Source organism: Bufo bufo, chromosome 8, assembly GCF_905171765.1.
Source record: "Bufo bufo chromosome 8, aBufBuf1.1, whole genome shotgun sequence".
NCBI classification, from domain to species: domain Eukaryota; kingdom Metazoa; phylum Chordata; class Amphibia; order Anura; family Bufonidae; genus Bufo; species Bufo bufo.
Window position 1 is genome coordinate 24,837,652 of NC_053396.1, and position 127,897 is coordinate 24,965,548.

At 47.8% G+C, this 127,897-nt stretch overlaps 1 protein-coding gene across 12 annotated transcripts; it reads right to left on the minus strand.

The window, feature by feature from the left end:
• Nucleotides 1–1,236: 1,236 nt before the first annotated feature.
• Nucleotides 1,237–114,666, minus strand: HUWE1 (HECT, UBA and WWE domain containing E3 ubiquitin protein ligase 1). Of its 12 annotated transcripts, none has more exons than XM_040405172.1 (84): nucleotides 114,537–114,666; nucleotides 85,391–85,529; nucleotides 83,860–83,927; nucleotides 83,344–83,442; nucleotides 82,887–83,093; nucleotides 81,984–82,136; nucleotides 81,837–81,899; nucleotides 81,570–81,647; nucleotides 80,161–80,208; nucleotides 80,003–80,071; nucleotides 79,120–79,219; nucleotides 78,039–78,139; nucleotides 77,792–77,942; nucleotides 76,882–77,009; nucleotides 76,453–76,593; nucleotides 75,236–75,341; nucleotides 74,971–75,075; nucleotides 74,780–74,881; nucleotides 74,611–74,691; nucleotides 74,157–74,263; nucleotides 73,351–73,528; nucleotides 72,906–72,997; nucleotides 72,570–72,781; nucleotides 69,250–69,307; nucleotides 67,971–68,147; nucleotides 66,635–66,880; nucleotides 66,400–66,533; nucleotides 57,190–57,290; nucleotides 56,915–57,100; nucleotides 56,529–56,745; nucleotides 56,291–56,413; nucleotides 54,981–55,218; nucleotides 54,603–54,833; nucleotides 54,321–54,443; nucleotides 53,427–53,522; nucleotides 52,690–52,959; nucleotides 52,451–52,603; nucleotides 50,344–50,471; nucleotides 50,170–50,251; nucleotides 42,118–42,294; nucleotides 41,221–41,380; nucleotides 40,755–41,113; nucleotides 40,119–40,314; nucleotides 38,953–39,120; nucleotides 37,926–38,074; nucleotides 37,770–37,836; nucleotides 37,269–37,486; nucleotides 36,977–37,188; nucleotides 35,460–35,642; nucleotides 35,173–35,345; nucleotides 34,925–35,070; nucleotides 34,790–34,847; nucleotides 33,910–34,008; nucleotides 33,667–33,797; nucleotides 33,397–33,565; nucleotides 33,083–33,311; nucleotides 32,817–32,995; nucleotides 32,582–32,671; nucleotides 30,703–30,857; nucleotides 30,528–30,573; nucleotides 29,624–29,902; nucleotides 29,262–29,511; nucleotides 22,556–22,689; nucleotides 22,253–22,470; nucleotides 21,868–22,156; nucleotides 21,389–21,491; nucleotides 20,021–20,564; nucleotides 17,015–17,534; nucleotides 12,147–12,253; nucleotides 10,762–10,918; nucleotides 10,538–10,670; nucleotides 10,224–10,426; nucleotides 9,168–9,295; nucleotides 8,716–8,797; nucleotides 8,470–8,625; nucleotides 8,136–8,381; nucleotides 7,365–7,482; nucleotides 6,690–6,830; nucleotides 6,298–6,585; nucleotides 5,895–6,000; nucleotides 4,341–4,458; nucleotides 4,043–4,224; nucleotides 1,852–2,042; nucleotides 1,237–1,735 (listed from the first exon to the last, which is right to left on the minus strand). In XM_040405172.1, exons 3-84 carry the CDS (start codon nucleotides 83,902–83,904, stop codon nucleotides 1,633–1,635), a joined length of 13,089 nt encoding a protein of 4,362 aa, XP_040261106.1. In that variant the 5' UTR covers nucleotides 83,905–83,927; nucleotides 85,391–85,529; nucleotides 114,537–114,666; the 3' UTR covers nucleotides 1,237–1,632. The 12 variants fall into 12 exon arrangements, with proteins under 12 accessions (XP_040261106.1, XP_040261105.1, XP_040261100.1 ...); XM_040405171.1 differs by having other exon boundaries at nucleotides 37,269–37,489; XM_040405166.1 differs by having other exon boundaries at nucleotides 10,224–10,456; nucleotides 37,269–37,489.
• Nucleotides 114,667–127,897: the final 13,231 nt, after the last annotated feature.

The window sequence follows — 127,897 nt, forward strand, 5'->3', positions numbered from 1 at the left end:
AGGCCGGATCCGGATTAATGCCTTTCAATGGGCATTAATTCCGGATCCGGCCTTGCGGCAAGTGTTCAGGATTTTTGGCCGGACCAAAAAGCGCAGCATGCTGCAGTATTTTCTCCGGCCAAAAAACGTTCCGTTCCGGAACTGAAGGCATCCTGAACGGATTTCACTCCATTCAGAATGCATGGGGATAATCCTGATCAGGACCCGACGACGGAACTCTATGCCGGAAGAAAACAACGCAGGTGTGAAAGAGCCCTAACAAGGAGCATGACATGCCAGTGTAATTCTCGGTGCAGTCAGCTTTCTGTACCTAAGAACTAGGATTAATACACAGGGGAAAGGTTCGCTTTAATGTAGATTTTAACATTTTTAACAAAACACTGCCTGACGGAAGTTTTAAAACAAAAAACCATAACTTATCGTCTTTTCAAACTAAACCTTTATTTAACCACTTTCATCCATTTCTTCCGAGCGGACGCAAAGACACAAGTGCATTAGGTTGTGCACGGCATGTGAGGGGCGAGAGCTAGGAATGCCTAGCATCAAAAAGGGGGTGGGAACTCATGAAGGGGAGGGAGACAATACTCCTGCCAAAATCTCAATAGTGCCCTCCTACATCGCTTTACAGCCATGTCTCTTCCAGCGTTCTAAAACGCACAAAAAAAATAAAATAACGCTTATACCGGTCAATGCTTTTTTTTCTTCCATTTATTTTAAGAGAAATTCAAAAAAACAGAAAATCCTAAGCAATCCAAACCTCAATCCATGATGGGAGGAGAAAAAAAAAATATGAATAAATATTAGGGTGATGGGGGATATAAACCTTGGCTGGACCGTATGATATTTGTACACTGTCCCACTGAATTGTAAATGCTGCATTGCATCCCATAATGCAATTCTCTGTTAACAGTGGATGGAAGGGTATTTGCCGAGTCTATACACAGCATATATTACCAAACCCTTGGAGGCTACATCTGCCCCTTAACACCTCCCATCCAAATTTCCCATTTCACCCATTTGCAACTCATTCGGCCGCCACCGGAGGGTGTGAAATAAAAAAAAAAAACGGTAATTGATAGGGTATTTCCTTTCAGTGGTTTATTTACAGGTAAACACCTCAGTATTTTAATTGAAGCTGAAAAAAAACAAAAATAGCGTTGGAATAGTGGCTATTTCTTAACGAGTGCTCTAGTTTTCTTTCTCCGTGGGCTCTTTGCATTTTTCACATATTTATAGAACTTAAACCATTTCACCAGCTTCCCTACCCTGCATTCAGGTTTTTGTTTGTTTTTTCTCATTAGAAGAGCCAAACCAAATCAACTCTTCCTTAGGCAAAACTGAAGAAAAAGCAAAAAAAAAAAAAAAAAAAAAAATGAAAAAAAATATATTTATATACTATATCATTTCTCCCCCCCCATCCCGCCTGCTCCTCTCCGTTCTCTACATTCCTCAGAGCAGTGTTCTCAGTACGGCCGGTTCGCCGTTGGAAGGGACCGGAGACAAACGGCAGCTTTAGAAGGCAAGTCCCTCTTCTCGGTGCCAGCAGGGTGAGCGAGATAGATGCATGGCTTGGTTTCGCTTTTGCTCTCTTTAATGTCCAACAGTAGAAAACAATACGCAGCAGGGGTCATCCTAGGCCAGGCCGAACCCTTCGGAGCACTCCTGAATTGCCAAAAGCAGCATGTGACGTAGCTTCTCGTAGCTCTCGTAGGCTGGAAGGTCCAACTGGTTAAAACTGAAGAGAGAAAGAGATGGAAACTTGTGACTCAATTATTACTATGATCACATCTCTTGGAGGAGTACAGCCTGCCTAGCAGGAGTCTCGTGGTAGGGCGGTGTGTAGAGTCTTACCATGTGTGGGCAGAAGGCAGCCTGTCCGTAGACCGATCATCTCTATGGATTTGGAATTTCTGAATGCCATTCATTCCCTCGAGAGCCGCAAAGCCCTGCAAGGGAACCTTAGACGTTCCAGTGACAAACTGAAGAAACTTGGCTCTGTCCGCTTGGTCAAAGGAGCGCAGCGCTCTCCAGAACCACTGAATCTGTTTGAAGACAAGGCAGAAATACGTGGTAACTTCAATCCACATAAAACGGTGTTTTCCAGGATTTACATATTGATTGCCTATCTTCAGTATAGGGCTGAAACGAATAATCGATTAAATCGATGAAATCGAGGCAAAAAAATCCTCGCTGTTTCCCTACATCAAGGAATCGTTTGAATCACATGACCACGGAGCGGGAGTGAAATGAAGCTTCTCACTCACCGATCCGTGGCCTCCCGAGTCCTGACTTGGCACCGAGCAGCAGGGCCTTGCACACACAGTGTCAGCGCGCTGGCTGACAATGTGTTTGACGTTAGGTCCCAGTACATGCTGGGATGAAGACGTGTCTCCTGCGGACTCCATTTGCCAGCGCACGCCACACTGCCATTAAAAGGCAAGTATAAAGTCAGCGGCAGCAGCGGCGAGCCAGGGGGGAAACAGGGGCACCTGTGAATGGGCAATAGCATGTCATTGGCGGCGGTGGGGGGTTAATGGGGGCACCTGTCATTTGGAATGTATAAAGTTACTGGATTGGAGAAGGGTTAATGGGGGCACATGTGATTTGGCATGGAGGAGCTGATCTGGGGAAGTGGGGGACATGGTGGATGGCATGGTGGCACAGGGGAAGGGGGACATCATGGCAATCTGAATGGCATGGAGGGGCTGATGGCAGTGCCATCATGGGGGCACATGGCATGAAGGGGCTGCTAATCTGATGGCAGTGGGGGTCGGGGGACATGGTGGATGGCATTGAAAGCACTGGGGAAGGGGGACATCATGGCAAGGGATGGCGTGGAGGAGCTGATGGCAGTGCCATCATGGGGCACATGGCATGGAGGGGCTGCTAATCTGATGGCAGTGGGGGTCGGGGGACATGGTGCATGGCATTGAAAGCACTGGGGAAGGGGGACATCATGGCAAGGGATGGCATGGAGGGGCTGATGGCAGTGCCATCATGGGGGCACTGGGGGACATGGCATGGAGGGGCCTCCTTATGTGTGCAATTATTTGCTATACCACTAATACAAATATTGTTTTTATAAAGCAATATGTTATTTTAAGAAGGTTTTTCTTATTAGGTTACTCGAATAATCGTAAAAAAGAATCGATTACTAAAATATTTGTTTACTGCAGCCCTACTTCAGTATAGGTCAACAATATGAGATCGGCGGAGGTCCAACTCATGGGATGCCCCTCAGCTGTACAAAGAGGCTGTGGCCATGTGATGTCACAATCATCGGTCACGTGGCCTAGGAGCAGCTCAGCCCCATTAAAATGAATACCAAGCATAGCCACTACGGTGCTGTGCTTGGCGAGCAGCAAGAAGGCTGCTGTGCTGACCGATGCGCTGCCGCCTCCTCAAACAGCTGATCAGCGGGGGTTCCAGGAGTTGGACGGTCGGACCCCCGCCACTCTGATGTGGATGACCTATCTGGAGGATAGGCCATCAATATGTAAAACACAAAGAACCCCTTTAAAGACAAATGCATACATTTTGGCATGTCCTAATAAAGTAGAGCAACCACGGCAGACCCAAAATTAAGAATTTGGGGCACAAATCCTACTAAAAAAAACTGGCAGCTTCCTTCCAGATAAAGCACCACACCTGTCCATGGGTTGTGTCCAGTATTACTTCTCAGCTTCACTGAAGCCAATAAGGCTAAGATGCAATACACACAATCTGGGGAACGGCGCGACACTACTTTTTTAACAAAAAGTAGCCATTCATTCTGGACAACCCCTTTTAATTCTTGTATAAAATTTTGTTTGAATTCCTCATAGTTTGCAAGCTTTGGCTTAAGATGCACAAACATTTTTGAACAAAGTTAAGTCAGTCTATAGGTGGTGAAAAGTGACACAAAGCGCCTAATTGTGCATTACATTTTCCAGTGGCAAAAAAAATAAAATAAAAAATAGACAGGATTAGTAAATCAGCCCCACGGACTATTCATAACTACAGAAAGATCTGAGCTGCTGAGGTGCCAGCCCCTTATCCTTACCTGTATGGAGTTAGACTGATACTTGTGATACTCTGTGTTAGATTTCAAGTCATCGATATCTATGGTGGGCAAGCCAGAAATGAGCAGCTCCAGTTCCTGCTCTGTGAATATTGAGATCAGACGCTTGGGGATAATTTCATAAAATCCCTCCAGGAAAGCCGCCAACTGTTTTCGGATCGCACCTACACACAGGGGATAAAAGGGTCCATTAAGTGCCCAGAATGTCATACTTGGGGCGTCATTATGTATAAGAAGGGGTCTCGCCATTGGTTTTCTATCAAATCTAAGCTTCAAGTACCTGTCATCTTCATCTGGCACACAAGGTGAACATATTCCTTCTTGTTGTCTTCTGTGACCAAGATGTTTGCACCATTGGGCTTTAAGTCACGAACTTCACAGACACCAAATTCCTGAACCTAATGGAAAGAAAAACAAATCCTTACAAAATCCTTTAGTTTTGTTTTCCATTGCAACGAAAACCTTCATCACCACAAATGAGTGCAGATGCCGTGGTTTGCCCGTGGTGTTCCCTATAAAGAGCTTTCACATACTAAACATTCTTTTTCGACAGAGATACCAAGAAGTTAAGGCCAGATGGATGTTGTAGAGTAGACAAGTTCTTCCTCAGTCATTTCGACTCCTTATGAAAGCTTCATAATTTCTAAATTATTTTAATGATTCAAAAAGGTTTTCCCAGTGAACAATATTGAGACCTCTCCTCAGGATAGGTCATCAGTACCTGATCTGTGGTGGCGTGACTCCTGTCACCTCCAGTGAGCAGTGTGGCCTCTCTAGGTCAGCGACGTCACATGGCCTGGGTGCAGTTCAGTCCCATTTAAGGTAATGGGCCTGGGCTGCAAGACCAAGCACAGCTAGCAAGCTGATACACAATGTACGGCACTGTGCTGGATATGCTGTGAGGAGGTGGCAGTGCTCATGGCCTCTACAAACAGTGGATCTATGGGTGGTGGTGGGTGTCAGGCTCCCACCAATCAGATATTAAAGAGGTTGTCTCATCATGGACAATGGGGGCATATCCTAGCGATATGCCCCCATTGTCTTATAGGGGTGGGTCCCACCGCTGGGACCCGCACCTATATCGAGAACAGAGAACTGCATATGTGCAGCCACCCTCCATTAATTTTCTATGGGGCTGGCGGAAACGAGTCGGCCCCATAGAAATGAATAGGAGCGGGGGCCTCGCATGCGCGGTACGCTCCCATTCACTTCTATGGGGAGCCGGCTTGGTGGTGGCCAGGCTCCTCCAGCCACCACCTTGCGGGGCTCCATTCGATATAGGTGCAGGTCCCAGCGGTGGGACCCGCACCTATAAGACAATGGGGGCATATCCTAGCGATATGCCCCAATTGTCCATGATGAGATAACCCCTTTAAATGAGCTATCCGGAGTATAGGTCATCAATATTCTACTCCTGGAAAACCCCTTTAATATTCCTGTATGTGAGAGCTAAGAAACCTTGAAGACCAATGTCCCCCTTTCATACTTTATCCTGACAGAGCAATGTACATATCGTGATGAATGTGCCAGGTACTGCAGCTCAGTCGAACTCAAGTGAACGGAACTAAGATGCAGTACCAGTCCCAGCCCCAATCATATGAACAATGGCTTGCTGGAGTATTGAAGTCCCTTTTGTTGGATGTTGGGAGTTGGACCCCCACCAATCCAATATTGACGGCCTATCCTGAGGATAGCCGATCAATATAAAAGTCCCATAAAATCCCTTTAAGCCAAGTAAATTATGTATCCACCATGGAGGCCACTAATGCTGTAGGACCAGAAACTAGGCATCTAAATAACCAGAGAATATCTACTTGTTCACCGGTGTATCTACCTCAGTGCTGAAAGTTAAGTCGTATCCCAGTGTGGAGACATCGTTCTCAAGCAAGTACACTAATCCCTGGTAGAAGTGATAATCCTCGCTCTCCATGTCAGTGTATCTGCAATGCAAAGAAGAACTATTCAAATGGCTTTTTTTTTTTTAACTAAATATGCATACAAGAATCCATAAAAGACTGTAGGATCAGACTACACATGATCGTTTGTAGTCTGTAACCATGGAAACAAGTCTGCAGAGGAAAAACGGCACAATATTTTAAATCAAGACTTTAGCACTATTTAGCAAACCTGTTTCAGTATGTATTTCAGAAAAACCAAAATGAGATGTAAAGGTGGATATACCCTTGATATTCCCTACCATAACTCTCCACAATGACAGAGCAATTATTCATGCTCACCTGACTGATTTGCCTAAGATGTGCTTGTAGAACGACCGCGTGAAGTAGCACTCCAGGAGCCGGTTGTCATACACTGCTTTAGCGACTATCCGTCCGACAAACTTGAAGTAGCTGAGGTGGTTGGGGTTGCAGTGAGAGGAGGGGTTGATGGTGTAGGTGACCCGATCCCCAGGTGAGGTGCGGAATAGAGCATACATTGGATTGAACATTTCCCTGGAGATGATCATGTACCATTCTCGGAGAAGCCCACCAGCATCCTGGCCTTCTTCCCCCTCAAACACTATATACCTATAAAGGGAGGAGAATTTAGTATTTATTTACTTCAAAGATCTGGATTTTATAACACTCTGGACACACTGCAATAGACATACGCCCCATACTTGGTTACTTACAATCGGTTTTTCATTTCTTCAGGGGACTTCCTGTGCAGTTCGCGGTAGGAGTCTTCAAACACATGGTCTCGTCTCACATGTACAGCCATATCTTCTTTTCGCAATCCTTCATCCAGGCGTTCGAGCTCCTGACGGAAATACCTGTATTTTGTATAGACGTTGTGTTCAGTAGGATCGTTGTGCAGACGCATACATTGCTCTATGCAGTGGTGGTCAAACGAACCAATAAAGTATATTACGTAAAGCATCTAAATCAGTGTTCCTCAACTCCAGTCCTCAGGGCCCACCCGTCGGTCATGTTTTCAGATTTTCCTTAGTATGGAGCAGGTGATATAATTTGTGTCAGTGCATCAGGACTTACCACAGGTACTCATTCTGTGGGATATTCTCAAATCATGACTGGAAGGGGAGTCCTGAGGAAGATTGATCTAAATTAAATGCTCAAGTATTAAAGGGACCGTGGAGGCATACTCCACCAATCCTGATCCACTGGGACCATGCACAATACTTTCTGGCTGTCAGAGGGTGCCTCAACAACTGTCCCACCGAGCATGGGGTTGCACCTCTCCACACCAGATGTCAGCTTGGGTGGGAGAGGATTCCTGCACATCTTCTTTAAAATAATAAAAATGTGTACCAAAGAGGAGAAAAAGTAAATTTTTTGATCATACGTACTTGCGTTTAACATCAAAGTCCAGGACCCTAATGTAATCTACAAGAACAGCAAAGGGTCCATCGGCCAAGTGTGTAGTAGACTGCCTGAGGATCTGATTTAACACAGTGCGATGCGTCTCTGGAGAACAAAAAAAAAATAAATTATCATACAATATTATATTTCTGTATTATATTATTGAACTATATGCAGACACTACAAACATAATATATTCCACATTAAAGGGGTTTTATGAGACTTTTGAACTGATTAGTATCTGATCGATGGGGGTCTGACACCCGGGACCCCTGCTAAACAGATGTTTGAGAAAGCATGGACGCTCCTATGAGCGCTGTGGTCTTCTCGCAGTTTTCCCTAGGCCATGTGACGTCATGTTTATTGGTCACGTGGCCGAAGAGCAGCTCAGTCCCATTCAAGTGAGATACCAAGCACAATCGCTACACAATGTACGTTGCTGTGCTTGGTAAGCTTCAAGGCCACATCACTTATAGGACCGCCGATGCCTTCTCAAACTGTTGATCAGCAGGGATCCCGCATGTTTGACTCCCACTGATCAGATACTGATGACTTATTTAGAGGATAGGTCATCGTTTAAAAAGTCCCTGTAAATACCCTTTAAACAAAAAAGTCTGAGGTGAATAAAACTGGAAATGATCATTTATATCAGAAAAAAAAACAGCTATCGATGACAGATCATTTCACATAGGTCGAATGAAAAATCTTCCCTAAAATATAAAGACTAAAAAAGGCCAAAGCTTTACTACACCCCTTACCTGCAAATCGTAGGAACTTCTGGGTGTCAGGAGGCAGGCTGGATGAGATGTGCATAGCTGAGGGCTCCCTTGAAAAGAAGGGATCTAAGGAAGAAGGTGTCGCAGGAGTGAGGGGTGCTGGTGATAATGGGGGAGGCTCATCTTTTATGTGAGCCAGTTGGCTTTCCCGTGTGTCCCGCACAGGAGGTTTGCTCTCTCTTTCCGTTGCGTGGACCAGGAAGAACGCTTCTACAGCCGGCTGAAGAACTGCAGAACGAAAGACAGGAGTAAAATCTAAACACCCACAGTAGTAAGGAGATGTTAGAGTGAGGCATATAGCCATTAGTTGTAGTACCTAGCACTGCATGTTGATCATGAGACTCCTCCAGCTCCTTCAAGCATTCTCCCAACATGTCCCACAACTCATCCAGACTCAGCTGTTCGCTCAGCAGGGGCAACTCCGGGAGACGCTCTTCCTCTTTCTTTTCAGCAGCTTGAGATCCTTCAGAGCCTAGAGATATAACAGAATCCATGCTATAGGCAAAGAATAAAACAAGCACAAACTATAAACGCATGCATGCTACTCATCTGGGACACTGACCGACTGACTGGGTATCTTGTGTGGCTGGCGATGGTTGGTCGACATCCATAGGAGATTCCTCCCTGCGAGCTGAACCTTCCGCCTAAAAAAATAAAATAAATATAAGAAATGTAATTAAATTATTAGTTGCCGTGAGCGGGGTCCACACATGGAAACGTAAGGGTATTAGTAATGATGGAAGAAATAAGACACACAAAGCAGCGCAGAGTAGGAGGATGCCATGCAACGCATACAATGTCTGCAAAAGCAAGGTGCTTCCTCTAACGACCCAAGGGAAACATGCACAAGACAGAGACTAAGAGATGGTGTACAAAACAACAAGGTGCAGACAGAGAACAGAAAGAATAGGGGCAAACAGGTGAAAAAGGGAAGAAATGTGAAAAAATAAATAAAAGGAAGGGGAGGAACAAACTAAGGATGAATGTTCTGCCAGCGCCAGTCATCATGCTAACCGTTGCAGTTTGCAGCTGTCTCCGCGCCCTTTGACCCTCACGTACCATTTGTATAATGGCATCAGCCTCAGCCTCCAGCTGCTGCACAGCTGCCTGGATGCTGCTAGCCGAGGCCAGACTGGCAGCCCCTGCAAGAAGAAGATAGCCATAAGAAAACATGACATGCACTATTAATGCTGGTCTATTCTACACAGAGACCATTCACCAGTCCTATCACTTCTCAGAAATTAGTAGCTCTTGCCTACTGTGTTTTAGAGTTTCCCAGCATGCTTTATTGGGCAGTGAAGGTTTTAGTTCAGGAGCTCAAGCGACAGTTCTGACATTATCTGCCGTAACAAGCAGACTCTGGGAGCCGGTTGTAATAATTATACATTTTGGGGCCACAAGAAATATATCTCTGCATCCTTCATGACTGGAGAGATTTGTGGCTCATGTGACCTTGGTCTTAATCCCAAGAAAGTAACACTTGTTCTTGAAGTGACAATTTAAAGTGCCCGTCCTTTAGCATAGTTTGCATTGAAGGGGTTGGCTCATCTGATGGCAGATTGCTAAGATATGTGACCAGTCTGAGAAAGGTGCAGATTCGAGACATGGGACTGCACCTTTCTCCAGAATGGGGCCCCTGAAGTGAAGAGAGTAGCCGTGGAAGCGTGACCACCCTCTGCTCAACACTATGAGAGCCCTGGCTCTGCTATTTCCAGCAGTCCCATAGCGGTGAACAGAAAGGTGGCCGTACTTACGCAGTGAACGGTGCACAGTGCACTCTCCTTCACTTCGGGGGCCTTGTTCTGGAAATGACTGCAAGTCCAAGAGGTGGGACCTGCACCCATCTGCCACTGAGGAATTATCCTAACGAGGTCTCCTATTAATGTATCCTAACAATCCCTATCGCCTGTATGTACATATATTTGAATGATAATTCTGGCTGCCTTCAGATGGCACTGGAGATCAATGCATACAAGGCATGCTCCCTCTAGTGGCGACTGCTGGCAACCAGAATCCGTGTACGTTCATTTTAAGTCAAATCACATTTGTAAGAAAAATAAAATATCCCACCTAGTCTGCTGGTTTGCTTGGCCTTCTTGTTGGCTCTTCTGGTGTCATCTCGGAGCTGAATGATCACCTGTAGCACTCGCAGGAAGAATTTTTGTGTGGAGGTCTTTGACGTCAGCATGGACATAGACGGTAACTGGAGTTCTCTACCCCCCAGAGGTCTCTTCTGCGAGGCCACGATGACCACACTCTCTGCAATGTCAAACCTGGATCGTAGGGATGGAGTGGGGAGAGACCTGACAATTTAGATTGAAATATGCCCAGAATGCGAAATAGTCACTTGATGCACTATAAATGACCACAGACTTGAGACTTACCTGCTCTGCATTTTGCCCTTTGCCTTGGTGTTATGAGGCTGCTCCTCAGGCATGCCATCCGGGGACAGAACCTCACACTGAATGCGCTTCTGCTGATCGAGGTTGTACTCTCGCAATTCTGCCAACAGTGTACCTAAAATGGCAGGCGGGGTGCAAAATTCATGACTTTACAAAACTAGTAAGCGAGACCTAAATGGTCCTACAGACCCAGGAGAATGCCTTACCTATCTGTTTACACAGAGAATATCCTAGATGGTGGGCCCCGCTGAGCAGCAGCTTTAATACAGTGTCTCGTGTCCCTGCGTCACCTCTGGATAGCTGAAGCAACACATTGGCTGCGTCCTCTAATCCTTCTTCTGAGCACGAATGAGATGTTAACACCTGGAAAGAAACAAGACATCTCAAACACTTCAATAGAAAAGTGACCTATTAAAATGGGTTGCACCCTGTGGATATTTATGGCATATTTACAGGATACACCTTAGATGTCTGAAAGGATAAGATCCCACCTATCTCAAGAACTGGGCCCTGTCGCACACCGCCAGGAATGGCAAGGTGCACTCATGCTTGAGGTAGGAATGAGTGCACCTTGCCCCCCCCTTCACTGCGTCTTAGGGGGGGGGGGGGGGGGGGGGCAATACTTACGGGCGCTTTCATTTGTACCGAAGGACCAGGAAGCGGTGAAGGCTCTGTACTTCCGGCTTCCTGGTCTTCTGCCGTCGGCTGTGCTGAGGGCGCTCTGTGACCTCACTCTGTGCGGGTCAGGTCACAGCACATCCGACGGCAGGAAAAAGACAGAGGGAGTGCTGGAGGTGAGGAGTGGCGGCGTCCGGAGCAGGAGAGGTAAGTGGATTTTTTATTTTATGTGATCTGAGGCTTGGGGACTGACCTTTGGCATGAAGGCCGATTAAATGAGGCTGGGGGCTGACATGACGTATGGGGTCTCATTAGTGGTCATCCACATTGGGGTCTGAGCTGAAGTCTTATTGGGGTCTTATCAATATTGGGGGTCTGATTGGGGCTGTGAGTGGAGGTCTGATTAACATTGGGGGTCCGAGCTGAGGTCTAATGAAATTTTTTTCTTCTTCTTGTCCTCATCTAAAACCTAGGTGAGTCCTATGGGCCGGTGCATCTTACTGTTATAGGGTGAAAAATACAGTACTTTAACAGTAAAATTCACATGGTGCTGTCACAAGGCTGTTGCTGCGGTTTTGTTGGAAAATCCCAGCCAAAAACTGAAAAAAAAAAAAAAAAAAAAGCTATTTGACCACCACAGTATGTGAATACAGCCTTAGACTTCTGATCCCATCTGTGTTGTGTCTACCACATTGAGAACAGTTATAGGTTGGATGACAGATCTGTCAAAGGGCCGCATTGGCTTATAAACCGGTCCGAGAGGATTCCACCAATGTCTGCCGTTTTGATGGAAAAAAAATAAATAATAATAATGCTGCGCTAATTCTGCAGTGAAACGTGCAGATGACAGCAGAGCCCAACCTTCCGTGGGGCCCACCCGCTATGTAAGATCTTCTTCCACTCTGGTACACCCAGCCTGCCCAAGCAGTTGATAGGTAGAAGGGTCACAGGCAGCACAAAAAGGAACACTTACCTCCACGGAGAGCTGCAGCTGTTTCTCTGTTAGTCCTGAAGCGGCCATTTTGTCTGGTACACTGAACTCGATTGACTTCGCAGTAGGCTTTGTACTTTTCATCACAGCTTAAAAATAAAAAATAAAACGATCATTTTGCTTTCTTTACTCATGACATCACAACTACCAACAATTACTCCAGTTCAGTCTATTGCACTATGGGGGTCATTTATTAAGACCGGCGTTCTGAACCCATATACCTGGCCGTGGATCCGGCAGAGTTATGCAGAGGCGCCGGCCATCTAAATGTAAGACCACTTCCTTGCTGGCTTATATTTAGACCATTTTCTATACCTAAAACAGGTGTAGAAAATCGTAAATTACACCTGGTGTCAGCGGGGAGAAGTCTCAGATTGCAATCCGTACCAGAAATACGCCTAATTTAGGCGCATTTCTGTTTGATAAATGACCCCCTATGTCTGAACACTTCTTCCTGATGGAGTTGTCCCATCTTGGGCATTGGTGGCATATCGCCATGTTTGATAGGTGCGGGTCCCACCTCTGGGACCAGCAACTACCCTTAGAACGGAGTCTGCAAAATGACGGCGGGTATAAAGCACATACGCGGCTGACCTCCATTCATTTCTATGGGACTACCAAAGATAGCCGAGCGCCATTCCCATAAGCTCCAAAAAAGTGAATGGAGTGGTGGTTTCCCATTCATTTCAATAGGACTTCCAAAAACAGCAGAGCATGCTGCTCAGCTATTTTTGGCATTCCTATAAAATTGAATGGCAGGTAGCCACGCATGCGCGGTGCGTCTCCCATCACTTTGTGGGCTCTGGTCTAAAGACCCACACCTATCTGGGAACCGCACCTGTCAGACATTGGGGTCATATCCTAGCAATATGCTCCCAATGTCCAAGATGGGGCAACCCCTTTAAACTTTTTATGTTGTTTCATACCGATGTCTATAATTTCTCCCCAATATGTCAGTCGAGCGCCACGGTCAGACCCCCACTGAAAATTCATTAAGCATATTAAAGGGTCACTAAGCTTTCAAAAACTTGGGATATGCCATAATGACATGTCAAACTTTTTAAACTGTGGCAGGGTCTGAGTGCCGAGACCCCCACCTATCACTAGAACGAGGTTGGTTGCATAGTGCACACTCTCCTCTGCAGGAGAGAGAGCGAGACTCAATAGAAAGTCTATGGGTCCCTCTCACATCCGTCTCCTACGGAGAGGAGAGCGCATACTATGTAAGCTCTTCTCTCTCCTCGTTGTAGCAATCAATGGGGGGGTCTGAGTGCTGATCGCTTAGACCCCCACTTTGATATGCTGCTATAACATGTCAACCGGCTTGGGAAAACTCAGTGACCCAAATCGCCTCCAGTAAATAATAAGTACGTTCTTATGTTCAGCCATGTTGGTTTTACCATTGCAGGACGGACACCCCGTACACAGACTTCTGATAACTGCACATCCTATTGTGCCGGGCAAGCCTAAGAGCCCACATGGTCACAGCATCTGATGTCGATTGGGTTGTATTGGTTCAGTATGTGACAAGGGGGGTGGGGGTGGGGGGGTTTAAATACCCCCTGGAGCGTCACAAGGGGCGCGTACACAAATCAAGACTGCAAAATACCTAACACTGTAGGTGGCCTTCAGCGAATCGAGCTTCAGATCATAGATCCGAAGTTGCTTTGTTCAAAACCTTTGATTTTAATGCCATCTCCGTTCAGCATTAAAATGTATGTGCTGCGCGTAGGCAAAATTCTTATCACCCAACTTTGGTGAGACTTTGGTATTCCCATCTGCAGCTTTAAAAACATTTTAAAATAGGAATCCGAAGACTGGTTTGGTACTAGCTGGTACCTCGGTACCAAACCAGGCTTCCGATTCCCAATTTAAAATGTTTTTAAAGCTGCAGACCGGAATACCAAAGTCTCGCACAGCTTTGGGTGATACAAAATTTTGCCTACGCGCAGCCCATACATTATAAATGCTGTATGGAGACAGCATTAACCCTTTGGATACTGGAGGTTTTTTTTCGTTTCCATTTTCCCTATTTTCCATGAGCCATACCTTTTCTATTCTATTTATACGGTCACACAGCTGTATGAGGGTTTGTTTTATTTGCGGGACAAGTTGTATTTTCTAATGCCACCATTAATCATGGCATAAAATGTTGTGGGAAGCGGTAAAAACAATTTCCAAATGGGGTGTAATTGGAAATAAATGCAATTCCTCCTCCGTTTTACGGGTTTTGTTCCCACGGCGTTGTTTACCCTTCATTCTCTGGGTCAGTACGATTACAACGATACCAGATATGTATAGGTTCTTTATGTCTAAATGTAAATTTTTTTTAACTTTGAGAGTTTTATTTATATTTTTTATACCACCATATTCTGATCCCCATAACTTTTTTATACTTATGTCTACTGAGCTGTGTGGGGCTCATTTTTTGCAGAACAATCTGTACTTTTAGTTGATACCAACTATGCGTGAAATTTATCACATTTTGTTAAATTTTTGGGGGCAAGAGAAGCAATGAAAAAAATGGCAAATGGGACATTTTCACCCTTTTTTCCGTTACGCCATTTGCCGTATTTTTTCTATTTTAATAGTATGGGCATTTTCGGTCGCGGTGAGACCCATGATGTTTATTTTTATTGTTATTTATTTTTTAATTATACGGAAAAGGGGGTGATTTAAACTTTTCTATATTTTTTATATATTTAACTTTTTTTTTGTGATTATGTGCCTCATATGAGCATTTTACATATTTTTTTTTGTTTATCATCAGGAATTTATTACTTGCTTATTTTGCTTACTTTTGCCCATTTCTTATCCTGGCCTGCCATCAGGTGGCCAAAATAAGAATTGCAGTTTGAATACTGTTAGCATACTCAGTAAGGCTACCACTATTCAGCGCAACTTTATGCCCGGATTGGACACACAGGGCATAGGTAGGATGGTTTTTGTGCATTTAGGTGCCATGATCTCACTTGATCACGGCATCTAAAGCATTTAATTACCGCAATCTGCATTATTGCCAATCACGGTAATTAGCCGCAAGTCTCTGCTATATGAAACAGCAGAGATCTGCCGGCAACGACGCCCGCTGCACGTGCGAGTAGGCGTCATGTTTACACAAAAAATAATCTATGTTTTTGAACGAATCGACTTCGGATCTACAACCCAGAGCTCGATTCACTCAAGACTAACTGTAGGCAACCGGAAGCGCTGCCGACCATAAGTGATGAACGCTAAAGTGACGTCACTCGTGGAGTTCTGGTATCACAACTCACATTATGCACTTGTTGCTAGGCAAAATGAACCCACCACTGTCACTTACAGGGGTCTTCCCACGGGCACATGTTAGAGGACAACCCTTGGAATCACTTCCTAATTGACCCTTAAGATGGGCATCTCTAGCTTTAAAGTCTTTACAAACCTGGATAATCTGTTTTGTGTCCTATGTAGATCTGTTTCCATGGTAACAGACCACAAATAAACCCACAGTAGTCTGATCTTGGAACCATATATGTCTAACCTACCAAAATATGTTGACACTGGCTACAAAAGGTGAACCAGTCTAAGATGAAGGGGTTGTGACACGAAAAATATTCACATTTTTCAAACGAGCACCTGGATCTGAATACTTTTGTAATTGCATGTAATTAAAAATTTAGTATAGGCACTGAGCTATTCTCTGAAATCTATACAGCGCCAGCTGCTGTTTGTCCTTTCTAAATTATCTGTCCAGCTCAAGGAGGCCGACGTACAAGCTCAACTGCCACTGGCTGCAGCAGAAAGGACAGGCCCTCTGAGAACGTTCTACATATAGCAGAGAAATTCCAGCAATGAATGTGGACATCTCTGGATCCATGTGAGGTCCAGGGCTGGTTCTAGCTTTGTTAGAAAGAGATTGTCATGTAGTATATGTCTGATCTTCATTTTTTACATTATTCAGGGGAGGACCCCTTTAATGTCTATCTTTTAACGCCACGTCAGTATTTGTGGCCAGATTACATATACAACGGCCTTCCTTCTCCCCCAGAAATAGTACCCCTTTCCCCATCACAGCATACAACAGGCAGAGCTACATTTTTGTGATACGTAGCACCAAGCCACTGCACAGAGGTAAAGGGGTTATTCCACGAAATAGGACAGGTTACAGATTTCGGGGTTCTACAAACTGAGACCAGAGATTCCCCCCCCAAGTCTATATCGGCCCCATATAAGTTAATGAAGTGGTGGACCGATACGAGCATTACTGCTCCATTCAGAAAGGGAACTCTGGGACCCCTAATTTTCGAGATCTGTGGATGTGTGATAATTTTTGTGGAATAACCCCTTTAAATGATATTTTGTCTGCCTGCAGAAACCACCAGAAGTCCAGTGGGCACTCCTACTTGGTGACTGACAGCGTTCCCTGTATGACCGTGCATAGGGACAGCTATCAACCACTAATAATACCGCCCACTGGGATGCCTAAGCACAGAAAGAGCAGGAATTTAAACCAGCTACATTTTCAGTGTGTACAGGTTTGCTTTAAATGGGGTATTTCCAGGTACAACAAGTGATCCCCCTATCCACAGGATAGGAGAAAACTATTAGATCGGTGGGGGTCCTACCGCTGGGATCACGAGAATGGGGGAGTTCCCCCTGAAATGTACTCTGCCACTGCATTCATTTCTATGGCAGAGCTGGAGATGGCAAAGTACAGAGCTCCACGGGGTACGGGGCCGTTCTCGTGATAGGTGGGGGTCCCACCGCTGTGGATAGGGGATAACTTTTTGTAACCAGAATACTCCTTTAAAGCATTTAGGCTTTCAGATGTCAAAATGCAATATGCAACAACAACAGGGTGCCGTACTTACTTGTCACAACACTTGTGTTGGCCACTGTTGGCAGAGTTACAGCGGGTACAGGAAGAGGTACTGGTGCTGTTGCGGGCGTTGGGGCAGGGGCGGGTGCAATTGCATTACTTGGATTAGCCATACTGTCTGGTAATTTATTATCAGGCAAGGCGATGGATATTAAGGAGAGGAGTCTGAGCAGTTTTTCTGTAAGCAGCGAACTCCGTCGAATGACAGCATGAGATAACATATTCATGAGCTGTCCCAAAGGAGAGGCCTCCAGGCTACACTGCAAGCTTTCCGATTCTCCTCCAGAACTCACAGGCACGGACTTTATAGACGTTTTCCCCTTACGGCTCACATTCATATTGTCTAACTTCACTAACAAGTCCCAGAAGTCTGTGGAGATGTTGCTTGCCCCACTGTTACCAGACGGTGTAGGACAGGGGCTACAAGTCAATTTTATACTCCGCTCCTTGTTTTCACTGTTTTCTACATTGCACTCTTTGGTCCTCTGCTGTGTGAAATGGCTTGGGAACACCTAAGAAAGGGGGGAAAAGCAAATAATTATTCATCTAAAAAAAAAAAATTCTAGTAAAAAAAAAATATATATTTAAATAAATAATAAACCCCAAGTGTAGAAGATGATCTTGACATTGGCAATGTCCGATGGACCCACCGACTCATAATGGAGTCTGGCGGGTGTCATTTTGACTAATTCTGCAAGAGGGGCTTCTGACAAATCCTCTGACGCAGATGTGAGCTCAGTATTAGAATGGCTACTCACGTCTGGATGCCAGATGCGTGCCCCAGGACCAACCAGAGGTTCACTAAACCGAACTCACGGCTTTGAAGATCCCTATAGTCGGGGGAGTTCAGGTCATTAAAAGGGCTTTCCCTTTAGGGCAGATGAGAATTTTAAAGGAATCGCCTTTCATATTACTAGAGTTTAAGGACATACTCCAGACTCGAAAATGTGGTCACCGTTCCTCAAAGGATGCATGTTCACCAGGTAAGGCCGGATTCCATATGTGTGTTCTGAACTGACCACAGGCTTAAATGGGTTTTCCAAGCTCCCGATACTGATAACCTATTATTGGGATAGGTCACCAATATCCGATCGGTGGGCGTCAGACATCCTTCACCCCCACCAATCAGATGTTCCCTGCGGCCTTTTGGCGCTGGAAGTGGCAGTTTAAGCGCCAAAGTGTAGTGGCAATGCCGGGTTACTGCAGCTCATCTCCTATTAAAGTGAATGGGAGCTGAGCTGCAGTACCCCCTTTCTGTTTCATTTACAGTGCCAGAGGCTGTCGGGACCATCTGATTGGTGGGGGTGAAGGATGTCAGACCCCCACCAAATCAGATATCAGGAGCCTGGAAAACCTATTTAAACCTGTGGTCGGTTCAGAACACACATATGGAGTCCGGTCTTATGTGGTGAAGACACATCCTTTGTGGAACGGTGACCACATTTTCGAGCGATGCTTCACATGAGTCTGGAGAATGTCCTTGAACTCCAGCAAAATGAAAGGTGATTGCTTTAAAATTCTCATCTGACCAAATACTCTGAATGCCAAGATGTCACCGTCCTACTTCTAAGCTGCGGAGTCTGACAACCATAGCTGTATGATGCAGTCCCGAAAATCAAAGGCCCCAACTTATGACACAGCGTTTTGACTGCCGCTGTGGTCGATGCCCACTCAGTTTTCATGGAAACCTCTGCCACTTTCTAATCTATTTTGTTCGATTCCTCACCATTTTCAAGAGCCTGGCTTTCACTCTGTGAATGGAAATAATTTCATTTACGCAAGTGTAGTAAAGGTGCCGATATACATAAAGGTCATGCAAAACCTGCAGATCTCAGCGGGACCGGCCGACTTGCTTATATGTATGGGGGTATGAAAACTCTCCCTGATTAGACTTTCAATGCCTAATCCTTTGCTTACTCCCCTCTCGCCCATTGAAAACACAGCATACCCTGCCGAGCTGAGCATGCATGTGTATGGGTTGAGGAGTATAGCTGACAGGTATTGAAAGTGAATGGGCACCTTTAATCCCGTGACCTGAACATAACAGCAGCGCAGATCTCTCCTGTCCTGGATGCCAGACTGATGCCTAGACTCATATGATGTTAAAAAGCTCTCTGTATGAATAGGACTTCTCAGCCTCCAAATATAAAGAGTTAGTTAATTCACTGACAGCAAGAGCTTTACAGGAGAATGTGTCACCTATAATATTCCCTGCCAGTAAGCGACTTTTTTTCCCCAAACAGTTTTTTTGTTTTTTTTTACTAAAGATTTTTTTCATCTTGCCGGAGCTTCGGTTAATAGCATTTAGAAATATGCTTTTCAGCAGCCACCATGGGCCGAAGACACATGAGTGGAGGGGACTCAAGGATTTCTATGGGAGAGTGAACTGTGCAAAAGGCATTACACAGCGAGGGGAGTAGATAAGCTGTGACATCATCATCTATGTCTATGGGAATGGTGGATCCTGTGTTAACTACACAAAGGTGATACCTGTCATTGTAACCCGGCCTGTGATGAGATGACTGCTGAAAAGTGATCTCTACAGAGCTAGAAGAATCAGCTATTAGGCTTAGAGGCCAGCATCCTCTGGATAGGTCATCAATGAGGTTGGCGGGGTTCAAACTCCCAGCACCTCCACCGATCAGCTGTACAAAAAACCTGCGGCACTCAGTGAGCACTTAAGCCTCTTCCTAGGCCATGGCCACAAAAGCTGAGCGGCAGGGTGTTAGACAACCGCCGATCTCATATTGATGACCTATCCTCAAGATGGGCCATTAATATGAAATTCATGGAGAACCCCCTTAAGGCAGGCACAGGCAAATATTTGCACCAATAGTCGTCCAATATTTGACATGCGCAAAGAAATTTGCAAACGGAAATCAGAATTTTCTTTTTACACCTAGATCTCAAAAGAAATCTCTGAATCAGCAATGCTGTGCGGATAGAAAAAGTCTACCAAAATGATTATATAACAGAACAGACATTTCTAAAAACCTACCTTGGCTAACTGAATAAGAGTGTCCAACACATGCCTGCACACCACAGGGGCAGCTTGTGGGTGAATGTGAACAGTAGAGCCGCAGGCTGCATGCTTTTCTGTGTGTTTGCGCCCTAAGGATCTCTGGATTTGGAATATGTTTGTTCGGCAGCCAAGAGCGGCGTCCATTGAAACAGAGAGCCAGGACAGCTGGTTAGAGTTCTTGGATTCCATTTTATGCAGCAGCTCCAGGGGGCGACCGTCATGGCTGGAAGAACAAGCCTTGGCGGATCCCCTTTTATCACTTCCAGCAAGAGAAGTCTTGGGGCTCTCTATACAGAGTTCACTCTCGCTGCTCCGCTGCAGGATGGACAAGAGGCTTTTGATAACCCAATTGCGGGTCTGCGCGTGGTAACAAAGGTTTCGTAAGACTCTGTGCAGACGGCTGGTGTTCAATTTAGGCTCATCGACAAAAAGCAGGACGAGCAAACAGGAGAGGGCTTCGTGATCCAATAACAATCGTCCTCGCAGACGTAGCAAGCTGTCCACATTACTGCCTGCAGGCCTAAGAAAATACAAGAAATAAACAAGCAATATATACAAAATAGACTTAAAGGGTTTCTGTCACCAGATTTAACCCTATTAAGCTAGCTGACATTAGTGATGTGCTAATGTCTGCTAAACCTAACTAGCCTATTCCTAGTTTTATCTATGCCCCCGTTATGCCAGAAATCTAACTTTTATAATATGCTAATTATCCTCTAGGAGCAGGGGGGGCGTTGTTCCTGCTCCTAGAGGCTCCGTTCTCCCACCTTTGTCGTCTCCCTTCAAGTCCTGTGCTCTGGTGAAATCTCACGCCGTTCAGCATTCGGCGCAGTGAGGAAAAGATGCTCGCAGGCTGCCAGCTTCCTCACCGCGCCTGCGCCGAATGCTGAACGGCGCGAGATTTCACCAGAGCACAGGGCTGACAGACAGATGCGAGTGCTGCCTGGCCCTGTCAATCAGGACTTGAAGGGAGACGACAAAGGTGGGAGAACGAAGACTCTAGGAGCAGGAACGCCCCCCCTCCCGCGGGCTAATTAGCATATTATAAAAAGGTAGATTTCTGGCGTAACGGGGGCATAGATAAAAGTAGGAATAGCCTAGTTAGGTTTAGCTGACATTAGCACATTGCAAATGTCAGCTAGATTAATAGGGTTAAATCTGGTGACAGAATCCCTTTAATTAATAATGTCCTATTTTACTAGAGATTTGAAGGCCATTTCTACATGTGAACATGGCCCAAGCTTGAAGGCCTGCAGAAAAACACCCCCTCCCGCAACCAGCTTGCTGAGTGTTAAAGCGCAGGTGCAAACTATTTTAGGAGATTTTTAAATTCCCCCCCCATACCTTGTGTGCGTGCTGCTGCTTCCCATCTGGAAAGTGCTTCCTCTCTGCACTGCCAAACGGGTGTACTGTACACCCCTGTTTCCACTTAGGCGGCTTGTAAATGCTAAAGAGAACAGGACAATATTAGTGTGATCTATACAAATGCAAAAGGTTGTGCTTAACACACAAAAAACAAACAAAAAAAAAAAACGACATTTAAAACATATCCACAGGACATATAATTAATAATTTTCTAATATGTAGGAGGTCAACCTTTGGTACCTCCTCCTGTCTTAAAGGGGGGACATACATGCTCCCTATTACTTCCAGAGACTGAATGGAGAGGGGTGGCTGAGCATGACTCCATCTCCATTCAGTTTCCTCATTGACGTGGATGGCAGCATCTGCCTTGGCTCAGGGGAACCCTATCCCCTTAAAATTATTGGAACACCTCTCTGGTTTCAGTCACTGAAAATAAGCATGCTTATGAGAGCGCTAACCTGGGCTTCTCAGGATGGCAGAGAGCGCTGATGTACTGCTGTGCCCAAAGAGCCTTTCATGCATGAGTTGCCTCTGCCGTGCCTCCTGTTCCCTCCGCAGAGCCTGCGCCTCAGCGGCTATGTCTGGGGGCATCACTGCCAGAACACTGTCTTCCATGTCTTCTAAAACACTACGACGAAGATCAGATGGCAAAGTTTGGATGAACGTCACCGGATCCATCGGGGTATCAGATGTAGTGTTCTGAGAAAGTTCTCTTCTCTGCTGTTCTGCTCTCTGCTGAGCCAAGACCTTTCAAAATAAAACCGATAAAAGTTAAATAAAATAACGTAAAACGATAAATGAGGGTTAAGATGATTAAAGACATTAAAATGTATGTAAGCACACCTCTTCCTGTATAGCGGGTGGTAAAGCAGCTAGGAATTCCGGGCTGACCTCAGTGACACCAGCACTACCTACAACTGGCGGAGGAATAACCGGGGCAGTAGTAGGAGGGGCCCGAGCAGGTGGTCTGATGCCAAGTTGGTTCTGTAGCACTTCTCTGCGAATATCTTCTGGAAGGGCGGCAAGAAAGGACGGATCCACTCCTTCAGGTAAGTTGATACCTACAAAGGCATATTAAAAGTCGTTGTATATTTCTATATGCAAATGTGAGCTTATAGAAAAACGAAAATAGAATAAATCTTTCACCTGCTAATGGATCCTCCTCTTCGCTACTTGTGGATGGTAAAGGTTCTTCCAGAATACCACTAGTATCGGTTGCTAACAAGGCTACACTGGGATCTCTGGTGGAAGGCATTTCAGCAGAGGGTGCCACTGGAGAACTGAAAAGCACATAGAACATATATGAAAGATAAAAAAAAAAAAAAAAAAAAAAAAAAGGGAAAAATATTCAGAAAATATTAAAATACAGAAAGCAAACTAAAAAAACACAGTAGTAGTAAGAGTTATTGCCCTGTGAATGAAAGTCACGGATAAACCAGGCACAATACCTTGTAAGGCTAGCTCAGAAGAATGCAAGGATACCTTTTCACTTAGTTATCCATTGCCTCAGTCTGGAGAAAAAAGGAGACTTTTGTATTACTTACCAGTAAAGTCTCTTTCTCGCTCTTCCTTGGGGGACACAGGAAACCATGGGTATAGCTCTGCTCCCTAGGAGGCGTGACACTAAGTGAAAGCTGTAAGCCCCTCCTCCATCAGCTATACCCTTCAGCCTGGAGAAGAGACTGCCAGTTGCGTGTCCAAGTAGTGAAAGATAACCACCAACCGGAAAAAGAACTGTCGAGCCCCAACGGGGGCAACCAAGCCGGAACCACAACTGTAACCCAATGAAGGGCGGGTGCTGTGTCCCCCAAGGAAGAGCGAGAAAGAGACTTTACTGGTAAGTAATACAAAAGTCTCCTTTTCTCGCCCATATTCCTTGGGGGACACAGGAAACCATGGGACGTTCCAGAGCAGTCCCAGAAGGGAGGGACCAGAACAAACTCAACCAACACCAGAGGCATCAATCAACTGCCGCCTGCAACACCAGACGGCCTAAAGCAGCGTCAGCCGACGCATGAGTATGCACCCTGTAGAACTTGGTGAAGGTGTGCAAGGAGGACCAAGTGGCCGCCTTGCAAATCTGCTCCGAAGAAGCCCGATTTCTCTGAGCCCAGGAAGCCCCGACCGCTCTAGTGGAGTGAGCGGTGACACCAAGGGGAGGAACCCTGCCCTTGGCGAGATAAGCCTCAGTAACAGCCATCTTGACAAAACGAGCGATAGCAACTTTGGATGCCGCCATCCCTCTGCGCGACCCTTCCGGGACCACAAAGAGCGAGTCAGTATGCCTGAAAGAGCTGGTTACTTCCAGGTAAATCTTGAGCGCCCTGACAACGTCCAGGCGATGAAGCTTCCTCTCCCGCGGATGGGAAGGGGAAGGACACAAAGAGGGGAGAACGATGTCCTCGTTCAGATGAAAGGCGGAGACCACCTTAGGAAGGAAGGAAGGGACCGGACGAAGAACCACCTTGTCCTGGTGGAACACTAGGAAAGGTTCCAGACAGGAGAGTGCAGCCAATTCGGACACCCTCCGAAGAGAGGTGATGGCTACAAGGAAAATAACCTTGCAGGACAGAAGTCGCAAGGAAACCGTCCGCAGAGGCTCGAAAGGAGAAGCCTGGAGCGCTGAGAGAACCAGGTTCAGGTCCCAGGGCGGTACCGGAGGGCGATACGGGGGAACCGCGTGAGCCACGCCCTGAAGGAAGGTCTTGACAGGACCAAGGGGGGCCAGTGGGCGCTGAAACAAAATGGACAGCGCAGATACCTGACCCTTCAAAGAACTAAGGCCTAGACCTTGGGCCAGTCCGCTCTGCAGGAAGGACAAAACGGTGGGGAGAGAAAAGCGGAGCGGAGGAATCCCCAGATCGGCACAGAACCCCAAAAAAGTCCTCCAGGTCCTATAATAGATCCTAGAAGAGGACGGCTTACGGGCGCGGATCATGGTGCGGACGACGTCCGCAGAAAAGCCCCTACGTGTCAGGACGGTGGTCTCAACAACCACGCCGTCAAACGTAGGGACCCTAAACGCGGGTGGAAGATCGGTCCCTGAGAGAGAAGATCTTCCCTGGCGGGCAGTGGCCAGGGCGCGTCTGCCAGGAGCAGCATGAGGTCGGCATACCAAGACCGGCGGGGCCAGTCCGGAGCGACCAGAATCACCGAGACGCCTTCCGCCGCGATCTTCCGAAGGACCTTGGGCAGGAGAGGGATGGGAGGGAATATGTATGGGCGTGCGAAGCCTCGCCAAGGAAGAACGAGGGCGTCGGCTCCGCAAGCTCCCGGATCCCTGGCCCTGGACAGATAGGCGGGGACCTTGTGATTGAATTTTGAGGCCATGAGGTCCACGTCCGGAATGCCCCAACGAAGGCAAATGGCCTCGAATACCTTCGGGTGAAGAGACCACTCGCCGGGGTCGACGGTGGTGCGACTGAGGAAGTCCGCCGCCCAATTGTCCACCCCTGGAATAAAAATTGCAGATAGGGCCGGGACGTGGGCTTCCGCCCAACGGAGAATGCTGGTGACCTCCCGCATCGCTGCGAGTGCCCCCCTGGTGGTTTATGTACGCCACGGCCGTGGCGTTGTCTGATTGTACACGAACTGGATGACCCTTCAGCAGATGAGTCCAGTGTCGTAGAGACAGAAGGGCCGCTCTCAGTTCCAGGACATTGATCGAGAGTTTGGACTCCGATGGAGACCAAATGCCCTGGACGGATCGGGGAGGAAACACGCCTCCCCAGCCCGAGAGACTGGCATCGGTTGTAACCACCAACCAGTTGAGTGGCAGAAAGGACCTGCCCAGAAGAGGGGACTGTAACCACCAGCGGAGAGATGACCGCACCGGAGGCGAAAGATGGAAGGGATGATCCAGAGACTGCGGCGATTTGTCCCAGGAGGAGAGGATCGCCCGTTGGAGAGGGCGGGAGTGAAACTGCGCAAATGGGATCGCCTCGAAGCAGGCAACCATCTGCCCCAATACCCGCATGCAGAAGCGGAAGGACGGTCGACGGTGGAGAAGGAGACCCCGAACCGCCCCACGGAGGATCAGACGTTTTTCCGAGGGAAGACGTACCTCCGCCGCTCCCGTGTCTAAAAGCATTCCCAGGAAGACGAGTTGTCTGGAGGGGGGAAGAGAGGACTTGGGGAAGTTGATGACCCAACCGAACCTCGCCAGAGTCTCTAGAGTGAGATCCACGCTGGCAACCGCTTGAGAAAGGGACGGAGCCTTGATGAGGATATCGTCCAAGTACGGTAGCAGAAAAACACCCCTGGAACGGAGTAAGGCTAAAACCGGGGCCAGGACCTTGGTGAACACCCGGGGGGCTGTTGCCAGTCCAAAGGGAAGGGCGACAAATTGGAAGTGGAGGTCCCCCACGGCGAATCGAAGGAAGCGATGGTGACACTGGGCTACCGGAACATGGAGGTAGGCATCCTGTATATCGATGGAAGACATGAAATCTCCCTGCTCCAGGGAAGCCACCGCGGAGCGGAGGGACTCCATCCGAAACCGTCGAAGGAGGAGGAGAAAACGGTTGAGCTTTTTGAGGTCCAAAATGGGCCGCACCGAACCTCCCTTCTTGGGAACTACAAAGAGGTTCGAGTAGAACCCTTGGAATCTTTCCTCTAGAGGAACGGGGGTAATCACCCCCCTGTCCAGTAAGGCTTGAACGGCCGCGGAGAACGCAGCCGCGTCTTTCGGGTCTCGCGTGGGGCGGGAGCGAAAGAACCGATCCGGAGGGAAGGATGCAAATTCGATTTTGTATCCGGAGGACACAATTTCGAGGGCCCAGGCGTCGGAGACGTGAGCCATCCAGACGTCCTTGAAAAGGAGGAGCCGGCCCCCCACCCGGGTGGGTGGGGGCGCGCCTTCAGGCAGAGGACTGTTTTGCTGCGGGTGTGCGGGCAGCCTGCGGCTTGCGCCAGGAGGGCTGCGCCCGAAAAAACGGCTTCCTACGCTTGTCCTGGGGAGGAGCCGAAGCGGCAGCTGTGGTGGGAGCCCCAGAGGCCCTGCGGGAGGACCGAAAACGAGACGCACCAGGGCGTCCGCGGGGGGCGCCCCTGGCTTGGGGTTGAGGAAGATGGGTGCTTTTACCACCCGTGGCCTCTGAAATAAGTTCGTCTAAGCGGACCCCGAAAAGGCGGGAACCCGCAAACGGTAGCCCCGCCAAGGAACGTTTGGAGGCAGCGTCCGCTTTCCAGACCTTCAGCCAGAGCTCCCTCCTGACGGCAACTGCCAGGGCGGAGGAGCGTGCAATAAGGGCTCCCGCATCAAGGGAGGCCTCACAGACAAAATTCCCGGCCCGAATAATAAGCTGGGCCAAGGAACGTAGGTCCTGGATGGGGATGTCCGAGTCCAACTCCTGTTCCAGCTGCGTACCCCAAGCAGAGATTGCTTTCCCTGCCCAAGCAGAGGCAAAAACCGGTCTGAGGGCAGAACCGGAGGCAGCAAAAATGCCCTTGGACAGGGTCTCCATGCGACGGTCCTCCGCTGACTGAAGAGAGGACCCGTCGGGAACAGGGATGGCCGTGTTCTTTGACAGCCGGGCCACAGGGGGGTCCACCTTGGGTGGGGAAGACCAGGTGGCCACGACATCGGCTGGAAAAGGATAGCAAATGTCCAGCTTCTTTGGGTTGACAAAACGGGCGTCCGGGCGAGCCCAAGCCTTAGACACCACGGAGGAGAAATCAGAGTGGATTGGAAAGACTTTTGAGGCCTGCCTGGGTCTGATAAAGGAGACGCTAGCTGCGTCCGAGCTAGGGGGGTCATCCTGCACCTTAAAGGTGTCACGTATATCAGAGATGAGTTGACCCATCGCTGAGGCTAGCTTGGACGGCAGGGCCGAGTCCATTTCCAAATCTGAAGCCGCCAATTCACCTTCAGAGAGCGAATCCTTTGGAGAGGAGAGGCTCGTCTGGGTGCGCACGCGTGGCGGGGAGAGGGAGGCATCCGAGGAGGAGGCTCGCTCTACTCTAATACGCTTCTGAGAGTGCCTAGCTCGGGAGGGGTCACTAGGAGAGGGTGAACCCGCTGCAGCGGCAGAAGCAGTGGACCCGGAGGGCGCGACAGTCAGAGTGGCGTCCTGCGGGGTAGGTGGCCTGTCTATTAGGCGGCCCACGACATGAGTGAGGCTTTCCACGGCCTGGGACAGGGATCTAGCCCAGTCAGGCGGGTCAGAGGAAGCAGGGAGCGACACAGCGGGCGACTGAGGCTGCGGTGGAGCTCGGCATGCAGTACAGTGCGGATCAGACTGCCCCCGGGGAAAGGGTTCCCTACAAGCAGTACAGGCATGGTACCAAGGCTTGGCGGCTGCAGAAGGGTCTGACATGGTGGAAAGATGTTGCACTTAAAAGTGAGAACCAAGCAACAGTACTGTGGCACGGAGGGGGTTAAACAGTCCTACCAGACCCGGAGATACAAGCGGCAGCTGTAAGGGGAACAGACTGAGGAGGCTGTGGAGGAGAGGCAGCAGCACGGAGCTGAATGGCTTCAGGATCGCACGGCAGAGAGATGAACCCGGAAGTAGCGGAGCGCAGCAGCACGGAGCTGAATGTGTAAGGAAGCTCCGCCCCCCCTCTGCCGCGCTGAAGCCGAAGCAGAGCCGCGCGCGCGCGGCAAAATGATTTTAACCCCCAAGGATGTTGAAGTGCCGGCCATGACATGGCGCCGTTCATGCCAGGAAAACGGCTCCCAGGAAAAACGGCTCCCACCGCGCCTAGATGTAGCAGACGGCTTGCATGTCTGCAGCCGTCCCTGTAAGGCAGCGTTCTAGGACTGCCCTCCAACTAAGCCCGGTAACGTCCCGATATTCCGTGGCGGGGGGGGGGGGGTTGTCCGGGATTGTAGCAGTGGCCATGTAACAGTGGCCATGTTGGTAGCAGCGGTGGGAGGGAGGAAGGGGAGGCTGGAGCAGCCACTCTCACCATACGCTGTCTTCGCCCTCAGTCCATCCAGCGGGGGTCGCCCCTTCAGCTCCTGGCACCGCGGTGGCAGGAAGCCGGGGGAGGGACTTGGCGTGCGGGCGACCCCGAGCTGGCGGGACGCAGGGGAGCGAGGCTTCCCTGGTCCACCTTGTCTTCTGTGGGGGAGGCGGCAGTGCGGAATTACCGGCACTGGCGCAACTCAACCCCGGGAGAAACAGAGGGGTCTAATGCGCCTCTGTTGTCCCTGTAGGTAGAAAAAAACCGAGTTAAAAACAACAAATACGTAAAAATAAAAATCATAGGATAACAACCCTGCATAAGCAGGGGGTGTCTTGCCTCCTTGGACACTAAGCAAAAACTGGCAGTCTCTTCTCCAGGCTGAAGGGTATAGCTGATGGAGGAGGGGCTTACAGCTTTCGCTTAGTGTCACGCCTCCTAGGGAGCAGAGCTATACCCATGGTTTCCTGTGTCCCCCAAGGAATATGGGCGAGAAAAGTACTTTTAATCCATATGCTAATGAGCAGTTGAGAGCACTGAGGGTGCACCTAAGTCCCTTTGTGCACCCCACCCTCCTCTTGTTTGGAAGCGCAGGTTCTTGAATAGTCATCTCACCTAGCATTGTCAATCAAGAGAGAGGGGCTGGCAGATGCAGGAGGAGCAAGGGTTCAGTGGTTCGCTTCTATGGGGAGTGCGCTTGGTGGTAGCGGACCGGAGTCCTCCAGCCACCACTTCCGGGGCTCCGTTCCTGATATAGGTGCAGGTCCTGTAAGACAATGGGGACATATCCTAGCGATATGCCCCCATTGTCTGTGATGATACAACCCCTTTAACAGCTCATCGGCATGTGAATTAAAAGTAATGCGAGAGCCGCAATGGGTGTACAGCAATCTTTTTAACATCAAAAGAAAACAAATCTACTGCTTAGTGCTACCCCCATTACCTGTCATCGTCCAGCTGAGACACCACTTGACCCTCATTTACAGCTGGAGGTTCCACAGCCTGCTGGCCAACTGCAATACTTGTGGTGACCACTAGAGGCTGCTCTGAACTAATAATGCCAGATGACTCCCCAACTCCTTCCTCCAGTGGACCAGATGCAAGGCTACTGGTATCCATGGGAGACCCCTCCAACTGACTACTAACGGCAGTGAGAGCATCCGAATCCTCTGCTCGCTCAGGCGAAAGAGAAGCTAGAGAAAAGAGCAAAAGAGAAGTTACATGTATCAGAATAAAAAATTATAATCATATAAAATAAAAAGTTTTACATCAGTACGTGATCTAGCATATTAGATGTATACTAACTGATGGTTGGTGCTGGTGATAGCTCCATTTGAGTAGCATCGCCCTCTGCACTGGATCTCCCTGGTCCAGACTCCTCTTGATCAGACGGCATGAGCAATTGGCCAGTATCCTCCGTACCTGGCTCGGTGTGCAAGCTTTGAGGGAGGTCTGCCAAAGCAGCCTCAGGAGGATGAGCACGCAACGTAGGATCCAGAGCAACAAGTTCTGGACTTGTTGGGGTGCCCTCAGCAGAAGATGGGGCTGTGGGGAAGTTCTCAGGACGACCACTTCCATCTTGATCTTTAGTAGCAGTAAGGAGCCAAAGGTAAAAAGAAAATCATTAGATACTAATCAAGAAAACAATGGAGATGGCCAGTATCAGTCGTGTTTCATATACAGAAAAATAAACCTATAATATATATATTAGTCATAAAATATATAAAAGATTGTAATATACAGAAGAATGGACAATATGATGTGGAACAAACTTAGATCTATTTCTAAACCCGTTGAAATATCAAACTTCTGAATGGTTGGCATCTTTGACACATGAAAAATGCCACACCACGAGGAAGGCAGTAGGCTGTATAGTTATCACCAAAAGAAAGGGGCAAAAATCCCTGCCCCCCCCCACAACAATACAACTTACTACCTCACCCTGAAGAGGGCAGAGGTCACTTACGAAATTACATAACTAACCTCATGCACTGAGAAAAAAAAAAAAATCCCCTTCAAAGATCTTGGACCAGACTCGCTGCAGTCAGCAGATGCCGCAGGAAAGACAGTAAACTGTATAGTTATCTCCCAGATCGGGTGTGACCCCAAAACTATACAATCTACTACCTCACCCTGAAGCACCGAGGAATCTTCTGTCACGTACGCCTGTGAAAGCAAAAAGCGTGGGAGGATCGAGCGGAAGAAATACCTGCAAGGCTCAGCTCAAACGAGGCATTCCTCTTGGAGTTTGCAGCCTACAATAAAAGGAAAAAAAAATATATATAAAAAAATAAAACAACAACAATAGTCCTTTCAAAAAGCCATTCACAAACAAAATTAAGAAAAAAGTACAAAAAATAAAAACTTGGAGCAAGTTTGGAGACCTGAGGATTTGGATCCTTTGGGTCCTTCTCTTCCTTGGCCTTCTCTGCCATCTTGGCCTCCTCTTCTGCCAGCTGTTTTCGCCTCTTCTCTCGCCGCTCCTCCAGCTCCTCATCCCTCAAAGCTTCAAGGTGGTTAATTATGGGAACTTTAACCACTGTTCAAAGAAAAAACACCATCACACCAAATGACACAAATTTCAAGCTAGACAAATAATTTTGTACACAGAGGGCTTGTCTACCATAGTTGGGACATATGAACATAATATAGATTACATCTGAATACTGAGAGTTGCTGCAGCAGGGGGCCCTCTCTGACCAGCCTATCCCCCATGATTAACAGTAACAATGGAGGCCATCGCTAGGATACCCCCCCACTGTCTGATAGGCGCAGGACATACCGCTGGGACCTGCACCTATATCAGGAGCGGAGCCCTGCAAAGTGGTGGTTGGAGGACTCCGGTCCAGCCACCACCAAGCTTTCCCTCCTCCATAGAAGTGAATGAGAGCGCACTGCGCATAACCAGCCACCGCTCCCATTCACTTCTATGGGCCCGACGGAAATAGAGCCAGAGGTCGACTATTTTCAGGGGGCCCCACAGAAAATGAATGGAGGCATTGCACCCTCCACCACTTTCAGGGATCTGTTCTCCAGCTGTTGAACCCACACCTATAACACAATGGGGGCATATCCTAGCACAGTGGTGGCAAACCTATGGCACGGGTGCCAGAAGCAGCACTCCGAGCCCTCTCTGTGGGCACCCGCACCCTGGAAAAAGTCCATGGTGTACCAATATACTTTTTCTGCCATTCATCAGTGCAGGGCACACTCTGAACAGCACAGGCAGAACATTGAATGTAGGCAGGCTATCATAGCTAAATGATTAGTACATGGAAGATATACTATATTGCACTCTAGTATTCAGGTTAAATTGCAGTGTTGGCACTTTGTGATAAATAAGTGTGTTTTGGATTGGTTTGTGCACTCAATCTCTAAAAAGGTTCACCATCCCTGACCTAGCGATATGCCCCCATTGTCGGAGATGAGAACCCCTTTAAGGTAATCCATTAAAGGGGTTGTCCAACGAAAAATATTCTAGTTTTCAAACCAGCACCACTTTTGTAATTGCATGTAATTAAAAACTTTGCATAGCCACAGAGTTATTCAATCAAATGTATCTATAGCGCCACCTGCTGTTTTTTTTCCTTATTTCTTGGTCCAGCTCACTGAGATGGCAGCACACTGCCCCTTAGCTGCAGCAGAAAATCTAGCAGAGCAATTAATGTGGATATCTTTAGATCCATGTGAGGTACAGGGCTGGTTCTAGTTTTGTTAGAAAGAGATTGTCATGTCCTATATGATGTCCGATTCTCATTTTTTGCATTAGTGATGGGATAACCCCTTTAATGCTTTCTCTTTTTACTTAAAGGCTCAAAAGACACAGACAGTCATCCCGCTTAACCAATTTTACGAACAATATATTTTGCAGCATCTGATGAAATCCTGTGCAGTGAACCCCGTAATGGAAAAAAATTTTTTTTTAAAACCACACGATTCACAATTTTTTGGCACCTTTTCCCCCACGAAAAAAGTCGTACGTACCCCGTAATGGAACCAATAAACTACAGTTTGTCCCGCAAAAAATAGCTCCGTGGACGGAAACATAAGAGTTATGGCTGTCAGAATATGGCGATGCAAAGAAAGTTTTGAAAACTAATCCCACAAAAAACAAGCTCTAATATGGCTATATGAACGGAAAATTAAAAAAGTTATGGCTATTGGAACATGGGGAGGAGAAAACATTAAAATGCTAAACAAAAAATAGGCCCTTAAGGGGTTAAAGAGAATGCAATTTCAATACCATAACACCAGCTCCCTCACCTGATACACAATCATGCATGCTCTCAGCATCTAACACCTTACATTCTTCTGTCCATCGAGTCAAAGCAGTAGGAATACTGGAAAGAGTGCCTTTAAAAAAAACAAAAACAAACTGAAAAATATGCAAGAAAAAAAAAAATCATAACTTAAAAAAAAAAAAAAAAAACACTGTATGCAACCAAGCACAAGAAAAATAAAACGTCATCAAAACGTGAATCTTTAATGGGTCCCTCACCGGCCTGACTAGTAGCAGTACTCTGATCATGGAAAAAGTCATCTAGCAGTTCATCATCAGAGCGAGCTATTATGTGGACATCGTCATTGCCAACGAGGAGCCGTGCACGGCCGCGGCTTTGAAGGGGAAGACTGCTGCTTAGCTGCAAAATGTCCGCAGCAGCCGACGGGCCAAGCAACCTAGGAGATTAATGAATGTTATAAATAAACGTGATCCAACTATAATCTATACAGACCACCTTCTCTCCTCTTCCTAATGCATCTCACCTTTGCAGGATTAAAGGTGGGTTTGGTTGCCTGTTCCCAGGATAGTGAACATGAATGGTGTGGCCGGCATTAGCAGTGATCTGCCGCAGAGTACGCTGGCTTCTGCCAATGCCCTGTGCCAGACGAGTTGTGGAAGTACCGCTGCCCAATGTGAGAGATCCATGGTCTGCATGACGAACCATTAAAGGATGAGTGGCAGGGATGTTACCAGGCGAAGGAGGAATGTCTGCTGTAAAAAGAATAAAAGGGTTAATGTACTGAATATTACTGTAATATACTGAATGAATTGGGGAGGTGAAGTACACAAATCTTACTGGCATTAGAGAACATGTTATCAAACTCTATAATGAGATCGTCCTCTCTGTCAAATCTCTCAAAGCGCACAAGGGGAGATGCATTCATGTCGGGGTAATCCTCATCCAGCTCCATTTCCGAACAATCATCATCGTCGTCTTCATCCCCTTCCTCACCCTCTTCGTCATCCTAAATAGTAAAAGGTATAATATAGAATGTATAGTACTTTTCCAACAGTTTACTATGAAAACATCATGAAAAGGAGAAATTCAACAGGTGGCATAACACACCTGATCATCTTCATCTTCCTCCTCCTCTTCCTCCTCCTCCTGACTGTCATCTTCGTCTTCATTGCTGCCACTGCTGTCCTCTTCTTGTGTATGTTCTTCTTCATCTTCTGGGTCTAGGATGTTCATAGAATCTGTTACAGGAAATGGGGAAAGCGATAATGCAGACAAATGTACATCTTAGACTATCATCAGATGCCACATTACAGCTAGCAACACAAGCCAGCATGACGCTGGGTGACATACCTTCCCGGTTTGCCTGAAGTGTAGATGCTTGGCTCAGATTTGTAGGAGCCTCATCCATCAATACATCTTCCTGCGATTCATCTTCCCCCACTCGACTTCCTGTAACAGCAGAAAGCATATTCAGTCAGCGAGCAGGTTTATAGGATGTTGACAAAGTGCATAAATACAAATTGTACCCATTAAAGAATCCTGCCGACGGCAAACTTTAACAGGCTGTCTAGACATGCACCAGATTTATCACAGTGCCTCGGGATGGATGATACATTTGGTGCATGGCTAGACATGGTGTGTCTAACTTTATACCAACTATTGGTTGGCTTAGTTTGTAAAATAATTTTCTGGCAGAATTGTGGTGCCGTTCATTAGTACGTGAGCCAATTATAAAAAATCATTTGTGTGCATCTTAGGCCTTGTTCACATTTCTGTTTTTCACTGGCGGACCAAACACGCACATTCTAGTCTATGGGCCAGTGAAAAAAACAGACATAACGCGGATATCATCCGTGTTTGGTCTGTTTTTCACTAATCGGAGATGCTCTGGAAGATAATTTTCGGCCGAGCAGTGTCAGTGGAATACGGATAACACACAGAGCAAAAAACACACACACACGGACATCTTCAACACAGACTGATTTTTTTTTTCCTGGATGTGACACGGAAGTGTGAACAAGGCCTTAGACAACCACTTTCCATAATTTATCAAATGTAAAGAGGGATCCCCAGCTCAAGACCACCCACCACCCACAGAGACCCCCGGCAAAGGCCTCAATACATTGAACAATGTAATGTTTCATTTCTGAAGGATTTCCACTGGGGGCCATCACATTAATTGCAGTTGTCAACCCCCCCAAATAAAAAAATATATATATTTGGTCGGTACCTGCAGCTCCATCTCTCTCCAGCAGCTCATCTATTAGATCTTCTAACTCAGTCTCTACCTAAAAATAAATGTAAAAAAATTGTTAATCCTGTATTTATTCATATAACATAAGGACATCACCCAGAATATCCTTACCTGCATCTCCTGGGTGCTTAGAACTTCTGGCTGCCCAGCAATTACCACTGCATCAGTCTCAACCTCTCCATCCATAATATCTCCATCTGCCACCTCAGCCTGGGAAACATCCGGGTCTTCCTCCTGAGCTTCAGCTCCAGCTTCCCCTAAATAAACCACAGGTAAATATGAATAAAAAAAATAAAAAAACTTGGAATTATGGCAAAAAGTCAATGGGAAACTGAATTCTTTGACTTTAGTCTATGCACCTGTATCTGGCTGGTTACTGTTCGGGTCCCGAGGAGCTCCATGAGTGTCCTGCTCAGACTTATTTTTTCCAGAAGTGCCTTTGCTCCCAAACAGACTGCTTGGCTGGTTGACTATACGTGACAAGGTCTCTAAAGGCTTTAGCGCTGCATTCACAGTGTTTGCCATGTTTGGACTACAAAATGAAACCACAAGGAAAAAAGTTAAATGCATCGTAACACAACTGTTCCATGCCATCTCCATTATTAAAAAACAAAAACACACACTATATGAGAAGCCATTTTCACACCTTGATAAGTCTAGACTATGAGGCACCCTCGCCAGATCACTAACGAGGCCTTTCTTCAGGAAGAGACGAATAATATTGTTCATGCCGTTGTGCTGAGTTTTGGTGGTGGCGCTGCTGTAGAAGCTTGAAGTGGATGGGCAGGACTCCATTATAGTGCTAATAATACACATCACAGCCTGCAACCTGCAAGATAAGCGGCACAGTCAATGAATTATACTCCAGGACAGTTGCAAACCACATAAGTAATAGTGCCTCACATATTATGGGTATGAGGCTACAATAAGCAGGGCTGTCTTTAACGCAGGGCAAAAGGGGCAGCTGCCCCGGGCCCAGTTGCTCCTGGGGGACCCAAGGCAGCTGCCTCTTGAGCCCCGCTGGCCAGTGGCGTAGCGTGGGGAGGGGCCATTGCCCCAGGCGCAAAATTAAAGAGGGTGCATGCAGGGCTGCACCGCCAATTAGGCAAAGTGAGGTGATGGCCAGAGGCGGCACGGCCCTGGTGACAAGTGGGGGGCAGCAGCGGGGAACAGGGAGATGATCGCTTCCATTGTGGAAGCTGTATCACCGTCCTCAGGACAGCGATACAGATGAATGTTGCGGGGCAGGGGAGGGAGAGGCCCATAATGGGGAATGAAGTGTGCAGGTGCGGCAAATCTGTTGAACGACACTGGATTTCTCACCAACAGGAGGACGTAATAAAAACAACCTAGGGCGGGCCAGAGCGGTGAAGGGGGAGGGGTTTTGTATGAAAATCACAGAGGAGCCTGGGCAAAAGCCGCATGAACGCCGCCCCTGGACACCTTCAGAAGCTAATTAACATATTGAATAAAAGTGTTTTTCTGAGAAAATTGGCGATTGAAAGCAATATGGAAGGTAGCATTCTAATATGGAGAATGTAACGGAGATCCTTATGTTAGTGTTCTATAATGGTGATAAGGCTACATTCACATGACTAACTGTTTTGCTAAACACTGATACCGGTCCGTGTACGTTCCACAATTTGCAGACCGCACATGGCCGGCACTGATAGAAATACCCATTTTTCTCTGCAATTGCGGACTTTTTTTTTTGCAGGGCCACAGAACGGAATAACGGGTGTGGACAGCACACAGCGTGCTGTCTGCATGTATTTATCACTGGTGGTGATAAATGCCAGACTGGATTGGTGGGGTGGGTTTGGGAATCAAATACTGGGACACCCAGCAGTTTGAACAAGTGTGGGCGCCCGTCTGAGTGGGGCAGTAGTGAGCATGCTAGTATACTGCTCTGCTCACTTCTATGGACAGCAATCTGCGTCCCATAGCTGTCAATGTAGAGAAGAAAAACATGGGATAACTTCAACCAACCAGGATACCCCTTTAAATGTACACTTTTCTTTTAGCAATAAAACCCCATAGACTTCGGATGGGACTGTATAACACCCGTTTAACTTATATGTCCCAGGGTGTATGTCAGAGGCCATAAATGCCCTAAGCATTAGTAAAACTACAACTTTTAAATGCTCAAGTTAAAAACTGTACCTGGCATGCTTCTCCGCACTCTCAGCCATTGCTAGTGCGCGACCAAGTGCAGCTTTTACTTCATTCACCAGGGCAACTTGTGCATCAGTACCACTACCAGCTGCGGCCAGGCTGGCGAGGAACAGGCGTGCCAAGGCTGGGGTGTCCTTGTCCTCAGCATTCTGAGTGTGTGGGAGGAGATGATCCAAGACAAAAGCCAGGACACTGCAATCCTGTGAAGATTAACATAATTACTAAAAGTTCTTAAACTCCAAATATGGATACTCCAAACTCAATTCTGACTCGTAAATACCTCTTTAATGAGCTCCGATTGCCCAGCAGTGTAGTTGTAGTTTGCTATGAGTGTGGCGATACCCACATATGACCTGACAAGCTCAGCCAACAGTCGAAGTATAGTAGATGTGGGTAGCAGTGGTTTGCTGCCTTTAGCCTTCTGCTTTGCCTCTTCTGAATTGCGATCCCCCTCTTTGTCCTTTTTGCCACCTTCACGGTTTTCCTCTGGGGTTAGTGCTGCTATGAAGATAGTGCTCATTAGTGTCAGTACATAAGCAGACCATACTATTATAGGTCTGGCATGCTCAACCAGCGGCCCTCCAGCTGTTGCAAAACTACAACTCCCAGCATGCCCGAACAGCCTACAGCTATCAGCCTGCAGCAGGGTATTGTGGGAGTTGTAGTTTTACAACAGCTGGAGGGCCGCAGGTTGAGCATGCTTGTTATAGGCCATAAGGGATTGAGGGTGAATCACTTACAACCATGCACAAATATCTTATGGTTTGAATGGATCACTTACTTTCTCCTTGAGGGGTCCCAGATTGTGGAGTTTCTGTGGATGAACTGTCAGCGGTGAAGACACGGGCCTGAGAACACAATTGTGAAAATCAGAATCACTGAAGAAAGGAATAATAGTAAAAAATAAAATAAAAATAGATGTTGCCCAAATGCTTACATTTAGAGCAAAGCTACCCTGGGGATCAAAGTCACTGCCTTGTCTGGTGAGATCTCGGTACTGCTGGAACACTTCATCCCCCATGTCTTGCAAGATCTGACTGACTTCTTGGTTCATACCCACAGGTTTCTGCTCGGTCTTCTCAGTCACTGCAAAACACAATGGGTATAGTTATGAGATCTGCTGGATAGGATAATGTAATTAGACCAACATGCATTAAAGCAGCACTACGCGAAAGGTTATGCTTTATGCTGTGGACACCTATGACACGGAAAAAAAATGCCAGTGGTTACCTTGAGTGGAAAAAACTAGCACTAAGTTACAGACCCGATAAGTAGCTTACAACCTGTTCCTAGTTTAGGATTTATCTCATCTTAGACATACTGGATTTGAGGTCTGTGTGTCTAGGATGCTGCTTTCTTCACCAGCTCTCAGGTATCAGTACAGCTCTTCTCAGGGCATGTCCCCTCTCTGAAAGGTGCCCCCCCTCCCCCCCCCAACACACATCTGCCACGTACAACCTCCTCCCCCTTCCTGCTGCTACTTCTGACAGAGAAAAGGGAGGAGGGAGAGCAATCAGAAACAAAAGAACTGATGGATTTATGTCTGATTTAAGACTCTTGCACACGACCGTATGTATTTTGCGGTCTGCAAAAAATACGGATGACGTTCGTGTGCATTCCGTATTTTGTGGAACAGAACAGCTGGCCCCTAATGGACAGTGTGTAATGCTCAAATTCACCTGGGTTGGTGCTGCAGGAAAAATTAACAGTTACTGCTAGGTTTCTTCACATATTACAGGTGATCAATGGGATTTCCAGCAGGAGGACACTTTGATCAGCCGGTTAAGAGATCCTTCCTTGCTGTCATTTAAGACAACGCCATTAAGTGTCTATCTAAAAACAAATGTCCATATATACGAGGGGAGCACGACTGATGCAGCAAACACAACACAAACCATGCAACTTTAAAATCTGACAATATCGGTTCCAAAAATATTCTTGTAAATGGAGAATAAATACTTCACCTTCTTCAGGCGCATGATAAGCTGCCAGAGCATTCAACATGTCATAGATAACCTCCTTTATCGTATCAGGGATGACAGGGAGAGTGGATGGTTTCACAGGCGTGGTCTTAACCAACTGGACAGCATTAGGACCCTTGATACGGAGATTCTCAAATTCATCATCAGATGCTGGAGGAAAATAAATATATTACAAAGTTGAATACTTAAATACTTTCACACAAATGTAATTTAATAAAGAATGGTGTAAATAGAAAATTTCTGAATCACTTCATTTAAAAAAAATATATAAATCTGCCTGCATCCACCTGAAAAGAAGCTGCAAAGTCATGGTCACTAGGGGCCTCGCTTCTACCTAATTTGCAGTCCACTGCCTGTTGTCAGGCGAAATCCAACCATAGTAACAGAGACTCACAGGAAATGGGGGCGTGTCAGTGCTAGCTGAGCAGAGATTAAAAATACACAGGAGCCTCCAGTGTGTCTGTCTGCTCTAAGCTCTTCCTTATCTGCTCTGAGCTCTGGAGCTGAAAACAGAGGGGGAGTGAGGGAAAATACATCACTGCACCAACTAGTGGCAGATTCAACAGAAGGGAGACACTCTCTGCTTCTGAGCGATATGCATCTAGCTGTGCAGCTGAAGAGGGGAATAAAAAGACATCCGTGAAGCCCAAAAAAAGACCTGTTCCTTCACAGTTATGATTTTTTTAAATCAGACCACAGCCAATATGCAATTTTTTATTTTTTGAAAACTCAGGTACGCTTTAAAAGGTAACTTGTCACCTGAGCGATGCTGCCTTCATTGAGGGCAGTATTGTCCAGTGACAGACCTGGCGATTTTAGCAGTCTGTCACTTATGTGATGGCAGTCAGTACTTCTAGAGGACTTACATGCTGAATCTGGCAGAGAGCGTCAGTGCTGCAAGGGAGAGGAGTCGCTGCCCCTGCCTACGGATGACAACTGACAGGTTTCTACATAGAAAAGAAACCCATCATAGTCCAGAGGTGGGGGAGGGCGGGAACAGTGACCCTCATCAGACCTCTCGTTCACAGCACTGGGCCTCAGGAGGGAAGCATAGTGCAGGTAAAAGGTTCCCTTTAAGACATGAATATGGTATCTGAAGCATGACTGACACCCATTCATAACATACGTATTAGATAAAAATATCTCACCAGTTCCAGATCCTCGTGGAGCAGGCAGAGCTATGCGGATGCAACTGTTTGCTACCTCTGTAAATATATCAGGATTTCGGCAGGCTGCCGGGCCCAGAACTCTAAGAATATAGTTAATCTCCCGAGACCCTAGGCTTCCGGATACAACTCCAGAAGTTGTGCTGCCAGCTCCACTTGTTGCTGCTGAACGTACAACCTGCAAACCACAATCAAAAACGTGTGCATTAAGACATGCCATGGTAACTAATCATAGATCAAGATTAAAAGCATACAATGAAAGAGGTTTTAAAGAACTGATCAATGGGACATTGAGGAAGTGAGTTTCCAAAGGCAAGCGGCCACGCTCAAGCCTGACATGACTAAGTCCAACACAAGCCAAATCCTCATCTGGCAGTCTGTGCGTCAGGCACCAGTTAAATTCAGAGCTACGTTACATGTGTACTTGTTGCAGAACTTGTGCAGATTTCACTCGATGAACTGCAAAGGGTGAAATCCATGCTAGAGGTCCGCAGTGCACGTGCATCAATAAAAATTTACACAACTTTACACCTTGACACGTTACCTATTATAAATATACATCTTATAACAATGATAAAAGGAGCAAAAGAAGAGTAAAACATCGCAGAGAAGATGTACCTTTTCCATTGTGTGTTGCAAAGTGCATGGATCCTCTATTATATGCCTGAAGAGCAGGGTAACTAATGGTGTAAAGCCATTGAATCCAGAGCTCTGGGTCAAGCTCAGAATCATGCGTGTACTCTTGAGTTCAGCAAACATCATAGCATATTTGTGGTCACGCGTAAGACGCAAACACAGGCGAAGGGTTGCATGTAACGTGTCCGGATCCACAGGTACGCCCAACATGCTAACACATGATCGGATCAGCACAGTCACCATCTCTTCTGTCAGCCCTTGGATCACTATGTCTCCAACTTTAGGCTCTTCAGGAGGCGATTCTCTTTCTATTGTTGGGTTTTCAGCAACTGGTGTAGTCTCTACAAGTATGAAGGGGGAAAAAATATATATATAAAAAAATAAAAAAAACAGTAACAAAGACAACAAATTCTTACTATTAATTTTTTTTTATCAAACTGGCACGCACCAGCCACCTTCTCCTCATTTTGCTTGGTTTCAATTTCTGTGCCTTCCTCAAAGGTCTTATTCAGTTCTTGTCCATTGCCGTCCTTGCCACTTTTCAGTAATCTTGGAACTCGCAGTAACATTAGCATCACAGGGCGCCGATTACCAGTTTCTTCGTTTACCTATGAAGCAGCCGTAATATAACCTTATTGAGGACATAGTCTGCATACAAATTCAGGGCTTCAGTTAACAAAACGACTAAGAGTGGCCGCACACGATTAGGCTACATTCACACAAACGTATTTTGTTTCCGTGTCCATTCTGTTTTTTTTTTCTTTTGTTTGGTTTTTTTGGCGGATTGGATGAGGACCCATTTATTTCAATGGGTCCACAAAAAATGCAGACAGCACACCATGTGCTGTCTGCATCCGTAGGTCCGTTCCGTAGCCCCTCAAAAATATAGAGCACGTCCTATTCTTGTCAGTTTTGCGGACAAGGTTAAGCATTATTACAATGGATCCACAAAAAAATAAAAAAGGATGCAACACGATCATCACATGGATGTCATCCGTATTTTTTTTTTTGAGGAACCACATTTTGCGGACCGCAAAATGCATACGGTCATGTGAATGTAGCCTTAAGTGTAGAAAAACCACGGGATAATACAGCATCAGCAAAGTGAATTTGACAATTCTCATGTACAATCTGCTTTTTCCTTCTGTCCGGAAATTGACCTACCCCGTGTGGATTTTGTTGCAGATTTCACCCTTCTCAATCAAAACCACACCAAAAACAATTATGTTTTGCGTTTTTTGGTAAGGAAATGCCCAGAAATTTTCTGCACATTACCCTGCACTCGTGTGCAGCCACCCCAAGTCTTAAAGATAAGTACAGGGATGTGTGACAAGGAGACCGTTACCTGGACCATGGTGGTAAATTGTACAGTGTATCTCCGGCGACCGGCTGTAAATCGAACACAAGTCTCCCCGGCTTTCCAGGCTGCATCTATAGTGCTGTTGTTGCTAGCACTGTAGCTACACCAACGTCCTGATCGGTCATCAAACCAACGCCAGTTGTTACCACTTGACTGTAGATACTGGAGAGGAAAAGATAAAAATAAAAAATAAAAAAAGTGACAACCCTTCATCTACAAGATAACGGAAAAATGTATGCAACTGTAATGCACCTTAATATACGTTATTATCAGGAGTGTGATTGCATCCACCGGATCACATTATTAGGGTCCATTCAGACGTCCGCAAATGGGTCTGCATCTGTTCCGCAATATCGGGAACGGGTGCGGACCCATTCATTCTCAAAGGGGCAGGAATGGATGCGGAGAGCACACTATGCAATTTCGGACAAGAATAGGCAGTTCTATGGGGAGTGCCGGCCGGGTGTATTGCAGATCCGCAATACACCATGGACGTGTAAATGGACCCTTACCCCTCTCAGTCAGTTTACAGGATCATGGGACATAGACTAGTTCTTCAGAAAGCAGACTGGATCACATGACCTATTCAGAGCCACTGACTGGCAGAGAAAGATCACATGATACACATGCCGGATCGGCAAGTGCTGTTTTTTTTTCAGCCCCCTTGTTGTAGGGAGGCCTGCTTAGTGAGTGTAATTAGGGCATTATACATATACCCTTATTTTAACGAATCAGACAGTTCTTCCTAAATGAACACACTAGAAAAGTTTACAAGATTACTGCACAACACAAAGTATATTAGGAGGTTAAAGGGGTTTCCCAGAAGTAAAAAGGAGACTTTTGTATTACTTACCAGTAAAGTCTCTTTCTCGCTCTTCCTTGGGGGACACAGGAAACCATGGGTATAGCTCTGCTCCCTAGGAGGCGTGACACTAAGTGAAAGCTGTAAGCCCCTCCTCCATCAGCTATACCCTTCAGCCTGGAGAAGAGACTGCCAGTTGCGTGTCCAAGTAGTGAAAGATAACCACCAACCGGAAAAAGAACTGTCGAGCCCCAACGGGGGCAACCAAGCCGGAACCACAACTGTAACCCAAATGAAGGGCGGGTGCTGTGTCCCCCAAGGAAGAGCGAGAAAGAGACTTTACTGGTAAGTAATACAAAAGTCTCCTTTTCTCGCCCATATTCCTTGGGGGACACAGGAAACCATGGGACGTTCCAGAGCAGTCCCAGAAGGGAGGGACCAGAACAAACTCAACCAACACCAGAGGCATCAATCAACTGCCGCCTGCAACACCAGACGGCCTAAAGCAGCGTCAGCCGACGCATGAGTATGCACCCTGTAGAACTTGGTGAAGGTGTGCAAGGAGGACCAAGTGGCCGCCTTGCAAATCTGCTCCGTAGAAGCCCGATTCCTCTGAGCCCAGGAAGCCCCGACCGCTCTAGTGGAGTGAGCGGTAACACCAAGGGGCGGAACCTTGCCCTTGGCGAGATAAGCCTCAGTAACAGCCATCTTGACAAAACGGGCGATAGCAACTTTGGATGCCGCCATCCCTCTGCGCGACCCCTCCGGGACCACAAAGAGCGAGTCAGTATGCCTGAAAGAGCTGGTTACTTCCAGGTAAATCTTGAGCGCCCTGACAACGTCCAGGCGATGAAGCTTCCTCTCCCGCGGGTGGGAAGGGGAAGGACACAAAGAGGGGAGAACGATGTCCTCGTTCAGATGAAAGGCGGAGACCACCTTAGGAAGGAAGGGACCGGACGAAGAACCACCTTGTCCTGGTGGAACACTAGGAAAGGTTCCAGACAGGAGAGTGCAGCCAATTCGGACACCCTCCGAAGAGAGGTGACGGCTACAAGGAAAATAACCTTGCAGGACAGAAGTCGCAAGGAAACCGTCCGCAGAGGCTCGAAAGGGGAAGCCTGGAGCGCTGAGAGAACCAGGTTCAGGTCCCAGGGCGGTACCGGAGGACGGTACGGGGGAACCGCGTGAGCCACGCCCTGAAGGAAGGTCTTGACAGGACCAAGGGGGGCCAGTGGGCGCTGAAACAAAATGGACAGCGCAGACACCTGACCCTTCAAAGAACTAAGGCCCAGCCCTTGGGCCAGTCCGCTCTGCAGGAAGGACAAAACGGTGGGGAGAGAAAAGCGGAGGAATCCCCAGATCGGCACAGAACCCCAAAAAGGTCCTCCAGGTCCTATAATAGATCCTAGAAGAGGACGGCTTACGGGCGCGGATCATGGTGCGGACGACGTCCGCAGAAAAACCCCTACGTGTCAGGACGGTGGTCTCAACAACCACGCCGTCAAACGTAGGGACCCTAAACGCGGGTGGAAGATCGGTCCCTGAGAGAGAAGATCTTCCCTGGCGGGCAGCGGCCAGGGCGCGTCTGCCAGGAGCAGCATGAGGTCGGCATACCAAGACCGGCGGGGCCAGTCCGGAGCGACCAGAATCACCGAGACGCCTTCCGCCGCGATCTTCCGAAGGACCTTGGGCAGGAGAGGGATGGGAGGGAATATGTATGGGCGCGCGAAGCCTCGCCAAGGAAGAACGAGGGCGTCGGCTCCGCAAGCTCCCGGATCCCTGGCCCTGGACAGATAGGCGGGGACCTTGTGATTGAATTTTGAGGCCATGAGGTCCACGTCCGGTATGCCCCAACGAAGGCAAATGGCCTCGAATACCTCCGGGTGAAGAGACCACTCGCCGGGGTCGACGGTGGTGCGACTGAGGAAGTCCGCCGCCCAATTGTCCACCCCTGGAATAAAAATTGCAGATAGGGCCGGGACGTGGGCTTCCGCCCAACGGAGAATGCTGGTGACCTCCCGCATTGCTGCAGCGCTGCGAGTGCCCCCCTGGTGGTTTATGTACGCCACAGCCGTGGCGTTGTCCGATTGTACACGAACAGGATGACCCTTCAGCAGATGAGTCCAGTGTCGTAGAGACAGAAGGGCCGCTCTCAGCTCCAGGACATTGATCGAGAGTTTGGACTCCGATGGAGACCAAATGCCCTGTACGGATCGGGGAGGAAACACGCCTCCCCAGCCCAAGAGACTGGCATCGGTTGTAACCACCAACCAGTTGAGTGGCAGAAAGGACCTGCCCAGAAGAGGGGACTGTAACCACCAGCGGAGAGATGACCGCACCGGAGGCGATAGACGGAAGGGATGATCCAGAGACTCCGGCGATTTGTCCCAGGAGGAGATGATCGCCCGTTGGAGAGGGCGGGAGTGAAACTGCGCAAATGGGATCGCCTCGAAGCAGGCAACCATCTGCCCCAAGACCCGCATGCAGAAGCGGAAGGACGGTCGACGGTGGAGAAGGAGACCCCGAACCGCCCCACGGAGGATCAGACGTTTTTCCGAGGGAAGACGTACCTCCGCCGCTCCTGTGTCTAAAAGCATTCCCAGGAAGACTAGTTGTTTGGAGGGGGGAAGGGAGGACTTGGGGAAGTTGATGACCCAACCGAACCTCGCCAGAGTCTCTCGAGTGAGATCCACGCTGGCAACCGCTTGAGAAAGGGACGGAGCCTTGATGAGGATATCGTCCAAGTACGGTAGCAGAAAAACACCCCTGGAACGGAGTAAGGCCAAAACCTGGGCCAGGACCTTGGTGAACACCCGGGGAAGGGCGACAAACTGGAAGTGGAGGTCCCCCACGGCGAATCGGAGGAAGCGATGGTGACACCGGGCTACCGGAACATGGAGGTAGGCATCCTGTATATCGATGGAAGACATGAAATCTCCCTGCTCCAGGGAAGCCACCGCGGAACGGAGGGACTCCATCCGAAACCGTCGAAGGAGGAGAAAACGGTTGAGCTTTTTGAGGTCCAAAATGGGCCGCACCGAACCTCCCTTCTTGGGAACTACAAAGAGGTTCGAGTAGAACCCTTGGAACCTTTCCTCTAGAGGAACGGGGGTAATCACCCCCCTGTCCAGTAAGGCTTGAACGGCCGCGGAGAACACAGCCGCGCTTTTCGGGTCCCGCGGCGGGCGGGAGCGAAAGAACCGATCTGGAGGGAAGGTTGCAAATTCGATTTTGTATCCGGAGGACACAATTTCGAGGGCCCAGGCGTCGGAGACGTGAGCCATCCAGACGTCCCTGAAAAGGAGGAGCCGGCCCCCCACCCGGGTGGGTGGGGGCGCGCCTTCAGGCAGAGGACTGCTTTGCTGCGGGTGTGCGGGCAGCCTGCGGCTTGCGCCAGGAGGGCTGGGCCCGAAAAAACGGCTTCCTACGCTTGTCCTGGGGAGGAGCCGAAGCGGCAGCTGTGGTGGGAGCCCCAGAGGCCCTGCGGGAGGACCGAAAACTAGACGCACCAGGGCGTCCGCGGGGGGCGCCCCTGGCTTGGGGTTGAGGAAGATGGGTGCTTTTACCACCCGTGGCCTCCGAAATAAGTTCGTCTAGGCGGACCCCGAAAAGGCGGGAACCCGCAAACGGTAGCCCCGCCAAGGAACGTTTGGAGGCAGCGTCCGCTTTCCAAACCTTCAGCCAGAGCTCCCTCCTGACGGAAACTGCCAGGGCGGAGGAGCGTGCAATAAGGGCTCCCGCATCAAGGGAGGCCTCACAAACAAAATTCCCGGCCCGAATAATAAGCTGGGCCAAGGAACGTAGGTCCTGGATGGGGACGTCCGAGTCCAACTCCTGTTCCAGCTGCGCACCCCAAGCAGAGATTGCTTTCCCTGCCCAAGCAGAGGCAAAAACCGGTCTGAGAGCAGAACCGGAGGCAGCAAAAATGCCCTTGGAAAGGGTCTCCATGCGACGGTCCTCCGCTGACTGAAGAGAGGACCCGTCGGGAACAGGGATGGCCGTGTTCTTTGACAGCCGGGCCACGGGGGGGTCCACCTTGGGTGGGGAAGACCATGTGGCCACGACATCGGCTGGAAAAGGATAGCAAATGTCCAGCTTCTTGGGGTTGACAAAACGGGCGTCCGGGCGAGCCCAAGCCTTAGACACCACAGAGGAGAAATCAGAGTGGATTGGAAAGACTTTTGAGGCCTGCCTGGGTCTGATAAAGGAGACGCTAGCTGCGTCAGAGCTAGGGGGATCATCCTGCACCTTAAAGGTGTCACGAATATCAGAGATGAGATGACCCATCGCTGAGGCTAGCTTGGACGGCAGGGCCGAGTCCATTTCCAAATCTGAAACCGCCAATTCACCTTCAGAGAGCGAATCCTTTGGAGAGGAGAGGCCTCAGAGGAGGAGGCTCGCTCTACTCTAATACGCTTCTGAGAGTGCCTAGCTCGGGAGGGGTCACTAAGAGAGAGTGAACCCGCTGCAGCGGCAGAAGCAGTGGACCCGGAGGGCGCGACAGTCAGAGAGGCGTCCTGCGGGGTGGGTGGCCTGTCTATTAGGCGGCTCACGACATGAGTGAGGCTTTCCACGGCCTGGGACAGGGATCTAGCCCAGTCAGGCGGGTCAGAGGAAGCAGGGAGCGACACAGCGGGCGACTGAGGCTGCGGTGGAGCTCGGCATGCAGTACAGTGTGGATCAGACTGCCCCCGGGGAAAGGGTTCCCTACAAGCAGTACAGGCATGGTACCAAGGCTTGGCGGCTGCAGAAGGGTCTGACATGGTGGAAAAAAGATGTTGCACTTAAAGTGGGAGACCCCAAAGAAAAGTGGTGGCACGGAGGGGGTTAACAGTCCTTCCAGACCCCGATGATGCAAGTGGCAGCGGTAAGGGGAACAGACTGAGGAGGCTGTGGAGGAGAGGCAGCAGCACGGAGATGAATGGCTTCAGGATCGCACGGCAGAGAGGATTCCACGCAGCACTGAGAAGTGGAGCCTGATGAAACCGGAAGTAGCGGAGCGCATGTAGGAAGCTCCGCCCCCCCTCTGCCGCGCTGAAGAAGCAGAGCCGCGCGCGCGCGGCAAAATGATTTTAACCCCCAAGGATGATGAAGTGCCGGCCAAGATGAAATGGCGCCGTTCACGCCAAGAAAGCGGCCCCCGCCGCGCCTGGATGTGGCAGACGGCTTGCTTTTGCCTGCAGCCGTCCCCTGAAGGCAGCGTCCCTGCCAAGGACTTGCCCAGATAAACTCCCCTGCCCGGTAACGGTCCCGATATGCCCGGGGGGGGGGGGGGGGGGGGGGGGGCGGTCGATGCAGCAGTGGCCATGTAGCAGTGGCCATGGGGGATGTAGCAGTGGCCATGGGAGCCCAGGAAGCCTGTAGCAGCGGTGGGAGGGAGGAAGGGGAGGCTGGAGCAGCCACTCTCACCATACGCTGTCTTCGCCCTCAGTCCATCTAGCAGGGGTCGCCCCTTCAGCTCCTGGCACCGCAGTGGCAGGAAGCCGGGGGAGGGACTTGGCGTGCGGACGACCCTGAGCTGGCGGGACGCAGGGGAGCGAGGCTGCCCTGGTCCACCTTGTCTTCTGTGGGGGAGGCGGCAGTGCGGAATTACCGGCACTGGCACAACTCAACCCCGGGAGAAACAGAGGGGTCTAATGCGCCTCTGTTGTCCCTGTAGGTAGAAAAAAAATCGAATTAAAAACAACAAATAACGCAAAAATAAAAAAAATCATAGGAAAACAACCCTGCATAAGCAGGGGGTGTCTTGCCTCCTTGGACACTAAGCAAAAACTGGCAGTCTCTTCTCCAGGCTGAAGGGTATAGCTGATGGAGGAGGGGCTTACAGCTTTCACTTAGTGTCACGCCTCCTAGGGAGCAGAGCTATACCCATGGTTTCCTGTGTCCCCCAAGGAATATGGGCGAGAAATACTGATGGCCTAAACTTGTGATAGGTCATCAATAGCCAAGTGGTGAGGATCCAATCATCCCCCGGATCAGATATATGAAGAGGCTGTGGTGCTCCGGTGAGACTAGTGGCACCACGTTCATTGGTCACATGGCCTAAGTGCAACTCAGACCCACTCATGTGAGCCTGTGCTGCAATACCAAGCACAGCCACTATACGGTGTATGGCCCTGTGCTTGGTATGCTCTGAGGAGGCCGCAGCGCTCTGAAAAACAGACGATCAGTGGGCTTCCTGAAGTTTGACGCCCCCTCCAGTCTGATATTGATGACCTATCCCAAGGATAGATCAGTATTTTACTTCTGGGAAACCCCTTTAACCTCCTAAAAGGGGGACTGAGTTTCTCTGTGTTGTGCAGTAATCATGTAAACTTTTCTGGTGTTTTAATTTAGGGAGAGCCGGCTGACTCATTAAAAGGATAGGTCATAAATACTGGACTCGCGAAAAATCTCTGACACAGACTAACAGGCCTAAAGAAAAAAATATTCAAAACTGGAGACGTTTTAAAGCGGTTAACTGGATTCCTATATTGATGACCTATCCACAGGATATATAAGATCGGCAGGGGCCAGACTACCAGCACCTCCACCAATCAGCTGTTGTTCATACGAGTGCTGCATTCTCTTTACTGCCGCCGCAATGTTGATGGAGAGCAGGTGTAACTACATCTCTTTCATCCCATTCACTTCAATGGAAAGTAGCAGACAGAAGGTAACTGCTCCTTCCCACTGAAGTGAATTGGACAGAGGAGCTGCAATTTCACCTGTTCGTTGCTGTAATGTCGATGGCGATCGGGTAAACCGTGGTAGAAAATGCAGCGCTCTGCGTTGTCCTCAAGCAGCGGATTGGCAGGTGCTGGGTGTCAGACCCCTGCCAATCTGATATTGATGACCTATCCTGAAAATAGATCGATATAGAAAACTGGCCAACCGCTTTAAAATGCTAAAAATCTGACTTTGATTATTGGATGTTAAGGTAATGGAATTGCCTTGAATATTCCTATTATGAGATCACCTCTTTTAGAAGCATGAGGGTGATAAATATAAATCAGCTGGGGCTTTCATGTCAGAAGACAAAGCCGGCTTTGAGATACAGTATTTGCAGTGAATTTTAATTACCTGAAAGACCATTATTACACTATCCCTGCTAGGAAAAGGAGCCAGACTATGGGTATGTACCAGACAATTTACTCATATTTAGAGATAGGATGAAAGTGGCATTTAGGTGTTTAAAGTGTAGGTTTGGTGAACCTAAGCAGGAAAGGACACAGTTTACATCTTAAAACAGTTACCCTGTTCATCTGCATTCTTCTCTTGGAGGAAATGGAGGTCTTCTCGTAGAAATCAATCAGCAGTAGGACAGGGGTAATCCACCTGAAAATAAAACATAGCCAAGCCGATATTAGATTTTATGAACATTTGAATATTTATGAATTGACGAGTATAGTGGTCGTTAGGGGTCTTACTTGGGGGTCTGCACTTCTTTCTGCTCCTTGGCTGCCTGCAGGCATGGTTGGACCACTTCTAGGAGCTTGATCAGTACATTAAGGATGCCACTTGTTTCTACAACCCTGGCACATGGCAGCTTCAGCTCCTGTTAGAAAGAAAATTAGGAATCAGCTCAGGTGACGCAGGACAAAAGAGCTCTGCGTATCTTCAGCAGCAGTATAAGAGTAAGCATGGCATAATGTGAGTTTTTTTTATTTTTTATTGAAAAAACGGGTGAATGGTATCTGGATAGGACTTATAAGTCACTCCATGTATTCTCCCTCCTATCCCGACTATCTTCCACTTTATTTCGTCAGTTATCACAGACAGTGTCTGCTTAAAGGCCATGTACACCTTTGCAGGCAATTTATGATTTTTTGTTTATGACTGCATTTTCAAAATTTTGGGCTAAAAATCTAATTTTCAATTGGCCTTTATTAAAAATTGAGCTATTCTGTCACAAAGGGTTAACTGCTTTTCTAAGGGCTCATGCACACGACCGCGTACTGGCCGGGCCCATGCTGCGGACCGCAATGCAGGGGCACCAACCGTGGGGCAGCCGCATGCAGATAGCGGACCCATTCACTTGTATAGGGTCCGCGATCTGCGGAGGCACAGACAGAAAACCCACGAAAGAACTCCGTAGTGCTACCGATCCGTGCCTCCGTTCCGCATCTCCGTGATTGCGGACCCATTCAAGTGAAGGGTGCACACAGCCAATGCCCGTGTATTGCGGACCCCCTGTATGCTCTTCAGAGAGACCCAGCCCATTAGAGTAAATTTCCGACATCCTCATTCGAATGAGGATGGGATGCCAGTATAAACCCAGAAGCGCACACTTCTGGGTTTTTCCACTTTTTAGATTCAGTGATCATTATTGCCGATCACGGGAATTAGCCGCAGGCCTCTGCTGTTTGAAACAACAAAGACCCGCAGACCGTTATGCACGCGCGAGTGGGCACCATGTTTACACATCGCTCCAGCCCCGTACATGTACGGCACTGGTTGCAAAGGGTTTAACCCTCTCATTCATGCCATCACTTCACCAGAGTGGGGTGATGTGTACGACTCCATTACAGCATTACATTTATCAAGACAATGCTCTTCTGTGGTCTTTATCTAGGCCTATCAAGAGAACAATTAAGCTGTCATACTGTCATCACAAGTCTACATCTACTATTATAATAAGGAAGACCCTTCAGATTACATCTTCCCCTCACAGCAGCAGTAAAACTGACAATGGATTACCATCTAGGTTTATTTGTGGAGATTGCTACAAAAAAAAAAAAAAAAAAAGCAGTTTATATTTAATTTTCAGTGGTATAGTAATGCTGAAATTAAAATCATTCAAGTATTTAAAATGTAAAAAAAATAAGACCCTTTCCAATAAAGTCACTTTTATGAGCTCCCATCTTTCTTCAAAGCAATTTTAGGTGCTTAGATGCAAGCTTAATTTTCCCGATTCTGAATGAATGTCAGCGCATTCACTCTACAAAGGGCGGGCGGGCAGAAATAATGCACCCTTTAAATACTGTGTAAAATTTCAAGCAGCTCATGAACAGTAATGATACTGTTTCTAAACTAAATTGCAGTCATACTTTAGGGGGTCATTTACTAAGCTAAACTAACTAAATTAGTTCAGCCCTGCTCACGCCAGGTTTAAAATTGTGGGAGTGGTGTGGACGTAGAAAAAGGTCTAAATGTAAGACAGCTCGGAAGTCATCTTACATTAAAAACTGGCACTGGATGCGCCGAAGTTATGGAGAGGCCTGTGCCTCTTCACAACTTCAGCGGATCGTCCACCAGCACAGGGCCTTTATTAAGACTGGCGTCTAAAACGCTGGTGTTAATAAATGCGCCCCTTAGTTTCTTACATCTGATTACTGTACAGTGCATGCTGTAAAGGGTACATTTCCCATAATGCAAATTACCAGAAAAAAAACTAACTCATTTCAAATACTGAGCGAACAAGGAAAACTACAAAATATCTGCTCTGAACCCTGCAGAGCCATGTATATAGCTCTGGACTTTAATACAAGTAAAGTAAAGTAGATTAGCTGTAAAATGTCCTGGAAATCAAACTACCTCAAAAAGCAGAGTCAGCAAGAGGATTCGAGTGGCCAAATTGGAGGCTTGAGGAAGGGTAGCCATCTGGCTTATCCATTCTGACACAGTTTTGGTGTCATTGGTGGTCAGTGGAAGAGCGGCCTTAATAAGGACATCTGCAGCTTCCCACACCTAGATAATACAGGACAGATTAACATTTTATATTCAGAAAGTCATCAAATTTTGAAGGTCCCTGCAAGTCCCCCAGTTTCCCCCACCTGGTTAACCACTTGCTTGAGAATCATGTCCCGATAGTCGGCTCCATTTCGCTTCACAGCAGTCATAATGAGATCACAGACGCGGTAAACAGTGTCTGGTAGCTCATCCAGAAGATGGAAGCAGCCTGGAAGCATAGTGTCTGTGAAGCCATGAAGCTCCTCTTGCTCCAGAGGTTCAGCATCTTGAAACTTCTCCAGGCATTTGGCCTCCTCCTCCTCCTGCTTCTCCCTCGCCTTCCGCTCCTCTTCCTCTTTGCGCCGGGCAGTTTCCTGAGAAGTCAAGATGGGAAATTTACATTAACTTCATAGACAAACTTTTCGCCAATCGACACACACGACCGCCCTATTTAAATCTCAAATTTCTAATTGACCGACACATTAGAAAGGCTATGGTTACTATATAGGTGTCTTCAAATATGCAAAAAAAATAATTTAATATAAAAAAAAAATGACTACGCTTGTGAAAAGAAAAAAAAAAGCTACTACCCTTCTTTGTGAGGTGGAAGAACAGGCTGTTGCACCATGTGGAGGGGTGTGGGGAGGGCAGGGAGGATACAGTGGATGGGAGAAAAAGGGAAGGGAACATTGGTTCAGGAGGATGGGAGAAAGAAGAGCTCAACCTTTTCTAACGCAGGCACAGGAGCTGGTGCCCTTTACAAAATGTACGCAAATCTGAATTATCATTGAAGCCTCACTCATCTGCCCCGATTGATCCCAACCCTGATCTTGTACTGTACCTCGGGCAGTTCTGCCCTCTGTTCCATAGGGATATCTTGTCCCAACGACATGGCAATGGCTCTCAGCATCTGATCTTCCTCTGACATACTCAAGTCCTGCAGAGCAACAACAGATACTCCTGTCAGCTGGGCTGCTCTGCAGAATGGGGAGGTCAGGGCATGAGAGTAAGGATGCATAGGAATAAGGAAAAGACATCAAGTGTCCAATGGTTTTCAGGGAAACTGGAGCAAAAGGTGAGAAGGGACCTACTGTAGCTTGGCTAAGGGAGGCCCTGCCAGGACTGGATCCACATTTTAAACTAATGCACCAGCCCTAACTTATTACCTTTAGGCTCCATTCACACGTCCGCAAATGGGTGCGCATCCGTCCGCAATTTGGCGGAACGGGTGCGGACCCATTCATTTTCTATGGGGATGGAATGGATGCGGACAGCACACAGTGTGCCGTCAGCATCCGCATTTGCGGAGCACGGCCCCGATCTTCAGGTCCGCAAAAGATAGAACATGTCCTATTCTTGTCCGCAGCTTGCAGACAAGAATAGGCATTTCTATAGGGGTGCCGGGCGGGTGTGTTGCGGATCCGCAATTTGCAGGTCCGCAACACGCCACGGACATGTGAATGGAGCCTTAGTCCAGGCTGCTCGGAAGCAGTGTCCATATACATATGGGATTAGCCCTCGCCTAACTACGCTGTTCTGTAACATGCAGATGCTTGAATATCTGCCTTTGAGCAGAGTGGCACAGAAAAGCCTGCGGTAGAAAGGGGCTGGAATGGAGGGGGGGGGGGAGGGGTAGGATGGAATGTGATGAAGGTACAGAAGGAAAGCAGATTTGAAGCTGAAATCGGGTAAAATGGGGGAAGAAAAATGAGAAGCTTTAGTGGGTCACACTTACCCGCACAACTCCACCGATGAGAGGAGGGGGGTGGGTGAGGAGGTACTCGGTAGCTTGCTCCATGGTGCTTGTGTTCAGAAGTGCTTCCATTGCATGCTCACGAGTAAAACCCATATCCATGAGCTATAGAGGAAAAAAACAGAAAGGTTAGGAAAGTCACCCGGTAAGGTTACAAGGGAGAAAATTTACAGAAAGGTTATGATCGCCCATCATATAAAAGGAGCATTATATTTTTTTAAATAAAAAAACACGGCGTCCTGTAAACTGAAGTCCTACTCCCACCTGCTGAAGTTGCTGTTGGTTCACTTGAGGTTCCCGCCTTGTGCCGCTCTCATCCGGCTGTCCAGCTTCTTCTTCGCGGCTTCCCTCCCTCTCTTTACTCAAGCGCTCTCGAATTACGGGCTCCCCGTGAAGAATATGACACATGATGGCAAGCATGGACTCTGCCATACGCCCGCCATACACCTTCAGCGGCTTCCGGTTCCACAAGTTCTTTATACAAGTAAATGCTGCCTTTATTAAACAAATGGAAGATGGAAATATATCAGACAGTTATATTCCCTTAAACGTAAAATATGCATCTTAGGATTCATATTGCGGCGCCCCCACACTTCAGGGGAACTCACTTTGAGGTAACTTCAAATTGGAGGCTGAACATACCTTCTGTGTAACCACTAGGAAGCGCAGAGAGCTGAACTGAGGGAAGTTCTGTCCTCCAGGTAGCTTGGTGGGTGGCAGAGAGTGTGGAGATTCAAGAACAGTTGTAGGATTCACCATCTTTTCCACCAACATGAGCCAGGCATCCAAAAACTCCCCGGTACCATCTGGCAGGTCAGGGTGCTCCAAGCCTTCAGAAATAGGTACTCTCCCACCCATTGAAAGGGCCCAGTTAAAGGTTCTAATATTAGAGAGAATAAAACATCAAACATTCAGACTATAGAGTTTCACAAAAATACAGCAGGTACAGCTATGGTGTTAACGGCTGATCAACGGGGCCAGACCCACAACTTGCAGGACTTCGTATGACTTACAAACAGTACTCCAAAATGAATTAGACTGCACTTGAGGGGATATTCGGGAATACATACTGCTGACCTGTCCTTAGGATAGGTCCTCAATATCAGATCGGCGGGGGGGTTCAACACTTGGGACCCCTGCAGACCAATAAAAAAAAAGGCTAGGCGCTCGAGTGCGGCTGCCTCTTACTACACCATGTGACGTCACTGTACATCGGTCACATGGCCTAATTGCAGCTCATCTCCATTCAAGTCAATGGGGCTCAGCTGCAAAACCAAACACAGCCACTATACATTGTGTGGCACTGTGCTTGGTAAGCGTCCAGGAGGCCACCACGCTCACAAGAGCTCTGGTGAATGCTGCCGGTTCCCGAAACAGCTGATCAGAGGGAGTGTTGGGACTCAGACCCCCAAAGATGCAATATTATTTCCCAGGTAACCCCTTTAAATGGGCTTTCCAGGATTATGAGACTTATCGCCTATCTGCAGGATACATCATCCACATCTAATCTGTGGGCATCCGACTTCTAGCATCCCCCCCCCCCCAAGGTCCAGCTGATTGAAGTGGATGTGGCACTTCATCAAATGCACATCCCTTTAAATTTTACGAGGCACAGCGCCATACTTTATGTGGCAGCTGTGCCCGGTATTGCAGCTCAGTCCCATTCATTTTAATGAGCTGAACTGAGGCGTATTAGCAAGTAAAACCAATACAAAATGTATGGAGCCATGGCCTGGTAAATAATGAAGGCCCCTTCAGTTAATCAGTAGGTGTGTCGGAAGTCAGACCTTCACTGATCTAAAATGTATGGCCTATCCTAAGGTCGGGTCATCAACACGAAAGTCTCAGAAAAGGCCTAATATGTACATTAAGACAATAAGGATGTATTAAGAATACCGATATAAATTTTTAAAAGCATAATCATGACTAGAGGGTACAGGCTGTTAACTTACTCAAAAAGTGCATTGTGCCCGCCAGAACATAGAAACTTCTGTAACATAAGGTGATATGGATATTTCCGCTCATCAAACAACATCGGAGATGTAAAGCCAACAGAGCAGATAAAAAATGTCAACCTAAAAATGTAAAAAAATAAAATTGACAATGATCAACAAAAAGCACTTTTTTTTTTTTATAAATCTCAAAATATACAGAATATCATAGTACACACCACCTAAGCCCAATACTGACCTGAACCTTGGTGTGGGAGTATAGGGGGGAGGCTGCCAGGAGAGACCTTTGGTGAGCAATTTTGTCAGGGCAGACGCAGTAGAACGAGCCGCTGGAGTAGGGGCTGTGGTTGTACTCGCTGCATGATGGCTTCTCCTTTGTCGGACAGGGGACCCCACACACAGTTTCACCAAGAGTCCAAAAAGCTCCGCTAAGGCTCGACCCAACCTCGAGGAGGCTGCAATACGGATATGAAAACATGTGAGAACCAGGGGCCAGCTAGATCACTCCAATAACAAATGTCATTTTTATTAGCCAAACAGCAACTTTCATAAAAGTAATTAAAAACATCATAACATTTAAGTCTGCAAATGGGTAAAATGCTTAACTACATAACCCATGCTAACCTGACAGCAGTGGCTTGATCTGCTTGATCCTGGCAGCCATGGCGGGTGTGATCTTCGGTTTACCCTTCGGATCAGAAGTGCTTGGTTCGTCGGTCTCCATGGGGGCCAGCGAGTCACCGTCCAACCCAATACCTTCCAGCAAACCAGTTGTTTCTTCATTTACAGCCGAAGTTTCGACATCTCCATCTGCGGTTAAGCAAAAATGTATCATAACCAGCATCTAAAAAGTCTTGTGTGCACAAAGTTGAAGTAATCAGTGAGTGATTGGACCATACCTGTTCTTTTGGCTCCTTGGGGTAATGTACTCGCCGTCTTCTCCTCCTTGGGGGCAAGTTTTTGCATGTCTGCTTGACCAAACTCACACCCAGATGGCAAACTGTTACAACAAGAAAAATAACTCAATCTAATTAGAATTCCATTATAAAAAAATATTACTACATTAAAGTTTAATTGACATCATACTTGTAATATATATTTCCTGTGAATTATGCGTTATGCATTATGAGTTAGGCTAGGTTCACACAGTTTGGGTGATTCATGTGTTTGTTTTTCCAATTAAAAAACACATACCGTATTTTTCGCCCCATAAGACGCACTTTTTACTCCCCGAAAACGAGAGGAAAATGCCCCTGCGTCTTATGGGGCGAATGCTGACAGTTTAACATCGCTGGATGCGATGTACGGAGCGGGGGCCGGGGGAGGGACTGGGAGAAGCAGCTGGGGGCCGGCAATAGCGGCGCGGTCACTGTACTATAGCCCCGCCCCACCGCTCCGGTATTCGAATATAAAAAATGTATTATTGAATTAAAAGTTATTAAACATGCCCCCCTCACTCCTAATAGTACCGTATATCCTAATTGCTTCTGTATAATGCCGGCAGGCAGGCCGGGCGGGCGGCAGCGTAACTCCCTGATGTCACGTGCCTGCGCCGCCTCCTTTATGAATGAAGCAGGCGGCGCAGGCAAGTGACGTCAGTGAGTGACGCGCCGGCCGCCCGGCCTGCCTGCCAGCATTATACAGAAGCAATTAGGATATACGGTACTATTAGGAGTGAGGGGGGCATGTTTAATAACTTTTAATTCAATAATACATTTTATATTTGTATACTGGGGGGGCGGGGGCACACTGAATCTGTGGATGGCACAGTTAAGGGGTAGGGGTCTGTGGATGGCACATATATAACAGTGTCCGTCATCCACAGATCCCCCCATAAGTGTCCATCATCCACAGATCCCCCCATAAGTGTCCGTCATCCACAGATCCCCCCCATAAGTGTCCGTCATCCACAGATCCCCCCTATAAGTGTCCGTCATCCACAGATCCCCCCTATAAGTGTCCGTCATCCACAGATCCCCCCCATAACAGTGTCCGTCATCCACAGATCCCCCCCATAACAGAGTCAGTCATCCACAGACCACCATTAGTTCCAAACCTACCAAAAGCACACCTTTTGGTTAAAAAAAAATTTTTATTATTATTTTCCTCCCCAAAAACCTAGGTGCGTCTTATGGGCCGATGCGTCTTATAGGGCGAAAAATACGGTAAATAAAAAGGTATAAATAAGTCATAAAGGAGTAACATGCGCACTTATTGATAAAAATGTTTTCAATATTTCGATTTTAAATTCTCTATATTGTACCATTGTGTGTGTTGGAATGAAGTCATCAGGTTTTCTATTTTGTGAGTTTGCAGGGGTGTTTCAGTAAAAAATTTCCCTTTTTTTTATAGACGTGTGTTTTTATCTTTGTTATTTAATGTATCTATTCTCTCCATACTGTATACACATGTACTTCATTTGGGATATCACTTCTGTAGATGTGGGGGTTGGCTGGTGTATCCACGAGTTCACGATGCATCTTTTAGCTACTAATAGTACAGCATGTATTTGTGGAATTTGTGATGTTTGATTTTTTCCCATCTTGTTCTTTTTAACAAAAAATATATGATATCGGGTCTAGTGGTATATTTATTTTTCAGTGTGCTTCTAAATATTGTTGGATGTTTTGCCTGAAGTTTTGAATGTTGTTACACATCCATAATCCGTGCCATAGGTCTGTGTTTGAGGAGTTACATTTAGGAGAGTTTGTTATTCTTTATGGATTTTTATAATTTTTGGGGATGTTAAAGGGTTTGTCTCATCATGGACAATAGGGGCATATCGCTAGGATATGCCCCCATTGTCTTATAGGTGCGGCTCCGTTCTCTATATAATTGTGGGTCCCAGACCTATAAGACAATGGGGGCATATCCTAGCGATATGCCCCCATTGTCCATGATGAGACAACCCCTTTTAATCTTAGATATGCTTTATGTATTATTTTGAAGGTTTCTTTCCATCTTTCGCTATATGTACATTTTTTTATTTTGACCATCCTTCCAATATTTTTTTTGTATGCTTTAATATGAAAGCTGAAGGGCCCATGTCTAAAAGGTTTGGGAATATGTGCATGTGAATATAAATCTTGTAAGTTTTTATATAGGCTTGATATTGATGGATGATTTTGAGGTGTTTTCTATAAAAGATCAAAAGGAGACTTTTGTATTACTTACCAGTAAAGTCTCTTTCTCGCTCTTCCTTGGGGGACACAGGAAACCATGGGTATAGCTCTGCTCCCTAGGAGGCGTGACACTAAGTGAAAGCTGTAAGCCCCTCCTCCATCAGCTATACCCTTCAGCCTGGAGAAGAGACTGCCAGTTGCGTGTCCAAGTAGTGAAAGATAACCACCAACCGGAAAAAGAACCGTCAAGCCCCAACGGGGGCAACCAAGCCGGAACCACAACTGTAAACCCAAATGAAGGGCGGGTGCTGTGTCCCCCAAGGAAGAGCGAGAAAGAGACTTTACTGGTAAGTAATACAAAAGTCTCCTTTTCTCGCCCATATTCCTTGGGGGACACAGGAAACCATGGGACGTTCCAGAGCAGTCCCAGAAGGGAGGGACCAGAACAAACTAGACCAACACCGGAGGCATCAATCAACTGCCGCCTGCAACACCAGACGGCCTAAAGCAGCGTCAGCCGACGCATGAGTATGCACCCTGTAGAACTTGGTGAAGGTGTGCAAGGAGGACCAAGTGGCCGCCTTGCAAATCTGCTCCGTAGAAGCCCGATTTCTCTGAGCCCAGGAAGCCCCGACCGCTCTAGTGGAATGAGCGGTAACACCGAGGGGCGGAACCTTGCCCTTGGCGAGATAAGCCTCAGTAACAGCCATCTTGACAAAACGGGCGATAGCAACTTTGGATGCCGCCAACCCTCTGCGTGACCCCTCCGGAACCACAAAGAGCGAGTCAGTACGCCTGAAAGAGCCGGTTACCTCCAGGTAAGCCTTGAGCGCCCTGACAACGTCCAGGCGATGAAGTTCCCTCTCCCTAGGGTGGGAAGGGGAAGGACACAAAGAGGGGAGAACGATGTCCTCGTTCAGATGAAAGGCGGAGACCACCTTAGGAAGGAAGGAAGGGACCGGACGAAGAACTACCTTGTCCTGGTGGAACACTAGGAAAGGTTCCAGACAGGAGAGTGCAGCCAATTCGGACACCCTCCGAAGAGAGGTGACTGCTACAAGGAAAATAACCTTGCAGGACAGAAGTCGCAAGGAAACCGTCCGCAGAGGCTCGAAAGGAGAAGCCTGGAGCGCTGAGAGAACCAGGTTCAGGTCCCAGGGCGGTACCGGAGGCCGGTACGGGGGAACCGCGTGAGCCACGCCCTGAAGGAAGGTCTTGACAGGACCAAGGGGGGCCAGTGGGCGCTGAAACAAAATGGACAGCGCAGACACCTGACCCTTCAAAGAACTAAGACCCAGACCTTGGGCAAGTCCGCTCTGCAGGAAGGACAAAACGGTGGGGAGAGAAAAGCGGAGCGGAGGAATCCCTAGATCGGCACAGAACCCCAAATAGGTCCTCCAGGTCCTATAATAGATCCTAGAAGAGGACGGCTTACGGGCGCGGATCATGGTGCGGACGACGTCCGCAGAAAAACCCCTACGTGTCAGGACGGTGGTCTCAACAACCACGCCGTCAAACGTAGGGACCTTAAACGCGGGTGGAAGATCGGTCCCTGAGAGAGAAGATCTTCCCTGGCGGGCAGCGGCCAGGGCGCGTCTGCCAGGAGCAGCATGAGGTCGGCATACCAAGACCGGCGGGGCCAGTCCGGAGCGACCAGAATCACCGAGACGCCTTCCGCCGCGATCTTCCGAAGGACCTTGGGCAGGAGTGGGATGGGAGGGAATATGTATGGACGCGCGAAGCCTCGCCAAGGAAGAACGAGGGCGTCGGCTCCGCAAGCTCCCGGATCCCTGGCCCTGGACAGATAGGCGGGGACCTTGTGATTGAACTTGGAGGCCATGAGGTCCACGTCCGGTATGCCCCAACGAAGGCAAATGGCCTCGAATACCTCCGGGTGAAGAGACCACTCGCCGGGGTCGACAGTGGTGCGACTGAGGAAGTCCGCCGCCCAATTGTCCACCCCTGGAATAAAAATTGCCGATAGGGCCGGGACGTGGGCTTCCGCCCAACGGAGAATGCTGGAGACCTCCCTCATTGCAGCAGCGCTGCGAGTGCCCCCCTGGTGGTTTATGTACGCCACAGCCGTGGCGTTGTCCGATTGTACACGAACTGGATGACCCTTCAACAGATGAGTCCAGTGTCGTAGAGACAAAAGGGCCGCTCTCAGCTCCAGGACATTGATCGAGAGTTTGGACTCCAATGGAGACCAAATGCCCTGGACGGATCGGGGAGGAAACACGCCTCCCCAGCCCAAGAGACTGGCATCGGTTGTAACCACCAACCAGCTGAGTGGCAGAAAAGACCTGCCCAGAAGAGGGGACTGTAACCACCAGCGGAGAGATGACCTCACCGGAGGCGATAGATGGAAGGGATGATCCAGAGACTGCGGCGATTTGTCCCAGGAGGAGAGGATCGCCCGTTGGAGAGGGCGGGAGTGAAACTGCGCAAACGGGATCGCCTCGAAGCAGGCAACCATCTGCCCCAAGACCCGCATGCAGAAGCGGAAGGACGGTCGACGGTGGAGAAGGAGACCCCGAACCGCCCCACGGAGGATCAGACGTTTTTCCGAGGGAAGACGTACTTCCGCCGCTCCCGTGTCTAAAAGCATTCCCAGGAAGACCAGTTGTCTGGAGGGGGGAAGGGAGGACTTGGGGAAGTTGATGACCCAACCGAACCTCGTCAGAGTCTCTAGAGTGAGATCCACGCTGGCAACCGCTTGAGAAAGGGACGGAGCCTTGATGAGGATATCGTCCAAGTACGGTAGCAGAAAAACACCCCTGGAACGGAGTAAGGCCAAAACCGGGGCCAGGACCTTGGTGAACACCCGGGGGGCTGTTGCCAGCCCAAAGGGAAGGGCGACAAACTGGAAGTGGAGGTCCCCCACGGCGAACCGGAGGAAGCGATGGTGACACCGGGCTACCGGAACATGGAGGTAGGCATCCTGTATATCGATGGAAGACATGAAATCTCCCTGCTCCAGGGAAGCCACCGCGGAACGGAGGGACTCCATCCGAAACCGTCGAAGGAGGAGAAAACGGTTGAGCTTTTTGAGGTCCAAAATGGGCCGCATGGAACCTCCCTTCTTGGGAACTACAAAGAGGTTCGAGTAGAACCCTTGGAACCTTTCCTCTAGAGGAACGGGGGTAATCACCCCCCTGTCCAGTAAGGCTTGAACGGCCGCGGAGAACGCAACCGCGCGTTTCGGGTCCCGTGGCAGGCGGGAGCGAAAGAACCGATCTGGAGGGAAGGATGCAAATTCGATTTTGTATCCGGAGCACACAATTTCGAGGGCCCAGGCGTCGGAGACGTGAGCCAACCAGACGTCCCTGAAAAGGAGGAGCCGGCCCCCCACCCGGGTGGGTGGGGGCGCGCCTTCAGGCAGAGGATTGCTTTGCTGCGGGTGTGCGGGCAGCCTGCGGCTTGCGCCAGGAGGGCTGCGCCCGAAAAAAACGGCTTCCTATGCTTATCCTGGGGAGGAGCCGAAGCGGCAGCTGTGGTGGGAGCCCCAGAGGCCCTGCGGGAGGACCGAAAACGAGACGCACCAGGGCGTCCGCGGGGGGCGCCCCTGGCTTGGGGTTGAGGAAGATGGGTGCTTTTACCACCCGTGGCCTCCGAAATAAGTTCGTCTAGGCGGACCCCGAAAAGGCGGGAACCCGCAAACGGTAGCCCCGCCAAGGAACGTTTGGAGGCAGCGTCCGCTTTCCAAACCTTCAGCCAGAGCTCCCTCCTGACGGAAACTGCCAGGGCGGAGGAGCGTGCAATAAGGGCTCCCGCATCAAGGGAGGCCTCACAAACAAAATTCCCGGCCCGAACAATAAGCTGGGCCAAGGAACGCAGGTCCTGGATAGGGACGTCCGAGTCCAACTCCTGTTCCAGCTGCGCACCCCAAGCAGAGATTGCTTTCCCTGCCCAAGCAGAGGCAAAAACCGGTCTGAGAGCCGAACCGGAGGCAGCAAAAATGCCCTTAGAAAGGGTCTCCATGCGACGGTCCTCCGCTGACTGAAGAGAGGACCCGTCGGGAACAGGGATGGCCGTGTTCTTCGACAGCCGGGCCACAGGGGGGTCCACCTTGGGTGGGGAAGACCATGTGGCCACGACATCTGCTGGAAAAGGATAGCAAATGTCCAGCTTCTTGGGGTTGACAAAACGGGCGTCCGGTCGAGCCCAAGCCTTAGACACCACAGAGGAGAAATCAGAGTGGATTGGGAAGACTTTTGAGACCTGCCTGGGTCTGATAAATGAGACGCTAGCTGCGTCCGAGCTAGGGGGATCATCCTGCACCTTAAAGGTGTCACGAATATCAGAGATGAGTTGACCCATCGCTGAGGCTAGCTTGGACGGCAGGGCCGAGTCCATTTCCAAATCTGAAACCGCCAATTCACCTTCAGAGAGCGAATCCTTTGGGGAGGAGAGGCTCGTCTGGGTGCGCACGCGTGGCGGGGAGAGGGAGGCATCCGAGGAGGAGGCTCGCTCTACTCTAATACGCTTCTGAGAGTGCCTAGCTCGGGAGGGGTCACTAAAGGAGAGTGAACCCGCTGCAGCGGCAGAAGCGGTGGACCCGGAGGGCGCGACAGTAAGAGTGGCGTCCTGCGGGGTAGGCGGCCTGTCTATTAGGCGGCCCACGACATGAGTGAGGCTTTCCACGGCCTGGGACAGGGATCTAGCCCAGTCAGGCGGGTCAGAGGCAGCAGGGAGCGACACAGCGGGCGACTGAGGCTGCGGTGGAGCCCGACATGCAGTACAGTGCGGATCAGACTGCCCCCGGGGAAAGGGTTCCCTACAAGCAGTACAGGCATGGTACCAAGGCTTGGCGGCTGCAGAAGGGTCTGACATGGTGGAACAAAGATGTTGCACTTAAAGTGGGAGACCCCAAGGAAAGAAACGGGGATAACACCCAAGCGACAGTACTGTGGCACGGAGGGGGTTAAAAGTCCTACCAGACCCGGATGATGCAAGCGGCAGCGGTAAGGGGGAACAGACTGAGGAGGCTGTGGAGGAGAGGCAGCAGCACCGGCTTCGGATCGCACTGCAGAGAGGATTCCACGCAGCACTGTGCGATGAACCCGGAAGTAGCGGAGCGCATGTAGGAAGCTCCGCCCCCTCCCTGCCGCTCTGAAGCAGAGCCGCGCGCGCGCGGCAAAATGAACTTAACCCCCAAGGATAATGAAGTGCCGGCCTGAAATGGCGCCGTTCACGCCAAGAAAACGGCCCCCTCCGCGCCTGGATGTGGCAGAAGGCAGCGTCCCTGCCAAGGACTTGCCCAGATAAACTCCCCTGCCCGGTAACGGTCCGATATCGGGGGGGGGGGGGGGGGGGGGGGGAGGGGTGGGCGCACGATGTAGCAGTGGCCATGTAGTAACAGTGGCCATGGGAGCCCAGGAGGCCTGTAGCAGCGGTGGGAGGGAGGAAGGGGAGGCTGGAGCAGCCTGTCTCACCATACGCTGTCTTCACCCTCAATCCATCCAGCGGGGTCGCCCCTTCAGCTCCTGGCACCGCAGTGGCAGCAAGCCGGGGGAGGGACTTGGCGTGCGGGCGACCCTGAGCTGGCGGGACGCAGGGGAGCGAGGCTGCCCTGGTCCACCTTGTCTTCTGTGGGGGAGGCGGCAGTGCGGAATTACCGGCACTGGCGCAACTCAACCCCGGGAGAAACAGAGGGGTCTAATGCGCCTCTGTTGTCCCTGTAAGTAGAAAAAAAACCGAATTAAAAACAACAAATAACGTAAAAATAAAAAATCATAGGAAAACAACCCTGCATAAGCAGGGGGTGTCTTGCCTCCTTGGACACTAAGCAAAAACTGGCAGTCTCTTCTCCAGGCTGAAGGGTATAGCTGATGGAGGAGGGGCTTACAGCTTTCACTTAGTGTCACGCCTCCTAGGGAGCAGAGCTATACCCATGGTTTCCTGTGTCCCCCAAGGAATATGGGCGAGAAATGATGTTTCTGTAGCTTCTTTACCTAGATTCTGTCATCTAGATTGGAGAAAAAAATGAGAATATTTGTGCGTAGGTGAGGAATTGGTTATTTTTTAGGTTATATTTCATTAATTATTTCTTTTTCGGCAAGCCAACTTTTGTCAGATTCATGCATTTGTTGGCCCATTTTGTGAATTCGCTTTTCATTCTTTAAATCTGTTGTGTTTTCCAGGAGTAAATTCTATATGGTTCCATAGCGGCATGTGTTTAGATAAGAGATACGGTAGTTTTCGCATTTTTCGGATTTCTTTCCATGTTACCAATGTGTCTCTTAGGACTATTGATCTCTTTGGTCGGCCAGTAGGTGTAATTTGTGTGTAAGAGACTTTTGAGATTTTCCAGAGCTATTAATGCTTCTTCTAAAGGAGTGTTGGAGTAATGCTGAGAGTCCTGTAGCCAGTCTAGATATGTGCCTTTAACGTTTTTTAATTCCTGGCCATTTTCAATGGAATTCTGCATGTGGATCCCTCAAAGAATAAGCAATAAGAATGGACAGGACGCTTCCCCCCCCCCCCCCCCCCCCCCCCCCCCCGCAGTGCAGCATGCGGAAGCAGACTGTGCCATATGGTTTAAAATGCAGATTCCCCATTAAAATCGAAGGGGAAAGTCTGCATGCGCTTTTGGAAAGGATTTTTGGCGTGTAATCCGTGCAGATACTCCAAGTGAACTTCGCCTTAGATAGTTTGACGTTGCCAATTCAGGTAGATCCGGATCTATGTTATGAACAATTGAAGGGGCATTCCCATTTAAGAATGTCAGGATATGGGATAACGTTGTGATATTCGTTTCTCGTCAATGACGGTGATGCATGGAGATCCCCTTCTGCCCCACCTGTACAACAATTCATTGGTCCACCCACCATGCAGAGAACTTTCAATACACAGCAGGTGGATGGGAGCACAGATGTGCATGGCCCAAGCCTTCAGAAAAGTTGCTGTCAGTCTAATATATGAAAGTGAGAAGCAATGGATGAAAGATAAATAGTTACACATACAGAGCCACACGAGTGGTCGTACCTGTTCGGAGTACACAGAGAAAGCAAAACGGTGCTTTCCCACACCAGAGAGCAGTATAGCTGGCTAAGCTTGTTCAACACATTGAGTCCCAACTGGGAGCCCCACTGGTTCACAGATATGGCGCGGATCTCACTCTGAAAGTTAAAACAGAAAAAGAGCAGAGTTATTAAAATATTATGAAATACTGGTAAAACAAAGATTATAAACCATCTGAACAGAAGGAAGCGCTGCTTACCTGTCCTACTCTGCACGTGTGGACAAACATCATGATGTAGGCATGTGCTGCAGTGAGAGCATGGAGCAGTGGTGTGGCCTGAGCAGAAAGCGTGGCATCTGTGACATTCCCGGCACAGGCCAACTCTCTCAGCAGTACAGATCCCCCTGGTGCCTCGATTGGTCGATGAAGAGGATCAAGAGAGGAAAGAATTGAGTCCAGCTGAAGGAGCCCTTCCTGGAGAACTTTGGGCTCATGAGATAACGTCTGACGGAGAAAAGAGAAGCGGCAATTTGGTTTTGAGCATGAAGAACGGAGTTCAGAATAAAACTAATGCAATGGTCTATAGGAGTATACGTTAAAAGGGTTGTCCCATTACAACTTAACTCCTACCAACAGTACAGGATTAAAGGGGTTATCCTGCAAAAAGATAGTGATGACCTACCATCAGGATAGGTCATCATAATAACATCAGCAGGGTTCCTGTTCCTGGCACCCCCGCGGATAAGCTGTTTCAGCAAGCTGCGATGCTCACCAGAGCTCTGGTGGGCGTTGTGGCCTCCTGGCAGACCACAAAGCACAGCGCCGTCCATTGTATAGCAGCTGTGCTTGGTATTGCAACCCATTTGTCAATAGGGTTGAGCTGCAACTATTCCACGTGACCAATGTACGGTGAGGTCACTGGCCTAGGAAGAGGCCACAGCACTCATGCAGCGCAAGATTTGATAACTGAGGATAGGTCAATTTTTTTCCCCAGACAACCCCTTCACGTGTCTGATCGGCAGGGGTCCAACCGCTGGGGCCCGGGCATTTGTACTTGGCTATTTCTGGCAGCCCCATAGAGCTGACTGAGTTGACAGCGTGCATGCATGTCCATTCTTGTGACCATTGGGGGCCCGGCAGTAACCCACAGCAATCCTGTGGGATCAGGGAGACGCTGCTGTAATGGGACAACCCCTTTAACCAATGTTATGAAGTCCTCATGCAGATATATAATTTTACACCCTATTAAGCCAATTCTTTATCATTCGGACGTGCCCGAACCACTCCAATGTGCTAAATTAGGTTATTTTCTCACAATAACCTGCCATTATTATTATTGACATCACCTGTATTTCTAGATTAACTTTTACTGAAGAGGGGTAGACAAGTTTCTGCAGACTTTAGCAGCGAGTTATACCACTTCTAGAACCACTTGATTTTTAGTAGCCAGGCAATAGGAAATCCATAGACGCCAACAGTTAAGAACCACAAAAAGTGCACACAGCAAATTTAATGGAGCCCTGGCGGCCTGGGTCTTGGGATTTGTCTAGCACTGATGCACACATTACACATATACTAGTCAACAAATACATACCAGGATGGATTTGCATACTCCAGCCACGGCCTGGCATGCAGCAGAGGTAGGGAAGTCAATAGGTAGGTTAGGAAGGCCCAATATGGTTACCAGGGGCAGGAGACCCTTCTGGCTCACAAACTCCTGGCAGTGATCATCTGTTGTGTTGTTGCTCAGTATGGATTCCACAAATTTCATCTGTGAATGAGAAAATGTGTAATATAATGATTAGATTCAGCACCAATCCTTAGTTGTACACTACCAAGAATAGGAGTCCATGTAGAACTATGTACGGTCTTATAAACCAGAATGTCAACCAGGCAGAATCTTATAACATTTTAAAGATTCTCAAGCCATAATGCTAGTGTGAACAGAGCCTAAAACATACCAGGAGAAAACATGTCCATCTTGCACAAACTTTTACTCATTTTCGGTTAGGAATAGTTTTTTTTAATTTATTTTTATAAAAAGTCAATTTTTAGTAATACATGCAGTTGAAAAAACAAACACTCACTACTGCAAAACCCTAATAAAACTGATAAGAATATGGCTTAAAAGAGTGTTTATGAGGTCAGGAGATCAGAGTTAAGAGCTGCACATGAGCTGTCAGCTAACAGAACTCAGGAAGAACAGTCTATTAAAATTTTTTAGCAGTCTTTGTGATACTGTGATATTTGCAGACTGTTCTTCCTGAGTTCCATCAGCTGACAGCTCATGTGCAGCTCTTAAAGGGGTATTCACATCTCAGACAATGGGGGAATATCGCTATGGACCCGCACCTCTCTCTCTCTAAAACAAAGCCTAACACGAGGCCAGCAAAGTGGTGACAGGCACTGCCAGGTCCAGCCACCAACAAGCCTTCCTATTGGTCCGTCGAAAATAGCCGAGAGGCGTGCTTGGCTATTTTCAGCATCCCCATAGAAATTAACAGGAGCGAACCACACTTGCGCGGCTACCACTCCCATTCATTTCTATGGGGCCAATGGAAATAGCCAAGCCAGCGCTCGGCTATTTTCTGCGGCCCCACAGAAATGAATTGAGAGCAGCCGTGTGGGGCGTGCCCTCCAGGACTCTGCGGGTCCCAGAGGTGGGACCTGCATCTATCAAACAATGGGGCCATATTCTAGTAAACCCCCTTTAACTCTCCTGACTTCATAAACACTCATTTAAGACCAAATAAGAAAATGACTTTTAGCCTAAAATGAGTAAAATGTAAATCAAAAAAAAATTGCCCCGAGGTTGCCTATAGACTTTAAAAAAAAATAATATATAAATAAAATAAAAAGTGAGTGAAACTTACCACGTTGAGAATGTAGTCCATGAGAGGAATCGGAATTCTTTCTTCGTTTCCCACCACACTGGTAAAGAGATTAGAAATACAGTTCACACACTATTTAGAGTGCGTTCACGTAGAGCGACATTTTTATAAGTTGTCATGGAAATACATAGGACTAGGTCTGACTAGATCAAGGCTACCTAAATACAGGTTACCATGGCAATCATCCCAACGTACAGTAAAACCCTGAGTATTTAGATTTACAGCCAGCACTGGAATTAGATCAGTCTTTCGCTGCCATTGCCTAATCCCATGATGCGGTATTTAAATTTTTTATTTTTTTTTGGGGGGGGGGATTAAAGAGGACCTTTCACTAGTTGAAAAATTAAAAAACTAACTATATCAGTGGGCAGAGCGGCGCCCAGGGATCCCCCTGCACTTACTAGTATGTCTGGGTGTCGCTCCGTTCGCCCGGTATAGGCTCTGGTGTGTGCAGCTCCCTCTTTTGTACGGGGCGGAGTTTTTGTTTTAGGGTTGTCCCAGGCTATGAGCTGTGCGCTATGAATGGCCAGCGCTGCAGCAAGGGACAACCCGTACAAAAGTGGGAGCTGCACACACCGGAGCCTATACCGGGCGAACGGAGCGGCGCCCAGACATACTAGTAAGTGCAGGGGGATCCCTGGGCGCCGCTCTGCCCACTGATATAGTTAGTTTTTTAATTTTTAAACTAGTGAAAGGTCCTCTTTAAATAGTGATGTTCTTACCCCCAGGTGGGGGCTGACTTCTGGCCCTGCCATGTTTCAGAGTATACCATGCACAGCGCCGTACATTGCATAGTGGCTGTGCTTGGCATTGCAGCTCGGTCTCATTCACTTGATTGGACACTGAGGACCTAGCGTAACGACCTAGAACACCCTTTAAAAAAAAAAAAAAAAAAAAGGCATAGCCTTAGCTCACCTGTCCCCTCTAAGATGCAATATATCTATCTATACTGGTGGCATCCAGCCTTTTCTAAGCATGCATGGCATTTTAAGATTTTGGTGATATGGAGCCACACTATATACTTAAAGGGAATGAGTCACTTTTTTTATTTTATTTTTTGCCAGTTAAGGGCTCTTTCACACTTGCGTTATTGTCTTCCGGCATAGAGTTCCGTCGTCGGGACTCTATGCCGGAAGAATACTGATCAGGATTATCCTAATGCATTCTGAATGGAGAGTAATCCGTTCAGGATGCATCAGGATGTCTTCAGTTCCGGTACGGAACGTTTTTTGGCCGGAGAAAATACCGCAGCATGCTGCGCTTTTTGCTCCGGCCAAAAATCCTGAAGACTTGCCGCAAGGCCGGATCCGGGATCAATGCCCATTGAAAGGCATTGATCCGGATCCGGCCTTAAGCTAAACGTCGTTTCGGCGCATTGCCGGACCCGACGTTTAGCTTTTTCTGAATAGTTACCATGGCTACCGGGACGCTAAAGTCCTGACAGCCATGGTAAGTGTAGCGGGGAGCGGGGGAGCAGCATACTTACCGTCCGTGCGGCTCCCCGGGCGCTCCAGAGTGACGTCAGGGCGCCCCAAGCGCATGGATCACGTGATCACATGGATCACGTCATCCATGCGCATGGGGCGCTCTGATGTCATTCTGGAGCGCCCGGGGAGCCGCACGGACTGTAAGTATACTGCTCCCCTGCTCCCCGCTCCTACTATGGCAACCAGGACTTTAATAGCGTCCTGGGTGCCATAGTAACACTGAAAGCATTTGGAAGACGGTTCCGTCTTCAAATGCTTTCAGTACACTTGCGTTGTTACGGATCCGGCAGGCACCTCCGGCAACGGAAGTGCATGCCGGATCCCAACAACGCAAGTGTGAAAGAGGCCTTAACCGGATAGCGACAAGTCTCCCTTTTTCTAACCTGTGTTTATTTTCTGATAGAAAAAATAAATTGCAATTTCCTGAACACAATTATGGGGTCGGCCATTTTGCCTGAGCTGTTCTTAACAGCATTTGGAAAGTCCCATTGGCCATTGATAATAAAATTACAGATATAGAAAAATGACTGACTCATTCAATCTCATTCAAGCACAGATTGGTCAATTAGAGGATATTAAAGTCATACAGTGAACGGAGAGCTCCAGCAGTCAGCCACGCGGGGCTTCACCCGGCAGACTTGGTTAGGTCACTACAATAAATGCGCTCTTGTGGGAAGACCAGCACAGCCAACATACAGAAGGGCAAGGTACTTGGCACCACAGTCTGGTTGCCATCGATCTTCCACAAATCAATCTGACATGAAAACCACTTTTAACTTAAAAAGGTTGCCCAGGCATACTCTATGGTCCGATATGAGGGGGAAGAGAAATGTAACTGCTAGCAGGGTGGTCGCAACACTGCAGGAATCACCCAGCACAAAGCTAGCACCGAGCTCAAGTCCCATTAATTAGGACATACTCATTGAGTGTTGGACAGCTGCCTTGGCAACACGACCACACAGCTTCTCTCCAGGCCCGAGGACTGATCGAGCAGGAGAATATTTTGGACAAATAAAGTGCGAACAAACAAATTTCAAAAATACAATGCATTCGGAAAGACTTCAGACCTTTTCATTTTTATTTATTTTTTTACATTTTATGTTGCGGATTTGTGCTAAAAAAATAAATAAAAAAAATAAAAAAGTTTTTGCATCAAACTGCACTCAATGCCCCATAATGAGAAAGTTGAAACAATATTTGAAGAGTCTGAAGAATTTGCTAATGCAATGTATTTATACAGTTTTAAAGGAGTTTTCCAAGATTTTTATACTGATGACCTGATAGGTCATCAGCATCTGATCGATGGGGGTCCGACACCCGGGATCCCCGCCAATCAGCTTTTTAAAAAGGGAGCAGCGCCCCTGCTTTTCCTAGGCCGAGTGACAATACGTTCATGTGTCACGTGGTCTAGACGCAGGTCAGCCACATTCAGGTGAATGGGGCCGAGAAGCGATACCAAGCACAGGCGCTATACAATGTACGGCGTTGTGCTTGGTAACCTGTAAGAAGGCAGCGGCGCTAACAGGAGCACCGCTGCCTTCTCAGAACAGCTGATCGGTGGGGGTTTCGGGGGTCGGAGGATAGGTCATCAAAAAAAAAAAAAAAAAAAAAAAAAAAAAAATCTGGAAAACCCTTTTAAATCCATAAGCCTGGAGCTGCAAGGCCAGGGGAAAGTAACATAACCTAATAATCTTATATTTTATCTTGAGAGTAATTTCTGTGAAGCTGCATTTCTCACTCCGCTGAGGGCTGCTCTATGTTCGTTCACACACAAAACAATGGCTATCGGTGTGCCAAGTACATAAAAACACTTACTGCTGGCTTGGTTCGACTTCGCTCTGCTGATTTGCAGTGAAACTCTGCATAGCTTGCACTTCTTCCTCCTCCTCGTCTTCACTGGAAGCCTCCTCTGCCGCATGGTTAGACCGGGGTGGAGGGGCAGTTGCTGTGCCATCGGCCTTTTGAATTGATGGCTTTTGACAAATATACTTTGGGTCCCTACCAAGATTGCATATTTCTTCTAAAAGCTAGAGAGAGAAGATAAAAACACTCAGGACATCCATAGGCCCAACCGCTTAATATTCAAAATGTTTACTTCCTGCGAAAATGATCACATAACCGGACAAAACAACAGACCAAACAGAGTCTTACCTTAATAATAGCAGTGGTGGCATCGGTTTTTAACGTGGGCTGGTGCCTCATCAGCTCATCAACAGCACTGCCCAGGTTAGAGGCTGTATCGCCTGCAGGAGACCGGAGAGAGGTCAAAGCTGGAAGAGACCACGGGCCTCTTAATCCCTCAGCTAGAGACCTGAAGAGAGCTATACTATGCTGCACTACAGGTCTCTTCAGCAGGGGTTAGAGGTGGTTTAGAGAAAACTGGGAAGTGCCATGGACTTTTCTGGTTAATGACAGAGCCTTGGAAAGCTAAACTTCAAAAGTTAACTTTGCTATGCAAAAAGAATCATTACCCACGGATTAACAAATCTGATACATGGATGGCTCTCATGGCAGGGATACGGTCGGGTAAACTGCTGTCTAATCTCTGGACCTCTATAAATAAAAGCTTTACAGACTTAAATAAATTGTTACTTACCTAATGGATCTGAGCTACGTCTCCTCCTCATGGCAGGAAGGTAGTCTGGTGATAACAATACTTTAAAAAGTCTTTCGAAAGGTTGGCACTGCACAAATGACTGCAAACCACGGGCATTCAGACAAAGTGCACTGAAAACATTTGGAAGGGAGCCTAGAACCTCCCGGGTAGCAGGTACCTAGAAGGAAAGGGGGGGGGAAGGGAAATCACATTAGTCAACTGTTATAAACAGAAGGGGCAGAAACGGTAATAACGTGTATGCTGCGTCAACTTTACCTAGTTCTGGGTACTACTCAAGGTAATTAAAAAAAAATAATTGAGCCTCCACTTTAAAAAGTGGTAGGCCTCTTTCACACGACAGTGAATCACAGACGTGTGATGGTCATGTTCACCAAGGACAGCACACATACTCCCTGACCTCAATCAGTAGTTTTCCGCTGACCATGGTTCAGTGGTAAACATGCCCTATTTTTGCTTGTGATCCCTCATGCACATTATAGTGCACGGGTCTGTGAAAACAACCAACACAACGCGGATACCATCTGCGTTTGGTCCGGTAATTTCATGGATCATTGCTAGGAGCTGTTCTGAAAACCAATTTTCAGCCTAGCAGTCTGTTGAATACAAATGACACACCGAGGGCAAAACACACACACACGGACCCAACACTGATTCTTCATGGACATCTTCACAGATGTCCAAAATACATCAAAACGCTCATGCGGTACTCCACATTGAGTGAAAAAAAATCCCCTTGTTAATCCATCACCCTATAAAATAATGTATATGGTCGGAGAGGTTCTTACATCTTTTATAAGCAGAGCATGCAGCATCACATCTGTCAAACCATTGTCTTGGAGAGAGGAGAGTAGAGAGGGCTCTTGAAACACGAAGACCGTTACCACTTCGGTAGCTGCAGAAAAACACAGGTTTTATCATGCAATAAAAACCACTTTCAACTCCATAATATCATGGATTGAAAGGGTATGTCTGTTACTACATGTTACAGCCTATCCAAGGGAGGACTGTTCTCTGGTCCACCGAATGGGAGTCCCGTTCTCCCCATCCTAGTGGAGCAGCAGCTCAAGCATGGACCCTGCTGCTCCATTCATTCTCTCTGGGACTGCCAGAGATGGGCTGCAAGCCTATAGAGAATAAACGGAGCAGAAGTGTGCATGCTCAACCTTCCACTCCCCGGACTAGCCCTTTAAAAACATCAGACATATTCGTTACGTAACCAGATTTCTTTATTAGACTTACCCAGCAAGAAGAGGGAAGGTCCGTAATATTCTGCATTACTGATTATGTGTTTCAGGGATGTTGGAAGAGTTCCATCCATCACTACAAAAGGAAAAGAAAACTGTTTCACCTCACGTGTTCTCAAAATTTCAGGCTTTTAGTCTTACTTTTTTTTTTTTTTTAAAGTTACCATGACGAATTCCGTCTGAGAAAGCCGGATCCTGAATTGCTTTCTTCAAAAAATTTAGCATAGATTTCAACAAGGCTGCTCTTTGTGGAATGCACTGCACCCCTGCAAAGCAAAGAAAATTGCCTGGTAAGTGCCTCCACCACTCCTCACATTCTGACTGTCACAGAATTGTACGCAACAGAAGTCCTTACCAGAGCGTGGCATTACTAAACTCCCTGCACTGCTACTTGTGGTCATAGGCCGTGGATCTGAGGACGTGGAAGGACCTGGGCTGCTTTCCATGGCTACGTCAGAAACTACAATACAAAAAGGCATTCCTGTGAGGACACTTAATAGTAAAACAAAATTTTCACTTGAATACAAGACGAGATATGTGTGTGCCTTGCTCGCTGCATCTGCAAGCAGGTGAATCTTTACTAGTGAATTAATTTACGCCCCAGCCTCCCAATGAACTACCTTCCATGTCTGTTTCCATTTCTTCTCCCTCCTGAACAGTGCTGGGGCGCTGAATTTTTGGTTTAATAACAAATGGACACTCTTTCCTGCACAAATCAACTTCATGCTGAGAGGAAAACAAGAGAAAGGGCATTAGAATAAAAGAGAATCAGCTTAAGAAACCAGATCTGAAATACAAAGACTGTTCAGTCTATGCATCCACCAAGAACTAAAGGACCCCCCGATTCCTGTGCGAATGCCACTCCATTCACTATGGATCTACCAGGGATAGTCAAGCAATGTACTTTGCAGTCCGATAGAAGTGAAGGGAGGTGATCAAACATGCACTAGTGCTCCATTCACATATGGGACTCCTTCAAGGGGAAGAGGGGAGCATTCAAAATTTTACTCCCTCATGTCTTTGCAGCCTCTAAGAAAGTAGGAGTAGGTGCTCAATCATCAGCCCCTTCTATACGCAATAAAGATGCAAAAGTGCACCACTGGAAAGCAGCTATGGATATCTGTGGGTTTATATCCCCAATTTGGTGACAGGCAATATACCATTCATTCTCTCGTGTGACTGTGCGCGTATCTTTTGGATGCATTAATTGATAGAAGATTATTGTGCTGCACAATAAGGATCCAACCGCTTGGACCCCCACAGATCACAAGTACAGGCACCCTGGTCCTCTGTTTGGAGTGATGGTTGAGCTTGCGCACCACTGCTCCATTCAAAGTCTATGCGCTATACTGGACAATATCCGGCCGTCCCCTAGAGATGAATGGAGCGTTGGTGCATGTAGTCAACCCTAGCTTCACTTAAACAGGGGAAATGGTCCACCAGAAATTGCAACGTATCCAGTGTTCTAATTAGAATACCCTTTACAGGGCTTGGCACGTGACCACAGGATTGGATTGCTTGGGGTCTGATGACTGGGACCCACACCAATCATAAAAAGGGGAGCCTTGAGTAAGTGGTACACAAGCATGGCCAATGGGATCCCCGTTCTCATGACCTTGGGGGTCCCAGTGGTCAGACCACAGGTGATAAATGTTGTCCGTGGGCCAAACCCTTTAACGAGGCTTGCAGGGAGGTCACATTTAAAGAGAGGTTGAGTGCCTTTTTTTGAATGCTTGCTTAGTGTCCCGTTTTTGATGACTGCACAGTTATTGATGTGCATATTTCTTTAACTATTTAAAAAAAACTGCACATTTCACCAACAAGGCTTTAATCTCACCTCCAGACGATAAATGAATATGGACAACCCGCTGTGAGACTGAAACGCCGCCATATCCAAGTTTGTAATGAGGTCAACAACCCTCACCGCTCGCGTCACAAACGTGATCTGGTCCTGTTCATCTCCTAGGAACTTGATCACCTGAGAAATATAATGCCAAAAAGAAAGCTCAAGGCGATGCTGCTGCTGAACAGAATATGTGAGCTGCTGTCATGGAGACCACAGCTATTAAGCCTTCATCGCAGCCCTCCGCTTGTGTACGCGACATCACCACTCCTGCGTTCCCTTCATAAACAATACATAAAAGACGAGCACGAGATGTTCACACCACAAGGACAAGTGACACCTACTGACTGGCAGACACGGCAGGATGATTTGGAATTTCTGGTAGGGACAAAGTAAAACCACTTCACAAAACAATAGCTATACCTTTAAAAGTGCTTCCATCATGCCACAAGAAACCAGTGCTTCACCACCGGCATCGTAACTGGCTAGATGATACAAGAATGAAAACAGAGCAGTGGCAAACTGATGAGGGTACGGCTCCATTGTGGGATCTGGGTGGAGGAACACATGCCGTTACTAAATGACAGACATTATTCTACATAAATCTACATTTCCCCCCCCCCCCCGATCTGTCTAGTGAAAGGCGGGCCCGTTTCATCACAGACAGCCCCTTTAAGACAAGAGCAGGTTAAAGGGAGTATTTTTAGGCCGATCATTATCGATTACTTATCCTCAGGATACAGAAAGCTGCTAACAAGCCATTCGAATGTCCACAAGTAATATATTTCCCCTCTGATGGCCGCTGCAAGGGATATAAGGGGCTGACTACTAATTTTGCCAGGCACACTCACTTGAATGGGACTGAGCTGCACACAGGCTCGTGTCGGAAGAGGCTGCAGCACTCAATGGAGCCCCGCAGTCTCTTCAAACAGCTGATGGTGCAGGGAGTCGGACCCCCATGGATCGGATATTGATCAACTATACTGTGGAAAAGTCATCAATACTGAACGCCTGGAAAACGCCTTTAATTTTGCAGGTCAGCCCCTTAAATCCTCTGCAGAGACCACCAGAGGGGTAATGTACTATATGTGGGCATTCAAATGGATTGATAACCTCTTTCCACTAGGAAATAGAAACCCTTATTGATGACATTTTAAGGTCCGGTAAGCTAATACTGTATTGCATAAAGTAATTTTGTCCCCTATACGGTTTTAGACAACATAATGCGTCTTCTGCCCATTTTAAATATCCGAAAAACACTGACCCTGCCTGACCATTCCAGCTTATCAAAGCAGTGTAGCCAATATTTCACAATATTAAGTTTCACACTCACCAATCATAGCCTGAATACAGTTTCGGACAAGAACAGGTAAAAAGCCATGGTAAGAGGCAGTACCAGTGCAGTCTATGATGCTGCTCAACTTTGGCGTTCTTTCCAAGTGAACAATAGAGGTCAAGGTTCTCAGAGACGCTGCTTTAATATCCTATTAAAATGAGAATCGCACAACACTTTTTATTGTACCATACATGAGTCAATGGAAGACTCAACTGCAATGATGGCTTGGAGAAAATGGTCTTACCATGAGCTGCTTGTCGGTTATCTGGAGAACATCCACTAATTCCTCTATTAAACCATTGTAAAGAATGCTGTTTGCAGACTCTTGCAAGGCATTAGAATAAACTGCAAAGACAAGAAAGATCTAGATTACATTTACATAAGCCTAGTCGGCAGGAAAGAGGAATAAAAATTGCCTCAGAACACACTTTTTTTTTACCCTACCCAAAACAGAAAATGGGAAGGAAGAAGCCCCCATACCCAAGTCCGCCAGGGAAATTAATGTAACAGCCAAATGTGAGCACTGAGCCATTTCCTACAGTCGTGTGGATTTCAATGAATAGCAGCTACTCTCGTGTGTCCACCCTGCTGCGAACGGGAACCCAGCGATCATATCCACACTTCTGACTTGTACAACTGACAGGCATCTACATGCATGAGCCATAATGCCTTCATCATGTCTGGAGAAGACTTACATTGCATTAGTCTTAAAGGGGTGTTCCAGAAGAAAAACATGGCTGCTCACGTCCAAAAACAGCACCACACCTGTCCACAGGTGCGGGGTGGTACTGCAGCTCAGCTTCTTCGACACGAATGGGGTGAAGATGCAATAAACACACAACCTGTGGACAGTGGGCCGCACTGTATCTGGAAATAAGCAGCGATTCGACTGAGAAGCAGTGGTAACGCCGGGGACCGAGAAGGTTCAGAATCTCGTGTGTGTAATATATATATATATATATATATATATATATATATATATATATATATATATATATATATATATTTACAATAACCCCTTTAAAAGGTGTTCTAGCTCCTAAAGTTACAGCTACAAGGAAATATCTATACTGAATATTACATTTAAAAAAAATAAAAAAAATAAAATAAAAAAAAAAAACACATGGCTTCTGCTATATAATACCATGGATGTCCTAAATCCTATAAGTGAGACCAATCTAACCAATCTAAAATTGGTTTAAAATAAATATTAAACCCTAGTGGTAGCTGGGCCTATACCCATGGTGCTATGTCCCCCAATGCCATCAACGTGAAACAAATATTAAATGATAGACGCTGTATTCAACACATTTTAAACCACATACCTAAAATAGAAATAGCGTGTAGTCTGGCCTGGACTGCTTGTAGTCTCTTCTTGTGATTAGAAAAACCATGAGCCAGTCGTATGTGAGTAAATAAAAGCATCTACAGAATAAAAATGAAACCAAATTCCAGATAAAAGCTATACATTATTACAAAATCTGAAAAACAGGTAGCCACTAGTAGTCAAAAGCCAATTAAGACAGCCGGTTGCTAGAAAAAGGAGGCACGGTCCTAATAAACCGTTGTGTCACTGTCTTCAATCCGGTTTCATTGGAGGCCATGTGTTGGCCAAAGCAAGCCAATAGATGACCATGCCGTCCCCCACCCACTGATAAAGCACTGCCAGAGACAAAGGGGGTCATTTATGAAACATGTCTAAATTAGGCGCATTTCTGGCATAGATTGCAGTGCAAAGGCCCTTTGTGCCGCAATCTGTGACTTCACCCCGCTCACGCCAGTTCTAAAAAAAAAAAAATTAAATTAAAAAGTGGGCGTGGGAAGGGGACGGGCCCATCTCAATTACCATTTTCTACGCCTGTTTCAGGTGTAGAAAATGGTCTAAATGTAAGACCGCAAGGAAGCTATTTTACATTTAGAAGCGGCGGTGGATTCGCAGAAGTTACTTAGAGGCCTGCGCCTCTTCATACCTCCGGCGGATCCACCACCAGGTATAGGGCTTATTAAGACCGGAGTCTAAAATGCCAGTCGTAATAAATGTGCCCCAAAGTGTTCTGGTGCTTTAATAGCACCAATGCCCCTTCATCCTAGAGACCAGTACGGGTAACAGCGGTAGCTTTCACCCTTTCAGCACACTGCTTAGGCAGGACACCCAGGATACAATCAGATTATACCGCCAAAAGCCTAAAAGCTAACAAATGTGTGTACCTGCTTGTCCTTGGGAATGCTGTGCAATTTAGTTAGAGACTCCATGATCTCAGAGGGACTTTCAGAAATCTGGAACACACAGCATGGCATGTCAACCATGAGCAAATGATTACACGTGAATCAGACAAATACTGCATTGCATATTAGCGATAACTTACCTTATCTAACTCTTCTATGTGAATGTAATGTAGTGTATTACTGGACGCCTGGAAAGACAGACATAAGGTTTATTGAACTACAAAAAGCACTTTTTAAATCCGGCAATGTGACATTTTGCTAATTCACAGGTTCAGGCTGCATTTATGTTAAAATCCCTTTTGAACGGCCACAGCTGCAAGTTATGTAATATCAGCAGTCAACACTCCACAGGCGCTAAATTCAGCTACTAACTCTGGACGACTGCTTCTCTCCAGCGTGACCGCGCTCTCAACCAAAACTCGGTGCATTGTCTCTCAGCTCATTGGGTATTCTCATCAGTGCGATGATAGATCAATGTCTGTGCAATTTCTTTTTCTCCCATTTTCCGCATGGAGTTTAGCTCTGACGCATTCTTTGCTATTGGTAAAGTTAGGCCAGTTTCAGACTAGCGTGTTCACTCTGTGTGAGAGTATGAATTCCCGTAGTGAACTGTACTTTGGCACTATAATGGTTTACAATGCTGTGTATCTCTGCCCGACCTCAGCTGTAATAATTTGTACAGAGGGCATTAGGTCACTACAAATCTTTACAGTTGAGGCTGGGCAGAGAAACATCATTATAATCAATCATATATGATGATTTGGTTATAATGTTGTGTGGTCTGGTCAAAGTTCACTGCAGGAATTGATGCTCCCACACAGAGCAGGCTCTTCTGAAACACGCACAAGAATACCTGATGCACTGAGACACAGGAATGGTTCTGGCCAGGAATGAGCACGCTCAACAGAAGCCATCCCCCACAGCAAGTAGTCATATCCAGCATCTGTGAAGCTGTATACGGAGTCTACCCAAGAACTGGCAAAACCTTAATCTTTCAATAGGATACAGGCGAACATTCAAGGGGAATTTTAACAAAAAAAAAACCTTAGTTTGAGAAATATATTGCAATAATATCTTGAAACTGCCTAATCAAAATTATACTAAGGGCTCATCCAGACGACTGTATGAATGGGTCCGCATCCGTTCCACAAAATTGCGGAGACGTTCATTTCTTTGGGGCCGCAAAAGATGCAGACAGCCGTAAGGTTAACACTTAAAAGTGGTGATTAACTGCTACCAATACAAACTTAGAATGCATACGCAAAGCCAATTAAAGGGTTTCTGTCACTCCAATTTTCGCTATTAAACGGGCTGACATTATAGATGTGAAAATGTCACCTGAATTTAACTCTGCATTTCTCTAGGAGCAGGTGCAACGCCCCGCCCCCTGCTCCTAGAGGCTCATTCGCATATAATAAAAGTTAAAATTACACAAAAACGGGCGCATACTTAAATAAAAGAAACGCAGAGTTAAATTCAGGTGACATTTTCACATCTATAATGTCAGCCTGTTTAATAGCGAAAATTGGGGAGAAACCCTTTAACTCACCCTTTTCTCTACTTTTACTTCAGATCCAGGTTCTGCATAAAATTCAAAATGAAGAGTAGTGGCGCTTGGTGGGTATTTCTACAGGGGAGGAAAAAAAAAAAAAAAAAAAAAAAAAAAAAAAAAAAATCGGTTAAATGGGAAAACACTATAATAGCATGTTTAGGATTGCGCAAATTCTAGAAGCCAAGATAAAAAAAATATATATAAAAATAAAAAAGCATGAAAAACTGCCAAACCAACATGACACAGGTTACACATTAAACTTACCGACATCTGCATGTCTTTGCAACACTCAGCAAGACCAAAGCCATTTTCTTTCCCTCCCCAACTCTGAAAATAAGAAAACCAAAAGTGATTACCATGACATTTTATATGGATTCATACAATTCTATACACACTGTACAGTAAGTTCACCTCTGCAAGATGCTGCAGTCGTGACAATAGGGGTGTTCTTTTGTCAGAGGCCAGACGCGTGATGTAATTGGATCTCTTGCTGAAGACATACAGAAGGTTTAGCACAGCCAGCACAACTTGCATGTCAGAAGAAGCTAGCAGAGTGGTCAGGTGCTAAAAAAAAATAATAATAATAAGCATTAACTTTTGCTCCATGTATTGAGTCCTGTAAAGATTTGCACATACAAAAAAAAACAAAAAAATAACTTAATCAATGGAAGAGGAAGTTACAAAGAGAGCACATGGACACTGAAGATGTGGTTACGTTAGGACCCGCATCTATTTAGGATGTGCTTACTTTGGAACCTACATCTATATCAGGCATGCGCAACCTGCGGCCCTCCAGCTGTTGCAAAACTACAACTCCCAGCATGTTCAAACAGCCTACAGCTATCAGCCTACAAATGGTGTAAAAAATAAAATAAAAAAAAATTGCTTGAAGATCTCGAACGAAAGCCTGTGCACTGTGAACTATGATATCACCACGCGGGCCGACAAGAGATTTTGCGCTAGATCTTCAATCAAGATGGCGGTAGCCGGCCTGTCACGAGCAAATGGATGAGGTATGATTTTTATTATTTATTATTTTTTTTTAACACCGTTCTAAAACTGTCAGATGCCGCGATCAGCTATACCTGAGGTGTACAATAAAGGGGAGCGAAGTAATTGCCGCTACCTGTCATTGTACCCACTACTTACAAAGAAATGCGCTTTGTGACGAAAGTGACTGTCAAATTCGGCGAAGCAGCCGAATCGAATTTAATACTTCGCTCATATCTAATTATATACAGCCAAGAGCTGAGGCCCCAGGTCTGGGATTTACCCAACCTAATGACAATTTCCATCTTTGACTACAATAACTACCTCGATCGAGCTGTAGAGATGCCGTGAGAAGCTGTATTCAATAAGTAAGGCAGTGAAGTTGAGCACTGCCAGAAGAAGCGCTTTCAGTTGCTCCTTCTCAGGTCTATCACACACAAGCATCCAAGACATGTTCTCCACAGTCTGCCCAGCGTCGGCCAGGATCCCATCAAAGCGATCCAAAAGGTCCACCCAATGATATAGCTCACACTAGAGAATAAAAAAAAAAAATTATTCAAATTATTATAAAGCAAACCACCCTCTCGAAGTCTCTTGCACAAAACAAAAAGTAACTTCATAACCATAAAGTAAAAGATAAAAAAGATAAACCAAATGCAAAAAGTATTAAACTCAGAACAAAACCATCCCATTACATGAGTCAGGTTACTTACAAAACCATCCCATTACATGAGTCAGGTTACTTACAAAACCATCCCATTACATGAGTCAGGTTACTTACTTTTCCTATGTTCCATGTTTTGATCTGCTGTAGTTCCAGCAGAAGTTGCTCATCAGTACAAAGTTTCAGCTTGTCAATCAGAGACCTGCAATCAGCAGGCTGCAAAACAGAAATATGGAAGCAAGCATTAGAACGGCATCACGAACGTGGACAAACACAGCGAGAATTACTCCTCTTAAAGGGGCTGTCCCATTACAAACACATTCCCTATCCACAGGATAAGAGATGTGTCTGACTGTTGGGACCCCTGCTGATCATGAGAACGGAGACTCCCCCCCCCCCACCAGTTGCCCCATTTGAATGAAGTGGCAATCATGCATGCGTGCAGGGCTCCATACAAATTGGGGTAGGGGGGACGCAACCAAAGCCCTGGTGAGCGTTGTACTTGGAGTAGGACGCCCAACGATCTCATATTAATGACCTATACCGAGGAATCCCTTCAATTCAGGTTCACACAGGGCTTAATCCTAATGGTTGAGATTGCAATACTTCTTAATAGGGGAAAGTCATACTCACTGCCTCTGTTGGCGTCTTCTTCAGCTTCGTCCTGTCCACCTTCATCTTGAGTTTGTCGATTCTACAAACTAGAAAGGAGACAAACCACATATTTTAGCTGTCATTTTTGTTTCTTCACATGCTTTAGACCAGGCATGCTTAACCTGTGGTCCTTCCGCTGTTGCAAAACTACAACTTCCATCAATAATGAATGCCCTAATAGCTGTAAGCAGCACAGGCATGCTGGGAATTGTAGTTTTGCAACAGCAGGAAGTCCGCAGGTTGGGCATCCCTGCTTTAGACCATTTCAATGAATCAGAACCATGGACAGCAACAACTATCTTAGGCTTCATGCACACGGCCGTTGTTTTGGTCCGCATCCGAGCCACAGTTTTGGCGGCTCGGGGGCGGACCCATTCATGTCAATGGGGCTGCAAAAGATGCGGACAGCACTCCGTGTGCTGTCCGCATCCGTTGCTCCGTTCCGTGGCCCTGCTAAAAAATATATATAACCATCCTATTCTTGTCCGCGCTTTGCGGACAAGAATAGGCAGTTATATTAAAGGCTGTCCGTGCCGTTCCGCAAACTGTTGAACGCGCATGGACGCCATCCGCGTTTTGCGGACTGCAAAACACACAACGGTCGTTTGCATGTAGCCTTACTTGAAGGGATGTTCTAGGATTTTACAGAGATTGGGGGTCATTTATCAAAGACCAGTGTTTTACGCCGCTCTCGGCTGGCCTTGGCTCCTAATTTATAACGAGGCCTGCGGGGTCTTGGGATTTTTTTATGCTAAAAACTGGCGTAAACCAACTTCATAAAGGACCCCCATTACCTATCCTTGGCATAGCCCAATGTGTTTTTAATAAGGGTCCAGCTCGGTGAACCCCCATTAAGTATTGTCAGCTGTAGACAGGAACACTCAGCGAACGCCCCATCCCATTCAAGAGAATAGGGCTAGCCTACAGTACTAGACACAGGGTCATGGACTTGTGTGTCAATGGGCTGCTCCACTGAGTGCCACTGTCCCTTTAGTCTGCTTATTGGTGGAGTATCAGGAGTGGGATCAGATACTGACGGCCCCTCCTAAAGACAGGCAATCAATGTAAAGAAAATAATAATCTGCAACTCTGTCTAACACCCTGCATGAGTAGCTTATAAATGAGCAAAGATAATAAATTCGGATGATTACCAGCCATTTACTTTCCTTACACTTCGCTCCTCAGCTGTTTTTTAGGCCGGCTCCATTAGGACAGAGCTGCGATTTGTCTCTCCAGTTTACCTACAGTGTCTATAGGGGGTGTGACAGTCTGAGACACACCCACCGTCACACCATTGGTTCAGGCTACGGCAGTCTGAACCAATGACGCAACAGGAGGTGTGTCTCAGACTCCCAGTAGACACCGTAGCTAAACCATGGTCACAGATCCCAGCTCTGCCCTAATGGAGGGGAGCTAGAAAGCAGCTGAGGAGCAAAGTCTGAGGACAATAAATAGCAGGCAATCGCCCCCTTACATATGGCATCCTGATGAAGGACTTCCATCAACTTACTCTAGCTGGAACCAGCAGGGCACGTGAAAGGAGCAGAAAACTGCATTTGAAAGAGTCTGTTGCAAGACCTCGCAAGTGTTGTCCAGAAACTTCAAGGAACCAGGACCTCAGAGAGGATGTACTCACAACGCCGCGCCAACTAGAAATAAAAGGAAGACGACGGTTACGTCAATCCATACATGAGGCAAACACATGCGCAGTCCAACTACCTGCTCCTCTGCCCATAATGGGCACAGTAGTGCGCAGGTGCGGGACTCGAGTGGAGCGGCGCAGTCGCGAGCTCTGGGAGGGAGAGGGGGTGGTAATAATAATAACAGGAAACAAAGGGCCGCCAGAGGGGTAGTTTTCTGGGCACATCACCGAGGGGCCTGGGCACTTGCCGAACCTCATTAACATAAGTTTAAAAAGTCTTTTTTTGGAAGATCTCAGCATTTTTTGCGGAACAATCTGTACTTTTAAATTGATACCATTTTGGAGTATGCGTGACTTTTTGATCACATTTTATTACTTTTTTGGGGTAAGAAGCAATAAAAAAAAAATGGCAAATTGGCCATTTTGACCCTTTTTTTCGTTACGCCTTTCACCGTATTGGATTATTTTCTATTTTAATAGTATGGGCGTTTTCGGTCACGGTGATACTCTCAATGTTCATATTTATTGCTATTTAGGCATTTACTTTTTAATTATACGGAAAGGGGGGCGATTTAAACCTTTATATATTTTACTCTTTTTTTGTGATCATTATGTGCCTCATATGAGCTTATTACATTTATTTTTATTTTGGTTTATCAGGAATTTATTACTAGCTTATTTTGCTCACTTTTGCTCATTTCTTATCTTGGCCTGCCATCTAGTGGCCAAAATAAGAATTGCAGTTTGAATACTGTTGGCTTAGTAAAGATACCAGTAACTATGCCCGGATTGGACACACGGGGCATAGGAAGGAAGCCCGGAAGCACAAGCTTCCGGGTTTTTGCGCATTTAGGTGCCGTGATCTCACTTGATCACGGCATCTAAAGCATTTAATTACCGCGATTGGCATTATTGCTGGTCACGGTAATTAGCCGCAGGTCTCTGCTGTATGAAACAGCAGAGATCTGCTGGCCATGACGCCCACTGCACGTGCGAGCGGGCAACAAGTTTACACATTGCCTAAGGGTTAAAAGCTATGGAAACCTTCGGGGGGCAATTTTATTATTATTTTGTACTCATTTTGAGCTAAAAAAAAAAAAAAAAATGTATATGGAGTCCTTTTTTCTGTACAGAGCTGACATGCTCTAGTAGCAGCCTCAGGATTTTCCGTCTGTTCCGTCAGCTGGGGAGAGGACGGCTCCTTATCTCTGACATTATAAACACTCGTTATAGCTCAGTTCTTATCTTACTGATAAGATGGCTGAGGCTACTTTCACACTCGTGTTTTGGCTTTCCGTTTGCGAGATCCGTTCAGGGCTCTCACAGGCGGTCCAAAACGGATCAGTTTTGCCCTTAATGCATTCTGAATGGATAAGGAGATAAAAGAACGCATCAGTTTGCCTCCGATCAGTCACCATTCCGCTCTGGAGGCTGCCTGCAGCGTTTTGCTGTCCGTCTGACGAAACTGAGCCAAATGTCCTGGCACACAATGTAAGTCAATGGGGACGGATCAGTTTTCTCAGACAATAGAAAACTGATCCGTCTCCCATTGACTTTCAATGGAGTTCATTATGGATCCGTCTTGGCTATGTTACAGATAATACAAACGGATCCGTTCATGACCGATGCATGCAGTTGCATTATTGTAATGGATCAGTTTTTGCAGATCCATGACGGATCCGCCCAAAACGCGAGTGTGAAAGTAGCCTTAAATGAGTGTTTATGACCTCTTAGGCTACTTTCACACTAGCGCTTGATCGGATCCGTTCTGAACGGATCCGATCATATTAATGCAGACGGAGGCTCCGTTCAGTACGGATCCGTCTGCATTAATAACTTAGAAAAATTTCTAAGTGCGAAAGTAGCCTGAGCGGATCCGTTCAGACTTTCAATGTAAAGTCAATGGGGGACGGATCCGCTTGAAGATTGAGCCATATAGTGTCATCTTCAAGCGGATCCGTTCCCATTGACTTACATTGTAAGTCTGGACGGATCCGCACGCCTCCGCACGGCCAGGCGGACACCCGAACGCTGCAAGCAGAGTTCAGCTGTCCGCCTGGCCGTGCGGAGGCGAGCGGAGCGGAGGCTGAACGCCGCCAGACTGATGCAGTCTGAGCGGATCCGCATCCATTCAGACTGCATCAGGGCTGGACGGAAGCGTTCTGCTCCGCTCGTGAGCCCCTTCAAACGGAGCTCACGAGCGGACAGCAGAACGCTAGTGTGAAAGTAGCCTTAGGCTGCGTTCACACGGGCGAGATTTCCGCGTGGGTGCAATGCGGTAGGTGAACGTATTGCACCCGCACTGAATCCAGATCCATTCATTTCAATGGGGCTGTTCAGATGAGCGGTGATTTTCACGCATCACTTGTGCGTTGCGTGAAAATCGCAGCATGCTCTATAGGCCTCCTGCACACGACAGTTGTGTGCACCCGTGGCCGTTGTGCCGTTTTTTTTCGCGGACCCATTGACTTTCAATGGGTCCTTGGAAAAATCGGAAAATGCACCGTTTTGCAGCCGCATCCGTGATCCGTGTTTCCTGGCCGTGAAAAAAATATGACCTGTCCTATTTTTTTCACGGACCCATTCAAGTCAATGGGTCCGTGAAAGAACAACGGATGCACACAAGATTGGCATCCGTGTCCGTGATCCGTAGGTTACTTTTTATACAGACGGATCCGAAGATCCGTCTGTATAAAAGCTTTTTCATAGCTGAGTTTTCACTTCGTGAAAACTCAGAACCGACAGTATATTCTAACACAGAGGCGTTCCCATGGTGATGGGGACGCTTCAGTGTAGAATATACTAAAAGAACTGTGTACATGACTGCCCCCTGCTGCCTGGCAGGCGCTGCCAGGTAGCAGGGGGCAGCCCCCCCCTGTAGTTAACACATTGGTGGCCAGTGGGGGCCCCCCCCCCCCCCTGTAGTTAACACATTGGTGGCCAGTGCGGCCGCCCCCCCTCCCTCCCCTGTAGTTAACTCGTTGATGGCCAGTGGGCCCTCTCCCCTCCCTCCCCCTCCTAATTAAAATCTCCCCCCTATCATTGGTGGCAGCGGAGAGTACCGATCGGAGTCCCAGTTTAATCGCTGGGGCTCCGATCGGTAACCATGGCAACCAGGACGCTACTGCAGTCCCGGTTGCCATGGTTACTTAGCAATTTGTAGAACCATTATACTTACCTGCGAGCTGCGATCTCTGCGTCCGGCCGGGAGCTCCTCCTACTGGTAAGTGACAGGTCATTAAGCAATGCGCCGCACAGACCTGTCACTTACCAGTAGGAGGAGCTCCCGGCCGGACGCAGAGATCGCAGCTCGCAGGTAAGTATAATGGTTCTACAAATTGCTAAGTAACCATGCCAATCGGGACAGCAGTAGCGTCCTGGTTGCCATGGTTACCGATCGGAGCCCCAGCGATTAAACTGGGACTCCGATCGGTACTCACCGCTGCCACCAATGAAAGGGGGGGGAGATTTTAATTAGGAGGGGAGAGGGCCCACTGGCCACCAACGAGTTAACTACAGGGGAGGGGGGGGGGGGTCCATGGCCACCTATGAGTTAACTACAGGGGAGGGGGGGGGGGGGGGGGGGGGGGGGGGGGGCGGCCGCACTGGCCACCAATGTGTTAACTACAGGGGGAGGGGGGGGCTGCCCCCTGCTGCCTGGCAGCACCTGCCAGGCAGCAGGGGGCAGTCATGTACACAGTTCTTTTAGTATATTCTAACCTGAAGCGTCCCCATCACCATGGGAACGCCTCTGTGTTAGAATATACTGTCGGATTTGAGTTTCACGATGTAACTCAAATCCGACGGTATATTCTAACATAGAGGCGTTCCCATGGTGATGGGGACGCTTCAAGTTAAAATATACTATCGGATTGGAGAAAACTCCGATCCGATGGTATATTAACTCCTGACTTTACATTGAAAGTCAATCGGGGACGGATCGGTTTGAAATTGCACCATATTGTGTCAACGTCAAACGGATCCGTCCCCATTGACTTGCATTGTAATTCAGGACGGATCCGTTTGGCTCCGCACGGCCAGGCGGACACCAAAACGACTTTTTTCATGTCCGTGGATCCTCCAAAAATCAAGGAAGACCCACGGACAAAAAAACGGTCACGGATCACGAAAAACGGGACCCGTTTTTGCGGGCCGCAAAAAAATACGGTCGTGTGCAGGAGGCCATATTCTGCGTTTTTCACGCAACGCAGGCCCCATAGAAATGAATGGGGTTGCGTGAAAAATCGCAAGCATCCGCAAGCAAGTGCGATTTTCACGCACGGTTGCTAGGAGACGATCGGGATGGAGACCCGATCATTATTATTTTCCCTTATAACATGGTTATAAGGGAAAATAATAGCATTCTGAATACAGAATGCATAGTAAACTAGCGCTGGAGGGGTTAAAAAAAATTATATATTTAACTCACCTTAGTCCACTTGATCGCGTAGCCCGGCATCTCCTTCTGTCTCCTTTGCTGAACAGGACCTGTGGTGAGCATTAATTACAGGTAAAGGACCTTTGGTGACGTCACTCCGGTCATCACATGATCCATCACCATGGTAAAAGATCATGTGATGGATCATGTGATGACCGGAGTGACGTCACCACAGGTCCTTTACCTGTAATTAATGCTCACCACAGGTCCTGTTCAGCAAAGGAGACAGAAGGAGATGGCGGGCTACGCGATCAAGTGGACTAAGGTGAGTTAAATTATTTTTTTTATTTTTTAACCCCTCCAGCGCTATTGTACTATGCATTCTGTATTCAGAATGCTATTATTTTCCCTTATAACCATGTTATAAGGGGAAATAATACAATCTACAGAACACCGATCCCAAGGCCGAACTTATGTGAAGAAGTTCGGGTACCAAACATGCGCGATTTTTCTCACGTGAGTGCAAAACGCATTACAATTACAATGTTTTGCACTCGCGCGGCAAAATCGCGGGTGTTCCCGCAACGGACCCGCACATTTTCCCGCAACGCCCGTGTGAACCCAGCCTTAGAAGTTTAGAGATTAGATGACCGCACAAAGTAAAAGTGACCGTACTAGTCAAGGTTAGAAAAACCCTTTGTGACAGAACGAATATTTTTAATAAAGGTCAATTGAAAATATGTTGGTTTTTTTTTCCGCCAACAATTTGTGACATGCAGTCAAACAAAAAGTGCCTCCAAAAGGTGTACATAGCCTTTAAACTTTGGGGTTACACATGATTGATGTAAAAAAAATTAAATCAATCAGACATCACATAGAACATGACAATCTCTGTCTAACAAAGCTAGAACCAGCCCTGTACCTCACATGGATCCAGAGATCTCCCCCACGTATGCAGGGCATACGTGGTAGACTTCCATGAGAGGTTGGAAAACACCCTCGACGTAGAGAACATGGCTGCTTTCTTCAAAGACTCCAATGGAGTAGAGCAACCCATGGACAGGGGTGGTGCAGTTTTTGGGAAGAAAGCAGCCAAGTTTTTCTAAACCTGGACAACCCCTTTAATCTGCCATTTACGAGATTGGCTCCTGCATACATCATGCGTTTAACAGTGGTGCAATGTCATTTTGCAGACCGTAGCCAGGAGACCCGTCATGTTGCCATACTATTAGCTTTCACCTGGCACCACCTCAGACCATAATAGTCTTGTATCACATTCCTTTATGAACACATTATGCACACAGTAAATGCAGCGGCGCGCTCTACCCCGCGCACTTCCTCGTCTTGCTCATGTGCACCTGTACAAACAATTCTTTTGGCACCAAGCAAGTTGAAACAAGCCCGTGAAGAAAAATACTCAGTGGCCTGCAACCTGTAGCTGTGCAGGTATGGGACTACAACTCCCAGCATGCACTGTACTATTCCAATTCCTTCCCTCAGCTACATGGACCGCACTATTTGCCCTCATGCATGCAACTGGATGAAGCATCGGGGTATGTTCACTTGTGGTGGATGAGCTGTGGATTATCACTGCAGTCAGTGACTGGCTGCAGCAGCGCAGGCACATCATCGATATAGCCAAGAAGAGGATGTTGCTGCAGCAGTGGTGGGAGGAAGAAATAAGGAGATTTTTGTGAAACTCACCTGTAAAATCTTTTTCTCGTAATTTCCATTGGGGGACACAGACCATGGGTATAGCTTAGAGATATTACTAGGAGGGACACTATGCAAAAAAAGAAGCTCCTCCTCCTCGGGCTATACCCCCAGGCACCTCCAGGAGAACTTCAGTCGTTGCAAAAGCAGTAGGAGAAGGAGAACGGAAACAGAACATTATGGAAACCATCACACAGCACACCCTAAGGCGTAAACCAAAAAAGGGGGGCGGGAGCTGTGTCCCCCAATGGAAATTACGAGAAAAAGATTTTACAGGTGAGTTTCACAAAAATCTCCTTTTCTCGTTCATTCCATTGGGGGACACAGACCATGGGACGTCCCAAAGCAGTCCATGGGGTGGGAAAAAAGAACAAATCCAACACCGCCAGGAATAAACGTCCAGTAGTCAAACCGGAACCACAGCCTGCAATACCCTGCGCCCAAGAGCAGCATCAGCCGAGGCCAGAGAGTGTAACTGATAAAACTTTGTGAAAGTATGTAAGGACGACCAAGTGGCCGCCTTACACAACTGGGAAACGGATGCGCGATTGCGTCTAGCCCAGGAAGCACCCACTGCCCTTGTGGAGCGAGCGGTAATCCGCGACGGCGGAACGTGGCCGCGAGCGCGATATGCCGCAGCAATAGCGGAACGGATCCACCGCGCCACGGTGACCTTGGAAGCCGCCAGGCCCTTACGGGACCCTTCAGGAATCACAAAGAGAGAGTCTGAACGCCGGAAGGAAGCGGTAGCCCCCAGGTACACCTTCAGGGCCCTGACGACGTCCAGGGAGTGGAGAGCACATTCCTTGGGGTTCACCGGAGAAGGACAAAAAGAGGGCAGGACAAGATCCTCGTTAAGGTGGAAGGGAGAAACCACCTTGGGCAAAAAAGAAGGCACCGGCCTGAGCACCACCTTATCCTGGTGAAAGACCAGAAAAGGTTCCCGGCAGGAAAGTGCGGCCAGCTCCGAAACTCGCCTGATGGAGGTTATGGCCACCAGAAAAACTACCTTCCAGGTGAGTGAAACCAGAGAGATCTCCCTCAGAGGTTCAAAAGGCGCCGCCTGAAGGGCGCGCAGAACCAAGTTGAGATCCCAGGGGGGCAAGGGAGGCACATACGGAGGAACCGAATGCGCCACCCCCTGCAGGAAGGTTTTTACAGGTCTCAAAAAGGCAATGGACCTCTGAAAAAAGATAGCCAAAGCAGAAACCTGACCCTTTAAAGAACTGAGCGACAGACCCATGTCGAGGCCGGACTGGAGAAAAGACAGCACCACTGGGACAGAGAAACGTAGGGGCGAGTAGCCCGATTTCTCACAAAACACCAGGAAGGCCTTCCAGGTGCGATAATAGATTCGTGAAGAAGCCGGCTTTCGAGCCCTGATCATGGTTCTTACCACCGCATCAGAGAAGCCTCTCTTCCTCAGGATGGCGGTCTCAACAGCCACGCCGTTAAACGCAGCTGCCGTGAATTCTGGTGGAAGAGCGGCCCCTGAGACAAGAGATCCTCTCTGTCGGGCAGAGGCCACGGGACGTCCGCCAACATACGAGCGACGCTGGAGAACCAGGCGCGACGAGGCCAATCCGGAGCGACGAGAATGGTTGGTATCCCCTCCGCCTCGATCTTGCGCAGCACCTTCGGCAACAGAGGAATCGGAGGGAAGACGTAAAGGAGGCTGAACCGCTGCCATGGAAATACCAGCGCGTCCACCCCGTCCGCCCGTGGGTCTCGAGCGCGGGCAAGATACACCGGCACCTTGTGGTTGAGCCGGGAAGCCATCAAATCTACGTCCGGACGGCCCCATCGGTGGCAGATGTCCTCGAACACCTCCGGATGGAGAGACCACTCTCCCGGATCCACCTTGGTGCGACTCAGAAAATCCGCCGTCCAATTGTCGACTCCCGGGATGTACACTGCCGACAATACTGGAACATGAGACTCCGCCCATAAGAGGATCCTCGCTACTTCCCGCATTACTGCCCGACTGCGAGTCCCGCCCTGATGGTTGACATAAGCCACAGCCGTGGCATTGTCCGACTGAACCCGCACCGGGCGAGTCGCCAGGAGAGGAGTCCAATGGGAGAGGGAGTGGAAAATCGCCCTCAATTCCAAAACGTTTATCGGGAGACGGGATTCCTCCGTCGACCAGACACCCTGAACTGTGAGGTTCCGGAGAACACCTCCCCAACCGATGAGGCTGGCGTCGGTGGTGACTATCGTCCAGGAGAACGGAAGGAAGGACTTTCCTGACGATAGGTTCAGGGGAGACTGCCACCAAGGGAGAGACGCTCGAACTTGCCGGGACAGACGAACAGGAGTGTCTAGACCCCGAGGGTTCTTGTTCCAGAGGGCAAGGATCATCTGTTGTAGCGGACGAGTGTGAAATTGGGCGTACGGAATCGCCTCGAAAGAGGAGACCATAAGGCCCAGCACCCGCATGCATTCCCGAATGGTGGGACGTGGAGAGCGTAGAAGGAGCACCATTGCCAGACGAATCTGGGAAGCCTTGGAATCTGGAAGAAACACCCGAGAAATCGAGGTGTCCAAGATCATCCCCAGGAACGAAAGTCTCTGGGAGGGGTGCAGAGAGGACTTGGGGAGATTGATCAGCCATCCGAACCGTTCCAGGGATTGAACCGTGATTCGGATGCTGTCCTCGGCCTGTGGAAGAGACGGAGCTTTTATCAAGATGTCGTCTAGGTATGGTAACAAAGAGATGCCCCTGGTGCGAAGAAGCGCCATGAGAGGCGCCAGAATCTTCGTAAAACTCGAGGGGCGGTTGCCAACCCAAAAGGTAGGGCGACGAACTGGTAATGACGCCCCCCTATGGCAAAGCGCAGAAAGCGATGGTGGGACTCTGCAATATGGGACGTGCAAGTAGGCGTCTTGAATGTCCACAGACGCGAGAAATTCTCCTGGAAGCAGAGAAGCAATAACGGAGCGAAGGGACTCCATGCGAAACTTCCGCACCCGTAGAAACTTGTTGAGAAGTTTTAGATCCAAGATTGGACGCACTGACCCCTCTTTCTTTGGAACAACGAACAGGTTTGAGTAAAAACCTGTCCCTTGCTCTTCTGGGGAACGGGGGAAATGACACCACGGTCCCAGAAGAGAGGAGACCGCAAAAAAGAGGTCCGAGGCCCTGGCTGGATCCCCCGGAACGCGAGAAGGGAAAAAACGTTCCGGCGGGCTGGACGCGAACTCCAACTTGTAGCCGGACGTCACCACTTCCAGAGCCCAGGCGTCCTGAACGTGAGCCCTCCAGACCTGTTGAAAGGAGAGCAGACGGCCCCCCACCACGAGGGGTGGGGGCACCCCTTCATGCGGAGGGTTGCTTGGGAGCAGGAGGACGGGCTGACTGCGCCCGAGGCCGCCAAGAAGGCTGGGGCTTGAAGAAAGGCTTCTTGCGGGAGTCCTGGGACCCCCCTGCCGATGAGGATGACGGCGTCCTGGCAGTGGAGAAGCGACGAAAGGACTGGCCCCGGAAACCTGAAGGCCGAGACCGAAAGGGACGCTTGGTCCTGGGCTGGGGTAGATGAGTGCTCTTGCCCCCTGTTGCGGCAGAAATGAATTCATCTAGTTGAGCCCCAAAGAGCCTGGACCCTTCAAAGGGAAGGTAAGCGAGGGACCGCTTGGATGAGGCATCAGCATCCCACACCTTCAGCCAGACCTCCCTGCGCTGAATGACAGAGAGGGCCGAAATACGGGCAAAGAGGGAGCCGATGTCCATTGAAGCCTCACAGAGATATTTAGACGCTTGAGACATCTGGATGATAAAATCCAGAGTATCTGCAGAGGCGTCCTGCTCTGACAGATCCTGGTAGTGGCGCTGCAACCACGTTGTAAGGGCTCTGGCGACCCAAGCCGACGCAAAGGCCGGTCGCAGGGAAGCGCCCGCCAGCGAGAAGATGGACTTGGAAAGTGAATCCAAACGTCTGTCCACCGCATCCTGCAGAGAGGAACCGTCTAGGACGGGAAGGGCCGTGTTCTTGGCTAACCTGGCCACCGGAGGATCTACCTTAGGGGAAGAAGTCCACTTTTCTACTGTGTCAGCTGGAAAAGGATAAAGCGTATCCATACGCTTGGTGGCCGAAAATTTTTGATTAGGTCGATCCCAAGCTTTTGATAGGACCGCAGTGAATTCCTCGTGAATAGGGAACACGGCGGACTCCTGTTTCTTGGGTGGAAAAAGGGAGAACTCCCGACTAGTGGAGGGAGGAGAATCCCCTTGTATATTAAAAGTGTCACGGACAGCTGCCACCAACTCGGTTACCATGGTGGAAAGCTTAGGCAGGGGTTCCCGCTCCGTGACTTCGTCCGATCCGGACAATTCCCCATCGGATTTGCGCTCCCTGCGAGGGGGAGAGTCAACCGGGCATGCCTCAAGGCGAGGGGGAGAAGCGGAGTCATCCGAGGAGGAATGCTGCCGCTCACGCTGCCTTTTAGAAGTCAGACGCCCTCTGTGAGAGTCGCTGAGAGGGGATGGAGTGGTGGATGCCACTGGAGTAGTAGCCGCCATGCGCTCCATGAAGGACATGGCTGCCTTGGCAACTAAGGCCAGATCAGCTGCCGCATTAGACATGGCGGAGGCCCAGGCGGGTACCGCTGGATCCGCAGGGGCAGAGGGAGGACCGGGCTGAGCAAGAGAAGGGGGGCTGATCCTGTCCGGGAGCAGGGCATGAGTCACAGGAACCAGTGACAGAAAAAGGCCTAAGGCATATTTTACATGACTCCAGTGGAGCCTGAGAGGAAGCCTTGGAAGGCTTAGGGGCCCCAGGTTTAGGCATGATGGTATTCCAAAAAAGATTTCCTACCAGGTTGCTGCAATTCCTACCACCCAGGCAACAGCAGAAGTCTCCGGTCACCGAGAACTGAGGAGCTGCACGGCCGCAATCCAGCAGAGTCTCCGGCGTAGGGAGAGACAGAGCTGGACGCCGAGGCTCCGCCCCCTTGGACGCGTCATTGCGGCGCGAAATAAGCGCGCGAAATAAGCGCGCGCGCATTTCAAATACACCCCTTCGCCAGAAACGGCGCAGCGGGGGTTAATATCGGGAGGAGCAGGCCGGCGGGAGCTGCAGAGAGCGCAGCGGCCATAAGATAAAATACACTCCTTCAGTGCCAAGATTGCCGCCGATGCGGCCATAGTCTGAGCTGCAGGCAGGTATCAGTGGAATCACCAGCCCTCCCCAGAAAGGCCCCCTCCCAACGGGAAAAAATGCCCCCAGCCGGTCCTTCTCTAGCTCACCTCAGGTCACAGGAGCGCCAGACAGACGACATGAAGGGGTGGGGGGAGGGGGGGAAAGGAGGGAGATTGAAGCAGGCAATACTTATCTGCACAGCATGCTCCCTCGATGTCCAGACCAGCAGGGATTCACCTCTTCAGACGTCTGACTCCAATCAAGGAGAGCAGTGCTCTGGTGGAGGGTAGGCAGCAGGTGTCCCAGCAGCTGGTGGGATGCCAGAGCTAACATGTCGAGCCTGGATCCACTTTTCTTCTGTGGGGGAATGGGAGGTAGCCAGGAACCTTCAGAAGACCGTGGCAGACCCTCCACAGGGGCCAGGAAAGCGCAATGCTGACCTGCGTCCCCATCTGAAACCAGAAAAAATAACAAACAGGAGAAGAATAAATGTCAACCTCCTTGAACGGACACTAAGCAAAGACTGAAGTTCTCCTGGAGGTGCCTGGGGGTATAGCCCGAGGAGGAGGAGCTTCTTTTTTTGCATAGTGTCCCTCCTAGTAATATCTCTAAGCTATACCCATGGTCTGTGTCCCCCAATGGAATGAACGAGAAAGATAAGTATACATCTATACTACATTACATATACTGCCTGGTAGGGCTCATCATGCTGATTAAAACAATACCTTTCTTTTGTCTGTATGCTAAACAGCTGCAGAAAAAAAAATCTGTTTTTATTCATATGCAAATGAGCAATTAGAGGACCAGGAGGGGGGGCTGAATCCTTTGAGCACTGCTCTGCACACTCCCCCCTCCCCTTGATGGACAGGGCTAGACATGCTGAGGGCAGAGCTTAGTCCTAGCATCTACATATCATATGCACTATGTACTATAGCTTTGCCACATTGAGATCTGTTCAGAAAGCTAATCTACATATTACTGCTTTATTCCCACACAATATATGATTAGAAAGACACCAGTGATGTGTGTCAGCTTATAAGTATGGAAAACACATCTGTGTGGTAATGTTATAGGTTGGTGGTTAAATGATTGGTTTTGCATGTAGAGAGATCCCAGGTTTGAATCTTGGGAGAGGCATCATATTTTTTTTCCTTCCACATTTATCCCATAAGAAAAGTCTATGTCCTTATTATATTTAGAATATAGTTTTTTTTTTAGAAAGCCATTACTGGTCTCTTTATCATATATTGTGCCTGTAAATAAAGCAGTAATAGGTTTAGGCAAAAAAACCTCCACTATTCTCAATATAGTAAGGCCTTATTAAATTATTATATATTATTTATTAAAGCCTATCAGTTTTTCTATGGTTATAAACCATCACACATTACTGGCGTCTTTATGATTATATATTCCGCCTGTGAATAAAGCAGTAATATCTATATTAGCTTTTGAGCAGATCTCAGTGTGGTGAAGCTATAGTACATAGTGGTATGATATTGCTAACACACAGCTCTAGCTCACAGCCAATCATGGGGAGGGCCGAGTGTGCAGAGCACAGGGGGGTGTTACAGAGCACTGCTCAAATAATTCATCCCCGCCTCCTGGTGCTCCAATTGCTTGCATATGCATAAAAACACAGATTTCTCTGCAGCTATTTATCGTACAGACAAAGGTATTGTTTTAATCAGCATGATCACCCCTACCAGGCAATATGTCTGGTTGAATAGGGTTTATCCTAGTGACAGAGCCTCCCTTAAGCAGATTCTGTCACTTTAAATTAGGTCCTGTGTGGATGTATTCCTTAGGGTTGGGTTCGGCCCATCTCGAACTTCGGTGGCATATTAGGATCCACAACTATCTCTAGAATGGGGCCCCCAAAGTGAAGGAGGGCACGGTGCGCCATCCATTTATTTGTATGCAAGTTCCGAAAAAAAGAGAGTCAAGCTTGGCTACTTCGGGAACTCCCACCGCTCAAGTGCGGCCACCACTGAATTCACCCTTATGGTCGACCTCAAGCTTTGATAAATACCTTCAGGTCCCCATGCTCATAGGCGATTATGGATACATGTTGTACGGACTTAATAAGCCTACCAAAAAAAAAAACCTATAGGGTATAAAATAGAGGCACCATATTTTCAGAAGCATACAGACTGGGTGTCACCATGCAGGCTCTGTCCAGTGCATGAGGCCTTACAACTAATTAAAAGTCATCTCGAGATTTTATAGAGCAGGAAATGACTTGGGCGTGTGAAGTCTGCTAGAAAGTAATCCAAGTCATTTAGCTTCAAATGCAGCACAGCCACTACAGCCTAGCGACACCCAAGGGTCCTCTTTCCCAATCATGCCTACTCACGTGTCCTGTAAGCCGCCCATGCTTCTTACTACACACCTGTCATATGACTGCGATACAGCAAATCACACTCATGAACTCATAGCTATTCCTAGTGCACTTCATAAACCCTGGTCCTTGCCACTTACAGATGTTCTCCAGGATTTAACCATTGATGACTCATCCCTAAAATAGGTCATCGTTATCAGAATGTAGGGGTCCGACAACCCCGCCGATCAGCTGCTCCAAAGGCAGGCACCGAAACTACATAGCTCTATCTACTGTGTAGTGGAAAAAACTGGTTTCTGCAGCATTGCTCCCATCAAAGCGAATGGGAGCAATGCTGCAGTAACCCAGCTCTGTTACTGTGTAGACGTCGACTTCTAAGTAAAAGGAATTAAGACAGGGATGCACAAACTTTTTTGTTCAGAGGGCCACCTAACCCATGGGTCACAATAAACCTTAATGAGGTTGTCTTATCTTGCTGTTACTAAGGTGAGATGAGACACAGTCCGGACTACCAGCCGGCTAGGAAAAGGCGGAAAGCGCCGCTGATCGCTGTTTCAGTAGCTTACTTGCGGTAAATGAGAGCTACCAAAACAGAGTGCCACGGCACGCTCCGCTGTTTACCGGCCAGTTAGTGGTCGGGACTGTCTCATCTTCCCTTAGTAATGGCGATAGGAGACAACCCCTTTAAAGGGAACCTGTCACCGGGATTTTGTGAATAGAGCTGCAAATATGGGTTGCTAGATGGCCGCTAGCACAACCGCAAAATCCAGTCCCCATAGCTCTGTGTGCTTTTATTGTCTCAAAAAAAACGATTTAATACATATGGAAATTAACCTCAGATGAGTCCAGCGTGAAGGAGCCCAGCACCGCCCCGCATCCTCAGAATCTCCTCCTTGCCCCCCGACGTCACAAAGCCAGAGCACCGTAATCTCACGATGCGCAATCTAGCGCAGGTGCAGTGTCGGCATAGTGTTTCTTTCCTGTGCTGGCATCAGCCTCAGGGAACGAACTGCGCATGCGCTAGCTCACGCATCGCAAGATTACGGCGCTCTAGCTTCCTGACGTCGGGGAGCAAGGAGGTGATTCGGAGGATGCGGGGCAGTGCTGGGCTCCTCTCAGGGACAGGACTCATCTCAGATTAATTTGCATATCTATCAAATCATTTTTTTGAGACAAAAGCACACAAAGCTATGGGGACTGGATACTGCGGATGTGCTAGCAGCCATCTAGCAGCACATGTCCGCAGCTCTATACACAAAATACAGGTGATAGGTTCCCTTTAAAAGGAGCTTTCAATACTTAGATATTGATGACCTATCCTGTCCACAGGATAAGTGATAAATACTAATTCTCTAGGGATCCCACCGCTGGGACCACCACGGATCACGAGAACATAGGTCCCATGTCGGCGCCCCACTAAACTCATTCAACAAACTTATGCTGATTTCAATCTGAGGCTACTTTCACACCTGCGATCAGGTGTCCGCTCGTGAGCTCCGTTTGAAGGGGCTCACGAGCGGTCCTGAACGCAGCCGTCTGGCCCTAATGCATTCTCAGTGGAGGCGGATCCACTGAGAATGCATCCGCCTGCCAGCGTTCAGCCTCCGCTCCGCTCAGTGAGCGGACACCTGAACGCTGCTTGCCGTGCGGAGGCGAGTGGATCCGTCCAGACTTACAATGTAAGTCAATGGGGACGGATCCGTTTGAAGATGACACTATATGGCTCAATCTTCAAGCGGATCCGTTCCCCATTGACTTTCAATGTAAAGTCTGGACGGATCCGTTCAGGCTACTTTCACACTTAGAAATTTTTCTAAGTTATAATGCAGACGGATCCGTTCTGAACGGATGCAAACGTCTGCATTATAGGAGCGGATCCGTCTGATGAAACATCAGACGGACCCGCTCCGAACGCTAGTGTGAAAGTAGCCTGAAATTTACAAGAATATACAAAATTAGGGCTCTGTGACTTTGGCAAAAAATTTTTAAAAAAAGATTCGATTGTTTTCAACTTAATGGACGATTATTGAATAAAATGTTAATTTTTCATCATTTTTTTTTGCTACATTAACTAAAAACATGTTTATCTAGCCAAGCTACAGTCATTTGGCCACTGCCATAACCCCAAAAAGGAGGACATCACACCCCGGATAGCGGAGCACAACACAATGAATGGAAACCATAAATCTAGGAGATAAATCAGGGCTTGGCTCCTACTTTCCTTGCTGGCTCCAGGAGTTTGCTATTGCTCAATACAGAAAAGAGGTATAAGAGGAGAGAACTATTCTTCCAGCCAGTCCATGCTATTATATGCTACCCGAGGACATTACAGGTAGGCGGTATAAGAGAATAGAACTACAAGTCCCAGCATGTCCAGGCTATTATATGATATCAGAGAACGTTACAGGGAGGAGGTTTAAGAGGAGAGAACTAAAACTCCCAGCATTTTGGCTCTCACACAATTCTTCGCTAATTTATTCACCTCAACACAAGTCTCCGGCCCCTCATGTCACGTGACATCACAGGTCCTTCCCCACCACTTAACCCCTCTACTGCCGAGCTCCGCCCCTTCCTACACTGACCATTTAACACTGATGTCATTACAGTTCCTTACCACTTCTTCCCTCCACTGCTGAGCTCCTCCCCTCCTGCACTGATCATCTAACAGTGATGTCATCACAGGTCCTTCAGCTCTTGTGCAGGACTATACCAGTGCAACCTGTGCAGGGTCCCTTTGGTCCCTGCTGCCCGCACCAGGATTAAAGGCACGGGCAGCAGGGAAAGACTGATACAATGCACAGGAAGTAAAAATTCGATACCGCAATTTAAAAAAATAAAAATAAGACATTAAAAGGGAAAATTAATTAAATGAATTCGATTATTCACCCAGCCCTAAATAAAATGTTTGACTTTTCCCACCCAGTACAGGATTGTCATATAACGGTTGGCCAAAATTCTGACAACGCACATACGACTCGGCTCACTATTCCTTGCTATAACTTCACCTGGATGGATGCATAATGTTAAGACCAACCACCATCCAGGAAGTGCAATGCATAGGCTGCAAAGGGTTAAAGATTAAATGATCTAAGTACTAATTAGCCTTTAAGTCAGACAAAGGGAATCAGGGTTGGGCCAAGTTTCATAAACTTCAGGAGCCAGTCAGACCGGCTTCAGCAGCCATGAGGATACACAATATGGTTGGTGGCGGGGGAGCTTGGAGAGTACATCACGGTCAAACACCTGTCCTATGCAAGGTCCATATCGGCCCCCCAGCCTAAGGAAGAGGTTCCTGTTTGGTTCTTTCCAATTTTTGGAAATCCCACAGAAGAGAAGGGAGACAGCCACGCGGGCGGAGCCTCCTCTCCAATGGCGGCGGTTGCGGCACCAGGCAGTGAGAGAGGGAGACTGCCGTTCTGGAAAAAGGGGAAGGTTATAAGATATTTATGGCGTAACCTGCAGTACCTCTGTAGGATCCGTCCTCGGTGGGTCACAGTGACTTTAACAAACTTCGCATAAATCAAAAGTACTTGAGAGAAAAATGCTTCTGTCTCCATTTATCAGCCACCATCCTAAACTAACGTTCTGTTTGAACTGTTATAAATCTGTCTTGAGAGGCCAAGATAGACTGTCAGCTCATCAAGGGAGCAGACTGCATCTTCCTATTTGGAAAGGAGGAGGAGTGAGCAGCATAGTAAGAGGCACACAGGCAGGATTCAACAGCTAAAAGCTATATTTCTGTTCAAGTGCTCTATTCACATCACTACAGCTCAGCACTTCTCTATAAAGGGGACATATGGTGTTGAGTGAATGAGAGAGTGTTAGGAGGCAGAATACTCTGTCTTTACATGTAGTCTATAGCAGTGTTTCCCAACAAGTGTGCCTCCAGCTGTTGCAAAACTACAACTCCCAGCATGCCCGCACAGCCAAAGGCTGTCCGGGCATGCTGGGAGTTGTAGTTTTGCAACAGCTGGAGGCACACTGGTCTATAGGAGACATGAGAGCAGCTAGGCTCCACTAAGTAGCTCAGGGTAAAAACAGAAAATTAGAGATGGAGGCTGCAGAGGAGAAAACTACGAAAAATATCAGATACAAGTCATACAAGAAACAGATAGGGTTATTCCTCAAGTACATACACTGCAGCTCATTCTGAAAAATAACACTTATAATATGCATCACCTGTAAGAGCATGCGGCCAAGAACCGCACTGCACGTTAAGGGCTCATGCGCACAAACTTATTATCTTTCTGTGCCCGTTCAGTCTTTTTTTTCAAACCGTATGCGCAACTGTATGTCCGTTCCGCAAAAAAAATAAAAATAGAACATGTCCTATTATTGTCTGCATTACGGACAAGGATAGTACTGTTCTATTAGGAGCCAGCTGTTGTGTTCCACAAATACGAATACCCCTGGTATACTAATTTTCCTCTTTCATGGAACATAAAGAGGGTCTCCCCTGATATGAAGAGGTGTCTCATATTAAAGGGCATCTGTCGGCAGATTTGTACCTATGAAACTGGCTGACCTGTTACATGTGTACTTGGCAGCTGAAGATACCCGTGTTGGTCCCATGTTCATATGTGCCCACATTGCTGAGAAAAATTAGGTTTTAATATATGCAAATGAGCCTCTAGGAGCAACGGGGGCGTTACCTTTACACCTAGAGGCTTTGCTCCCTGCAGCACTTTGACAGGACCAGGCAGTGTGCTTTTCATATGTATTGTTGATATCCAGATCTACAACAGGGAAGGTAAAATTACTGTGACATTTCAGGACCATTTGGCTACGTCTACACGACGACATTTGTCGCGCAACATTTTGTTGCACCAATGTCGCGCGACAATTTTTATAATGGCAGTCTATGGTGTCGCACTGCAACATGCTGCGAGGCAACAGTCGCAGAAAATCCGTTTGAGATGGATTTTTCTGCGACTGTTGCGTCGCAGTCGCAGCATGTTGCAGTGCGACATCATAGACTGCCATTATAAAAATTGTTGCGCAACATTGGTGCAACCAATGTTGCAGTGTAGTTGTGACTTGTGATTGTCTCGCGCCAAATGTCGTCGTGTAGACCTAGCCTATAGATCTTTCCAGGAGCTTTTTTTTTTTTTTTTTAATGACGTGTCATTTTTACATTTTATAGGACATAAAACAGTTTGTGGTGGTTTTTTTACTCTGTCAGGTGTTTTGTCTCCTCCACTGATCTCAATATATGATGGGGACGACGACTAGGGATTGCATTTTACCATAGATACTTCTCTCTAAAACCACACAATAAGGCCTCATGCGCACAACCACAAATCGCATATACGGAAAAAAAAAAAAAAACTGATGCGTTGTGGGTGCCATTCACATTTTATTTGCGGATCAATTGTTTTTAATGGGTCCGTGTTCAGCATTTTTCAGGCTCCCTTCACAATATGTAGAGAGAGACATGCATAAGTGCCAGCAGCATTTCTCCATTCACAGCAGCCGTCAGATGTGGTGCAGGGAACTCTATTGGTCGCAGAACTCTGGGACCCTGCATCGATCAGACAATTATTTCATTGAAATAGTCTGAAGAAGAAGCCATCAGCTCACCTGAACACCACGGCTGGCTGGAATATTAGCCTCTCCACCCCCACTAATCATCCCTACAGGTCACAACTGATCAGTGGCTCCTGGCTCCAAGTAATCGCCGGCAGATTGCCTTACGCCCATATCGGAGGGTTGTGCGTTTTCACCAGTCCTTAAAGAGGCTATCTCACTTCAGCAGATGGCATTCGTCATGTAGAGAAAGTCAATACAAGGCACTTACTAATGTATTGCGATTGTCCATATTGCCTCCTTTGCTGGCCCGTGTGGCAATAGTGCAAGCACGACCACTACTGCTAGACTGCAGGGAGGTATAATGTGAAGGAAAGCTGAATCCAGACAGCAAAGGAGGCAATAGGGACAATCACAATACATTAGTAAGTGCCTCGTCTTCACTTTCTGTACATGATAAATACCATTTGCTGAACTCAGACATCCCCTTTAAGGCCAATTAGTGTCAATGAAACTTGATGCAAGTTCCTCTAAGAAAACCGGTTTCTGCCCATCTGCGTATATAGGCTGCACTGATAACGCATTCACACCGGGCAGCACAATCGGATAAACTGGCTATCGGATCAGATGTCGCTGTTTACAAGTCAAGAAGCAAAACCGGCGGGGCTTATCAGCACGCACTGGTCACATGACACACACAAAACGCATCACCATAGACAGGACGAAAATACGAAACACAGATGCAGGTGTCCCTCTACAACCCTTCTTGTTAACCCCTTCCCGACATGTGACGTACTATTACGTCAAGGAAGTCAGTGACTTCCCGCATTTTGACGCAATAGTACGTCATGGTGATTGGGCGGGCCCCGGAGTGTTGCGCACCCGGCAGTCCCAGATAGCCGGCCCCTGCTGTATCCGCCAGCATCGCTGTTTCCAGTGATGCCGGCGGATTAACCCCTTCTATGCCGTGGTCAGCGCTGACCGCGACATAGAAGGGGTTTTCTGCGGGTGAGGGAGCACATCGGGTCCCTGCGCTGCTGTGGCAGGGACCCGATGTTTGACAAGGCAGCCTGATGCCGTGCAGAGGCTGCCCAATGCCTTGCACGGCATCAGGACCTGCCTTCTACGGGGGCCGAGGACATCCAGCCTCAGGCCCGTCTCCTAAAAAAGTAAAAACACACATTAGGTATCACCGCGTCCGTAATGACCGACTCTATAAATATATCACATGATCCACCCCATCCGATAAACACAAAAAATATATATATATATATATATATATATAATGCAATTTTTGTCACCTTGCATCACATAAAGTGCAACACCAGCCGATCAAAAAGGCGCATATTCCACAAAATGGTACCAATAAAACAGTCATCTCATCCCACAAAAAATTAGACCCTACCTAAGACAATCGGTCAAAAAATTAAAAAGCTATGGCTCTCAGACTATGGAGACACAAACATTTTTTTGTTTCAAAAATAATATTACTGTGTAAAACTTAAATAAGACGTAGACATATTAGGTATTGCCACGTCCGTAACGATCTGCTCTATAAAAATATCACATGTCCTAACATCTCAGGTGAACGCTGTAAAAATAAATAAATACTGTGCCAAAATAAAAACATTTGTCACCTTGCCCCATGTGTAATAGTGAATGATCCAAAAATCATATGTACCCAAAAATGGTACAAATAAAACTGGCACCTTATCCCCTAGTTTCCAAAATGGGGTCACTTTTTGGGAGTTTCTACTGTAAGGGTGCATCAGGGGGGCTTAAAATGGGACAGGGCATCTAAAAACCAGTCCAGCAAAATCTGCCTTCCAAAAACCATACGGCGTTCCTTTTTTTCGCCCTGCCGAGCGCCCTTACATCAGTTTATGGCCATATGAGGGGTGTTTCTGTAAACCGCAGAATTAGGGTAATAAATATTGAGTTTTGTTTGGCTGTTAACCCTTGTTAAAGGAAAAAAAAAGGAAAATATGCTAAAAATGTGAAATCTAGAAATTTCATCTCCATGTTCCTTTAATTCTTGTGGAACACCTAAAGGGTTAACAAAGTTTGTAAAATCAGTTTTGAGTAACTTGAGGGGTGTAGTTTCTACAATGAGGTCATTTATGGGGGTTTCTACTATGTAAGCCCCGCAACGTGACTTCAGACCTGAACTGGTCCTTAAAAAGAGTTTTGGAAATGTTCTCACAAATTTTAAGAATTGCTCCTAAAATTCTAAGCCTTCTAACATCCTAAAAAAAAAAAAAAAAAAAAATGACATTTCCAAAATGATGCCAACATAAAGTAGACATATGGGGAATGTTAAGTAATAAATATTTTATGAGGTATCACTTTCTGTTTTAAAAGCAGAGAAATTGAAATTTTTAAAATTTTGAACTAAATTTTTTTTGGTAAATTTGGGATTTTTTCATAAATAAAAGGTGAAATATATTGACTCAAATTTATGACGATCATGAAGTACAATGTGTTACGAGAAAACAATCTCAGAATGGCTTGGATAAATAAAAGTTCTCCAAAGCTATTACCACATAAAGTGAGACATGTCAGATTTGCCAAAAATGACCTGGGCAGGAAGGTGAAAAACAGGCCCGGGGTTAAAAGTGGGCCCCAAAAACAAGCCGATCGCAGCAGCAAGTGTGCGGGGGACTCAGTGGCAAGCTCTCAATTGTCCAGCGCCACCACAGGTGAAATGAAGTATTACACAGTCCCAATTGAAATCAATCAGCTGTAGGCGTAATGCACAGACTTGCCAGGCCCTACTTCGAGATGCTCTCAGAGGCCAATGAGAAACCCCCTTCTAATAAAGCCATCCCCTATCCACTGCAGTCAGACCCCACCGAACTCAAGGGGTCCCATGTCCCCACCCTGATGGAGATCTGCCTCTCCATTCATTCCCTATGGGACTGCTGGAGATCGGCGAGTAAAGTGCTCGGCTATTTACCGGGGTGGACCCTGTGGACTGAGGATAACGAATACTTGGCACAACCCCTTCAACTTGCCTAAGTTTATTGAGAATGGGTTCTCTATATTAGACTTTTTAAAAGGGTAATCTGGTTATATCAAGTTACCGGTATTTCCTATTGATGTATGAGGGATTGCTTTTGTGGGATAAGCATTTTTTGTCAGCTTTTAATTCTTCGGTTTTTTATTTTATTTAAACTTTTTTTTAGTCCCGCTAGGGGGACCAAATGCAATCACTTGTATAATACATTACAAGTACTAAGATGGCAGACCTGATGGCCGTCACTGGGCCCCCAGGGCCCCATCACAGTAGGTCACCACCCTGCAAACACATCACGAAGGATGGGGAGGCGATGGAGAGAGCCCCCCTGTCTCTCACTCTCTAACCGCTAGTATCCCAGCTAAGGGTGGGATGATACGGCAACTAGCGGTTAGAGAGAGACCGTATCATATCAGCTAAGGGTGGGATGATACGGCCACTAGCGGTTAGAGAGAGACCGTATCATATCAGCTAAGGGTGGGATGATACGGCCACTAGCGGTTAGAGAGAGAGACCGTATCATATCAGCTAAGGGTGGGATGATACGGCCACTAGCGGTTAGAGAGAGAGACCGTATCATATCAGCTAAGGGTGGGATGATACGGCCACTAGCGGTTAGAGAGAGACCGTATCATATCAGCTAAGGGTGGGATGATACGGCCACTAGCGGTTAGAGAGAGACCGTATCATATCAGCTAAGGGTGGGATGATACGGCAACTAGCGGTTAGAGAGAGAGAGGCCGTATCATATCAGCTAAGGGTGGGATGATACGGCCACTAGCGGTTAGAGAGAGACCGTATCATATCAGCTAAGGGTGGGATGATACGGCCACTAGCGGTTAGAGAGAGAGACCGTATCATATCAGCTAAGGGTGGGATGATACGGCCACTAGCGGTTAGAGAGAGACCGTATCATATCAGCTAAGGGTGGGATGATACTGCCACTAGCGGTTAGAGAGAGAGACCGTATCATATCAGCTAAGGGTGGGATGGCCAACCTGCGGCTCTCCAGCTGTTGTAAAACTACAACTCTCTGCTGTAAGCAGTCTGGCCATGCTGGGAGTTGTAGTTTCGCAACAGCTGGAGAGCCGCAGGTTGGCCATCCCTGATCTAAGGGGTTAACTAGACGGGATCCGAGTTCTCTGCAGACAGTACATAGCCGTACCCTAAGAATTTATCCACATCTCGTTTTATACGCGTTCGCCATTTACCCCAGGAAATATACTGGTGCAGGCGCCAAAGGGTATACAGGGCACTCAGAGTATAAAAGGAAGAATGTCTTGGCATTTTTTTGTGCTACTTCTCCTGACATGTCCAGAGTATTCCCCTTACATATAGTTCTGATCAAAGCCTCAGCTATATATACACAACGGTGGCGTATGGCTAGTCCGTTTTAATAACTCTAGCATATATTCTTACAACTGTATGTGCCCCTCCACTAGTATTCCTGCTGGAAGTTATGAAAGAATTACTAGCAGGTTGCAATTGAGGTCCCGATAGGGGTTACCATTTAGGGGTGTGTCCCTGCAGTTCTGAAACTGGCAGCACTGATTGGATAGTGTCAGACCGCTCAGGGACACAACGCCAACTGGCAACACCCATCTGGACAATCATAGCTAACTGCTAGCAATTCATTCATAGCTTCTAGCAGGAATAATAGAGGAATGGCACAACATACACAGTTGTCAGAGTAGATGATGCAGGATTTGTGTATATATTATTATTTTTACATAAGAAGTAAAAATAGAAGAACTATACATCGGGGGAACACTCCGCACGTATACCTCAGACGGATTAAAGTGAGCAGAGACAAACATGGTCGTTTCTGCCCTTCACATCCAGGTCCTCAGCGTCGGCTCAGGCCGCGTACGACCGCTGCTTCTCTATTTTGGCCACACGCTGAAAACAGATTAAAGAGAAACTCCCTCACAGAAAAATTGTCGTAATTCGCCCCATCAAAATCCCAGCACTGCTACATGGAGAGGACGGTTGCTCTGTCTGATCACGCCCGACAGGAAAAGAAACCGTCACTGTGAATTTCTAACAACTATGGGCAACAGCCAAGACTTGAGGAAGGGAAATTAAAAAAAAAAAAAAAAGGACAGACACCCACCGCGTCACCAAGACGGGGCCGATGTGTGCCAAATTAAGGCTACTTTCACACTTGAAGCAGAGTGATCCGGGAAAATGTATGCCAACTGATGGCATTTGTAAGACTGATCAGGATCCAGATCAGCCTGAAAAATGCCTGATCAGTCAGAAAAATGTATTGAAATGCCAGATCCGTCTTTCTGGTGTCATCCGGAAAAACGGAGCCGGCATTTTTTTTTCCACCTTTTCTTTGGTCTGCGCAAGGACAGATCCAGCATTCCGGTATTTTGAATGCACTAATACATTCCTATGGGAAAAAATGCCGGGCAAGTCTTCAGTTTTTTTGGCCGGAGATAAAACCGTAGCATGCTGCGGTTTTAGCTTTTGCCTGATCAGTCAAAAAGACTGAACTGAAGACATCCTGAACGGATTGCTCTCCATTCAGAATGCATTAGGATAAAACTGATCAGTTCTTTTGCGGTATTGAGCACCAAGGACGGAAAAGAAAAACTCAAGTGTGAAAGTACCCTAAGTCCGCACGCTTACTGCCCAAGCAAAAGACCTGCCCCAAGGGACAGTTCTACACATAGCATGTGCGTCCTATCCTTGTCAGGGGGAGGGCCACTAGTTAAAGGGATATTTCAGTTCAGCCCAATAAATAAAAAAAATTAAAAACTGTCCCATGGCATGTAAAAGGTTAAAAATAAAAAATACGGGCGCTTACACCCACTGTTGCTGGTGGCGCCCAGGTGGGGCACTCATTGACGGGGGGGGGGTCATCACTGCAGGCAGTGATTGGCCAAGCAGCATCCCTAGTCGCGTCAAGACCTCAGAAGGGACCTGGCAGGTAATTGGTGAGGTGGGTATAAGCGTTTTGCTAAATTTTTATCTTTTTAGCGCTGGAATATCCTTTTAAATATTCTTTATGCGTTCTATGGCCGCGACTATAATATACACCAATACAGAATGGCCTCACAGTTTCGGCAGCAGGATAGCCACCGGTCGGAGTCCACTGGTCTACACAGCGGTGGTAAAGACCAAGATGGAATGGAAGGGTTGTGCCAAGGTCTGAAGTTATCCTGTGCATGCGTGATCGACTACATCCATCCAAGGGACTCCCGAGACCCCTGTTATCGTGATCACTGGGGGTCTCAGCAGTCACCCCACCCATTGGACACCTACTACCTATCCTGTAGATAAGTGGCATGTTATCTTGGACAACCCCTTAAAGAGTTTTTCTCAGGTTCAGCCAATCTGATCTATGGGTCTGTAAGTGACGAAGCAATACCATAATCTACTCCCACCAGTACAGGGACGGCGTCGTGTGCGGCACTTTACTGCACCTAAAAATCAGCAGAGAATTCACAAGTCAGTCGGAACGCTTGGGATTTAAAGGGGTTGTCTCATAAAGCCGAGCCCTGTTTGCATTGTCCTATTAAAAGGCACATAAACGTCCACAAGAGGCTCCTATTCTGGCGGAGACGAGGCCGGACATTCTTCTGAATAACTCTGATGTAATACAAAGGCCACATTTTGGATTTGATACCGATTTCTGCCGAAAAATCAAGACAAGCCATATCCTGTGCATTAGTACCACTGAAAGAACTCTACCGCAAAAACATGTCGCTTATTTCAGACGGACACGCAGCAGAGGTAAAGCCTCCGGTGAGCCTGCGCAGTCCCTGCCTCACATGCGCAGAAGAGAGTGCCAGCTCCAGATTTCTGCCACACAAATACATGTCAGATTTTAAGAAGACCGAATCAGGCCTTGGCTGGTTGTGACTACCCCCGGCAAAAACCGGCTGCGTGTGGAGATGCCGGGAAGAAGACCTGGGGCGATCAGCCATAAAAACAGTTCGGTGATTATATATTTATATATAAAAATATAGTTAAATAGGCAGATGGATATGAGAGAGATACAATAGAGAAAGGGCAGCGCGGTGGCTCAGGGGGTAGCACTGGTGCCTAATGGGGTCCTAGGTTCAAATCTGACCAAGGACAAAATCCACATGGAGTTTGGATGTTCTCCCCCCGTGTTTGTGAACTTAGATTGTGGGGACAGTGTGATAATGAGGAGGTCTGTAAAGCGCCGCGGAATAGGTCAGCGCTATTTAAGTGCATAAAATATATATTAAAATATGAGCGATACAAGAGACAGATACAATAAATAGATATGAGCAATGGAATACCTATAAGGCAGAGTTCACATCAGCGTCCAGCCTTCCCGTTCTCCTGCTCCTATAACGGAGGACGGACGGATTCGGCACATGACTGAGCCTACGGACCCCATAGACCAGGCATTCTCAAACTGCGGCCCTCCAGCTGTTGCAAAACTACAACTCCCAGCATGCCCGAACAGCCTACAGGTATCAGCCTACAGCAGGGCATTGTGGGAGTTGTAGTTTTACAACAGCTGGAGGGCCGCAGTTTGAGGATGCCTGCCATAGACTATAATGGGGTCCGTTATGTTTCCGCTCAGAGGAAGATTTTTTTAAGCGGAGACAAAAGTCCTGCGCGCACAACTTTTGTCTCCGCTCCGAAATCATCTTCTGAGCGGAAACATAACGGACCCCATTATAGTCTGTGGGGTCCGTAGGCTCCGTTATGTGCCGAATCCGTCCTTTCCGTTCTCCTGCTCCTGTAACGGAGCAGGAGAACGGAAAGGCTGAACGCTGATGTGAACGAAGCCTAATAAGCATAAGTGAATGAACTTGTGAAATCCTGCAACATTTGTAGGCAAAGCTTAAAGAGAACCTGTCACCTGGATTTGGGGTATAGAGCTGAGGACATGGGTTGCTAGATGGCCGCTAGCACATCCGCCATATCCAGTCCCCATAGCTCTGTGTGCTTTTATTGTGTAAAAAAAAAACGATTTGATACATATGCAAATTAACCTGAGATGAGTTCTGTCCGTGACTCATCTCATGTACAGGACTCATCTCAGGTTAATTTGCATATGTATCAAATCAGGTTTTTTACACAATAAAAGCACACAGAGCTATGGGGACTGGATATGGCGGATGTGCTAGCGGCCATCTAACAACCCATGTCCTCAGCTCTATACACAAAATCCCGGTGACAGGTTCCCTTTAATATGGAGACTTAAAGGGGTATTCCTGTTGTGAGAAGTACTACTGCTGGGAGAACCCCTCCGATCACAAAAACACAAATCCCACGCCTCTCGAAATGAATAGAGGGGCAGGTCAAGCATGCGCACGGTCTCTCCATTCATCTCTATAGAAGTTCTGGAAATGGCGGAGCGCTGTCCTGTGCCGCCTCCAGTGCTCCCCTAGAGTAAGCAGCAGTGTGCGTGGTCGACCGGCCCCTCTTCATTTTGGGGGGGGGGGGGGTGTACACTGTCCCTGTTTCTCTGATCTCATGGGGACAGGGGTAACTTCTCACAATGGGAACAGCTCTTTAAAGGGGTTTTCTGGGCGCACAAGACAGGTCATTAACATCAGATCAGTGGGGGGCCCCCGACTCTGTGCTCCTGCCAATCAGCTGTTAGAAGGGGCCACGGTGCTCATGCAAGCCACAAGGCCTCGTCATTGTTTCCCTAGGTCTGTCCACCTAGTATCGCAGGTGCGACAGGTCCCTGACAGCCCCATGTAAACAACAAAGCGCTCTGCAACCCCTTCCAACAGCCGGAGCGCCAAGCGTCGGACCCCACCGATCCGATATGGGCGGCCTATCCTAAGGGCGACACCTCCGTACAACCCCTTTAAATAGGGAAATGCACTAAAACATTTGTCTTACAGGGCGCAAAACAAACGCGAATAGGAAGATTCCTGGCGAGAGGGCGCCGCTGATCTCTGGACATATTCAACTGTACATATGGCGGCATTACGTGCGTAACCACTTTATACACAAACTGAATACATTCTATTAACACAATTGATAAAATAAAAAAAACACATACAAGATCATGACGACGGGGGCTGCTTTGTATAAATAAAGTTAATTGAAAAATAAAAAAAACAGGACGTAACGAATCTTCTGCCTATATCGATGTGCGGCGCCATTCAATAAACTATTTATACAAAATGGCTTCAGAGACATATATGGAAGTTGTTGTTTTTTCTTTAAGACAAACCGCAATCTCAGAAGACAAGAAATGCGACCCAATCCGCTGGGGATAAAGGTAGTGATCATAGGGGGGCAAATACTTTCTTACTTTCTGTGAGGAATCGCATACAGTCCAATCTGTGGGGAATGGCTGCTTCCAGAGAACAATAGCGGGTCCTGCTGATGGGGGTAAAGGGGGATTTTTTTATATTTTTTATTAGGGGGTACTGTCGCTTTAAGACTGAGCTCGGTGCCAGCAGCAGGTCACGTGACTAGCTCGCCTGGTGCCCGGCGAGGAGCCGGCAGGCACCGGCAGAAAAGAGCTGGGTCATGGTCCGTCACTGACAGCCGCGGGGGAGCACGGCGTGCGGACGGGCGGGAGGTCACACAGTCGTGTCAAAGGGAAGGCAGGGAGGAGATCGGGATGAAAGGCCGAGGCCTAGCGGGTGTCACACGGCTCGGGCCCCGGGAGTGGGGGGGGGAGGGATAAGCGGAAGGAGAGAGGACCCGGCGGCCTGAGGGAAGAGGAAATAAGCCGAGCGCCGCAGCGGAGGCCGGAGCCGGTTCCGCAGGCCGCGGGTGACAGGAATAAGACAGGAGGTGGGGGGGAGGAGCAGGAGGCCGCCAGTGCTGGTGAAGCGCCGGGAATAGACAAGAGGCCGCCCCCGTGTGTCAGCTGCCCTGGGACTAAAGCTCTGCCGCTTACCCACACGTCGCCTCCGTCACTCCCAGCCCCCGGCACCGTTTACCTGGTCGGTCAGAAGGTTCAGTTACGAGCTCCAGCCGCCTCCGCCATCTTAAAACAACCCAAAGCCCCCTACTGACTGCTGGACCCCTGAGCGCAAGAGCCGCGGCACCTAATCTCGCGAGACGACGCGGCGCGCGCCCCGCCCCCTTCTCTCCCTCTCTCTCTCTCTCCCTCCGTCTGCCCCTGCCTGTAATCTCGCGATGATTCCTCTCTCTCTCTCCTGGGCTGGTTCAGTTTTTTTTTTTCTCTCTCCCCTCCCCGAGATCTCGCGGAGTTTCCCGTCGCTAGTCTCGCGAGAACTGCGCGGCTCCGCCTCTCAGTCCGCAGCATAGAGCGGATGTGGAGACCTGTGAAACTCTCAGAGCGCCTTCTGATATCTCGCGATATTTAAGGCTGACAGCAGCATGGACGGGGATAGGAGTAACATGTCAAGTGATAGGAGGGCGAATAAACCTCCTCCTAGCATCACTGTATTCCTTTCTCCGCATTGGGAACACATGCATGCTCAGCCAAACCCAGCATGCACGTGTACAGGGGAGCGAACTGTCTCCTAGTATGTCTTTTGCATTCACATAACTATTCTTTGTGCCGTTCCTCTGCTGTTCCTCCTAGAAATGTATGAGTAAATGGACAACTGGATGTTACCATTCCCTTTGGTAAAGAGGCGTGTCTACTCAGCCTGTTAATGTCAGCACCGATTGGACATCGTAAGGCCCCCCCCCCCCAAACTGGTAACACCCAGTTGTCAATGTAGCCATACATTTCTAGGAGGAATAACAAAGGGACAGGACAACATAGAGTTTTAAGAACAGATGAACCAGAATTGTTATGTGAAAGGGGTGTTCCCATCACAGACAATAGGGGGTATCGCTAGGATATGCCCCCATTGTCTGATAGGTGCAGGTGCCACCTTTGGGACACACACCTACACCGAGAACGGAGCAGGGGGATTGGTGGCTGGAGGAACCCGGTGGTCCGGCCACCGCTCAGTGATCTCCCTATACAAGTGAATGGGAGCGCATCGCGCTTACGCGGCCACCGCTCCCATTCATTTCTATGGGGCCAACAGAAATAGCCGAGGCTGCTGCGCTCTGTTCTCGGTGTCCCAGAGGTGGCACCTGCACCTAACAGGCAATGGGGGCATATTCTAGCGACATGCCCCCATTGTCTTTGATGGGAAAACAGCTTTAAGTCATATTTGGATGGACATTTCATTCCGCTCTATCATACATACAGGAGAATACAGCCCCACATACCTCTTACATCCAGTGATGTCTCCTATGGTGTAGACGTTTTCTTTCCTCATCTTCTCCATTCGTCCCAGACCGCCATGATGACTTCTTGCAGGCACACAGACATCTTTTCTATCATCATCCCCCTCCTGGTGCCCCAATACAGCACCCGCTGTGCTCCTCAAATACCATACTACAGAAATAACAGTCCCCCATACTAATAGTGCTCTCCACAAGTCTCACCAATAGTAATGATTTTTTCCCAGAGTGTCCCCATTAGTAATAGTCCCCCTAAAGTCATAATGCTCCCCAAAAATGACCCTATTAGTAGTAGTGCTTTCCATATTGTGCCCAATAATAATAATGCCCCCACAGAACCCTCAGCAGTAATAAAAACCCCTAAAGTGCTCCAAGTGGTAATAAGGACCCTTTGTAGAGACTCCAATAGTTATACCACCTGGTGGTGCCCCAAGTAGTCATAGTGCTTCCGTAGTTATAATGCCCCCACAGTGTCACCAGTAGTTAGAATGCTCCCTACAGTGCCCCCAGTAAATATAAAGCGCCCTATAGTGACCCCGTAGTTATGATGAACCCTGTAGTGCCTCAATAGATCTGATGAACTTCTGTAGTGCCACCAGTAAGTATAATGTCCCCTGTAATGTCTCCAGTACTTATAGTGCCCCCTGTACTTATTGTGCCCCCTGTAGTGCCCCCATTAGTATAATGTCCCCTGCAATGCCTCCAATACTTGTAGTGCCCCCTGTAAGTATAATGTCCCCTGTAATGTCTCCAGTACTTATAGTGCCCCCTGTACTTATTGTGCCCCCTGTAGTGACCCCATTAGTATAATGTCCCCTGCAATGCCTCCAATACTTGTAGTGCCCCCTGTAAGTATAATGTCCCCTGTAATGTCTCCAGTACTTATAGTGCCCCCTGTACTTATTGTGCCCCCTGTAGTGCCCCCATTAGTATAATGTCCCCTGCAATGCCTCCAATACTTGTAGTGCCCCCTGTAAGTATAATGTCCTCTGTAATGCCTCCAGTACCTATAGTGCCCCCTGTACTTAATGTGCCCCCTGTAGTGCCTCCAATACTTGTAGTGCCCCCTGTAAGTATAATGTCCTCTGTAATGCTTAAAGTGGCCCTGTAGTGCCCTGCAGTACTTATAGTGCCCCTAGAGTTAAAATGTCCCCACATAGTCCCTCCCCCTTTAGAGCCCCCCTATAGTTATAAAGCCGCCCCCCAATAGTGCCCTCAGTACTAGAATAGACATATTATGAGAGGTGATGGATCCTCTTTAACCCCTTAATGTTATATGACGTAACTGTTCTAAAGGTTAAGGGGAAGTATGAAGCGGGCAGGTGCGCTGAGCTCGCTTTATATGTGGCGGGCGCCAGCTGTATAACGACACCCGCCAGCAGTGACAGGGAACATCGATGACTCATGTCCCAGTCATTTAACCCCTCAGATACTGCTGTCAGTGGTATCTGTGGGGCTCCCTCTGCCCTCCATTTGGCAAAATCATGGGACTCTAATCAGCTGCTATTACAGCCTGGGGCCTTGTGAAGACACCCAGTGCTGTCATAGCGAGCTGCCTGCAAAGCCGAGCCTGAGGCACAGCCTGTAAAAATCCCACAGACTGCAATAGTATTGTGTTTCAGTCTATGGGACAAGTGGGACAGAAGATCATAGGCACAAGCCCCCTAAGGGGACTGAAAAAAATTGCAGTAAAAATAGGAAAAATGTTTTAAAAAATATAACAACAAAAAAAACACAAAAGTAGTAAACATTCAAATCACTCTTTTTCCTAATTTTGCTTACAAAAATAAACAATAAAAAATAAATATCATTGGAATCACTGCGTCCGAAAGTGGCTGAACTATTAAAAGAGAGCAGTGAACACCGTAACGGACAAAAAATGTATAATAATAGGCAATTTGCTCGGATTTTTTTGTCACACTTTCTCCCCAAAAAATGGAATAAAAAAATGTATCAAAAAGTCTTATGTACCCGAGAATGGTACCAATAAAAACTACCGCTTACCTCGCAAAACATGGGCCCTCACTCAGTTACGGGTGTCAGAAAAAGGCAATGCAAAGAAAAAAAAAAATTTAAGGTTTTTTAAAAACGTAAGATAAACTATATAAATTTGGTATCGCTGTAATCGTGCTGACCCACCACAAAATAATGTCATTTCATTTTTAGCTTACAGTGAACACTGTAAACAGAGACACCCCCTCCCCCCTCCAAAAAAATGGCAGAATTGCATTTTTTCATCCCACAAAGAATTGTTCCCCTGTTTTACAATAAAACTAATGGTAAATTAAATGTTGCCAGTAAAATATGACTTGTCCTGCAAAAAAATAAAATAATGGGTTCATTTATGAAACTGGTGTAAAGTAGAACAGACTTAGTTGCCCATAGCAACCAACAGAGGCCCCTTTCAGACGAGCGAGTTCCACACTCTGGACTCGCAGGGTAAGCAGCTCCCGTCCTGACCTCCCAGCACTGTCGGGGTTACATAGCATTATATTGATTTATGATGCTATGTAACCCTTGCAGTTCTGGAATGTATTGGATAAGAGCTCTTGCACACAAACTTATTTTCTTTCTGTATCCATTCCGTTTTTTTGCAGACCGTATGCGGAACCATTCATTTCGATGGGTCCGCCCAAAAAAACTGAAAGTTACTCTCGTGTTCATTCCATTTCCGTACATCCGTTCCGCAAGAAATAGAACATGTCCTATTATTGTCCGCATTACGGACAAGGATAGCTGTTCTAATAGGGGCCAGCTGTTCCGTTCCGCAAAATACGGAATGCCCACGGACATCATCCATATTTTTGGCGTATCAGTTTTTTGCAGACTGCAAAATACATAGGGCCGTGTGCATGAGCCCTAACACTGACAGCATTATGTCAGTGTTATACAATACATTCCAGACCTCTAAGGGTTACATAGCATCATAAATCAACATAATGCTATGCGACCTGGTCAGTGCTGGGAGGTCAGGACGGGAGCTGCTGCATACTCATGCTACGAGTCCGGAGTGTGGAATTCGCTCCTCTGAATGGGGCCTTAAAGGGGTTTTCTGAGATATTTTAACTTATGACCTATCCTCAAGATAGGTGATCATTTATCTGATCGGTGGGGGTCTGACACCCACGACCTCGCCAATCAGTTGTTTGAGAAGTCACCAGTGCTCGCAGTAGCGCCCGGGACCCCCGCCAATCAGCTGTTTGAGAAGGTACCGTTGCTCGCAGTAGAGCCGTGGCCTTCTCTCAGCTTTCCCTAGGCCATATGACATCACATTCATCAGTCACATGACCTAGGGGCATGTAGTCCTACGATGTCTGTGACCGGCCGGGCGCTCCTCCTACTGGTAAGTGACAGGTCTGTGCTATAGGCAATGCGCCGCACAGACCTTTCACTTACCAGTAGGAGGAGCTCCTGGCCGGTCACAGACATCGCAGCTGGCAGGTAAGTATAATGCTTCTATTTATTGCTAAGTAACCATGGCAGCCAAGACTGCAATAGCGTCTTGGCTGCCATGGTAACCGATCGGAGCCCCAGCGATTAAACTGGGACTCCGATCGGAACTCTCCGCTGCCACCAATGATGGGGGGGGGGTGATTTTAATTAGGGAGAGGGGAGGCCGCACTGGTCACATTTAATACTGGGAATCCGCACTGGCCACCAATGAATATAGAGGGAGGGGGGCCGCACTGGTCACATTTAATACGGGGGAGGGAGGGGAGGGCCGCACTGGCCACCAATGAATATAGAGGGAGGGGGGCTGCACTGGTCACATTTAATACTAGGGAGGGGGGGCCGCACTGGCCACCAATGAATATAGAGGGAGGGGGGCTGCACTGGTCACATTTAATACTGGGGAGGGAGGGGGGCCGCACTGGCCACCAATGAATATAGAGGGAGGGGGGCTGCACTGGTCACATTTAATACGAGGGAGGGAGGGGGGCCGCACTGGCCACCAATGAATATAGAGGGAGGGGGGCCGCACTGGTCACATTTAACACTGGGGAGGGAGGGAGGGGGGGCCGCACTGGCCACCAATGAATATAGAGGGAGGGGGGCCTCACTGGTTACATTTAATACTGGGGAGGGAGGGGGGGCCGCACTGGCCACCAATGAATATAGAGGGAGGTGGGCCGCACTGGTCACATTTAATACTGGGGAGGGAGGGGGTCTGCCCCCTCCTGCCTGGCAGCACCTGATCTCTTACAGGGGCTATGATTCGCACAATAATTGTGCGGATCACAGCCCCTTGTAAGAGATCGGGTGCTGCCAGGCAGCAGGGGGCAGTCATGTACACAGTTCGTAGTATATTCTAACTTGAAGCGTCCCCATCACCATGGGAACGCCTCTGTGTTAGAATATACTGTCGGATCTGAGTTTTCACGAAGTGAAAAATCAGATCTGTAAAAACCAGTTATGCAGACGGATCCGTTCTGAACGGATGCAAGCGTTTGCATTATAGGAGCGGATTCGTCTGTGCAGACACCAGACGGATCCGCTCCAAACGCAAGTGTGAAAGTAGCCTTACCCTGCTCCTAGTCCAGGGCCACCCTGAGGGCTAGTAGGGATCTTAGGTTCCAGTGTATGAGCCCTCCTACCATCAGGGTGGGCTCATACGGTTAGGAGTCAGGGTCAGAATTAGGGATGTATTAGGAGGTGACCTGCTCCCTGATTCCTGTCCTGGCCTAGCAGCTATCCTTTATATTGACATCGCATGGCTGAGGGTTTCCCCCACCTTCAGCCGTGACATTAGGAATGTAGAAAATTTCTCATAGAAATCTATGACAGAGTCTATGACAGAAGCAATCGGATGATTGCATGTTTAGGTTACCTGGGGGAACTATTAAAAAGGGGGGAAAAAATATAAAAATTCTAATCAAGCCTCTTTGCCCATAATAAAAATAAACAATAAAAAAATAATCATTATAGGCTACGCAGCATCCCAAAATGGCCATACTATAAAAATATTTATCCCATATGACATCATAGAAAATAAATAAATGGAATGGATGTGAACGGGAAGACAGAGAGTGAAAAAAATAGAAAATGGCCCGGTCCTGAAAGGGTTAAAGGCACTGTGCCGAACGTTAGCCCCTATCCACAATGTAGGGGATAACTGATTAGTGAGGGTCCAACCACTGATCCCCAGAATGGGGAGGGGGGGTCCCATGTTCCAGTCCTGCTGGAATGGCAGGCCAAGCATGCACCCTGTCACTCCAATAATTCTCTATGGGAAATAAGTAAGCGCTGTCCTCGGCTATCTCCTGGCTAGCCAAAATCATCCATTCATGACCTGCTGCCTACCAAAAATTCCTGAGGATCTATAATTGACATGGTCACGCTGCATTCACGGCCATGTATGACAAAATCAGGATCGGCCATTTTCAGGACTCCCATATTGGTGAATGGAGAAAGCCGCACACTGCTATCTCTTCATTTCCGGTGCCGTGAAATGGGGCCCTGTGCTTGATAAAGGTATGAGCCCCAGAGGAGGCATCTGCACCTCTCTGTAACCTTCGATTCCGTACTTCAACCTGAACATTCAAGCCCTTTCCACCTCCAACTCAAAGATATCTTTTGGTTCGGCACATTCTTCAATCCAGAGTGTGCAAAAATGCTTGTACATGCCCTCATCATCTCCCGCTTAGACTACTGTAACACCCTCCTCTGTGGCCTTCCACCTAGCACCCTCCAATCTATCTTCAACTCTAATCCACCTCTCCCCTAGTTACTCTCCTCTCTGCCAATCCCTTCGCTGGCTCCAGGGGCGGACCGGGAGCTTAAAGTGGCCCTGGAAAAAAACAAAAATTACAAGTGTCCCCATGTGGTTGGCAGGTCCAAATTAACAGAAGGCAGGGCTAATACAAGTAGGCGGGCCAGCGATACCATATTGAGGCACAAAATACCACCCCAGCAGAGCCAAATACCTCAGTGCAACATAATAACCTGCCCCAGCAGCATCAAAAACCACATAATGCCCCAGGAGAACAAAATACCTCTTCAGAAGTTGCCCCTCTGTGGTGGCCAGCTTCAGCTGCCATGTTATGTCCTCCTACTCCTGGCCAGCTTCAGCTGCCACGTTCTGTCCTCCTACTCCTGGCCAGCTTCAGCTGCCACGTTCTGTCCTCCTACTCCTGGCCAGCTTCAGCTGCCACGTTCTGTCCTGATACTCCTGACCAGCTTCAGCTGCCACGTTCTGTCCTCCTACTCCTGGCCAGCTTCAGCTGCCACGTTCTGTCCTGATACTCCTGACCAGCTTCAGCTGCCACGTTCTGTCCTCCTACTTCTGGTCAGCTTCAGCTGCCACGTTCTGTCCTGATACTCCTGACCAGCTTCAGCTGCCACGTTCTGTCCTGCTACTCCTGGCCAGCTTCAGCTGCCATGTTCTGTCCTGATACTCCTGGCCAGCTTCAGCTGCCACGTTCTGTCCTCCTACTTCTGGTCAGCTTCAGCTGCCACGTTCTGTCCTCCTACTTCTGGCCAGCTTCAGCTGCCACGTTCTGTACTTCTACTCCTGGCCAGCTTTAGCTGCCACGTTCTGTCCTCCTACTCCTGGCCAGCTTCAGCTGCCACGTTCTGTCCTCCTACTCCTGGCCAGCTTCAGCTGCCACGTTCTGTCCTGATACTCCTGACCAGCTTCAGCTACCACGTTCTGTCCTGCTACTCCTGGCCAGCTTCAGCTGCCATGTTCTGTCCTGATACTCCTGGCCAGCTTCAGCTGCCACGTTCTGTCCTCCTACTTCTGGTCAGCTTCAGCTGCCACGTTCTGTCCTCCTACTTCTGGCCAGCTTCAGCTGCCACGTTCTGTACTTCTACTCCTGGCCAGCTTTAGCTGCCACGTTCTGTCCTCCTACTCCTGGCCAACTTCAGCTGCCACGTTCTGTCCTCCTACTCCTGGCCAGCTTTAGCTGCCACGTTCTGTACTCCTACTCCTGGCCAGCTTCAGCTGCCACGTTCTGTCCTGCTACTCCTGGCCAGCTTCAGCTGCCACGTTCTGTCCTGCTACTCCTGGCCAGCTTCAGCTGCCACGTTCTGTCCTACTCCTGGCCAGCTTCAGCTGCCACGTTCTGTCCTCCTACTCCTGGCCAGCTTCAGCTGCCACGTTCTGTACTCTTGCTCCTGGCCAGCTTCAGCTGCCACGTTCTGTCCTCCTACTCCTGGCCAGCTTCAGCTGCCACGTTCTGTCCTCCTACTCCTGGCCAGCTTCAGCTGCCACGTTCTGTCCTCCTACTTCTGGTCAGCTTCAGCTGCCACGTTCTGTCCTCCTACTTCTGGCCAGCTTCAGCTGCCACGTTCTGTACTTCTACTCCTGGCCAGCTTTAGCTGCCACGTTCTGTCCTCCTACTCCTGGCCAGCTTCAGCTGCCACGTTCTGTCCTCCTACTCCTGGCCAGCTTCAGCTGCCACGTTCTGTCCTGATACTCCTGACCAGCTTCAGCTACCACGTTCTGTCCTGCTACTCCTGGCCAGCTTCAGCTGCCATGTTCTGTCCTGATACTCCTGGCCAGCTTCAGCTGCCACGTTCTGTCCTCCTACTTCTGGTCAGCTTCAGCTGCCACGTTCTGTCCTCCTACTTCTGGCCAGCTTCAGCTGCCACGTTCTGTACTTCTACTCCTGGCCAGCTTTAGCTGCCACGTTCTGTCCTCCTACTCCTGGCCAACTTCAGCTGCCACGTTCTGTCCTCCTACTCCTGGCCAGCTTTAGCTGCCACGTTCTGTACTCCTACTCCTGGCCAGCTTCAGCTGCCACGTTCTGTCCTGCTACTCCTGGCCAGCTTCAGCTGCCACGTTCTGTCCTGCTACTCCTGGCCAGCTTCAGCTGCCACGTTCTGTCCTACTCCTGGCCAGCTTCAGCTGCCACGTTCTGTCCTCCTACTCCTGGCCAGCTTCAGCTGCCACGTTCTGTACTCTTGCTCCTGGCCAGCTTCAGCTGCCACGTTCTGTCCTCCTACTCCAGTTGCCTTAGGATGGCAATACAGTTGAATTAAGGAATCAGTGATACAATGATTTGTATATTTGATTAGGGTCCATTAACAAGTCCGTAACGTGTTTTGTGGATCTGCAAAACATGGACACGGCAATGTGCGTTCCGCATTTTGCGGATTGCACATCGCCGACACTAATAGAATATGCCTATTCTTGTCCGCAATTGCGGACCCGGAAGTGAATGGGTCCACAATTCCGTTCTGCAAAATGCGGAATGAAATTTCGGACGTGTGAATGGACCCTTAGGATGGAAGATGTACGATTAAAGGCAACACATCCTTCTGTGTAATCAGGGATGTGCTACCAATAATCAAAGGAACTGAATGAGAGAGCAATGACCGTGGTAGTGATCATTCACTTTGCATCCGCCTCCGTAATAGGCTGATGCAAAGAAGCGCTGATTAACTTTTTTTATTTTTTCGCGGCCCCTTGAAAAAGAACAATGTGACAATGTGGCCCCCAGACCAAAAAAGGTTGTGCACGTCGAAGTGCAGCTATGCGACATTCAGCTTGCGCTGAAATCCCATCAGCCTTGGGCCTCTTTCAGACTGGAGTGTCCAGCGCCGAAAACGTGCTCCATGTTTAGGATTCATTCAGACGACCGTTTGAATGAGTCCGCATCCGTTCAGCAATTTTGCAGAATGGGGGTGGACCCATTCTGTTCAATGGGGCCGCAAAAGATGTGCTGTCCGCATCCGTAGTTCCGTTCCTCGGCCCTGCAAGAAAGATAGAGCATGTCCTATTCTTGTCTGCAATCATGGACAAGAATAGTCATTTCTATCATAGTTCCGGCCATGTGCGGTCCGCAAAACACTATGGTCATCTGAATGGACCCTTATAATAATTTAGGCCCGTTTCACACAAGCGAGTTTTCCGCGCGGGTGCGATGCGTGACGTGAACACATAGCACCCGCACTGTATCCTGACCCATTCATTTCAATAGGTCTGTGTACACAAGTTGTTTGTTTCACGCATCTGTTTTGCGTTGCCTGAAAAACGCAGCACGTTCTATCTTCTGCGTTTTTCACGCAGCCCTGGCCCCATAGAAGTGAATGGAGCTTCAGTGAAAAACTGAAGCATTTGCGGATGCGATGCGTTTTTCACTGATGCTTGCTAGGAGATGTTGTTTGTAAACCTTCAGCTTTTTATCACGCGCGTAAAAAAAGCATTAAAACGCATTGCACCCGCGCGGAAAAAAACTGAACAACGGAACACAATCGCAGACAAAACTGACTGAACTTGCTTGCAGAATCGCGCAATTTTCCCGGAACGCACCCGCAATGCATCCGGACCTAATCTGGACACGCTCGTCTGCAATGGGCCTTATAATGGCGTGTATCTCCGCCTGACGTTTTATCTACGGAATTATACTGAAAACCAGGCCAAATCTGCGCGGAAACTGCCTCCCATTGTATTAAACTGGAGGCAGCGTCACAGTTTATGCGATGGAGGATTTGTGGGCCCCTCACAAATAGTCCGCTCACACGGACCATAAGTTATGGTCCATGGTAGCGGAATCTATAACGGAATTCTTAGATAGCCCGAACCAGAACCATGTGAAAACACAAGTTCGCCCATTCCTACTCACAAAGCAGAAGCCTGGAGCAGATCCGCCTGAAAACCCAAAGCAGAAATTATAGCGCAAGTAGGGTTGCCACCCGGTTAGTATCTCACCGGCTACGCCGGTATTTTAGTGACCCTGCCGATGCCGGTAACTTTTTTCTACCAGCAATATTAATTGTCAGTATTTTCCTACAAGGCCTGTTAGGCCCCTTTCACAAGAGCGAGTTTTCCGCGCGGGTGCAATGCGTGAGGTGAATGCACTGAATCCGGACCCATTCATTTCTATGGGGCTGTGCACACGAGCGGTGATTTTCACGCATCACTTGTGCGTTGCGTGAAAATCGTAGCATGTTCTATATTCCTCCGTATATGCGTTTTTCACGCAACGCAGGCCCCATAGAGGTGAATGGGGCTGCGTGAAAATCGCAAGCAAGTGCGGATGCGTTGCGATTTTCACGCACGGTTGCTAGGAGACGATCGGGATGGGGACCCGATCATTATTATTTTCCCTTATAACATGGTTATAAGGGAAAATAATAGCATTCCTAATACAGAATGCAAAGTAAAATAGGGCTGGAGGGGTTAAAATAAATAAATAAATAAATAAATAATATAACTCACCCACAGGTTTATACCCCCCTAGTGACCAGGCCCTTTTTTACAAATCGGCACTTCACAACTTTAATGGTTTATTGCTCGGTCATGCAACTTGGCACCCAAATTAATTTTACCTCCTTTTCTTCTCACAAATACAGCTTTCTTTTGGTGGTATTTGATTGCTGCTGAGATTTTTCGTTTTTTCTGATATTAATCAAAATAGACCGCCATTTTCTCAAAAAAAAGTGTATTTTTAACTTTCTCTGGTTAAATTGTTCAAATATAATTACATTTCTATACAAGTTTGTGTCAGAAATATCTCTGTAAATTGACAACTTTGTATCAAATTTTTTAAAAAGTTGTCATTTACAGAGATATTTCTCTGACCCAGCATGGGTATATGTAAAATGACACCCCAAAACACATTGCCCAACTTCTCCTGAATACAGAGATACCACATGTGTGACACTTTTTTGCAGCCTAGGTGGGCAAAGGTGCCCACATTCTAAAGAGCACCTTTTGGATTTCACAGGGCATTTTTTACGCATTTGGATTCCAAACTACTTACCACACATTAGGGCCCCTAGAATGCCAGGGCAGTATAAATACCCCACATGTGACCCCATTTTGGAAAGAAGACACCCCAAGGTATTCCGTGAGGGGCATGGCGAGTTCATAGAAGATTTTTTTTTTTTGGCACAAGTTAGTGGAAAATGATTATTTTTTTTATTTTTATTTTTTCTTAGAAAGTCTCATATTCCACTAAAACTTGTGACAAAAAATAAAACCTGCCTAGTAAAAAGGAGTGCTTGCGAAGTAAAGCTGCGATCGCTAATGAAGATCCAGAAAGCTCAAAAGTGATCTTTATAACGCCGCAGCGATTTTACAGTGATCAGAAAAAAATTTATTCTGTCACTGCGATGGGGCGGACTGAACGCAAGTGTGCGCACAAGATCAGGCCTGATCAGGTCACACTGCGTTTTTTGTAGAGCCTAAGGTGACCCTAATGTACTTATATAGATCTGATTGTGATCAGTCTTGATCATTTACAGATACTATATAGTACTAGTGCTGATTAGCGAGAGCGATGATGCTAATCAGCGACTAATCAGTGACTGCGGTGCGGTGGGCTGGGCGCTAACTACCTAACAAGTAGCTAAGTAACTGCCAGTGATAAGGGACCCTTACAGGGGGGTGATCAATGACAGGGGGGTGATCAGGGAGTCTATATAGGGTGATCAGGGGTTAATAAGGGGTTAATAAGTGACAGGGGGGGTGTGTGTAGTGTGGTGCTTGGTGCTACTTACAGAGCTGCTTGTGTCCTCTGGTGGTCGATCCAAGCAAAAGGGACCACCAGAGGAGCAGGTAGCAGGTATATCAGACGCTATTTACAAAATAGCGTCTGATATACCTATTTGATTGGTTATTTTAAAAATCTACAGCCTGCCAGCCAATGATCAGCGCTGTAGTTCAACTTGTTTACTGTGCGATCCTGTGAGCGCGCGTTCACAGGAAATCTCAGGTCTCACGAGATGGCGCCAATAGGCGTCACTGAGACCTGAGAGCGCCGCCGTCCTGACGCCTATCGGCGTTAGTGTGACGGGAAGTGGTTAATCCACTTGATCGCGCAGCCCGGCTTCTCTTCTGTCTTCTTCTTTGCTGTGCACAGGAAAAGGACCTGTGGTGACATCACTGCGCTCATCACATGGTCCGTCACATGAGCCATCACCATGGTAAAAGACCATGTGATGGACCATGTGATGAGCGCAGTGACGTCATCAAAGGTCCTATTCCTCAAAGAAGAAGACAGAAGAGAAGCCGGGCTGCGCGATCAAGTGGATTAAGGTTTAAATAATTCTTTATTTATTTTTAACCCCTCCAGCGCTATTGTACTATGCATTCTGTTTTCAGAATGCTATTATTTTCCCTTATAACCATGTTATAAGGGAA

What these genes read in the sequence shown, in the direction of transcription:
- HUWE1 (XM_040405161.1), bottom strand. Translation starts at nt 83,904, where the DNA reads ATGAAGGTGGACAGGACGAAGCTGAAGAAGACGCCAACAGAGGCA. An exon ending in GAAGAATGCAGATGAACAGG is followed by an intron (nt 42,295 to 50,169) that starts GTAACTGTTTTA and finishes TTTCCTCTCCAG; the next exon opens with TATCTACAGTCAAGTGGTAA. An exon ending in TCTCAGCTGGACGATGACAG is followed by an intron (nt 22,690 to 29,261) that starts GTAATGGGGGTA and finishes TGTGCTTTTCAG; the next exon opens with TTCTCCAGTGGCACCCTCTG.